Source organism: Pezoporus wallicus, unplaced genomic scaffold (assembly GCF_028554395.1).
Source record: "Pezoporus wallicus isolate ANWC-B61680 ecotype Strahan unplaced genomic scaffold, APGP_CSIRO_Pwel_v1 scaffold_7107, whole genome shotgun sequence".
Taxonomy (NCBI): Eukaryota; Metazoa; Chordata; class Aves; order Psittaciformes; family Psittacidae; genus Pezoporus; species Pezoporus wallicus.
Window position 1 is genome coordinate 3925626 of NW_026642114.1, and position 141402 is coordinate 4067027.

General features: G+C 43.9%; 5 protein-coding genes across 12 annotated transcripts; 1 reads left to right on the forward strand and 4 right to left on the reverse strand.

The window, feature by feature from the left end:
• Positions 1-929: 929 nt before the first annotated feature.
• Positions 930-26461, reverse strand: NMNAT2 (nicotinamide nucleotide adenylyltransferase 2). Its single transcript, XM_057427213.1, has 11 exons — positions 26292-26461; positions 7709-7797; positions 6928-6995; positions 6132-6210; positions 4227-4356; positions 3495-3575; positions 3335-3379; positions 2625-2701; positions 1499-1600; positions 1188-1255; positions 930-1087 (listed from the first exon to the last, which is right to left on the reverse strand). The coding sequence occupies exons 1-11, from the start codon at positions 26374-26376 to the stop codon at positions 985-987; spliced, it is 927 nt and encodes a 308-aa protein (XP_057283196.1). The 5' UTR covers positions 26377-26461; the 3' UTR covers positions 930-984.
• Positions 26462-36331: 9870 nt separating this feature from the next.
• SMG7 (SMG7 nonsense mediated mRNA decay factor) lies at positions 36332-102956 on the forward strand. 4 transcript variants are annotated; one of them, XM_057426961.1, is made up of 24 exons: positions 36332-36616; positions 56901-56932; positions 58090-58207; positions 59214-59346; positions 62248-62419; positions 63254-63325; positions 64357-64507; positions 64852-64987; positions 67075-67237; positions 68370-68526; positions 71343-71413; positions 71749-71809; positions 72486-72605; positions 72845-73280; positions 76810-76954; positions 78169-78548; positions 79103-79468; positions 81012-81161; positions 83291-83371; positions 83998-84157; positions 85512-85682; positions 85782-85933; positions 96004-96127; positions 102932-102956. In XM_057426961.1, exons 1-23 carry the CDS (start codon positions 36588-36590, stop codon positions 96124-96126), a joined length of 3579 nt encoding a protein of 1192 aa, XP_057282944.1. In that variant the 5' UTR covers positions 36332-36587; the 3' UTR covers position 96127; positions 102932-102956. The 4 variants fall into 4 exon arrangements, with proteins under 4 accessions (XP_057282944.1, XP_057282946.1, XP_057282945.1 ...); XM_057426962.1 differs by lacking the exons at positions 96004-96127; positions 102932-102956 and adding an exon at positions 86370-88490 and having other exon boundaries at positions 36333-36616; XM_057426963.1 differs by lacking the exons at positions 81012-81161; positions 102932-102956 and having other exon boundaries at positions 96004-96390.
• On the reverse strand, positions 89616-100651 carry NCF2 (neutrophil cytosolic factor 2). 5 transcript variants are annotated; one of them, XM_057426973.1, is made up of 15 exons: positions 99788-100651; positions 99251-99333; positions 98830-98938; positions 98497-98631; positions 98052-98159; positions 97098-97157; positions 95898-95941; positions 95549-95690; positions 95230-95292; positions 94762-94840; positions 93202-93245; positions 92316-92467; positions 92124-92235; positions 91719-91881; positions 89616-89822 (listed from the first exon to the last, which is right to left on the reverse strand). In XM_057426973.1, the coding sequence occupies exons 1-15, from the start codon at positions 99959-99961 to the stop codon at positions 89725-89727; spliced, it is 1566 nt and encodes a 521-aa protein (XP_057282956.1). In that variant the 5' UTR covers positions 99962-100651; the 3' UTR covers positions 89616-89724. The 5 variants fall into 5 exon arrangements, with proteins under 5 accessions (XP_057282956.1, XP_057282954.1, XP_057282953.1 ...); XM_057426971.1 differs by lacking the exon at positions 89616-89822 and having other exon boundaries at positions 91196-91881; positions 95567-95690; XM_057426970.1 differs by lacking the exon at positions 89616-89822 and having other exon boundaries at positions 91196-91881.
• A 2488-nt stretch (positions 102957-105444) lies between the features above and the next one.
• ARPC5 (actin related protein 2/3 complex subunit 5) lies at positions 105445-109037 on the reverse strand. The gene is made up of 5 exons (XM_057426980.1): positions 108836-109037; positions 108712-108722; positions 108155-108225; positions 106241-106417; positions 105445-105716 (listed from the first exon to the last, which is right to left on the reverse strand). The coding sequence occupies exons 1-5, from the start codon at positions 108976-108978 to the stop codon at positions 105654-105656; spliced, it is 465 nt and encodes a 154-aa protein (XP_057282963.1). The 5' UTR covers positions 108979-109037; the 3' UTR covers positions 105445-105653.
• Positions 109038-118737: 9700 nt separating this feature from the next.
• APOBEC4 (apolipoprotein B mRNA editing enzyme catalytic polypeptide like 4) lies at positions 118738-119576 on the reverse strand. The gene is given in 2 exon segments (XM_057427201.1): positions 118738-119382; positions 119385-119576. Coding segments are annotated over 2 exon segments (666 nt in total). The 5' UTR covers positions 119406-119576.
• Positions 119577-141402: the final 21826 nt, after the last annotated feature.

Here is a 141402-nt window from a genome sequence, read left to right on the forward strand (position 1 = left end):
TAACAAAATCTTCAAGGAGAGGAAGAGGCCAGGAGCGGAGGGAGAAGGAGGAAGTTTACAGACAGAAATGGAGATCTGGAGGCTAGAGGATGGGGATGGACCCAGCCCCCACGAAGCTCAGCCAGGTTTGGGGGTCATCACTTGCTTCTTTCTCCCTCCTTTCTTGGCTTCATAAATGGTGGGTCCCTTTCTAGATGCTGAGGGCTGCCTGCTCTGACACTGAGTCAGAGTAGAGCATCTCCCCAACTCCGCTTGCCTAGGGGGTGACCTAGGGTGAGTTGGAGTCACTTGGAGCCAAGGAAAGGTGAGACATGACATCTCCCCCTAGTAATGTTTTGGCAGCCATGCTTTCCCAAGGCTCTGCTTCCCTTCAGAAATGCACTATCCAAGATTTTTTAGTGCCAGGGGGAAGATTTTGTTAGCTGGGTTGCCCTATTCCCAGCCTGAGGAAGTTCACCTGCCACAGGGCACTGAGCCAGTTGTGTTACAACTGCCTGTTGCCAACCAGGATTCATTTGGTCACCGTGGTGAGAGGTCCAAAGGGCTCACATTAAAACTATTTAAGAAAAAAGTTCACCTAGATTCATTGAGCTTAAGTACTCTAAGATGATGCAGAAGAGGAAGCCCCTCTCTGAGCATGCTGGGAGGACGGACCAGTGGGACCATTTCCCAGTGACATGCTGGGAGGGGGGTGTCAGAGCTACTCTTTTTCGGGTCCCCCCCTTCCTCCCCATGTGTGAGGGGGAGGGTGGCTCCCTGAAAAAACAGACCAAACCATTCTCCTTGGGGCCGTGCTGCGGTTCCCTGGACATTGCTGCACAATGGAGCGTTGGCGCCGGGGGTGAGAGGCAGACACGGGCAGGAGGCGATGGGGTGGGCAGAGAGATGGAGGCACAGACTGAGAGAGAGAGAGAGAGAGAAGAGTGACAGAGAGCTGTGGGCAGGTGGGACATGAGGGCTGTCTCCCTGCAAGACCTCTGGCATTTAGCCGGAGGCATTGATGTAGAGCTGGCTCTTGAGGATGTAGTCGATGACGGGCTGGCAGAGGTAATCCACAACGTGCCCATCCCCGTGCTGCAGGGCCAGTCTGGGAGTGTGGGGGGAGAGAAAGTGATCAGAACCCACTTGGGTGGCTGGGGAGCACCCCTTTTCCCACTCTGTTGTGGGAGCTGCCCTGCATCACCCACCTGCTTTTGGTGGAGCTGACGACCGACATGGGGTGGTTTGAGTCATCCTTCACTACCAGGATGTTGTTCTGCGGGGCAAGAAGGAAGAGGGGAGAGAAGGGATGGCTTGAAAGCAGGTGTCTGCACCACTGGCCCCTCCACCCCAGAGGAGTCAGGGAGCTGCTGTTGTGGCCCCATTGCCCACCCCACCTAGCAGCTGGGAGCATCTGGCCTTGAGACATTTTGTGCCCTGTGGCAGAAGTGCTCCCTTGGGTAAAGAGAGGCTCTTGGTCCTCTTGCAATCTTCCTTGACCACATGTGCATCCACTTACTTTGTACTTGCGGAGTATGGATGAGTGGTTCATGATCCGGTCAGGGTCTGCTCCATCACGGGGCACCACCACAATCCCGAACTCCCCAACAATCACCTCCATCTAGGAGCAACCCAAAGTAGGGAGAGCTTTATAACCACCCCACACAAAACCTGCTGCTGCCTACCCCCACCACCCCATACCATGAAAACTGGGCTATGGATGGAGATAGGAAGTGAATTTGAGACTATCTCAAAGGCATTTGGCCAAAACTTGGAATCAAGTGATGGCAGGCATAGTGAGTGGTCTGCAGTAGAAAGGCACAGGGTTGAATCTTATCCTTAGATGTTGAGGGAGGACTCGTCATGGTAAAAGGAGAATGACAGCAGGAGGTTGCCCAAGGAGGGCATGACCTCTGCCTTGCTGGAAGGCTTTGTGAGCAGGACAGATGTGTTGGTTCTGACACACGCCTTGTAGGGTTGTTCTTCCAAGATTGTTTGAGCTGAGGCTGGTGGCCAAGTTTGCCACCATGTAGGGATGGCTCCTGCTGCTCACACCCATCTCAGGTGAGACAAACCAGGTCCTTCCAAAAGAGTGCAAGGTCAGCAAATTCAGGCAGCAGGAGTACATGAGGTGTTGCTGATGCAGAATGCCTCCTCTGCCTGTGCTTTTGACATCAAATTTTTGCATCCTTTGTGCTGGGCTTCAAGACTTGCCTCATCTCAGAATTTGCAGCCTTTCAGAGGAGATATCTGCCAACTAATTGTTTCTAAAAACCTCAGGATTGAAGACTTGGTAACTGATTTTAGAAATGATTGACAGACTCAAGGAAGGGGTCAGGTTGTGTTGACTGACTGATTTCAGTGAAGAGCCAGGGGAGCTACCATTGCCAGCAGTGCGCTGACTGCTGAGGGCAGTATGTGGGTTGGTAATCCAGCTCCTCCTCTAGGGCTGGTGCCAGAAAAATCTAGTTTCTGCTGCAGACCCTGTCCCTCAGGCTGCCTGTGAAGTAGGGTCAGGGTTGGGATGGAAGAGGCAGTGGGGATGCTGGGCACAGTTCCTGGGAGCGCTGGGTCTGGGAAGCAGGGAGGAGAAAGAGAGCCTAAGGAGGAGGGGCACAGAGGGGTGCCCAGCAGTGGTGACTCACGTCTGCCTCATTCCAGAGACCAGGGATGCAGAAGGACTCCAGCAGGTCGCTGCCACAGAGCAGTAAGATGCGAAGCTCTGAAGAGAAGAAGCAGAGAAGCTCAGGTAGGAACAAATGGGGCTGAGCAGGCACTCCCTGCCCTCCTCCCCATTGCACTTCTAGGGGAGGAAACTTCTGCACAGATCTCACCTACCAAAAGAAGTCCTGATAAAGATCCCATGTCCCTTCTCACATCCCTACTGGTGCCAAACATCAAATACCTCCCCCTACTTTATTTCAGCTCCTCTCCCATGCTGCTGGGTTGTTGTGAGCATTGCTACACGCTGTTCAACTATGGCTATGCTCCAGCCATGGAGGTGGGGTATCCCTGGGGAAAAGAGTAATTTCTCTATGCTACAGGCACCCATAATTGCTTTGTAATCTGCTGCAGGGGCTTCAGCCACAGGGCAATATGGAGAGCCCAGGGGACTGCTCAAAGCCCTGGCCATGGCTGTGTTTGCTTTAGCAAAGTTGATGGTGAAGCACCAGAGGTTTTCCTTGCTCATCTTAGAGGACTTTGATGTCCTCCCTTTCTTTGGTAGCTAGCACCAGGGTGAGATGATCCAGCATCCTTCAGTCACCACAGGATCTGTCATGCAACTGCTCCTTGAGCTGCATAGTACTGACCCAGAGGAGTCAGAGTGATGTGGAGGGGGTGTGTGTGTACTCACCAATCTCCTCGTATCTCATCACTGTCCCCAAGTTGGCATTTTCATCTGAGGAAAGGAAGCAAAAGAGAGGTATTGGTGTTCAGCCTAGAAGATGGGGCTGGGAGAAAGGCTGGGGACTGAAGTGAAAGCAGAGATGATGCCGGACCTTTTGTTTACGTACCCACAAAAGTGAAGCGCTCCATGGGTGGGCGAACGCAGCAAATCCGGCTCAGGCTTTCTCCCACCTTCCCAAGGATCTTTGCTAAAAGTGGAGGAGGCAAATTAATTAGAAGCTGTGTGACCACCTCATGCAAGTGCTTTGGCCACCCTGGTCCTGCAAGATACTCCTGTGCCTGAGAGCAGGAACTGCTCTCAGCATCTCCCCATTACCTCCAAAGCAAACACAGCCATGCCACAGCCTTAATTCCTGAGAGTGCTATGCTGTGCTTTGAAGGAACAAGTTGGACAGCTATAACCACTAAAAAGAATACAAGATGTTCATTTTTATGCGATTTAAGTAATGCCCCCTCTTATCCCCAGCTAATACCTCTGTGTCCCACATCACACCAGCTCTTGGGGGATCCAGCCATACCACTTTTCCTGCCAGTTCATCCCTGTGGGTACCCCATCCTGTGAGTACCAGGTAGCTTTTCTCTTAGCTGATTTCACCATGTGGACATCATCCAGCTGAAGCCCAGTGAGATTTCACAGCTATTTTAAGCTATTCTCGGCTCCCCTTGCTGCACTGGACACTAACTCCGTCATGTCCTCACCGAACCCTGGGCTTGGAGACTGATGAATGATCTGACCCCAAAATAAGATGATGAATCACTATTCCTAATGCTTGGCAGCCGTAGCTGGGAGGTGAGGGATGGATGTTCATTCCCCTCTTCCCTACCCTGCTGTCACCTACCTGCAGTGGGCTTGCTGGAGACGTTGTTGTTGTTCTGGTAGATGGTCCGTGAGGACTCGTTCTGGGGCTGGCCGATCACAGGAGTGATGGAGGGTGTGTTGACATTGGAGAGGATGCAGCCAGTCACTCTCTGCAACAAAGGAGAGATACAACTGGAACTGTGCCTTCACCCCAGCTACCTCCCAAAACCTTTATGACTTTGTATTGAGCCTCTGCAACGCAAGCTGAAGTTATCTCCAGTGACACGTAACTCCAGCCTCACTTTAGGATCCCCAGCCCCGTCCAACCTCACCACATAGAGCTAGGGCTAGCAGGACCCTGTGAATAATGACTTGTGATTAAGGCTGGGTATGGTGGGATTAACTTTTTGTGTGCACCCATAAGGCTGGCAGGGCTGCAGCCATGCTGCCTGCAGCTGGCATTGCCCCTGACACATGGAGGTGGTCATAACTGCTGATGAACAAATAAAAATAGTGTCTGATGATTCGGTGGTGCAAAGCCAGCAGCTTACACATTATCCTGGGAGCAAATGTGACCTCTTTTCCTTCACCAGTCCCTGCAGGACAAGGAAAGCATCTCCAGAGGCTCCCTGGCTTTGACACCAGAGTCCCTGGATGCACTAGACATCCTGCCAGGCTGGTTAATGCTTCTTCTATGCCTCCTGTCTGGGCTGCCCGTGAGATTGTATGGTGCTGTTTTATCCATTTCCTGTCCTTGATTTGCTCACTATATCCAAGTGTTGGCAGCAGTCCTGCTCCCCCCTCCCTGCAGTAACCCAAGGGCAGTCACCTTCCTCCTTGGCTCTCAGGCCTGCCTGGGCTTTGGAGGGACTTTTTGTCCTGGGTTTTATGCTCTCCAGGGACTTCTCAGATGCTGGATTTGCCTGCTGAGTCACTCTGTCAGGTTCATATATCGGTTTCATCTTAGCTGCTTGTCCTGGTTCCAGCTGGGTTAGAGTTAACTTTCTTCCTAGTAGCTGGTGCAATGCTGTGTTTTGGCTTCAATTGGAGAACAATGCTGTTAACACACTGATGTTGCTCAGTAGCACTTATCCTGATCAAGGACTTTCAGCCTCTCATGTTCTGTCACTGATGAGGGGCACAAGAAGCCAGGAGGAAGCAGAGACAGGACACCTGACCCAAGCTAGCCAAGGGGGTATTCCATACCACAGCACATCATGCCCAGGATATAAAGGGGGGAGAATTACCCGGAAGGCCCAGATCACTGCTTGGGTCGCACTGGGTATCAGTTGGCAGATGGTGAGCAATTATATTGTGCATCACTTGGTTTTTTTGGGGGGTAAGGGAGGCAGGGTTTATTCCTTCCTCTCCCTCCCTCTCTCTTTATTTCCTTTTATCTTTATTAATTACTATGTTTTACTTTTATTTCAATTGCTAAACTGTATTTATCTCAATCCATGGGTTTTAAACTTTCTTCTGATTCTCCTCCTCATCCCACTGGGGATGGGAAAGAGTAAGTAGGAAGCAATTAAGTACTTAATTGCTGGCCATGCTTAAACCACAACACTGGTGAGTGGGGGTACTCATCTACCTCTCTATCCCTCAGGGTAGAGCAAGCACTCCACATTAATGATTTGGCTTATGCCCATCCTCTCCTTCACCGCACTCCCCTCCTGGTGTGCATGGGCCTGAGATTGTTGCTGGCTCCAGCTGGAGGGCTCAATTTGCTTTTGCCATCAGTGCTGGGAGCTCAAAGTGGCACTGACAAAGTATCTCACACCTCTTGTGGGTCAGGATTTCAGGCATGTTCCTGCATGTCATCTGTCTGCCTGCCCCAGCCATATTTCAGTTGCTGATGTGCATATGCTGGTGCAAGAGCACCCCACTCCTGCACTTTCCCCACAGCCTCACCCCGGGTGAATCCACGGCACAAGGGCTGCCTCACCTTCATCAGGTCGCGGTGGTGCTCCAGCACGCTGCAAGTGGTCTGCCAGGTGTCCTGGTAGCACTCCCAGGGGTCCACCCTATGTGGAGCACAGCAAGGCAACATGGTTGGCTGATTTCACTGCCTGACCTCCTGGCCATGCTGCTTCCTCCCCACTGGGCCAGCCAAGCAGTGCCATGAGCAGCCACCATCACTCGCCCAGCACTGCCATGGACCATGTCCTTCCTTTAGCTCTCCGATTCTGTTCTCCCAAATAGCTCTGGAGACCTGAATATGTGCCTGGACATCTATCCACTCTCTGTCCCCAGCTAAACAGCTTTCATTGGTTTGGATGTAACTACATCTGTTACAACCCTGTTTTCTGAGGACAGCCCAAAGATGTTTCAGATCCCACCTCCGCCACCACATGCCACATGGCAGTGCTGGGAAGGGGAGAGACTGTGGGCTGGTGCTACAGGTATAGAAAGGGGAGGTGCCACAGCACAAGTCTGGGGTGGGCTGGGTGACTTTGAGCCTACCCAGACACCAGAGATTCAATGGGGAATCTGGGGGGTGGCAAGATCCCCTGAAGTCAAAGGGCTCCCTTGAAGGATGGTGTAACACTTATCTGTTCTTTGATGGACTAGGAGAGGAAGACCTCCAGTTTTTAGTTAAGCTTTGGCTGGGAGAGAAAGTCCATCCTGGAGCTCTAGCAGCTGGTGGCATTTCCACTTTCCATGCAGGACTTTACCACCACAGTGCCAGGAAAGGGGCAGGGGCTGTTGGTGCTGCTGCAGCTGTGGGCTCTTGCACTCACCTGATCCAGTCGGAGGACTGGACAGCCAGTTGGCACATGGTCAGGCGGTGCCGGCTTGAAACCAGGCCCTGCAAGAGAGGGTGATGGAGGAACAGTTATGGGAAGCAAGCATGATGCAGTGGCCAGCCTTGGCTTGCAAACCCTCCCGGGCAGAGCATTGGGCTCATTCAGATGAGACAGGCTATAAGGACTCTCTCCTGCTCACAGAAATTTATTCAAATTCCTGTTTGCTGGAGGGGAGGAGTCCCTGACTTGCTTAAGCCCTGGTTATGCAATGGTCAGTGATATTTTCTCAGCACCATCACTCTCAGGCCTGTACTACAGTGGTGCCAGAATGGGGATGGTGATTTCTTGATGAAATTTCTACAGCTTTCAGGAGAGAAAACTCTTTACTCTCCTAATCTGGATTTTCCCCACCCTAGAAAGTGCTTTTAAAGGCCCCTGTTTACATTGTTGCATTGAAATCATTCAGAAAAACAAAAACTACAAAAAACCCTAAAGTCCAAACCAACCCAACAAGATCACCACCAGCACTTTGGGAGAGAACATTTCTTTTTGCTGTCTAGTACTTTGGCTGGTTATAGGGTCTTGCTGCAGTTTCTAAAGAGTGAGTGTTTTCATAATCTCTCTCCCCTTGGAGACCTTCCCATGGTCCAGAGCTACCCTGTGCAGAGGAGATCCATGAAAGGACAGGTGCATGCAGTGCTGCCCAGTGCTTGACCCTGGCTTCAGAGATACCATAACATATAGGCAGCAGAAAGGGAGAATGGGGACAACCCACCGTCTTCCCATAGGAGTCGTGCACGGGTGAGACAATGCCACCAATGACGATGAAGCGTCCGGTCTTGTGCAGGTAATCCCGGGCTCGCTCTGAAGGAGAAGGACAAGAAAAAGGGTGCAGGAGGATTCAACTGGACACACTGAGTCCCATAATGCCCCACTGCTGCCTACTGGCTTTGTCCAATGCCCATGGAGCAGCTCATTCTGGCTGTACTGGGTAGGGAAGGCAACCAAGTGAAGGGCTGGCTTCATTTTTACGATCCATTTCATTCAGTGCTATCCTTGGGGATGCTGAGCATGGACCTTCCTGGGGACCTTAAACCTTGCATGGAGGAGGATTTGGTGGAAGAAGGCAGGTCTTTCGCAAAAGCTAAATCACTTTCAGACTCAAAACCGCCTTCAACCACCTTGCCAGGACATCAGAGGGACAGCCAAGAGCCTGCATCATTGACAAGAACTGCTCTGCAGAGCCAGGCTCTTATAGCAGCTCTGGAGGAACTGAGCTCACGAGGAGAGACATGAAGCTGGTTCATTCACTTTCCTTTCCTTTCTGTTTTTCTCTGCCCATAAGCTGTGTTCATCCTCTCTCTCCTCATAACTTCTCCCTTCCTCACCTGCTACGATTTGCTACAAGCCAAACGCTTTCCTAACAGCTGGAAAGCATCTCCTAACCTCAACCATCACTTTGACAAGGAGCCCAACGATACGATCAAACTTAAAAAACCCAACCGAATAATGACAAAACCCACTGCCTTTGCTACCACTGGGGTACAAGGACACCCCTGTTGTTTTGTGAGCAGAAAACTTGCTGGCTCATGTGTCAGTGTCTGGCTGCAACCCCTGCAGGAGGAAATCATTACAGACTGGGGGATGGATGGATTGAGAGCAGCCCTGCTGAGAAAGGGATACTGGTGGGTGATAAATTGAACACGAGCCAGCAGCGTGTGCTTGTTTCCTAGAAAGCCAATCATGTCCTGGGGGCATCACCAGCACTGTGGCCAGCAGGTCCAGTGACAGAATACTCCCCTTCTACTCCTCCCTCTTGAGACTCCACCTGGAGTACTGCGTTCAGCTCTTGGTGCCCCAGTATAAGATAGACATAGACCTGTTAGAGGAGGACCCAAAGAGGCCATGGGAATGGTCAGAGAGGTTAAGAATTGGAGAAAGGTTGAGACAGTTGGGGTTGTTCACCTGGAGAAGAGAAAGCTCTGGAAGACCCTCTCGTGACCTTCCAATACATAAAGTTGGCTTCTAAGAAAAATTGAGATTTTTTTTTTTTTTTTTAATCAGGACCTGTAGTGACAGGACAAGGGGCAACAGTTTTAAAGTAAAAGAGGGTAGAGCTAGGTAGGTACAAGGAAGAAATTTTTTTACAATGTGGGTGGTAGGACACTGGAACAGGTTGCCCAGAGAAGTTGTGGATGGCCCATCCCTGGAAGCATTGAAGTTCAGGTTGGATGGGGCTTTGAGAAACCTGATGAAAGATGTCCCTGTCCATGGCAGGAGGTTTGGACTAACTGATCCTTGAAGGTCACTCTCAACCCAAACCATGCTGTGAGTTTGTGATTTTAAGATGCGCTGCTGGTTGACAGTCTATATAAGAACTGCCATCTCATACAGGGCTTTATGCACAGGCACTTAGCACAGATGGATACCTGCCATCCTCACCACAAGACCAACACCTCATGTGCTACTGTTTTGGAAATACTGAAGAATTCACCAAAAGGAGCACCACAACAGAACCAAGATGTTTGTCCGCATCTGCTCCTTTCTCCTGGAAAGTGCTGGGATGCTGCTGGTGAGCTCCTGACCTCTAGCTCCAATACAGGTTTATCCCTGCTTGCTCAGACTCTGGTCACCCCTTGCTTGATCCAACTCACGGAAAATAGTTGCTGGGAGCTGCTCCTGCAGTATGAAGCCTTGATAGAGGAGTGGAAGTATTGGTCTGAGAGCACATCATCCCAGTGGGATGGGGGAAGCCTTTTCTGCATGCACTGGGAAGTGGGGGCTCAAATGCCCTGCATATGGGCTCCTGGGGTCTACCCTGTGTGGTCTTGAACAGACAGATGGAGCTGTCTGTTTGGGGAACAGCAGCTCCGCTATGAGAGCAATTGCAGTGTCACTCACAGCATGGTCCCTGCCACAGTTACCAGCCAGTGCCCAAAGTCTCACTTGCTTTTGGGCACTTTTCCCACCACTATTTTTCCCTTCCTTCCTTCCTTGGGCTGGTCCTGATGCAGCCGTTCATCCTGCTTCCCTCTCTGCCTGCAGGCAGGGCTGCCCTGGGCTTTGGGCAATGACAATTATGTCCTCCTCTTCTAAAAACCTCTTTGTCAATGCCTCATAGGGTTGCACCCATGTTCGTCACTGCTCTTCACCATGATGCTTTTACCTCCTGACACACTTGACTCCTTTGACTTTCAGCCCTTTCTCCGTCAAATTCTTGCTCCTCCCCCCACCAACACATGCTATTTAGTGTCAGCTGAGTCATCCCTGGGCTCTCCCCAGGTCCCCTTTCTGTGGTACCCATCACCTGCACCTCAGCTAGTCTCTCAACAGCCACATGGCTCTGACACCACTCCCTCCCTGTGTCACACCACACCAAGAGATTTACCAGAGACCTGATGCACAGCCTTGAGCTGGCATTTCCAAAAGGCAGGATAAAAATGCTGGTGAAGAGTTGCTAAACTCCTATGGGTGCCTCCTCCCACATCCAACATCCCTCTCCTGACCCAGAGCACATACATTCGCACCCCAGTGCTTCTCTGAAGACGCTCTCAGGGAAGCAAAGAGAGTTTGACACTGATGCTGGAGATGGAAAGTCCCATCTTTTCATGTCACAGCAGCAATAACACCTGCCCCCAAGCTTTTGCAGCTGTATAACCCATTTTCTTTACTTAAACTCTCCCTCTAGGTGTATTGCAACTGCCTTGTTCCCCAGGCACATTGGGGGCCGGTTGAAATTCAACAAAGGAACTATAGTTGCCATGGACTTTCCCCCCTTCCCAGCATGTTGAGCAGCCACAGGCCCCAGAGACAGCTTGTGGATTTGCCAGCCTCGATAAAACCTCTTCCTCAGACTCACCTGAAATCCCTTCCTTGGCTTCCATCCCAGCTGTTGTGCCCTGGGCATGCTAGCCCCAAGAGGGAGAAACAAGGGCTTGTATCATTTGATCAGTGCAGGGAGTAAAATCCAATTGCCTGAATTAGATGTACTGAAAGTTTCCCACCCTGCCCTCAAAATCCTGAGCTTGAAGGGATTAACTCCAGCAGTTTGGTTTGAACCATATTTTTTCATCTTTGCTGGTTATTTATCTGCTGAGACCTGTGTGGGAGCACCTGTATCTGTCAGCGGGTTTCACTGGTGCAGTGAAGGGACCAAACCCAACCCTGTGCATGACTATGATTATCGGTGCTTCATGGGGTATCTGGAAAAGCACCCTGTGGAGGAGCATACACACAAAAATACAGTACTCTGGGGGTTTTCTTTATCCTTTTTTTTTTTTCTTTTTCATGCACGAGGGGTTTTGAACCAGCACCATAAATTAAACCATAAAACTCCATGGGTGCTGGGATTCCCTTTGCAGCACACCATGGCAGCCCTCAGTAACCACTTGCCCAGAAAGCCAAATGTGAAAAAAAACCCCTCTTTCTTCTCCATTCTGCATTTTAAAAAGAAGAATCAGGGCATACCAGCAGCACTTCTCCCTTTCCAATGCTCTGTGCTTGCCTTTATTGATGTTACTGGCTTTTCCATCTGTGCCTTCAAGGTTAATCAATCAAGAGTGAGAGAAAAAAAAAAAGGCCATTTTTTCCCTGATTCTGCTTTTTCTGGTATCTTTCACACAAATCATGTTCCAGGACCTCTTCTAGATTGAAAAGAAAAGGCGTAAGTTACAGAAAACATCACTGAGAGACATTTACAGCAAAAAAACTCCCCAAAAAAACTGTAAAGAATTGAGCTATGATGTTGGAAGAGGAATTAAAAGGAGTGAAGAATTGGTTTTGGATGAGCCTACGAGCAGAGGAGGTTCACAGGAAAGCTACCCTAAACACCTTGGAAGCACATGCAAGAAGACAACTGGAAAGCTTGGAGCCAGCTGCCATCATGCAGGGACAAAATCCAGGCATGGTCTTGAAAAAGCCAAAGTGGATCCTCCCTGATGCATGCTGTCTCACAGGAGAGCTGTGGTTTCGGATGTGCAGAGAAGTCAATATCAATGGACCACCATTTACCTTTATATTGTAATGCAATTAAAAATGCAAATCAAAATAAAAAGGAAATTTCCTAACAGAAAAGATGCCACTGTGTTTTAAATGAGCACATCATTTTGTTATCCCTGCTTTGCCCTGACTCAATTTTACTTGTCTAAAGAAGATGAAAAACACTGATCCGTTTATCTCCATGCCTTGTACTGCACCTTTATAAAGTTCCCTCTTTACACATAACTCCACAGTCTCAAGGGTGACTGATGGTATTAATTTGCCTTGAATTTTGCTGGCAAAACCCAACAATTTTGCCTATCAATTTCTCAAGGTCTATATTTAAACACCCCAGCACCAAGCATGGATCTTCAGGGAGTGTAATCCATGCAGGTGGCACATCATCTCAGCTCCTGCTCTCAGGAGTTCATGCCAATCTCTACCACCATTGCCTGCCTTCATAAAATGTCTTATCCTGCAGAAAACAGCTCCTCTCTTACGTATATATGCAAATGATTGGAAACCCAAGGTTGGAAACCTGTATAATTCTTGGGACTGCAGGTAGAAAAAATATTTGCCTGTTTCTACAGCAAGGCAAACAGCTTCAGCAGGACAGATCCTATGGGATGCTGAGGTGTCACTGGCCTCGCAGTACTCAGAGGGGTGTGCTGTTGGGAGGAGATGGACGTTGGTGCTCAGCGTTGCAATCAGAATTGTTCATTTGGTTTTTAACCTGCACAATATTATTTAGAGAAACCTGTAAAAACAATGTTGCTCTCTGAAGTAGATATATAAAAGTTGGGATCTACATTTTTAAGAGCTTGATGTCTACATCAGAAATACCAAACAGAATTTAAATATGCATTGACAAAAACAACAAACCAACAAAAAAAAAAACAAAACAAACCCCCCTGACTATTAATCTCTGCAAGGGAAGTATTCGGATAAATGTGCAGGCTATAAAGCAGTAGTATGGTGTGGCAAAGAGAGGTCTGAGCCAGGAATGGGAAGACCTGCCTTCTGGTCCTGCCTTGCCTACAACTTGCAGAGCATCTCTTCACTTCCAAAACTGGTGCATTCTCATCTGGTTTTGAGGCAGTGCACATCCATTTGCTTGTAGGGCTGCATCCACTGAGTAACTGTACTGGCTTGCTCATGGCTCTGCTGGTTTGCTTGTTCATGTAATCATAATCTAAGCCAGACCTTCACAGCCATCCACTTCAAAGCAAAAGCCTTTAAAAAGATTGTGTTTTCTTAAAGGACGTCTCAAATCCCATTTGGAGAGGAGCTGTGCTGCTAGCAGGGCTGGCACTGCAGCAGAGCCACCCTCACTTCTGGGGCAGAGAATCCAGGAAAGGCTTCAGCCAACCATGGCTTCAGCCGCAAGACTGCAGCATTAGTTTGCAGCATCTAGGGTCTTCCACACTGTAACCATGATGCTGTGTTTAAATCTTCGTTTATTTTTTCTACAGATTGATTCTTCTTAAACTGGCTTCAGTGGCTAAATGGAGAGGGCAACCAGCAGCCATAGCCAAGCCTGTTAGAATGTGTCAGCTCATCAAGCCTTGAGTCATATCCTCTGTACAAGGCAAGATAAAATGGCTTTAGGTCTTGTAAGAGACCTCAGGGATGTTGGTAGTTCATTCCCCACCCCAGGCTGTAGTTGCAACACCTCCTGCCATGAGCAGGAGGAAGTGTGGGTTGCAGCACCTTGAAACGTTGGGTGATCAGCAATGTGGCTCCATGTGAGGAGCAGGTAGAAGTTGGGCAGCAAGGACAGGGAGACAGAATGGAAATCATGGCTGGCACAGAAAGGGCAAAGCAGGTGACTCTCCTGATGTCCTTGGATCTCCTGCCATCCTTGGGACTTCTTCTGCCCTCAGGTCTTCTGCTGTCCTTGAGTCTTCCAACATGAAGAAACCAGGGCATTGCATGGTATGAGGCTAAGCTGAGGAGCTCCACACGCAAGCATGGCTGTGGTCATTCTTGTGGGTTTCTGGAAATGGGACACTAGGTTTGCTGGGTCGTAAGTTTGAACTGCTGTGGCTGCTCTGATAGTGTGGTGCTTCCTCCAAATCCCTAGGTCCATGTTCTCAAAAAAGGCCTTTTTGTACTATTTTTCTTTTGTGTCTTTCATGCAAAAGATGCTGCTTGGGGTGATCAGGTTTGTGGTCTCCCTGCAGACATGGCTAATGCCAAACACACTGCAGTAGGTTTGTATTCTTCTTATCATCTGTATTCCTTACACTCAACAGTCTATGCAGCTCCTGACTTCCTCCCCCCCCCACCCCCTTGTGCAAAGATTTTTGCCTGGGAAAGAGTAGATTTTGGTCAGAAAAGCCATCAGTATCAGGAGTCTCAGTGTGCTTCTTTATTGGTTTGTTGCATTTCTGACCAATTTGTTGTCATTGAGCTCAGCCTTCTGTCCCACCCCTTTCCTGGACCATTTCGTGCCTGTGATGTCCAGAGACCACACTGCACCTCAGAAAACACCCTCTGGTGTTTTCATTTCTATGAGCACTTTATAGCCTGCAACACCAATGCAAGGATGTTGGGTTAGAAGAGAAAAGGTTATTTCTTTTCCAGTGTAAGTTGTCCTTAATGCTTCAGACAGCCCGCATGGCTTTTAAACATTGTTGACATAAATAAACTACCAGTGATGGACCCAGCCAAGACATCCATTAGCCCACTGGCAGTGTGCTTGTGTAGTGGAGACCTTTCAGCCACAGCTCCCAGCTCCATGCCTCCCAGCACAACCCCTCTGAGGCAGCTGGTGGTTGACCTTAGCCTTGCTATGTTGGGGAGCAAACAGGGGTGACACTCAGACCTTTTCCAAGCACTGGTGACACCTCCCTGCTGCTCCCTCTCCCCTGCAACTGCATTTCAAATATTTTTGGCACCACCACTTTCCTGCAAGGGAACAGTGAGGAAAAACAGAGGGTACGGTCCAGGGCTACAGAAATGGTAAGTGATGATTTTGTCCAGACTGAATGAAAAAATATCTTCCTGCTTCCCAAATAGGAAATAAGTGCTTATTTAAAAGATGTTTCCCTTTGGCGTTTCTCAGTAAGTGTATATAATCACAATGTTTCGGCTGCTCTGGCACTGCTCCATCACCTAAATTGATGTTAATGAAATCAAATATGCCTCATGTTCAATTTTTCAAGGTGTAATTTTAAATTGTGTTTGCTTTGCTTTTCTACCTGGTTCAGCTACACCACTGAGAGTTCCTTCTTCTTTTTACTTATATTTTTATTTTACAGAGGAATGCCACCAGCCAACTCTGAGTTATGCCCTTCTCCCCAGGGGGGAGCCTGCAGCCTGCTCATGCTCTGCACCAGCTCTCTAAAAACACACACAAAGTAGCAGTGAGGCAAGGAAGTTTTGCAGTCTAAATCGCTCTTTGAGAGCCAGCGCAGAGGAGGGTGCACAGCCATGAGTGATGGAGAAGGCAAAACCATTTCCCTGATGTCCCATTTTCATTTTGAGCAATTTGGCTTCCAGCATCCTTAGATGGGAGGTGGGATGCAGCCACATGTGCCAAGGGCAAGGCAAGTGCTTTCCCGCTGTCTAAAATACCTTCTCCTGCAGGAGAGAGTGACCCAGATACGCCAGCACACTTTGTTTTATTCTCGAGCTAGCAGCACTTGCAGGACCTAAATGTTGCTTCCTAGCCCGAGACCAACTCTGGCAAGGAGCCAGCAGTTACTCTCAGCCTAATTAAGTGGTGCATGTGTATGTGTGTATATATATATATATATATATATATATATATATATATATATATATAAAATCCCAAATCATATACATATATATATATATATAACTCTGAATTCCAAATCAAGAACACATTAATCAGAGATGTACTCATCTTAGAGCCCACCTCTCCCTACCCCAGGGCTACTTTTTCTGCCCCAACCAGTGTCTTTATCCACACCTCACCTACAGCTGCACCTCAGAGTTGGGGAAAACACTGGCACTCTGGACTTCTTGGAGGGACAACATTTCTACCAGAAGAACAGGCCCTGACCACTCTCCAGGGAAGTTTTTTTCTTCTGGAAAGAATCTGGAGGAGAGGGAGAGAGTTGTTCTTCATCACAGGGTTGACCCTTCTCAAGGGAAGCCTGGGGAGATACCAGTGTGTCCCACTGACCCAAACAGCATGTCCTGCCTCAAGCTCAGTGCCTCATAGATGATGTCAGTCAGATTCCCAGGAGGCTTTTGGTTGGCAGAAAAATCCTATTAAGCCTCTAATACTTAATGATTTTCATCTCTGAGCTAATTGATCTGTTACGCATTTCCTCACCACCCCCTGTCAGCCCATAGCTGCACCCAGGCACCATAGAATTAGCAAATTTGGAAGGGACTTCCATGCTAAATGGCTCCAGTCATTGCTGCACATTTCTTTTAATAGCTTTTTATAAGCTGAAAAAAGCACTGGCCACTAAATATCTCAAAACTCCTCATGGAAGCAGATGCTATGAAAGGCCCCAGAGAACTGACACTGCAGCATCTGACCCTCCAACCTCTCAGCTCCCCACCAGCCTCCAACTTTGACAGCCACCTGAGTGATGACTAACAGGACTCATGCTATCACCATCTGTTGACCACTCATGGTTTCATGGCAGAAAAAGTGAGATAAAATGTTTAAAACAAACAATCAAACAAACAAAACCACCAAACCCACCCCCCACCAAAAAAAAAAACAAAAAAAACACCAACCCCAAACCACAAAAAAGGTTGAAGACTGAGTCACAGTGAGCTGACTTAAAAATAGCAAAGCATTCACTAGAGACCCAACAAAATGGGGCCTGGGCAGGGAGCCTGGCTGGTTGCAGGTGATCTGGGTTTCCAGATGAAACTTATTTTACATCATTGAAGTTGAAATTTAAATTGAAAGCATCTTATTTTCCCCTCTTCTTTTCACAGTTGGAGTTCTGCAAGGGGTGGTGCATGTGAGAAGGCACACAAGAGCCCAGGAAGAAACTCTCCAGGCCCCAGAGCTTGAGAAGAAGCATCTGAGGAAGAGTCTGGCAAAGTAATCCAAGCCAAAGTACATTTTGACACTGGAGAATCCCACCCTGCTCTGGTGCAGCAGGTGGGAGCAGGCAATACCTATCAGGTGAGCAACATGAGAATCATTAGGGACAGCTGCTTCTCGAGTTGAAGCTGCCCCCAGCTCTCCCAGGTAGGGACTGAATCTACTTTTATGTCAGGCAGCTGATACGCAAAGTGCTGTCACTCTCACCACTTCTAAGGAAAAGTGATACAATTTATTGCCCAGGGATTTCCATCCTGGTATCACAAGGAGAGGAGGAACATGCTCAGCCCCTCACTGGGTCTCACCTGAAGGATGGGCATCTAAGTTCTGCCAAGGTGGATCACCTTCCACCTGGTAGTTGACACCCGGATCTGCTGCCTGGGCATCTTAGAGGAGTTCAGCTGGTGAGGTAAAGGGAAGCACCCTGGTAGAAACAACTCTTAACAGATAAAAATGGATGAAGACCTCATTTGAAGAAGGATATTTTTTGGGCTTCCTGCTACAAGACAGCATGGAAGCACCTTGCTTAGAAGCCTTCAGAGAGGGATTAAGCATCTCCAGGTAAGAAGAGTGTGTGCATGGTATTGAAGTGAACTGTTCTGTGGCTGGTGCATTAGCTGGCCACTCCATAAGTCAGCAAGGAGTACAGCATGCACACTGTAGCATGGTGGAGTGGAATAAGTTTTCCTCTTCCAGTGTAGTACTTTCCTTAGATTTTTAGAGAGAAATGTGCCAAAAGGTGCATTTGCCAGCAATAGGTGTAAATGTTCTTCTGAGCACTTGGGTTTATTTAACTACAAACTAGAGGAATAAGCGTCATTGCAGATAGACTGGGCAGAAAGCAGTTGCAGTGATTTCAGCTGAAATTCGTCTCTCCTATAGGGTTTTCAAGGCTAACAGCTCTCCAGCTGGTGTAAAGTGATGTAAATGTGCCACCCACAGTAAAGCAACATCAATTTTCGAAGCAAATCTGGCCTGGAGCTGGTATTCTGTGGCTCTATCTCAGCTTTGATAAGAATCTAAATATCAGGAGCAAAAATAAACTGTTTGGCAAGCAGAGGGGAGGGTGTTCCAAATAGTCCTGACTGCTCTGTTTGGAAATGATTTTTATTGCCATGGGCCCATGGATAGAGTCAAACAGGACAAGGGTAGCAGCAAAAGGCCCTTGGTGAATATTTTCATTATCCTGCCTGATTTTGTATTTCCCTTTCACCAGGATGTGGGTGGCACATCTGAAGTAGGACAGGCACCTCAGTGTTCTTCCCTGGAGAGGTCCCATCTCAGCTAGCCACCAGCTGGGAAATCAGCGTCACCTAGTGTTTTGTTTTGTTTGTTTTTTTTTTCTTAATGGAATGGAAAAATAAAATAAAAATAATAATTAAAAAAATAATAAAAAAAAGCTTTCCATGCTTGTTTTCCACTACCCTAATTTCCCCGTGCAAGCACTCTGTTTTCACTTCCAAGCCATTGTAGTACATCAAAGGCAGTGCTTTGTACACCCTGGCGCATGTAGTGCTGCTCCTTCAGGCTGATGCGTGGCAGGATCATAACCTTCCCAGGAGTGGCAGATTTACAGTCCCTGATTCCCAGTGGAATAGAGATGGGGAGCATTTGCCTCGTGGCTCTTTGCTGGTCTTGGGTTGCCTCTACGTGGGGCTGATCCCTGTGCTGTGAGTTTGACCCATGGTTTGTCTTTTCTGGCAAAGCATCCAAAGGTGCTGATCCTGGCAAGAATCTGCACTGGCTGAACCAGGACTGTGCAGGCAGAAAACATCCCATCTACAGAAATGCAGAAAGGCCAGGGGGATGCTGGTGATTGTATGGAGTGGTGAAGGCAGCCAAGGTAGGACTTCAGCCTTGTAGTGGTCATGTTCCCATTCCTGCTGCTGTGTCTTGCCTGGCTGTGTGGCTCAGCAAAACCCTCTCTTTCATAGATCTATTCCTGAGACCCCATTTCCGCAGAAGAAGAATCAACAATGCCTTTGCACAGAGCGAAGGCACCAGAAGTAAAGCTATGCCTTTTGGCATTCCCAGCCCAGCTTGTGAGATTTTTCTGGAAAAACTGGATTTTCTAACTTCTCTTGCCAATAAGCCCTAGCAAAATGTTATTTCCTCAGGGATGGCTTAAGCTCAATTAGGGGCTGCTGGATTTTCAATGAAAGCAGAAACCTTTGTGGAGCCGTCGCTGAGCAAGTCCTTCCTTGTCTGGCTCAGAGATGGGCTCTCCACCCATCCTGTGAGCAGTTCCTCTGCATTTGCCTCCTACTTCAGCTCCAAAACCGACTTATCCCAGTTCTCCTCCTGTGGGGCAAGCCCTATAGTGGCTCTTGAAAATAGGTATTCCTAAAGACTCCAGATTTTTCTGTTCCCAAAGTGTGGATTTATCAGTTTTTTGCTGGTGTGACCAAGCTACATCCAGCAGCTCAGGCGTATTGAAGGAAATCAGTTGATGAAAAGGGAGAGGAAAAAAAGAAAAAAGTGCTCCTGACCTAGGTTTATCTTCTCCAGTCATGACTGCACACTATCAAAAAATGCAAGCAAAGCTGCTCTGTGGGGGACTACAGTTGTACCCTGTTCCTGGTTTGTTTTCAGGGCTGTGATGGGCACTACTGACTTTGCCCGGCTTTCTCCATGCCAGGCACCCTGAAAATCTATCCCTGCTTGGCTGGGCACTTCTGGCATCACAGGAAAGCTTGAATTCATGGGTTATAAAAGCCAGAGAAGGCATGCTCATCTCAAAATACAGAGCAGCCTTGCCATTCTCGCCATCATTTCTGTCAGGTCTTTCTGTAGCTGCTTTTGGCTCCCTGGTCCCAGGTGGAGGTTAGGGTTAAGGTTAGGCTTAGGGTTAAGGTTCAGGTTACTTTTGCTGCACATTCAACACAGCTGGACTGCTTCTGCTTGCCCCTTGCCATCCCTCGGCACAAGTGGTGGGACGTGATCTTGACCTTGGCTCCAGTGCATGGCTGTGCCTTCTACCTCGGCTCAGGGACCTCTTGTAGCCCCCCTGCCTTGCTGACAGATGGCATTTTGAAGGCCAGAACATGCAAGCATGAGGATGTCTGTTTTGGGGCAGCTGCTGCTCAGATGCACAAAGATCAGCCTAATGGTGACCTGCTTCTACCTGTGTTCTCCATCACTACAGTACCTGACACAAGCCCGCAGCAGCCTGGTAGGGAAAGCTGAGATGTAAGTCCCCCTCATTGCACCAGCTGGGACAGATAAAGTCACTTGCCCAAGGTCACATGAGAGACATGGACTGCCACTGCTGGTGTTTAACATTGAGGTAATTGATACCCTCAGCATTGCGCAGCTGCTATGAAAAAGTATCAGAAAAGATGATGCAGGAGGTATGAGCACCTTAGTAAGTGAAAACAGTTTTTAAATAGAAGTGGGCCCCTGTTTCTTGAATGAGGTTGTAGGACTGGATTTCTCACAGCAGGATTTGTTTATAGTCAGTGGAAGTAAAAGGAGGTATGTGGCATATTTTGGGAGGTGGCATTGTCAGAGACAATGTCTCACAGACTGTAATAAATACTGCTAAATATTTAAGAGTTTATAAATATTTTAAAAGAATCCCTGAGTAGTTATTGATGGAGTTTAATCTGATGCTTGGGAAAACTCCTCTCTTTGGGTCATAAACAGGAGATGAGATGCTTGAGATATAAGAAGCTGGTGATAAAGACCATGTATGTATGGGGTACAGTGATGGGAATGTGACATTAACTGATATGTAATAGCACCCAAAAGAGCCATGGGTGTTGCAGTCCTGCTGTCCCTCAAGGCACAGCACCCAAGAAACTGCAGTTTCAGCACACTTTGGTCAAGTGCTGGGATTGGAGGTGTGTCGGTGACTCACTAGCCAAGGCACAAGGCTGGGCTGACAGGTTCCACTGTTTGCCACCACTTAGAGCCAGGAGCACGTGGCTGGGCCCTACCAGACCCTTTGCACCTGTAAAAGATTTTGGCTGTTTGCTGTGATTTCAGCAGCCTGGGTGTCAGTGGAAGCTCCTCTGTGTGTTGCAGTGCCTGTCCAGCATCAGCTTAAGCTGCTGAGAGGTGAGCATGGATGCTACAACTCCCCATGTCCAATAAATCAACCAGGGTGTTACAAGTAATGTCTGTTCTGGCTCTGCCCCAGGTCTGATCCTTCCACTGCCCCTCTGCCTGTGCTGCCTGAGCTCCCTGAGCCGTGCCAAAGCTATGCAGAGCACAGCTGGGACTCAATCAGGACCGGTCTGACTGTCATGTCCTCCCAGAATCCCATTACCCACCTCTCACTCCATCGATTGCTCCAGTTAATTACACATTCAGATTTCAGGCTGGAGACAAAATGGAAACATGAGGCAGCCTTGCAGAGGCTTTGACTTCTTACTCATGTTGCAGATGGCAGAGGCAAAGCCTCTCTCAAGCTCCTGATGAGTTTTTGCTAGATGGGGGGGAGGGAAGAATTTGCTTCTGGACATTTGCACGTATATTGGCATTCAAGCAAACGAGGAAAGAGGGGGTAAGGGTGAGCTGTCATTCTGCTCATGCATTTCTCCCAGCAATGTCCCAGCCGGTGATATTCTCATTTAACTGCTCTGCAATTCAGTCATCTCAACAAAATAAGAAAAATAAAATCTGGAAATTCAGGATATTAAAAACACACACCATTACAAAAAGCCTCAGCTCCTACCTCTTCCTCCCTCTTTACCTTTTTACTTGCAAAACTGCATCCCTTCATCTCACAACCCTCTTTACATGATGCAGCAGACCTCAGTGCTGCTCCTCTAGAAGGGCTGTGTTGAATAATCAAAAAGCAGCTTGGTGGGATTTTTAATTGCTCAAATTTTCTTAAGAAGCCATGCAACAGAGAGTTTTACTTTTGATGGCAGAGTCCTCTTTCATTGTCTTCCATCAGATATGCTTTTTGCCAAGCTCCTGGTTGGGATATAAATTCTCTTCAATAATGTGCACGCAGGATAGAGGGAAAAATTAATTCTAAAGACAAAAAAGGTGGAGAAGGGAAAAACAGTGGAGATTTGCTGACTTTCAGGAGTCACCCTATATACAAGCTATGTTTTTCTGTTCTCATCCAGGTCCAAGTGCTGTTTGAAATGAAGTGGGTGTGAAACGCTATGGCTAAGCAAGTTTAAAACACCTAAGGTAACAAGACCACGTGAGAAGGCCACATCTGAATGACATTTCTGATGAGCAGAGGTATAAAGAGGGACAGAGATGTGTCAGAAAGGGTCGATTTTGAGAGGTGACCCAAGCCCTGGAAGTGAATCTGTGTCAAGCTACTCTTAGAATGGGACAGAAATAAAACTGTTTTGTGAACAAGACTTTTCCCCTGAAACCAGAAGTTTGCATATGAAATGCTGGGTTGTAAAGAATTTCAGAACTTAAAAAAGGCAAGAAAGAATGTCTAACCTGCCAAAATGGGCAAAGTGGGCATTTACAGAAAACCTTTTTCTTCTACAATTTAAGAAAAATTAATGAAAAGACAACAGGAAAAATAAATCAATATCAAACACTGCAGGGGAAACAGGTGAAACGTCTATCCCATGCTAAGTATTGCTCTGAGTGTCAGTGGAAAATTAAAGTGAATTGATTTGAGTTTGGGTGTGTATCAGCCATGCCAGCCAATGTAAGCAGCTGAGCTCCCCAGTACCAGCCAGCAGTGGGGTTTTCATGCAGCTTTACACAGGACTTTCTTCTGAATCTCACTTTTCTCCAGTTACTAAAACTTCTTGCATGGGATCTGCTTTTCCTTCTCTGTACCTCTTTGGGATATAAATGGAATTTTATTCCAGACTAAAGGCCACCAGTGTTCATGTCAAGTTTTAGAAACAACCTCTGCCCTCTTTTCTCCTCCTGCCTTTCCTCCCCACCACATTAGCATCCTGTTTCTCACAGCCTCATAAAGCTAGAAAATACAACTCAAATTTGTGACTCAGAACATAAGTATATCTCAAAGCACATCTGATACCACAAATAACTCGGAGTGTTTTCAGGGCTATGTGGGCATTTGTCTCAACCCTTTCGTATGGATGGCTGTACAGCACCATATCTCACCTACTTTTTTATTATATATTATATATCTTATGTTAAGTATTAGTTTATATGTATGATATTAGTTTTATATACATAGACATGAATCAGCCTCATCTGGTGAGTCCTAGTTACCCAGTCTTGTAACTGGCAGAGGACAGTGGGAGCCCTGTTTATATATATTCAGCTTTGCACTGATGCAAGGGTCAGTGGTGAGTTGCAGTTGCAGGTCTGGTATTGTAAGAAGAATACCAGCTTTCTGGAAACCCAAGGATAATGGTGATACGGAGTCTTAAATTCACATGACTGGTGGAAAAAATAACTCAGTGGAAACCTTTCCCTCACTAAAAGAGACTTCCAAAAAATTAACCCATCTCTCACTCAGGCAAAAATCCTATTGTCAAAGGTGGCTTTTGGCCTGAATAAAAAATGGCAAGAACCGTACTGAGAAAAATTACGGTTAGCATACAGGGGTATGTCTACAGTGCAAATCTTATACTTCCTTTTGGCTTAATTAGTGCTATGTGTTAATAGATAAATTGTATCTCTCTATACTACACAAAAAATAAAAAAATCCTCCTGTCAGGATCACAAACCCCACATATTTTTCCAAAAGATAAAAACAATATTTTTGCAGAAATTCAGCTGTTTGAAATGCAACATTTACAGGATGCTGTACTGTTTCGGTTGGACTCATAGCACAGAGCTAAACAAGTAACACAGATTTTGGTTGAGATTCCCATGGCTTCTCTTGATTATCCCTTTAGACTTGGGGCAAAGTGTTCCTCAAACAAAACTGAACCGGAATTTAGAAGCTAAATTCTGTGTCCTTTACTTGTGAAAGACTCATTTTTCCCTACCAGGTATTTCAAGACTTGTATTCCAGCATGTCTACCGGACATATGCATACAAAATTTCTACATCAAGCCATTCTGTATGAGCTAAAACATATCTTTCTGAAAGATACCCAAGTCTTGATTTACAACCTTCAGGTGACAGAGGATCCATCAGGTACCCAGGTACTTTGTCCTCCTACTTGATTATCTTCACTCAAAACCATATATGTAGTTTGATGTTGTGCAGTACCCAGACTGCTTCTGGCATCTCACTAGTCCTTAATCCACTGAATTAAGGAGGCCCCTTCTATCACATATGACATATCTGTCCCCAAAGCAGATACTTAAAGGCCATTATTAAGTTGCTCTTTAACACCTTTAAGGATAGATTCAGACTGAGCCTTCCTAGATTCTTGCCACAAAGCCTGGCTTCCGAAGCTAACATAATTCTTATTACTGCTCTTCTAAAAAAAATTTTGCTGATGCTATACAGGAAAATAATACAACCTTTCTTCTTTTGCTTGATGTTTCCCTGCTTATATCTACAAGGATTGTATTTGCTGCTTTATTTACAGCATCACACAGTTTGTATTCAGTGAGCTATGTACAATCACTCTTCAGTCCTTGACACAGTCACTGTTTGGCAGAAGACATTTGCCTGTTGTTTATGTTTGACAAGCATTCTTCCTTGCTGGACCATATGACTTTGCATTTGACTTCACTGTTTGAACAAGTCCTTTTTATTAAACAACCTGAATCAGGCAGCACAACTGACTCATTACCATCATTAATTGCTATTCTACACACTTTGGGGTCATTGGCAGGGATTATGTATTTTCTTCCAGGTCATAGACAAAGATACTGAACAGTACTGAGAAAAAAAAAAAAAAAAACCTCGTTGCAAGTCTCCTAAAAATACCCGCTGCCTATCAATATCTCACTGATCCTTATCTTTTAAAATATACTTTGATACTGTTTTTTTGTCCACTGAATATGGGCCACATTGATATTTTTAGTATTACTTTTCTTAATCAAAATGTTATCTAGGACTAAATAATGTGAATTATAGAAACTATGTTTTATCAATAGTTGCTTCTATCAGCCAAGTCCCTGTAACTTCATTTAATTATTATTTTTATTTTTAAATAGTTCCTCTTGTTCCTTATTTGCAGCTTTTTAGCTTCTGGGATAGGATTTTTTGATATTTCTGGTGCATTGGTGCTTAGGGCTACATTTTGCTGGCACTTATGAAGTGGAATAACAACGTGATCATTTGCATCCAAAAAACCATAATTTTTCTAGCCTACTGCCCAACTCATTATGTTCTACAAAAACAGTGTCTGATGCAGAAATACTCCAAGCTGATATCAATTATTTTTGTGCTTTGAAATTTATGTACAGCTCTTAGAAACCCCAGGGATGCCTCTCCAGCTGTAGCACAAGACCTTCAGCATCAGCTCCCCAGCCCCAAGTCTCTTATCAGACGTCAAGGGTGGTTCCTCTTTCTGCACTCCAAGAAGGGATATTAGAGTAGCTGATCTTTCTACTCCCATTTTTTTTTCAGTGGTCTGTAGTGGACACTTCACCCTCACAGAACTCCTTCCCATGCTAGGTAAGTCACTGTTTGCATAGGGATCTCCAGGCATTTCAAGATGTACCTGAACTGTCAGTATTTATGGCGTGTCGGACTGCCTTTAACAGAGGCTGCCCTTCCTCCCTCTCCTTCTCCATCCTTCCCTCATTCTCTTCCTCCCTCCCTCTTGTCTTGCCTGAACAGGCTGTAGCAGTGATTATAGCATCCCCATCATTTGGATCATCTCACAGATGCCCAGTAATATCAATCGTCTCACATGAGCATTTCAGATTCCTTAGACCTATTATCAATCTAAAGGGTGGGCATTCCATTATTTCAATTAACTGCCTATATTTTTGTACGCTTCTGCCATACCTATCTTTAGCTGCTTGGCCCAGTCCCTCCCTTCCTCACCGGTCACAGAGGATATAAAAGTGCTGCAGCGAGCACAGACTAGGAGACCAAATGGGCAAGTGGCAAGTTACAAATACCACCAGGAGCCCCTGCCAAGACAAACCCCGGGGGGTTGTTGGGGGCGGGAACGTGACAAGGTGAGTGCAGGCGGGGAGAACCAGCTATCTTAAGGGAAGCATAGCCCGAGGCTGGACTCCAGCCCTTCTGCTGATGGTTTATCGGCGCGGTCGGAGCCGAGGCCCGGACCGGCCTCCGCCAGCGACGCCTGCAGCACCACCCCCCGCGGACAGCGCCCGGCTGGGGTTGCCCCGTGGTTTTCCCCCGCCCCCGCACCCCCCACCCCACCGCCTCCGCCGCGTGGACCCCCGGGAACGGGGCTGCACCATCCAAAATGCACCTCAAACACTGACCCCCACCCGCGGTGCTGCCCCGACCCTCCCCCTCCTCGCCGCGCCGTTGCCGGGGTCCCAGCTGGACTAACCGAACATCTGGATGTGGCCCTTGGTGATGGGGTTGAAGCTGCCGCAGGCCAGCAGGATAACGTGGGTCTTGGTGGTCTCCGTCATGGTGCCGGCGCGGCCCTGCCCGGCCCTGCCCGGCCCTGCCCAGCCGCTTTTTGTGTCTCGGTGCGGCTGCGGCAGCGGCGGGAGGGAGGGAGGGAGGGAAGGAAGGGAGGAGGGAGGGAAGGAGGGAGCGGGGCGGCGCCGCGTCTGCGGGAGCGGGGCCGCCCTCCGCCAGGCACAGCCCTGGGCACGCACGGATCCACTGCACGGGCAGGTGGCAGGGCACCTTGTACAAGTAGCCAGGCGAGCACAAGCAGATATGGCACACACACACACACACACACACGCACAAACTCAGGCTGGCGGTGCACCCCCCACCCAGGGGCTGAGAGCTGCGGCCACACAGCTGAGTACGTACACGCCTGTACATATGTATACACATGGGCACACGAACACACACCCACACGTACACGGGCACAAATATGTGTATGCACAGTTGCAGAGACATGTGCCCACTCACACACATACGTATACATATGCACCTACATATGGGCACACATCCACAACCCTCGTATATGCGTACACCCACACAGATATACCTCTCTCCTCCAAAGACTGCTGGGGAAATGTGGCCTGCCAACACCCCTCTATGCTGTACACATACAGAGGAGCTGTGCCCCCTCCCCAAGCAGTGGTGACACATTGGCATCCCCAGTGCTGAAGAGATGTAACACACACCCACCTGCACACACAAGAGCACAGTGCTCAAGAATAGCTGTACTCTGTGTGTCCCTCAGCCCCGTGCAGATGACCCTGGAGACTCCACTGCCTGCAGTCCCAGACCAGGACCCACAAAGTCCATTCAGCTCCCCCACCCCCAGCACAGGGGCCCCATGAAGAAACTGGCTCAGGGGGCCTGAGCTTCCCCTGATACATTGATTTTACTGTCTGAAGGAAGTGAACATCAAATAGGTGCTGTGGATGCACCAACACCCAGTCTTTATGGTCAGGTAAACCAGTACCAAACTCTGGTGGACTAATTGTCTGCATTTCTTATTTGTATGATTGCAACATTGCTGTTCTCCACTAAAGAATCTCTTCTGAGAAAGGGCCTGCAGAGCCCTCTCTGCCCATAGCCATGGCAAGCAGACCTGCAGGCAGCTGCCCTCACCCACCTCACAAAGGTGTCTCTGACTTGTTGCTTATAAACCTGCCACCAACAAGTTTCCCTTTCTCTTCCTTCATCTGTCCTCCTCCCTCTGTCCTTATGAGGTACCAGCCACAGGGCTTCTCAGTCACCATTACTTTCCCTCCGCCTTCCTGGGCTGATGGTTTTCAGCCCTGCCTGCAGCAGTGGGGTATATTTCTTACTGTCCTGCTAAGAAAAATTACTTCCAGTACTTTGCTTGCAAACATTTGCCCTGCCAGCTCAGCTGAGTCCTAGGATGCTCATTGGTCCTATTGCTGAGTGATATGAAGGAGCAAGACCCCTGGGGAAAAAAACCAAGAGGATATTGAGTCTGTTTGCTCAGGGAACCCTTAAATCCATGCTGCAGAGACCTCACTTGCAGTCGTAACCTGGGGAGCACGCACTGATGGCTAGTGGTGGTCCATGGGGTTATATTTTTATGCTGATTTTTAATTCACACTAAGCTGTCATTGAGGGAGAGGCATGCTGAGACAGCTTGCTGCCACAAACACAAAATAATTTGGGTTCTCAGGTGTTCACTCTAGGTGTTAGTCCCAAAGCCAAACAAACCCCATGACAACAGGCTGGTAGGTGGCACAGACATGGCATATTTGCTGCAGGGCTGGCTTAGTTGGGGAATGAGGTAGAACAGCAGCCCAGCCACTGCCCTGCTGGGATGGTGTAGGTGCTGCCTTCCTTGACCCCTGACAAAAACCTTCCCAGTGGCAGTGTGACCCAGGTGCAAGTCTGGATAAGGTCACCTGCGCATTAGATGCATGCAGCAATCTCCAACCCATGAAAAGAGTCCTAATGGGGTCCCAAAAACGTTGGTGTCACCTTTGCTTGCTCAGCTGTGAGGATGGCCAGGGAAAGCAGAATCATCTCTTTCCATCAGCTGTTGTAGGACAATAAATAAACTAAGAAACAATATCAAGTCAGTAGAGTTATGGTGCTCTACCTTCCTATTAGTTCTCTATGGATATTTGATGATCCAATGGGATGAGATTTTGGGGGTTGTGTTGAGCGGTTTTTGTGCTGCCCCCACTCTTACCCTGAAAGGGAGAGACTTGCTGCTTTAAGAAAGGTTGTGGCTCTCTGTACTTTATCAGCGGTGCTGTGCTCGGCACAAAGCTGCCTTTAAAAACACAGCTTTGATTAGCATTTATAAACCTTAGGGTAATAGCAGAAGAAGAGAACATTCTTCAAGCCTGCCTTGGTCACATACATGCTGGTCTACTGTGTGCATGTGCTCGTGGCTCTGCTTTCCAAAACTTGTTCTCCAATTTTGTTAAAAAATAGGAAACAAGTTCAAAAACTGGAGTCTAAAACACTGAGGGATAGAAACCTCTTTTCATTTGGAAAACTTGGGATACCTGATGTTTCTGGGTAAGCTGTTTTCCCACACTGGCAAGGCGGGGATAACTGTGTTTGTTTGCCATTGCGGAGCCTCCAGTGTCTCTACCAGAGGTAACAATCATGTGAAGTGATGAAAAAAGCTAGAAGCCACCACAGTTCCTGCACAAGAGCTGACCTCAGGCTCATCTTAGTTCAGACATCTCCCCTGGTGGTTGGCCCAGATCCCCTTGGCTCATCCTGGTTTACGTCAACACAGGTTTCAGATGGGAATGGCATTGTAACGCCACTGGTTTGACTCCAGCCCAGAGCTGCAAGAGGTCTTGACAATGCACAACATGGCACTTCTCTCCCGTACATTCCCACCTATGATGGTGTCCTACCCCTTCCCTTGGGGTGGTACAACTCTGCACCAATATGAAACATGGGGTTTTGACCTGTGCAAGAAGACTCCTTTCATACAGAAGAGACTGAAGCTCAGGTGAGAAACTTACATTTTTTTTTAATTTCTTGGTTAATCCTAGCCCCATTTCCCACTAATTTTGCATTTTGCATAAGAAATTTTGCAGGAGGCATGTTTTCCCTTCAGCCTTCTATCGATTGTGCCACCTGCAGTTGTAGAAGCACCAGGTGCTGCTGTTACAGAAGAGGGCACAAATGGAGAAGACCACATGTGGCTGAGCTCTCCTGCTGCTTGGTGATCCCCACTGCAACCCCCCAGGCCTGCCAGTTCCTGGTGTGCCCCGCCAAATCTCTGCCTGATTCATTTCATGTTGGGGTTTGACTGTAAGCACCACATAGTGAAAGCTCAATGTGGCCTGTCCAGATGTGGGTTATGCACTGCCTGGGCATGGTGGCGGTGAGGTCTGGCCAGTGCTACCTGTACCTTTTCCTCTGCTTTCCTGCTGTGTGCTGCGGTGGGTAAGTGATGTGGTAAATCAGCTGTCACTTAGCAACGCTGCCGGTTTGAGAGCCAGTCGTAGGTTTTGACACAGGAACGATGCCTGCAAGGCTGTGTGGTGGGTCAGCCAGCCCAAGGTACAGCACACAAGAGATTTACACCCAGAGCAAAGTGCCTGGTAGAGACTGGGCTGCAGAAGGAGCTGAGTGCAGGAGGAGAGGCTACTCACCTTCAACACACTTATGTGTGCCAGAGGAGGTTATTTCACCTTTTTTTCCTCCAGTGTTTTTCAAGGCAGCCTTTATTTTATGTTCCTTGCTGCTTTCCCTGAAAATGTGGGTGCAAATTTCCCACTGTTGAAAACAGGACCCATAGCCACAGGAGCCAGATGTTCCCTTTCAGCCCTTGCTGTGCATCGCCAGAGGGCCCTGAGTCCCCCAGCTGATTTGGGCTCCAACCCAGCCCGTGACAGCAGGCAGCCATCTGCCATCTGCGGAGCTGGTACAGCAGGATAGACGGACAGCAGAGGGTTGATTAGCTTGGTTTTATTCTCTGAGGAAGAAAATATCATGGAGAAATGCTTGACTACCTTGACACAGAGAGCTTGTAGCAGCACTGCCTGCAGGACTTGAGAAGCAGAGCCCGACCTGTTAAGCGCACCTGAAACATTGCCTGTGGTTCACACCAAGGGTATTTTCTGCACACGGATCTGTCCAGCTCTTCGCTTTCCAGATTGATGGGCCTCAGATGCAGTGGAGCAGCAGAAAGCAGGAAGATCATGCCTGTGTTCATTGGCATGAGGCATGGGGGGACCATGGTCCTTCCAGTACTGTCTTTCACCTTGTCTCTCCCCTTGGGCTCAGGAAGATGAAGGGAAATCTTACAGCTTAAAGCTTTTAAACTGGCAGTTTGTAAACTCTTTAAATCAACCTAAACCTACTGGAAAAAAGGGCAATTCCTGCTGGGGGGTGGAGGGGCAGCCAGAGAGGGCTGCTCTACAAGGGCAGGAGAGCAGGAACCTGAGCTTAAAAGCATCTCTCAAGCAGAGGATGGAATTCCTGAGAGTACTCCTCATGTCTCTCCTGAGTCCTTTCCCCATGGGCTGATCTCAGGTGGAATAAACCCCCTGGTTCCCACAAAAGCAGGTTTTTAATTTACACCCATTTTTGAGATATAATCTGAATGTATCTAAACAAAGTCCATGCCTGCAAACACAGCCTCTGCGAGCTCAAGGATTTGCAAATGTAAGGAAGCCAAACTGGACTGTCAGATTGGGCCAGGCTGGACCAGCCAAGCTGAACCAGTTGATCATGGAGCAACCACACAGGACAGTAAATGGAAGCACACAGGCACGGCTCAGGGCTAGCTGCTGTAGCATGGGCCTGGTAGAGCTGGAGGGAGCTATTAAACCTGTAGCAACCAGGTCTGAGGCCACATAGGATGGGACAGCCTGGCCCAAAGGGAGAAACCTTTCATTTCTGATGAAAAGCAAACGTTCAAACAAGGCTGAAGAGCAGCCAGTGAAAGAGATAACTTATAACCAAGGTCTGAAAATTCATGAGTAGCCCAGGGAGCATAGCCAGGGGCCAACCAGTGACTGCTTCTTCCAGCTCAAGAGATTTTCTCAGGGCATGGTTCATCAGGTCCTGGAACAAGCTGCCAAAGTATGCTGTGGGATAAAGCTCCCATGAGCTCCTGAAGATGTTTCAAGGTTGTGTGGTGGCCTCTGCAAACTGATCCTAAAAGCTGTGAAGCATTTAAAGGACACTAGACTGACTTTTCAAGATATGTCCTCAGGAAGGTCAGCTTGGTAACAGATTTCTCACTTGCCCATATTCAGCAGCTGAGAATCAGCCACAGATACAATTAGCTCTGCAGGCATTTTAATGTCTCTAATTCTGTCTGAGGTTACAGCTCAGGTGTGCAGGATGGATCGATCTGTATGGTCACAATCTGAGCTGGGTTTACACAGGATGGAGGTGTGAGCCGCAGGCAGTAGGCATGGCTCCCCAAGAACATCTGCTTTCTTTTTCCCTTCCAAGGGGGACTTAGCTTTTATTTAATGTAAAAGGGTACTTCTTTTCAAAATGTGTGGCACTTACTCTCAAGGAATTAAAATTAAATGCATTAGATACTTTATGAATTTAAGGATTAAAATGATTTCTTTAAGAGATGTAGCCTATTTTACAATTTTTTCTTTGTTCTGAGTGATATTTGCAAGGGAATAATGAATACTTGACAAACTTACTTCTATAGAATAAAAATCCCTGGAGTTTTGCATGTAAGTTATATTTGGAGAAATGTGTTTATATTTGGGGTAAGATGAAGCTTTTGTCATTAACAATTAAAAATCTCAGAAGTATCATCTGAGATGAAAACAAGTATATTTTAATCACAGTAACATAATTACTAGAGGGATGAATACAGGGGGAAATTAAGATTGTTTAAGTAACTTCATTCTTTGTTTCTTCCTTGAAGTTCTTCAATTGCTTTTGAGTACTAATTTCCCGCATTCACAGCATTAAGAATGAAATAATCACTGAACCGGCTGAGAATCTGGCACTTCATCATTCAGTTGTTGAGCTGTATTCTCATCTTTCCTTGATCCAAGGTTTTGACTCTAAGCAGCAGGAAAACGTGATGTCTCAGAGACCTAAAAGCCGAGGTTTGGCACTGAGACAGAGGGCTGTCCAGCAGCCACATCTTTATGTGAAAGCAGAGGAACAGTTTACACCACAAAAGGGAGACTGTGGACTTTGCAACACTCACAGGATATGTCTGGACAACTAAAGATGTTATTGTTAATGAAGAAGGATGGGAGCAGGCTCTGATTTTGCCCACCTTTCCATTCTTGTCTTAAACAGCTTTGAGGAAATCTCTTCTGCTCCTCTGACCATCTGTTCAGTGGGAATGGTCAGTCACTTTCTTCTTAGAGCAGGCTAGATTCGTGATTTGAGGATAAACATGCCCAAGGTCTGTTAAATGCTGAGCTTGTACAGTAGTAGAGGCTGTCAAAGGATGTAAAACAGGTTCACATTTGGGAATATGAGACTTGCCCTCTAGAGAGCCAAGCAGCTTCATCCCTGGGCATTTTGGCTGCATTGCTGGCCGAGGGTCAGGGTTATTCACTGTGTTCACAGTGTTTCTGGTGTACTGTCCTCATCTGGGGATCACATGCTTCCTGATGCTGTGTAATTAATAAAATGGTAGGCCACAGATATTGACCCATTAATGACAAAAATGATAATATACATTGACCTCTATGGGAAATATGCTTCTTTGAAGACAAGGATTTTATCACAAATCTCTTAGAACAAAACTAATGGCAGATAAATGGAAGGAAATTATCCCCCTTGTTGTGTACACCAAAAGGTTTGGAGAAGAATTTCCTAAGAAACAGAGCAGAGAAATCAGCAGCAACACCACATACTCAAAAATGTTGCATGGGAGAAACTGAGGCCAAATCCAAAGGCACAGGTATGTAGAAGATCTCTCTGAGAGGCAAGAAGAGAAGGCAGGAGAGAGAAACTCATGAACACACTGTCCTAATGGACAGATATGTTCTAACAATGCAGAAACTCAGAGGGAAGTAGAAGACCTCAGAATTCAGAGGAAAAGCCCTGAAAAAACAGAAAAACTTGCAAAGGCTCTGACATCCTTTGCTTCTGTGTCTGGAAGATATTCAAGAGGAGTGAGAAAGGACTAAGGGAGGCTTTGTGGCTGGGCAGGTTGCCGTAATGGACCATAGCTTCCCCAACATAGCTGCCCTGAGATATGGCTCCACTTGGCAATTTATATTGTCATCAAACAGGCTAAATAAGACCGGCAACAACATCTATCAGATTCTCTTGCAAATAGCTAGGACTGCCTGCTCCCCAGTGCCCAAGACTCTGAAGTCAGTTCTGCCCTACGTGAAATTTTCAAGTCTTTTGGGGTGGCTGTAGAAGTGGACTGGACTCAGACAAGACCAAACAAGACAGCTGTTGAGTCAATGCTGCCTGTTCGTGATGCGGTATGAGTTTGACGCCTCGAAGGAGCACTTTATGGCCTCCTGGGTAAAACCTACATTCATTGGCCAAAGAGATGCTGCAGAAAGCCAGAACATGCCACCCAATTCCTGGCAAAAATACCCCAAATCAAGTTTCTACCTTCAGATTTTCCCTCTCCTATCCACATGCAAATACACAGGTCAAGAAGAGGCAGCCCTAGAAACTCCTGTTTGCACTGATGCAACCTGTAGAGCTCAGAAGTGCACTTGCAGTTGCAGAGAACAACAGCCTGTGATCCAGTGACTTTGTCTAAGGCCCAGCACAGTGCTAAAGTGGACAGAAAAGTAAAGAATTTCTTATTCTTTATTTGAGCAATAGCAACACAGGTTAACAGTAATTTTATTTTAAGCATTTTATTTTAAGCAATAACGTTGCTGCCAAGGGGGCATGAAGCACAGTATGTGCCCGAGTGCTCTTTGCAGTTTGGTGGCTATCTAATAGTCAGGTTGTATGATACCATTCTGCCTGGGAGGAAGTCTCTGGCACATGATCTTTTCCAGCAAACAAATAAAATCATAAAAGGGTGTAAAATAAAGTTTGTTTGCCCAAGACTAAAGAGGGGTGGCAGAGTCCCTGGAACAGTCACTGGGAGAAGAGTGATGGAGAAAACTGAAAATCCCAAGTCAGCTGTGTGGGAGGTAGGGAGGCTCACAGGAAGCCTGAATTCCTGTAAGGTTTTGGCTTTTCCTGCTTCAGCTAATGTAAGCTGTTCTCACGGCACTGCTCCACTGCTGTGGATACTGTCAATGCAGGACTGGAGAACGACCTGGCTGCAAATAGCGGGTGGAAGTGAGGGGCTGGTGGAAAGGAAAGTAGCGGTGGCTTAAGGTCCTTCTGCTTTCAAAATCTGGGTTTTTCAGCTCCACTGTAAGGAGAAGGAATGGATGGAAAAGTATGGGAAGAGCAGAAATAGCTTGAGATATCTGCACAGTAGTGTAGCAGTAACAGTAGGAGCACCTCCTCAGAGATGCAGGGTCCCTGAAGCATGCCAGCTCAGGAACCAGAGGGGTGGCTCCAGATTGTGTAGATAACATGAAGGGTCTGGGAGAGACTTGGATAATGTGCCCCAAGAGATGCAGCTTCTAAGAGCTGCATTTGTGCATTGATACAGGAGATACAATCTCAGGGCACCTGTGGCAGCTGTGGAAACTCAGCCTCCACAGGTTCTGGTCAGGCAGAAGCAGTCGCAGTTTGCCCAGTGCTGAACCAGTTTGCATCTGCTTTGCAGTCGAGAGATTGCAGGGATGGAGGCTGAGCCCAGAGCCTCAAGGCTTGCTGCAATGCCTGCCACAAGGGCTGCACAGGATTCAGTGGAGGTTTGGCGGCATGGCTCACTGCCCAGCCCTGATTGCACTGAAACTAGGAAACCAATTCTGCAGCCTTGAGAAGCTTCTGTTTAGACATGTGCACTCTGAAAATAATTTCCCTAAACACATTCTCGTTTCAACCTGAAAAAAATGTGATGGATTTATTTTTGAAACACGATCTTTCATTTTGTCCTTGGGGTCACTTACCTGCTCAAATAACACAATAACATTAGCCAGCCTCCTTGGTGTGCATCTGATCCCAAACTGTCACCTGCCTCTTTTCCTCAGGCTGGCTCACTTGGTCAAATGGCTCAGGGGGAATTTTCCTGACGAAACAGACATGTTTGAGCATAAAATGAGTCACAAATTAGGCACAGGAGGTGGCATTGCATGGTGTAAATAGTGTAAAAAGTGCAAATATTTAGATGCGATAAGACTGCTGTACCAAGGTGCAGGGTTACTGCCTAACACGCCCATGCAATTGCTCCACTATGCGAGCTGCCGCCTGCAGCGCTGACTCTGGGGCCATGTGCTGCAGGCTGCATCCCTGGTGAGCCCCCTCTGTGCCTGAGCTTGCTGCCTCCCAAGCAGTGGGTAATGGAAGGAACCTGAGGTGAGGACCATTTGGGACACTTTGGGGTGATCCTCGGGGCTGGACACCTGAGTGGCCAAACCCTGGGAATCCTTAGGTGTGGGCAAGCAAGCAGGCAGGGATCGGGCACTCTGATTCACGTGAGAAGTCCAGGCCTGCTAGCGTTGATCCCGCTAAAACCTCTCCCAGGAAAGCGTGGGGCTGCCACTGCCGCCCGTGTGCCGAGGGTCGGGGGCTCTCCCACCACCTCTCGGCAAGCTGACCCTCCCGCCTCCACGCGTTCCGTGAAGGGGAATCTGGTAAGACGGGCTACCGAGGAACGGCGCGGCGTGGGGCAGGACAGCCTGCTGAACGCCGAGACGGCAGGCCTCAGCCCCGGCGGGCGGGAAGGCGCCACAGTTGCCGTGACGACGCCCCGCAGCCCCCTCGGTTGCTATGGCAGCGGGCGAGCCAATCGGCGGGCGCCGCCGAGGGTCGGTGGGGGGAAGGGTTTGCTGGTGGCGCCGCCGGAAGTGCTGGCGGGGGCGGGGTCTGGCCCGGAAGCGTGGCCGGCGCGGCGGGAGGGTCCGGGCACCTCAGCGGGGCGGCGGGGGTGCGGGCAAGTGAGTGGCCGTGACTGTCAGAGCCTGCCGGGGCCCCTGGGGTTTCCGTGGTCGGCGCTGCTGGGGCCGACGGGGCGCAGACGGTCTTTGCCCGGCCGGAGCGCGGAGCGGGGACACCGTCGCCCCTTCCTTCCTGCCGCCCCTCCCCCGCGGCGGCAGGCCCTGCACGGGAAGATGGCGGCGGCGGCCGGAGGCGGCAGCGACCGCGGCGGCGGCGCGGGCGCGGCTGGCCGGCCCGGGCTGTGAGGGCCGCGGCGGGACGGAGTGGGGAGCAGCGGAGGATGAGCCTGCTGTGTGCGCAGTATCTCCGGTGAGAGCCGGCCGGGAAGCGGCGGCGGGGGGGAGGTTCGCCGCCTGCTCTGAGGCAAGGCTGTGGCCAGCGGCTCTGGAAGCAGCGAAGAGCTGGAGGACGTGGTTCCCTCAAGCGTGAGGAGGCCTCACAGCGGCAGCGAGAAGCTCTGGACTGGGGGGGATGTGACTGTAGGGAGGGCTGCCTCTACGTTCGTTACCGGGCCCTGCATGGCTGGTGGGGAGTGAGGCGGGACGGAGCCGCATACCCATAGGCGGGTAGTCTTGGCTGCCGCTTAGCTGAGAGCGGCCCGGCGCGCCGAGGGCTCCTCAGCAAGGTCATGCTGGTGCTTTAAAGCCGCGGGGAACGCAGGGAAGCCCATGCCGGCTTCTCTGCCGGAATTCTCAAGCGTCTTTCAAGTAGACGCTTTATAACCCGGAGCTGCGGAATGACTGTGAAGTTTGATCCCAGCAGTGAAGTGAAACTTGCACTCCCAGCCCTGTGAGGTGCTCTGGGAGAATGGAAGTAAAAAGAATTGTGTCTCAGCCTTCAGCAGGTCAGCCCGAGGCCTGCTGAATGGCCTGGCAGCTTATACAGTTGATCGGTTTCGGGGATTGTCAGCCGAGGGTTTGAGAGGAAAGGGAGTCGGCCATAGCTGTCCTTTGAAACGCTTCACTGAACGGAAATGTTCCCAAATCCCTGAAGTCAAGAGCGCTGGATGCTGATATGAGGAAAACTTTTATAGGCTTTTAGGTGAACTTGTCTTTTGGATATGAAATGCTCTTTCTCTAGTGATTTTGGAAAGGAGCATTGCGAGATACGAATGGCTTTTCCATAGCTGTAAAATACCAAATGCTGTGTTGTCTGTGATGTGTTGCCCCTGACCCATCCAGAGCTCCTTATGGAAAAGGAGTAGGTATGCCAAAAGGTCATGTGCTTTCTTTCTGAATAGTCCAGGGGCTGGGAAGGATTTCTAAGGAGTGAATTCAAGGAGGTTTTTACATTTCTGAAACACTTTCTATCCAGGGTTCTGAAACACATGAGCTGTCTCCCCATACTGATTCTCCAGATCCTCCGCTTCCTCATCTTGTCTTTTATCTTTGCTTCCTTCTGGTACAGGTAGTTCAGATCCTGTCTCAAGTTTATCTTTTCAAGAAATGAATATATGTATATATATGCTTCTTTTTTTTTTTTTTTCCCCTATTAGCAGTAACTTGTTATTAGAGAAGAGAAAAATTACTCTTCTCTTCCAGGCTGCTTGCCTATGCTGCCTTAAAGACTTCTTCATTCTTTCCCATTACATTACAGTAAAATCTCTTAAATGCCTTATTACTAGCTCTTCTCTACTAGTAAAAGACTTGCTTTTGTATTGTAGTATGTGTCTTAATTTGTAACCTCTTGCTTACCCCTCTGTCCCCATGGCTACAAGTCTTTGGCTGCCTTATTTCATTATAAGGTGGTACTGTGGAAGTCATGCTTGTCCTGTCTCAGTCACATTGCTGCACTACCAGACTTAGCATTCTGTATTCTGCTGCACCAAGCTGGAGATCCTCCTTGCCTACAAGCATGTAGGCACTAATCACCTGTTTCTCCTAGCTTTGTTCTTCCAACACAGTAGCTTATCCTGGGCCTTTATTGCTTTTTCTTCACTGCTTTTTTGTATTCTGCGTAATGCAACGGGACTGAGGCATCTGAGCCCTAATGTAATACAAGTAGTGACTCCTGTGTTTGTCACCAAGAATCTGATCTTCTCCTAAAAAAAATCTAGGATACTCACCCTCCCAAACTTTTGAAGCACTTTGAAGTTGGTAATCTTCACCTTGTCTCTGTAGAGTATTTGGGTTTGTTCCTTTGTATAGAAGGTAAGCTTAGGGAAGGTTTCCTTGAAACCTGTGAACTGCTTTTTATATCCACAGAGTATATATTTATATTGTTTGATTTGCATAGAGCAGAAATTGATCTGTGTATTACTGCAGCCCAAGCTCATAAAGGGAACTGGGTATAGAGCCTCAAACTCTCAGAGCCAGTTCTGTTGGTCCTTTGCCTTAAGGAGGAGGGCATCCTTCTTCTTCCTCTAGTATTACAGGCTCAATCTGAGTGTAATGGTGAAGGAATAAATGGACAAAGGTATAACGATGTGCCAGGGCAGCTTAATAAAACATTGTGCCAAATGAAGATGTGGAACAGTTAGTCTCTGCTGGTCTCCATTGTCTTAAAACTAAGGTGGGACATAAGTTTTTGTGAGAAACCTTTATCTGTATTTGAAGTTTAGGCAGAAGAGAGCTGAATTTCTAAGGTGACCACATAATGGTTGAATAACTAGTGAAATAATGACTCTGCAAGAATTGAGATGCTGAAAAAATGAGTAGGAAAGAAAGCTGGACTGCCTTAACTCCTCCACTACCGGTCTCTTGCTTTCTATATATATGTATATGAATCAGCTGTTTTAAAATTCTGTCCTTAAAAGACTGTGCCACTTCAGTCAAAGTGTGAGAACTGACAAACACCTAAGACTCCTACAGAAGTCTTCCATAAAAAACAAAGAAGGTCGGACTTCATGTACTGAATCATTCAAAAGTTGCAGCAGTTTTTTTTTAAGTGACCTTCATATGTTGTAAGAAAGTGTTGGGATTTTTGCTTTCTTAGTCTTATTATCCTTTGCAAGGTCGCCTTTCAAGATTACTGAGTGTATTCTGTCCCATCAAGTTTGCTAGCTACTTCTCTCAGGTCATTGTTTGAGTCACTTCCCAAAGATTTGAATTGCATCTGGTCAGGTGAGTAGACCTTTCCAAATGCTCTTTAAAAGAGCTTGTAGGAAAAAGAGGCATGGTTTGTGTCTGTTCAGGTGAATGCATTTGTCTCATCTGGCTAAAAATTTGTATCCATATCACTTGTGCCCCTTTGGGAATCTACAAGTACTCCCCATAAATCAAAGTAATCTCCTGGGGCAGTTGCCTTACAGTAAATGTTTCGTTTATTCTGCTAGGTACAGAAGAAGTAATCTATAAGCAAAATATCGTTACAATTTCTAGCATAATACCACAGAAACTTCCAAACACGTCCTTTTTATAAGACAGTACCAAGCTTCAGTCCACGTTTGCTTACGTTAAGGAAATATGTTCATTGCCAATTTTATGTGTTCAGATTTATAATGTTCAAAACGTAGTTAATTTGGATTGAAAAGTTAAGCACTTTGACTGCTTCAATTGCATTTCATAAAGATGTGAACTCAGTAGTTAAATGTGGCATTATTCTGGTAAATTGTGGCTTTTAGCCCTCTGTAAACATAGAAGTGTTCGAATTACAGGGCTTAAACACTGCTTAGAAATTCTAGTGCTGACAAACCAGTATGTAGTTTCCTGTAGCCTTATGACGATGCTGTAACCAACTTCATTAAAGGCTTGACTGCTTTAATAATTTAAATTGTGGCTCTTTTCAAAGACTCATCAGTAGCTCCATTAACTTCTGCATCTGCCATGTCTCTCCATGGTTGCTCCTTTGTTGTCTGCCAGTCCACGATGTACTTCTTACAGTGTTTCTTCACTGTTAATGAAGGAGGGTAGAGCAGAGGTAATTTAGTGCTTCATTCTCTGTGTATGAGCATGTTCTGGTACTGATTCCTGATCAGGATGATGTAGAGTTGGTTTGTCAGTGCTGGAAAGACAAAAAACAGGATACCATTTGAAACTGAACCTCTCATGTTTTAAGTTATGCCAGTTGTCTGTCATCCTCCTACCATATGTCATGGTAGAGAGCCTGACTCTTCTCAATCCCCTTCCCGCATGTGTGCGGCTGCTGTGGGTGCCCCACAGCCTTCCCTGCCCCAGGCTGGCCAAGCCCCACTGCCGTAGCCTCTCTTCCAGCCCCATATGCAAGTGCTCCAGCCTGGGCTGCCCTGAGAGACCCTACTGACCTTGCTCCAGTTGTTGCACATCTTTCTTGATTTGTCTTGGTATCTGAACAAGACCAGGCAGTCTTGGAAAGTATTCCCTCCATCTTTTTTATATTCTGAAATTATTAATGCTCCTCTCATACATTGTTTACTCTTGAATTAATTTTAAACAGAGGAGTAGTTGAGAGATCAAATACTGCATTGGACTTTCAGAAGGTGTCTCTTAGCACAGTATTTTCCTTTGGGGGAACATAAAAGGAAAGTGTCTCTTCTTATTTTGTCCTCCTCCCTCTTCTCCATACAAGGTGTTTTTAGCATTTGATAACTGGAATTGCTGCTAATATTTAGAATGAGCAACACTTATTTAAGAGTGAAGGTAATGATTTTAAAAGTCAGATAAGATTGATGATTACTACTTAACTACTGGTCAGTAAGTTTTTTGTGGTGAGCTATGAAGTAAAAAATAAAAATAAAAATTACAATAAAGAAGTGTCAGGCAGTTTTCCTCTGAGCTTTCTGCTGAAGGAAATTAATCTTGCTGAGAGCCCCAGGACATGAGCCCTGGGGCTCTGGGTGTACAGTCATAGCTCTGATACTTTTTTCATGTCTAGATTCCTGAGGAAGCAAGGCTTGTGCAAATGTACTGCTTACCACTTTTTTTCTTCCCTTTCTCAAGTGACTTTTAACAAAATTTAGTGGTCTTCTGTAGAGGGATAGAAGTTTCAAAGTTTATTGTCACCATTAACTTTATGAAAGTTAGCTGGATAGTAGAGTGATCCAAATGAGCCTGTCTGTTGAAAGAGAAATAAGTAGAGCTCAGCCAATGTAAATCACCACATGCAGAGCTTCATGTCAGCCACGGCATGTGCTTCTCTGTGTGGAGTTTGAGTTTGTTCTTCTGTCTGGAGTAAATAGTGAGGATTTGAATGCATGTACAGTTTAGCATGTGGTGGGCACATTTTTCTGCTGGAGGGACTGGCAGGAAGGTGACTGTGTAAGAATGTGTGCCAGAGGGAAGTGGGCTACAGTAATCGGAGAACTTGACCCTACCTGTTTAGTACTTGGCAAAAGCTTGGCCATATAGGCAAAGGGTGTGTTTTAAACTTGAACAGTTCCTGACAGAGAGTTGCTGTTTCTCTCACCCTCAGCCCTGAATTGACGGTGAAAGTTTATGGCCAGGTCTTCAGTGAACTGGACTAGGGAACTATGCTAGGTTAAAACTGCTTTTGTTTTGGTTTTGACCCACAAAGTTTTCCCTGAGTTGGTTTCCTGGTCCCATTCATCATGTTATCAGACATGTGCAGAGAAAAGGGGTGAGGTTGTGTGCCACAGGAGTAAGGCCCTAATAATAAAGTCAGGGTGGGACTGCTTCTTCTAGTGATAGTGCTCATTATCATTAATGTGCTCATTAACCCATAACGCTAGTAAATAATGCCTCATTTCCTATAGTGGTAGCTATATATGGAATATAAAAATATACTATTATATATATGTAGATCGTAACCGGTATCACTGTCACTAATAGTACCCCTGTTTTCAGTCTGGGCTGAGTGTCTTCCCCTTTTCCTTCTTGCTGCAGAATACAGCTTACTGTTTCTTTGTGCTGTGCTTGAGCTTACTTACAAAACAGTGTTCCAGTGACCTAGAAGTGCAGGTTAGTGTAAGTAAAGTTACAGCTGTATTTATTTTTTTTTTTTTGATGGAAGGGATTATTCTTGTAGCAATTAGTTTTTGTTCTAACTTGCATATTCCTATGTTGTTTGATCTTTATTGAAGAGAAGAAGGTTCTGTTGTGGCACTGAAACCAGGTGGTGCTTATCTGAAATTTTGATGGGGCACTTAAGCTGCACCAAAGCATTTTGCAAAGCTGCCCCCCTTCCTTGGATATGGAGGTTTTTTTTTTTTTTACTTTGCTATGTTTCTTGGTTTCACTGCATGGTAAGAAGATACGTTTGCTTAGTGAATGCTTACCTGTTTTATTGAAGTACTCAGTATAAAGTATACCATGATATTCAAGCTACTTGTAAAATTATCTGTTCTAAGAGTGCATCTTCCACATAGCAATTTCATAACAAGTAACCCTAACCTGCTGAGATGTTTTGCCTCCAAATAAACTGGACACTGAATTGCAGAACTAACTTTTACATTAAGCAACTTAAAGCTTTTTTTAAATCAATCTATATGGAACATGAAGCTGCCCTGCTTTTCAATTTACCACATTGGCTATTGCATGCATTTTTCAGATATCTTGGTGCTTCCCACTTGAGAAGAAAAGGCTGGCTGAAGTCATTGCTCAGGGCTGCTTGAGTTGATGGTAAAAGACAGTGACTTGATGGATAGATGCCTTGGCATCTTTACTGCTCTGCTGAGCCAGCAAAAATCAGAGGAGTAAGAGCAGTTCAAGTGCATGGTGACTGGGTGCCTGATTTTGCTGGGTGAGGAATTGCTGGGGGCTTTAGAGTTTTAAGGGTCTTTCATTACTGCCATTGAATCTTCGTAACAGCAATTAGAGATTCACTAGTAGAAGCACACTCTTAGTGTAAGCAATCGTGGAAAAGCAGTTAAGGAATGCAGCTTTAATGTATAAGGAGTATAAGTGGGCAGGCATTAGTTACTGCTTTTGTTACTTTAAACTTGAGGCTTGTCCTCATCTCACTTGAAAACCGCACAGCTGCTGTCAAGCAGGAGGGGAGTAAAACTACAGATTTGTTTCCTTAAAATCATTAGCAGAATTGCATACTTTGGTCCTGTACTGCTTAATATATTACTAGGGAGGTCATAGATCTCAGTGGTGATTTGTAAAACGTAAGATTTCGTATGCTTAGGGAGGGCTCTGGCATCTTAACTCTATTTCTCCATCTTAACTGTAGTGAAAAGAATAGAGGACTAACAATGTTTGTTGTGAAGTGACATGAGGAAATGTGGAGCTGACTCATGGGCCATAATTTCTCACTGTTCACACAGGAGGGGGAGGGCTGGTGGCATTTTTTTGTATTTGCCCCTTCAGAACTCATGTTGTTGCATGCAGTATCTCATTGAACGTAGCTTTACAGTTGTACTGGCTTTATCACCACCTTCCGCTTGTGCAGCCATGCTTACAATCTTGCCTTTAGGCCACATTTCAAGACTTGTCTGGCCACTGCTTTTTTTTCTGCATTTGAATTTAAGAACTTCTGATCATAAGCTTGGGGACTTCATAGGCAACCAAATGTGGGGGAAATGGATTAAGCAGTGTTCTGATAAGTGTGTAATCCTCCAAGTTACATCAGCAGCTACCTGTTCCCATCAATGTAATGCTGTGAGTTGGGGTAGAGTAAGAGCCTTTTGAGTAACATTAGGTATGCTTTCTCTTCTTTCTCTATTTCAGTAGGACTTTTCTCTGATTATTCACACTGGCTTCTGCACTCAAGGATTATCATAAGGAACCAGAAGGCTGAGGAGTCTCTTGGGATTGTTACACAGCTGTGGGCAACAGACTGAATTTCACTGATGGGACTCAAATCAGAGATACCCTTGAGGTACTTCAGAGTCCTGCTTCAGTTAATTTTCTCTTCCACTTTTAGGGAAAAGAAGTGTATTTTTTCTGAAAGTGCTTAATGATGTTTTGAATACATTGGGAGTCTATTTCTCTTACTTCATTGTCTGTGGTGTTGAAAGTATCCTCTAGTGCTCAGCCCTATTGAACAGTTTTCTGCTTCATCTAATATTGATATATGTGAGCTAATTTTTATTTTCTTTCCTCCCACCCTCTGAAGTATTGTCTGTTTTGAGTCTGGGCCCCACTTGTCATATGACTAAATTATCTCAGAGAGCTGCTCTCTGGCTGTTAGGAAATCAGAAATTAATATTGAATGTATTTCCAGTGAAACCTTTAAGATTGATTCTGCCAAATGAATGCAGGGAAAATTTCTTGAATTATTCTAAAGAAACTTGGGCAGAAATTAGGCTTATTGTATGGATGCAGTAAAACAGACCTTTTGAGCATCAAGAGTCTTTATTCAAGACTTGGTGTTTCTTGGTGCCTTGATTTAATGAGGCTTTGATAGTTCCCATTTCATCAGTCTACAGCAAAGGGAAGTTTGTTTGGGGCCAGCCTGTTCCAGGCCTCCTGGACTCTCCAGTGGTCTATGCTGTGTTATTTGTCACAGTTTAACTTCCCTGTAGGTGGTGTCAGGAATAGAAGGAAATACGTTTTTGATGAATTCATTGATGAGGCCATTTCCCCCCCTTTTGTTTTATGATATTCCTATAAATTCTGCTGCTGTATTTTCTGCTGCAGTTAAAGTCTCCTGGTATTTGCTTTGCTATGTCCAGTCTTGGTCTCACCATGATTTGAAGAAAGCACGTGGATATTGCTATGTGTCAAACAGCTGCAACTGTGTGATAATCTATTTTTTAAACCAGGGTTTCGTACAGCCAACAAAGAACTCTGACAGACTTCACTTCCTTCTGCAGTCAGTATTGGTTTTGACAGTGCCTTTGAGCATGTGTGCTCTTAATTTAAGATACATTAAGAGGGGTCTTTTAGGATAGTTCTTCAAGATTAGCCTAATAATAACCAAAAATAGAAATGCTAACTGTCTGTACCTACGAAGAGGGGGAAAAAGAAGAATGGGACAAAACTTTTGTCTTTTGTATAGATGCTAGTTTTCTGTCTTGAAGTAGTGTAAATCCTTGTCGAGGACAGTGCTGTGACAAAACTTCTGAGCCTAGAGGCTTGATCTAGCCAGCTGCTGCCTGGAAAAAGCTGATCTACTTGTGGGTCTGGTTTTTTGTGAGTAGCAGTAAAAATAGTGTCCAAAGGATTTAAGCCACACATTAAATAAAACCCCCAAACTGCCAAGAGTGTATAAAGCATGAAAACTGGGCACCTCTGAAAACACCAACATTCAGCTGCTGTTACTAGTAAAATAAAGGAAATGTTATTTTGATATGAAGAAAAAGGTGAGATTTTTATCTGGGTTAATGGTTGTAAATTAAATTACTGAAAGATGCAGAGTAAACTTGCAATAAAATCTAGAAAGCATTTCAGTTTGTCTTAATACCATCAACATGCATAAAGTTGAACATACATGAAGCCTTTAACTAGAAAAGAAGTAATAAATTCAACATTCATTTGAATTAATAGGCCTTAATTTAGGAATATGTTGCATAGATTATGCTAGGGCATAAACGTCTGGCAATTTTCCACCCTGAATATTTAATTTTAGAGTTTTATTTTGTTTGGAGGTGAACTCTGGGAATTATGGGCTTGGGGCAGAGACAGTTGTAGAGGATTATGGCTTAGTGGGTGCACAGTCCAGCTTTAGCTGCAGTACTCCTGGTTTTGATATCAAAGACTAAAACAACCTCTAAAGCTTTAAACTATCTGGAAAGATATATCCAGTATGCTTCTAATGAAGACGTCAAATGCTTGCTGATGCTGCTTGTTCTACTGCAGACTATTTTGGTAGATTTCATCATAGATCGCTAGGCAGAAGTGAACACTAAAAAAGATGATGTGACTACATACTCTCAAAATCGGGTGAAATTCTGTGGACTTTGCATTAAAGATGGTTGTAAAAAGATACGTTTTCTGTCATGTATAACTGATTCTTTTAATTCTTGAAATAATTCTGAGGATTACAAAGCTAGAAACTGCTATGTTGGTGTGTTAAGTGATGTGGCCGAAGAGTGTCCTAAAGTCCCAGGAGCCTTTAGGACTGAGTGATCAGAAAGACATGAAGGTCTTTGGGATCTTCATTAGAGTCTTAAGGACTCTGCTGCAGGAGATTTTGTTTGTGTGATTGACTGCTGTTAAATAAACATATTTCAGATTTTGAGGGTAGAGCAGTGTGATTCACTTAGTTTCCCTGCTTTATTGTCAAATGCTGAAAAATAGTGCCAGAATTATTCTAAAATTTGCTTTGGATGTGCTGGTATACTATACAAAACAATTGATCATGAGATCCAGGCTGTTGTAGTTGCTAAGCGAAATGCCAGGGCTGAGTTGGTTTGTGCAACCTGAGTAACACGCAAGTGTTGAGTTAGTAACTGGTAGTTGTATAGTCACATGCTGAATCTTTTTTCACCATCATCCCTTCTTGCTTAATATGCAGCAAAGGTTCAGAAACTGTCTTCTCGGTCTAACTGAGGACTGTCCCTGCTGTAACCTTTTGAGGTCCTTTCAAGCCTCAAGATTTGATCTTCAGGCTGGATGTGTTAGTCCATTGCTATGGAGCCTTTTCCTCAGCCATTGCAGAAGGCAAAATGAGTGTAACAAAGAAGTCTGATTGAAAGGAAGACTGCAGCATGGAAAATGGCGTGCAGATTTTTGTTTCCTACAGAGTTTAGTAAAGATTTTCTAAACCCCAGAATTTTTCTATACATGATTTATAAAGCAGATAGTGATTTGTAGTTGGCTGAACATCATGTAAACTTTTCTAGACAGAACTAGAAAGGACTCTGTCTTAAAGTATTGAAATTTAAATTTGAAATAAAATTATTTTTATAAAAACATTTAATTACCCAAAGCAGGATTAACCTTGGAGGTTATAAATTTGCTCAGCTGTTTGCTCCTAACAAAGTCATTAGCTTGTAAAATGGAAAGGTAGGTTACTGGTTAACTGGCAGTACCTGGGAGTGTTTCGCAGGGCAATGGCAGTGGTGGCTCCTTTTTGAGGCAGTTTGGACCTGCTGTAGGCATTGCTGCAAAGGTCAGCTGGACTTGACCAAGTGGTCTGTACTACTTCAGCCAGGTTGATTTTCCTCCAGACCCATTTGTGTTCAACAGGGCTCAGAAGTTTCAAGTTGCATGCTTCCTAGAGAGGGGCAGGTCTTGTAGTAGCGTATCCATGCTGCTTTACTTCTTCTGAGCTAATAAAATTTGCTGGATCTGAGCTGTCTAGATTGCTCATAGGTTTCTCCTTCAGCTGAACAGACAAGAGAGTAACTTTACATATTCCAGGAGTACATGTGTTTCGGTGGTGGACACTTGGGTATTGTAACTGACTGCCCATCTTGACGAGCCACTCCTGAACTGAGGAGAAACACAGCAGGGGACTGAGTCAAGTGTTGCAGCACTCCTCCTCTGTAGTAAATATTGTTGGTTGTGTGTTTGAGGTCAGAATTTAGCGATCATACTATTTTAAATTTTATTTCTCCATTAGAAGTGACTGAATTTGATAGAGCTGCATTAAACTTGTTGTTTCCACCTCTTTCTTACGTCTGTATTTTTGTGGAAAATAATTACTCAAATATTCTCTAGTTGAAAAGTAAGTATGTTTCAGAACAGTGTTGCCTGTGTATTTCTGATAGAGAATGGGGAGCAGCTAATGAAACTCCTGTAAACTATTGGCAATGATGCATTGAGTACCCATTTAATTATCGTAAATGGACTGTATAATTCTCCCTGACTGGTGTTCAGCCTTCATACCATTGCTCTGCTTTCAGTGTGGCTTGCATTTAGTTTCATGGTGGAGAATTGAAAGTAATTTCTAAATTGCAGTTTGCCATTAGGATCATACTCAGATTTAATCTGAGTGTTACCTCTATTTTTGCCACCTCTTGGTCTTGTTCCATCTGCTCCTTAGCAGGGAAGACAATAACTGACTCCTTTTTAATGGTCATTACCTCCTGTGTCAATATGAGTCATTCTCGGCCTTACTGAGCATAAGGATCAGCGATTGCCACTCAGCAAGGAGTAATGTCAGAGGCTGGGATTGAGAGGATGGGAGTCCACAGAAAACACTGAAAATCATCAAGGTATATTGGTTTTAAATCCCAGTTTATTAGTGAAGGCTAGAGGTAACAGGAAACAGCTACAGCTGAAAGTCAGGGTTTAGAGGTCTGCAGGTATTACCCTCTTCATGCGAAGTGAGGTGGACTTTCCAGGGGGAAATGTATGTCACCTTTGTAAGTACCTTACTGCGAGCGCTCAGCTCTCCAGCTCCACAGGTGGGTGGGAGGGAATATTTTATCCATGTTGCAAAAGTGTGTCACTAAATTGACTGTGTAATTACCAGCCGTTGAATTGAATACTGCCCCTGGGAGATCTCACACAATGTCCAGGAAGGGTTAGCATCTGCTACCTGACCTTAGCTGATCTGCCTTCTGCAAGGCTGACTTAAACAGCATAACTTTCTGAAACTGATTTCATGATGTCCATTTGAAGCTGATCTTCATGCTCAGATTTCTGCATTTTCCATAATTCTGGACATGGTTTTCATAATGCAGAAGCTGTTAAAAAAATTAAATAATGATTACTTATTTTAACATCTATTGTCTGCAGTTTCCAGTCCTTGACACAGGTGAAATTTTTACCAAGTCAGGAACTCTAAGGTAACAAATGAGTACTGGTGTTACTATGTATTTATCACAACTGAAACCTGATACTGTGTGCGCTCAAATCAGGGTGGATTTGAAAGAGCAAAAGATAGTGGTACTACAAGGACATAATTTGTTGTTTGTAGGTTTTCTGTTTTTTTTTTTTCCTTTTTTTTTGTTTGGTTTTGTTCAGAAAGTAATTCTGTTGCTTTTCCTTGCTCAATCTCAAAACCTGGTGGGAATTGCCATGGGAAGTAAGGTAGTTCAGCTACAGAGCTCTCACATTCTGCCTGGCACTGTAGTCGTAAGACCTAATACCCCTTCTGTGTGCTTACCAGAAGTTACTTGTGGGTAGTGAGTGAGCAGAGGTGTCTGATTTTTCTCTGAGATCTTTTTAAAGGAGTGGATTGCTAATCTTCTGAGTAGATTGGAAGGCGATTCTGAAGAAGTTTTGTGTCCTCACACCTTTACGATTGCTTTAGTTTAAAAAAAAATAGCTTGTCCGACAGATGGTACAAAGATTAAGGAAATAGATAATGTATTCTATCTTGAACCTTTTGCCTTTGACTTGTTCTCAGGTCAGCTGCAAAGCTGATGCACTGTTGGTCACTGCAGTACACGTATTACTCGATGGATGCTGATAAACAGACTGAGTATTCTGTAAGAGCATTTGTTTGTCGACTGTTATTAGAGACTTTCTTTTAAAGGTATTCTTCAACATAGATAGCCATGTTGTGATGTACTATGCATTATTAATTATCAATTCATTATTTGCTGAGCATGCTTTATTTTTTAATAGTTATTAATACTTTATATATATTTCTTTGTTTTGTTTTTGTTTAGTTCTTTGGTAATTAACTCTTAATTTTTCTATACTGAAAACACTGTCAGGGTTACCTGTGGAGCTACACGGTCAGCTTCTGGAAGGTAAAGGAGGTAAAGGTGACTGGAGATTTTGTGCTTTTCTTTCATGGGCAGCATCCTTTTAGAAGTTAGTTTTCTTCCTTACAGCTCCAGTAAAATTCCAAGTAACTAGTATGTCAAGATGGAAAGTTAAAGAACACTGTAGTCAATATTTTTAAAATACAAACCAGTGACTATGAAAAATGCAGCTGAGCTTTCCTGAGCTAGTCTTAACGCTGTACATTTATTCCAGTCTAATTTTGTTTGAATTTAAATGTATTAGGTATTTAAAGGCTACTCTCCTGACTTAAATTTTATAACTCTGTGGAATAGACAGAGGCATATTGTTGATTCTGAATGACTGCCTGTGGGGCATTTAACTCAGGTTTGCAACACTGCTCTTCTAACAAAGCTCAGACTTGATCCTGTGCTTGACATGAGTTCTAGGCTACACCAAGAGGGAGAGCAGGGACTTGGGTGGAGACAGTTGAATGCTGAGCAGGGTAGGAGCCTTGTTTTTCCCTTCATGTAGATTAAACCTGGAGCGTAAGCACATCTGAAATTCCCTAGGGATAACTTTTTTCTGTTGGACACATTGTTTTCTAAAAATATGAAGACAAAGGAACTGACTTCTGTGAAACTGAAGGAAAAAAGAAAAGTTTGAATGCAGCTGACTGCAAGCATACTTTTACTCCTCTCCAGGGAGGAAGATTGTCAGTTCTGATCAAACTTGGGAAGAGTTGGTTTTGGTGGTTGTTTTTTGATAAAGGTGATTATTATGACTTGCTTCTGATAGAGCCGGGACTAGGAGAAAGAGGTAAGATGGGGTTAAAAAGAAAAAAAAAAATCCTATTCTGTGTCCCCACTTCTCACCATCACGCCATTCCTTGCGGAGGGAGTTTGTATTCAGGTGGTGATTGCTTTGCTTTAGCATCTTGCAGAGCAGTATTTTTTTTTATTTGCAGTTTTACACTGATGCTGAATTAATTGTTTGTGTGGCTTTGATCTATGGCTGCAAGATATCTGATAAAGTCACTGGTCAAAGAAATCAGCTCTACCCTGTTTTCAGCTGCGTGTTACAGGAATAGTAAGCTTTAAACTAGTTAGCACTTAAAATTGACAATAAGGTTGTACTGTTGGAGGTATCTTTTGTTGCCGTATCTGTGAAGAATGTCCTTTCAGTGTAAAAAGCACATGAAGCATTTAACTCTGACTTATGGCCTGAAAATCCCTTGCTAGGTCATTGAGAGCTGACATCACCAAAACCTGCCTGCTCCCAAAGCAAGTGATTTCAGTACTTTATAAAAACTATAGTCATTTAAATTAGGTAGCAACACTTGCAAATTCGGAACATTAGAAACTTCCTCCATAAAGATAAAGATGTGTAAAAAATCCTTGTTATACAGTATATATCTGATGCACAAGTAGGTAGTGTCTGTATACAAATAAGTAAAATATATATTGGACTCCCTATACTACTGCAAAATCTTGACTGCATCCAGTTACCCTTTCAGGAAAAGATACATGAGGCTGTAACTGGAGCTGCTGTCTGAAGCCTGATATATTTAGGTGATGTTGTATTAATAGGTAAAGGAATATCAAAGATGAAGTTTATCCACAAATTCCCTGCTACTGTTATTCAGGTACAAAAATCTGAGTTTGTACATAATCCTGAGGTTGCTGTGACAGTATTTCCCTTTGACAGGTCATAGTTAGAGATACAGTTGCTGTCTACAGAATAGTTCTGGGAAGTCAGTTATTTCTGTATCTTTCAAAATCCTTTAGCAAAGTGTAACAGCTGTAAAGGATTAGTGCCCAGTGAGTCTCTAAAAACTGCTAATAAAGCTTTATATTTTAGCAAGCGTTAGTGGTTACTCTTAGGAATGGAAGGAAGAATGCTTATTTCCCACAAAACTGTCAATCACTAAATAATTTTGCTCAGCACTGAATTTGAGATGTGAATGCTGGAGTCTTGGGTACAGTGTTTAGGGGCTTCTGAGCAACCCAACTCTCCTGTAAATCTGCTGTAAAACATTAAGTGCCCATGCTGATAGTGTTTTCTACAGCTTTCCCCTGCCTTGAATTGACATGGGCATGCTTTAAGACAAACAAAATAACACCCAGACCACTTGAAAACACTGAGGTATTAAGCCATTAGAAATTTTTGGTGAAGTTAACTATTATTTTGAGCAAAATCTAAAATAGTAGTTGCTGGGTATTGCTTTGGAGTTCCTTCTAGGTATGAGCCTTGCCTTGTATTGGAATGATTAAAATAGAATAATAATTTAAGTATAGGCAGTGTTGATTTTCCTTTTAGTAGGCTAGCATAGAAAATTTACCTTCCCAACCCAAAAAGAAAGATTTCCTACATTTATTTTATACACATTCTGCATCTTATTCTCTTTCAGAAAAAGGAAAATTTTCCAGTAGTGCTCTTGGTGAGCTTTTGGATCAGTCACCACCTGCTAAGACTTGATAGGCTGTGGGCACTTTTTGTTGTGGTACAGTTTCTGCATGTACCTCCAGGAAAGAGAAGTGCAGGAATACATATTCCTGCCTGGAGTGAAACTACCCTGACCTGACCATTTAATATGTTTTTTAGTTTGTAGAGTATTCACAGAACAAGTGATTGCATTCTGATTGCTTTTATAAGCCCAGTTGCCTGGACTCATTACCCATTTTAGTGCTGTAAATCCTCAATTCCTTATCTGGGCTTTTGTGTTACTGAGATTGGATAAGGGAACTGATACAGATGCTGATTCTTCAGGGCTGCTAGGGGAAAACCAAGTGAAGTTCTCCTTTAGGCATGGTAGAAAGCAGAGTGTCCTGGTTTTGTGTTGGGGATTTTGGTGGTGGTGGTGTTTTTTTGGGTGTTGGGTTTGTGGTGTTGTGTGGTGGTTTGGTTTGGTTTTGTTTGTTTGGGTTTTTGTGTGGGGGTGTTTTTTGGTTTGTTGTTTGTTTGTTTGTTGTTTGTTGTTGTTTGGTTGGTTTTGTTTGTTTGGGGTTTTTTGTTTTATTTTGTTTTTGTTTTGTGTGAGGTCTGGGTTTTTTCTACAGTTTTTTTAGATTGTGCCTGGCTTATCCTTGCTGTGTAAATACAAGGAGTGTGGTGTGACATTTGACTTTGACCTGTTGGACTTTCAGAAATAGTGGGTGTTAGCTGAGTAACACAAGACTGCCGCTTTAAAAACTTGGGCTTAATTTTATTTGCTTTTCTATGCTTGATCATGTGCCTTGTTAACAAAACTGTGCTTCTGTAGAGCTAACATTGCCCTCTTACAGAGGCAGCTAGGTGTGCTGTGGGCAACAGAGGGGCCTTAAGCTGGAGTTTTAGAAAAAACTTCTGGACTATCGCTGAGCAATAGAATAGTTAACCAGTGAGGTTGTATGATCTTTCCTTGTAGGATTTTAAAAGCAAATTAAGCAAACTTGTTCTAGTGTAAAAGGATAGGTCAGATTATATGAACTTTTGATGTACCTTTCGGTCTCTCAGTGTGATGGTTTGAACACTTGAAAATGTATATGGGAGAGAAATCACTGTATTTGTGGGGTTTCCTTTCTGTAATGTTTACCAGCCTGAGGGGAACAACTTATTTTCTTTTTCTGCTTAGGGAAAATCTAATTGATGAAGAATGGTAAAAAACTTGAAAATGGAAAAACAAAACACATCTGTCTTTTCTTCCTCTGTTAAATCTGATGGCTCATTCAGGCTAAATGTAGTGTCTGACTTCCCCTTACAGCAGAACAGGACTTATATATACTGCCAGGTTCTTAAGAGAGGAAAAGTTACCTTTGCAGTCTGTGGGTACTTAAATTTTAATATAACTTATGCCTTCAGAACTTCAAAAGAAAGTCCTGACTGCTGTGGTTTAAAGTTTTGAAGCTTTTCAAGTATTTGAATAAAATGAAAATTCCTTTAGCTGTCAAAGTGTTTTACTGAGTTGAGTGGAAGGCTTTTGTGTTTGAGTTTCAGGTTTGATTAAAGGACAGGGCTGAATATATATTTGGTTAGGAAATTCTAAAGAGTAGCTATCATGATATATCAAGGTGATACATCGTCTAATGGAGATTCTTGAAATACAATTGTTTTTAAACTATGGTTGGTGCTTATTTGAATTTGGATGAACGAATTCAGAGAACTTGAAGACTGAACTGCTGAGTCCAACTGGGCAAGAAGGTTCTTGAGAATATTTTTAAAATGATAAAATATGTAACTAAGTTGTACCAAGTTTGCTGGCAGGCCACATATTTTTGCATCACAATGAGTAATTCTAGTGCAAATTCAATATTAGGTGGAGCAAGAAAATTTACGGACTAGAAGGCTTTTAAAAAGATGCTTTACAGTATAAGGAGCCATTTGTACTGTCAGCAACTCTTGCTGTTATCAGTGAACTCCGGTTTGTGACCATTAGGAGTCTTTCAGCACCACCCAAAGCTCTTCGTAAAGTCTGTTCAAGGAACAGGCAATGCATATTTTTTCTTCAAGATGCTAATATTTTGCCACTGATGCAGAGCAAGTTTGGTACCCAGGCTGTCGTCTCTTATCCTGGGTTAGCTGTGCTAGATGCAGCTGTTTTAAATAGAAATTGGTTTTAGGTGGAAATGAGAAACAGAGCATGCTAATATTAGACATACTTTACTAATTCCTTTGGTCTCTAGGAAGCATTGAAATAACTTACATTAAGGGGATTTTAAATAAAATATATATAAGTGATAATCCCCGTAGTACAGCTTGTTGCAAGCTTGTAAAAAGCAGTTTGCTTTATGGCTGGTGAAGAGATTGTGACTAAAGGCTCTCATTCTGTAAGCCCATGAGTATTCCCTTCCAAAACAGGTGTTCCAAAAAAACCCCAAAACATCTTGGTAAAAGTTCAGGTCCAGCCATATTGTTAGGGGTATGCGTTTACAGAGCATCTGTCAGCAGTTGCATTAATGTAGGTGTTGAGGTGTCATGTAAATTCTCCGGGTAGAAGCTAGTCAGAGCTTTGAAGAAGGCTTTTTTAGTGGTGCTGTCTGTACTCCCCCCTTTAAAGAGTAACATAGTGGAAGGTAGTTCTGCACAAGTAATTTTCAGAGAAGCAGTTCTTGGCTTTTAAAGGGCAGAGTCTTCTTGCCTGGAGGAGAATTTTGGGTTTGTGTTTGCTGGAGCAGTACCGCATGTCTTGCTCATGCTGAGCCTCTTGGTAGGATTCAAGGCTTTGGCAATGCAGATCATGTTCTTGGCTCAAAGAAGTTTGCACAACTGGCAGATATTTAAAGTGTGAGCCAAACAGTACTAACTTGGCTGGCTGCTCAGAAAAGAGAGACTTCAGCACCTGAGCAAGTCAACTTTTCCTTCTGAGCAGTGGCATTTCTAGCTGCCAAGTCGTAGCATCGCAGAATTGGCCCAGCTTTGTGCTTGACTAGACTTGGTCAGTGTACTACAGGATTCCGATGTGCAGCATGCAGAGAAGATTGCTGTTCTTTATTGGCTTTACTTTGCTGGGGGGGGGAAACATCTGCTCTTTCCCATCCTGCCACCTGTAGCAGTGGGTAGGGGGCATTGCTTAGGCGCCTTTCATTATCTCCGTGTGGATGAAGCAGAAGTATTTCTTGGGCTTTCAGCTTTCTTGTGACACAATATCTAAATCTTTCCTTGTTTTTGTATCAGTAATTATAGGTTATCTCTAATGGTGTTCCCTATTGTTAGGAGTTGAAAAAAAATTGTAGTAACACCTTCTTGAAAGAAGTAAACAAAAAGAAGTTATCTTTAAATAGATTAAATTTGTGAAGCAGGTGAATAATATACAGATTTACTTCTGGCAACAGTTAAGATCTTAATTAAAGCTCTTGGAGAATCCCGCTGCTTCTTGCATGGTACACTGTGGTGATTATGCTCACTATGGTGAGTTACTTTAGATAATTATTGCTTTTAATAAAACAAAATTTTTTGAAGGTATTTGCCAGTATACATCTTCCTAGTGAAATGATGACACTATTACAACATGTTTTAATCCTGATGTAGGTCTCAAAACCTTCCCTGTAACTTGTGGCCAGTAGATAGAACCTAGAACAACCTGAAAAACTATTTTTATAATCACAACTTCCCATTGGCAAAAGAAAGTAGATGCTTCTTTCTGAAGCCTCTTTAGGGATTAGGTGGTGCTTTTTCCTGGCTCTCCATTCTTTCCCAAGCTGGCATCTGACTTTTATGTTAGTCACAGTGCAACTTCCATCTTTTTGCTGAGGGAGGCAGGTGGAATTGGATATTTCATATGCTAGGAGAATTCCATGACTGGTATGGAAAGCTTGCACTCTTTGCAAACATATGTAAACATTTAAATGTAGCTAAAGGAAGGGGATATATTCCAAAACCCAGCCAAACCAGGCAGCCTTGTGCCCCCTCTGCCTCTGCCTGCCCTGTGTTAATACTGCATTGGTCAAACAGGCCAGCAGTGCTGCCCTTCAATTTTTATGTACTGCTGACACAGTGCTTAACCGTAGCATCTCAATTGCCTGCTTCATCCAGACATTGATGACCATTTGTAAATAGTTTTTGTGGGCTGTGTCCTGGTTTTCCTCTATTTGAGAAACTATTTGCAGCCTTTACCAGCAGTGGGGATTTGTAGAGGATGTTCAGCAAAGAAGTGATAGATGGTCTGTGGTTGCCATTCTTTCTGTATGTTTTGTATGGTCATGGAAACCTGATCAAACTATGACTTTAGGGAGGCAGCTCAATGAAAGAGAGGTAATTGAGAACGACAGTCTTCTTATCACCTCTCCAAAAGCTAGTTCAGCATGAAGGGGCAGGAGGGCTGATGGGAGTTTGCTTTGCTCTGTGTTGGCTATTGCATTTCATGTGTGACAAAGTTAATATGAAATTCTCAGTTACAGGTAAGCAGGTATCACTGATGTTGGCAGGACACTGCTGCTATGTAGAGCTTAAAACATAGTATAAGTGTTTTAGTTTATATTTTTTTCTGAAAGAGATTTAGGCTAAGTAGAGAAAAGTGAACAGTTGACTTTTGTGATGGTATGAATTGAAAGCAGTCATATTGTAATTCAAATCCATACTGCATGGGGTAAACTCTGGCAGTGTAGGTTGTAGGCAGCCTCTACAGACCTGGTCCTACTTTATCTACTCACTGTTGAATGAATGTGTTTTAGCATAATTCGGTTCTTTTGGTTGGTCTGTTTCTAATTTAGTGTTTTATTGCTTTCTTACAGGCAGGCAGAAGTTCTGAAGGCTGACATGACAGGTAATTGCCTTTATTATACATTTGATCTAGCTGCTAATACTCGATTCCTGTTCCTTATGTTTTTTGTTCCTCAGAATTCTCTGTATCTAAAATGTATGTATTTTTAAAGTTGACTTTGGGTGTTTTAAAGCATTTGGAGATTGAGATCAAGCTACACCTCTTTTCCCAGAGACTCCTGTCCTCACTACCACAGGAACTGGTGTATTTGGGATCAGCAAGGGTCTGGATGGTTTTGAGAAACCTGGTGATGGAAATGTTGATCTGAACACTACCACATGTGTTATGAAAATGCAGCCCGTAGATGTTATGAAATTGTACAAGCTATGTTTTAAGCTGTGTTTATAGGAAATGGTTTATATTAATATTAATGTATCAGCCACACAGTGCAAGCATCTAGCATAAAGTACATCTAGCACAGCTATGCTTACCACCTGTGGTAGCAGGTTGGTTTAGTCCCTGTAGGACCATGAAGTGCTTCGATCTGTCTAACCCAGCAGGAGTGGCTACATTATTGGCAGAAGGGTTTCCCTGGGGTGTGAAGCCCATCCCTTATACTCCCACAGCTCCAGCTCAAGTGATTTTACAAGGCATAGGAAATTCAACTTCGTTACTTGAGATAGCAAGGAGCAGTGTTTGCATTCACCCTCAGTGACGGAAGGCAGATGGCTACCAAAGAGAAAATGGCAAGCATGCAGCAGGACTTGCCCACAGTGTTCTAAATACCAACAGCACTGGCTCCTATTTGGCATCCCTTGATGGATTTCTTCTCAGAGATTTATTATTTTTTTTCAGGCTATCCTGGAAATTTTTCTAAAGAAGTTCTGCAGTTCAGTGACTTACAGAGAATCACCTCCTTCTATCTCTTTTGGTTTTTTTTTGTGGAGCTTTCCTGTTCTGTTTTTTTTTCTTCCAACTTGCCAGCTGCTGCCTTTGGTCATGCTTTGTCCTGGTTTTGTAGGAGACTGGTCAGTCAATCCCCAACCCATATGTAGTTCTTGTATTTCACTATTCTGATGAATCTGTGATAAAAGTGGTTATTTGGCACTGGATATCTTACACTGTGCTATGTTCTTTCATTTGGTAGGTGAGTGAAAAAATCAGAGTAACTCTGTAAACTTGAGTATTACAAAAACTGTTGTGTCCTTTTTGTTGCTCAGATTCAAAGCTGGGTCCAGCAGAAGTCTGGACATCCAGACAAGCTCTACAGGACTTATATCAGAAAATGCTAGTGACCGATTTGGAATATGCTTTAGATAAAAAAGTGGAGCAGGACCTGTAAGTACCTCAATAAATTTGTATGTAATTATATGTAGGATATGTAATCTGGGCAGATGAGCAGGAAACCCTGAGACTTCCAGGAAAGTATTTGTATCCTATGGAATGGCTGTCTTAATTTGTTTTAAAATGAGAGCTGTGCTGTGGGCAAAACATGAGAATCCACTGCAGATTTGATGAAGAACATTCGGTAAGTTAGATTTTATTTCTGGTAATTTAGTAGCAGCCGTCTCATGCAGGAGTGGGTTTTGGTGGGCCAGATGGAAGGGAGAACACTAAGAAACATACATCTTCTGTGCTGTCAGGGAAGGGCTGAAGTTTCTGGAGTTTCCAGAAAGGAGGAAATTTGCATAATGTAATCACCTGGAGCTTTGAGCAAGGTCCAACAGGAGCTAAAGACCATCATTTTAAACCCTCTGAGGTAGGGCTGAGCAGAAGGACAGGTATCAGGAGAGAACTTTAGGGGATGCTCATGGCACATTAAGAGTCGGGGAAGATCCTGCTAGGTGTTCTCCATGCCCTCAGTCCATTCCTTGTGATTTAAGATGCAGACATAGGTTGTAACAGGCTTAGTTAAGAGAAGCATGCAGTTCTTACAGCACTGAGAAGCAAGATGAGTAGTCTGGCTGAGTTGTCCTGCCCATGTCTTCAGTTACTGAGTGATTTTTTTTTAACCCTGGTTTCTACACCCCACATCCTTTCTACACCAAATATGCCTGTTTTTAGGGAGGGAGTGCTATGCTGTGTAAAACGGAACAATTGCAAGCAAATCTTAACGGTGTTACAGAGTTAGCTATATTGTATGAGGATCTGTTTCCCTAGTTAACAGAGGTGAGGAAAGGTAGTTCTTCTGCACTTAACATTTGGAATCTGAATGTTGCCTGGATTTGAATATTCTTCATTTCCGTGTCTGATGCTATGTAATTAAACAGTTCTTGCTTGTTGCTTATGCCATATGTATAAGACACTTCCAGAGTAAAAAGTAAAATGCTTCTCTTGTTTTCAGTTGGAATCATGCCTTTAAAAATCAGATCACGACGCTACAGGGTCAGGCGAAAAATAGAGCAAATCCAAATCGGAGTGAAGTTCAGGCAAACCTTTCTCTGTTCTTAGAGGCAGCTAGTGGCTTCTACACACAGGTGAGTTGCAAAAAGTTTGTTGGCTATGGTATATTTGCACAGCCTGGAAGCAAATGTGCCTTGTGTTACTTGTGTGGGTCCTTTACAAAACTTTGCTGTCAGACCTCTTTTGCCATTCCAGTAATTGCTTATTAGAGATGAGCTCCAATACCATACTAGCATGTCATCTCTTTAAGGAAAGGCAGGAGTGTTAGGTTTAGGTAGGTAAAATCTCTTCTTTTCCCTTAGCGTAGGAAACTGTTGCTATACTGGATCAAGCAGTATATCTTAGTAACGCTGGTGCTCTCAGTAAAACATGTCTACAAAGCTGGTGATGTGCTTTCTTTCCTTCAGCAGCAGCATCAACTTCATCTGATACTTGAATCTGGTGTTTGTCTCATTGCTCCATGTAAATATAGGAACAACTTAAGTTCTGTTCTAATAGAAACTGCTGTAAAGCCTAAGACTCACTGCTTTGGTTAGAATCAAAGGTCCCTTTAGCAGCAGATTTTTGTCTCTTACAGTAGTCTGCTGTAGTTGCTCAAAGTGAACATGAAGCAGCAGGAAAATGTAGAACAAAACCTCCTTGTTCTAGCTTCTTGTTTTCTGGCTGTACATTTGTTGCCTTCTTGAGCTAGCTTATTTCTGAATTGTTTAGCTATTAGGAGGTCTAGCCTTCATTGACACTCTAGTCCCTTTTGAAGAAATTTAATCTGGATTCTGCAGTGATCTGTGGTGAAGAATTATGTATTTTAATTGTAAATTCTAAGAATTACAATGACACAACTGCAAGCCCAGTAAACTTGCTAATTGATGATTTCATAGTACTCTTGGTTTTTTTTTTTCTTGGTATTGCTCTAGAAATTCCCCTTCACCTTCTCATTCTTACATACGAATTTCTGGGCCATTGTCATAATTCTTTTTCATTTTGAAAAATGTTATACTTCCCCTATGTAGCAAAGAATAAGCAAAGGTAATCAGTTTTGTTCTTGATTTCAGTTATTTAAGAACAAAAATATGTGCAGAATTTGAAAAATGCAGATGCACTGAGGATGTGTGATGGCTTAATGTTTTGTGCTTTATTTGTCCCTTTCTTGCAACTCCTAAACAACATTGATGAGCATTGAGTTAATATTTTCCAAGAACTGTTTTCTGAATAATACCTAACTTAATGCCCACCACAGTTGTACATTTAACTGCGGTGGTTGTCCCAGGTGTATTATTTAGCATCTGCAGCATGCAATATTTTTCTGGCTTTTTGATTGAGACTCCCAGGCTTACATGCACATCTTCAGTCTTAATTCTGTGATGTCTTAATTACATAGAGTTGCAAACTTCAGTAACATTTACTGCTGAATCCCATATCTCAAGTAGTGCTCTGACTAGACTTTGTCATGGCTAGTTTGCACTGTCTTCAGGTTACAACATGCACAGTAGGCCATTCTTGCTGTATCAATTCCTAGTTTGATTCTGAACATCTGCAAGGCAACCCCATTCTCCCACCCCCCAGAATCTGTGTGATTATCTTCCTTTCCCCTTCCCCCCACCCGCAGCATTGTGTTTTGGAAAGTTTCTTATTTGTAGCAGTCAGTTTGACAGGCTGTGTTATGGTTGCCAAGAGTTTTCTACTCTCTCCACTGTTTGTCTTGCAAAAACCTTGTTTTTCCCTTCATTGTATCAGGAAATTTTCTTTCTGTGTATGACACCACAGACTGAGTCGTCTTTCTTTGTTTGCTGTGATGTTAATCGTCCCATTTTTAGTCTAAAGATGTGGCTCAGGCAAGATACCTGCTCTCCGACTGTGAAGCATGTGTAAATGATGCCTTTGAAAGAGAGCATGAATTCTCCTAATTCACCATGTTGGAAGATGTCAAGTTTCTCTCTTATCCACCTTTCATCTGTGAAGTCTTTCTTTGAGATAAAAGAGTAAAAGTGGAGGGAGGTGTAACACAAATCTTTTTCTGCAGCAAGCAAAAGAACTGTGTTGCATATGTAGCCGCTGATGGAGTGGAGTGCACATCTCTGTCAGCCCTGGGCTTTCTATATGGGTTTAGCTGGAAGTGGAACTCTGCTGCAGGTCTATTTTATTTGGAGAATATGTTCCCAGCTGAGAGAAAGTCTGTCAATTCTCACTTACATTTTTAACGCTGCAGCACAGTGGAGCAATACTTTTAATCGCCATGTGGTTACTGTTACTTTGCAGAGTATTTGCCAGAGTCCATTAAGAAATTAAAAAACATGAATTAGAATGTCAAAGTTCAGGTTTTCCTTTAATCAGCTTTTCAGATATTTGACCAAGTAGTTGATGCCTTGTTCTTTGAAAGAGTCTCACTGTTAGCTTAGCACAAATATTTATTTACAAGCCTGCTGCTGAACTGTTAGCCACTATTGCCTTGCCTACAAACTTGGTTTTATTCTGGCTTCTCTTTAAAGTCTGTCAGGACAGTCCTGTTTCTTATGTTGGAACAAGCTACTTTGGAGGTTGATTGGTATTCCTTTCTATTATTTTCAGAGAATGGTGTTGCTTCATCAAGGTATAAAAAAAAAGACTGTTCCTCTTGAATGTCCTGTTTAAAAATCCCAGCAAACCAAACAAATCCCAACAAGATTTGTACTGATGCATGCTTGGTAATTTAAGTGTCATGGGAATTGCATTGCTTACTCGTTTGAGATACACAGCTATTTCTTACAGAAAAGAAGTAAAACACTTTGTGTTTCTGGGCAGAATAATGCAGCATGAGGTTCAATGCCTTCAATATGGAGAATGTAAATTAAAGTCTCACTTTTAAGTAACTCAGGCTTGTTCACTTCAAATATACTTAGTTAATCCATGCCTCTAATAAATGCTCTGTTTTATCAATTGTTTCAGTGCCTTGCTGATTAATGTCTCTACCTGCTACTAAACTGGACCTGTTTTTCTAGTTATTACAGGAATTGTGCACAGTTTTTAATGTAGACTTGCCATGTCGTGTAAAGTCTTCCCAGCTGGGAATCATTAGCAATAAGCAGACGCACACCAGCGCCATAGTCAAGCCGCAGTCTAGCTCATGCTCTTACATCTGCCAGCACTGCCTTGTTCACCTTGGAGATATTGGTGAGTTTTTGAAGGAAAAAGAGGTGGGACATTGCATACAGACCTCACTTAGAGGGGTCTGTACATGCCATGGGCAGCTGCTGGACCAAGTGTGCTCCAAGATGAGTAGCTTATAGGTAATTGTATGTTTGATGGTTGCTGCACGAGGAAAGGTCTGGAAAGTAATGCTGTTAGATTTCTCTAATACATGTTACATATTAACACATAGCGACAGTCAAAACTAGTTTTCTAGCGATTTGCTAGAATCTGTCTTTTAGCATGCTAATCATGTTAGAGCTGGTAGGCATAGTGAAATGTTGAAACCTGTAACAGTTACAAAAGCTTGTTGCAGCAGGCTAGCATACTTCTCCATTTCAGAACATTACTCTTGAAACTTTTAGAAAATCAACGGTTAGAAATCTAGCCTTTCATAAACGAGGTTTCTTTTTTATGTAAGTTCAACAGGTTTATTTCATTGTTGATTAGAGTAGAATTATGTGTTGTAGAAAGTTCTCTTTTCTCAGGAATCTGCAGTTGCTTTTGGAACAACCTAAAAGTAGATCTAGTTGCTGATTTTGCAAAGAAGTATGAAAAATATCTGTAGCTCTCTGGATGTGTTGCTGTTGGCACAGCGTCTTTCTACATAGGAACTTATAAGATGTGACATAGGATCTGAGGAAAAACAACCACTTCACAATTCAGCGAGTTGAATCTTCATGCTATTTGGTGTAATTGTATGTTCTGACATATTTCTAAAATAATAATGAAATGTTCTTTAGGTAAATTGGTTATATTAAAGTAAGTGCAGGAGAGTTGAATTTTATGCCTCAACTTGGTCTTTCTTTCTTTGCTCAGCTCGCTATAGGAATCAGACCAGCCAGGCAGAGTCTTACTACAGACATGCAGCTCAGCTTGTCCCATCTAATGGTGAGTCTGGGATACCTTTTAGGTTCATAATTCCGAAGGAAGATGGGGTACTGCTTTTCTCGTGTGGTAGTTGGAAACTTGGTGCAACAAAGCCTTACCCGTTGATAACTCATTTGTACAATAGTTGTTTGCTTGATCTGTGTCACTTTTCTTCTTTTTGTGAAGATGTAGAAACAAAGCAGATAATACACAGCTTCATTCTAAGGCTTCATTACTGCTATGTTACGCTCTCTTACATTCACACACTATAAATTACAATTAAGGAAAAAATTGTCTACCACCAGCCTTTGGGGTTTTGTTTTTTTCTTAGATTGTTTGTTCACTTTACAACTTGTAAAGGTCAGCAGCTAAAACCAGATTTTTCAGGTTGCTTATGCAAGTTAATAGCCTCTTTAGTTCAGAGATCTATTTTTTTAGCTATTGGCTTACAGTGATCCAAAATGTAGGGATGGTGAGAGAAGGATAAATCTTTTTTTGAGCCAGGCTGCTGAAACCAGTAATTCAGTTTATTAGCCAATTACATTCTAACTGAAAAATTCTTTGTATTCTAACTATAGAAATTTCTACTGTATAGGCAAAAAAAGTGAAAAACTCTTGACAGTTCACTTTGCCTAAAACTGGGCTAGGTTTTGACAGTATCTTCTTATTTAAAGGATGTGTGGTTTAAAAAAGAAAGAAACAAACAAACCCAAAACCAGGAAAAAAACCCCAAACAAAAATCTCAAATCAAAACCAAGAAAAAAAACCCACAACCCCCCAGCCCCCCCAAAAAATAGGCCACACCAAAAAACCCCCAGCAAACCAACCCAGTCCCCGCACCCCAAAACAGCTCCACTGGTGACCTATCTTCCCCCTGCTCCCCTCCCCACAAAAAAGCCCCAAACACAAAAAAACCAACCCCCAAAACCAAAACAAAAAAGAACAACCAACTCTGTTTGCTTTTCAAGAGACTCCACTTGCCCTGAAATCTGGCATGCCTCACTCCATTCACTCCATGACAACTTGATGGACAATGTCTTTTTCTCCCTTAGGTCAGCCTTATAATCAGTTGGCTATTCTAGCTTCCTCCAAAGGAGACCACTTGACCACAATTTTCTACTACTGCAGAAGCATTGCTGTGAAGTTTCCTTTCCCAGCTGCCTCCACTAACCTACAAAAAGCACTTTCTAAAGCACTGGAGAGGTAAGACTATAATGTATTGTGATCAGATAAGATGGAGAAGATTTCATCCAGATGTACCTCCCTTGCCAGAATTTATTCATATTCGGTAGCAGAAACAGAAGTTCCTCAACCCCCCATCGAGTGAGAACATCCTTACATGTATGGAACAAAGAATGGTTTGTATCTGGGATGCTTCTGAGTGTGAATAGTGAATGCAGGAAATGAAGCTTATTGTGCCAACATGACAAAGCACCTTTGCATGGACATTCCTTCTTTCTTAAATATCACAGAAAAAGTATGTAATGCTATATAGAGCTGTGTCTAATTCCAAAGACTGAAGTTGGGTATTTTTGTTCTGAATGTAGTCGTGATGAGGTGAAGACTCGATGGAGTGTGTCTGACTTCATCAAGGCGTTTATTAAATTCCATGGCCATGTGTACCTAAGTAAAAGCTTGGAGAAGCTGAGCCCTCTTCGAGAAAAGCTAGAAGAACAATTCAAGGTTAGTTCTAACAACATATTAATTAGCATATTGAGGAGAGTATTTTTAGCAGCTGACTTCTGAAATTATAGCCCAATAGTAACTTATTCACCTGCTAAAATAAAGGAAGCCCAAGTATCCAGTTATGGAAGGTTTGCGTCGCAGCTAACACTGGATTCTGAAGTCACCAGATGTTGACTTCTGCAAACAGTAGGGATTTTTCCCATTTGACATGTGGTGTGTTGTTAGTGGAGGTGCAGGAAAAATTGATGACCCTTGTTGATTCTCTGCTCTTTAACCTGGATGATTCTTGGATACTTGTGAAAAGAACTTGATTCATCTGGGAAGTTCTAGCTCAGTTGCCTAAGGAATTTTGAGAACTTTGTTTTTGGATGGTGTTCATTCACTCCCACTAGTTAAGGCTGCTTTTAATCTTCCTCAGACAGCTTGGCTCTCCTGTCAGTGGTTTGCCTTTAAAAAGTGTTCCAGTACAAGCTTAATTTGTGTATAGACAAGAACTGTTCAGAACATGTTTCCTCTGGAAAATCCAGGAGTACCTAGTAATTATATAGCCAGCTCATTAAGCTGGGCAACATAGCAAAGATTTTGAAACAAAGAGAATTCTATGAGATATTTATACAAGGTAGTACAATTTCAAAGAGGACATTATATTAACTGTTAGGTGCCTTTTGGAAACTGATCTGCTTCAGCATCTTCATTTGTGTAAATGAGCAGGTAGTATGGATATTTTCAATAGAGCAATTGGTGCTTTTCCGAATTAAAAAAGGGGAAAGTGGTCTTAGCAATATAAAGAATTACAAATGTTTTTTACAGTGTCTTTTTGCATTTTGCATTGAATTGGGCTGCTATAGCTAGGTCCAAACTGTCTTTGAAATAAATAATAAAAATAAAATCAACCCCCTAAACCCACAAAACTTGTTGTGAATTGTATTAGTTCTGACTGAGCTGCTTGAACACTTGGATATAAAGTTTTTTCAAAATTAAATAATTTTATCTCTGTGTGTGTGATGTTGGCTCTTGAGCTAGTACTGCTTTTTCCACAGTGCTTCTAATCAATAATTATGAGCATTGCTCAGGCATGTGGAACAGCAGAGCATTTTTCTGAACTGATCCAGGGTGTTAAAATAGAGTTAATTGAGCTCTGCTTTGTTGCTTAGATTACTTTTTTGTTTGTTATGCAACATAAGGCTTAATTTACTAGAGAGCAACTCTTCTGACTTAAATGGATTGAATGTGAATGTGAAATTGGCTGTGTGGTAGATAATCACTTTGTGGCTGATTTTAACTCTGAATGAGGAGGGCAGTTGTAGAGTTAGGAGTGTTCTTGATTCTGCTGCTGAGAGCCCTGCCAGTTTGAGTTGTTGGCTTCATGCCCTTACATAAAAATCAAGCTTGAACACGGAGCTCAAACCTTTTCTTAATGCTTATGCTGGTTAATCCACTTGCTGCCCTGACAGTGTCCAAAGACAAGTTGGTTGTAGTTTAGGATATGTCCTTTTTTTCACAATGCTCAAAAAACCCATCAAAGTTTCTTGTTCTGCTCTGAGAAAGGTGTTTTTTATGGCATAGTTGCTGAAAAGCATTTGTAACTAGCCTGTGCTATTTTAATCCACCATGGCATTCCATGACCCATGAAGTCAGATGTGGAATTAGTCTTTAATACATAACCACACAGTAGTTAAATTTTCCTGGGGCATTTTTTTAAAATGTCACCTTCTCCTTGCTGCTGCTTCAGCAGGTACAGTGGATATACGTGCCTTGGCAGATCTTGCAGTTGCATTGCAGTGCTGTGATTGTACATGGAAGTTGCGCTTGCTCTGAAAGAGAACCATGTCTGAGGACTGTTGATTTGTTGTGCGTATTAGTTGGTGTATAAGCAAAAACCTTGGGCTTAACAGTAGACATCTGTCCAGGTCCTCCTGGAAAGCCCAGTGCTGTGCTAATAGGGATGACTGAAAATAAAATCTAGAATATATGTTGCCTCAAGGGCAGAAGCATTAGTCAAGCAGTGAAGTAGCAACTACTAATCTTTTCAAGTGTGTGCTTTACATATATAAATAAATATAATGTTCCTGTGTCTATTACAGAGGTTGTTATTCCAAAAGGCCTTCAATTCCCAGCAGTTAGTACATATTACTGTTATCAATCTGTTTCAACTACATCACCTGCGAGACTTCAGCAATGAAACAGAGCAGCACAGCTACAGCCAGGATGAGCAGCTCTGCTGGACACAGTTACTGGCTCTCTTCAGTACGTATGAAAACTAATCGAATTTTGTGTGGGTTGTTTTTTGGTGGGGTTTTCTGGGGTTGTTTGTTTTTGTTTGTTTGGGTGGGTTTTGGGGTGGGTTTTTTTTTCATTTTTATATGGAATCCATTAGTAATTTGCTGTCAGCATCTAGCTTAGTGGTTGTGTGAGGTAAGTGATGAGACTAGACGTTATGGAAGAAAGTGAAGAGAGAAGATGGTTGCAAAGGGATCCTTTATGTCTAGCAATGCTGGCTAACATGGGATTTATGTGCCTGAAACTCAGCATCTTTTTCCTGGTTCTGAAAGAACATTTTAACTTGGGTGCAAAGTTTGATCCAGCTTGGCAGCGGGCAGTATGCCACTTGGGGAGCTGCTCCTCTGTTGGCCACAGTGCAGTTTGAGTTGCTTTGAATGGGGCTAATTCTAGTTCAGCAGAACTGAAGTTGAAGCTGAATTAGGACCTCAAGTGCGTCTGTGCTCTGGATAACATTAACTAGATAAGTGGGACAGCAGAGCATTTTAGACTCTAGCCACATAATGCATATTTCCTTAACCTAATCCAGCCTATGATCAGCTTGGCCTTGTTTGTAAACACCTAGATTTCTGAATGGCTGAACTCCAGATTCTGTTCTGGGATTGAGTCTGAAAACACCATGGTCACCATGGTGTGGTTACTGCTTCTCAGTTCATATCCTCTAACAGGCCTGAGCTGGGTGCCTGCTTGCAGAGCTAACTCAGTGGATTTGTGTACCTGCTGACTGGAGAAGTGGATAAAATGCAGGTAGATAGTTGAGTTGGTAATTTCTAATAAATAAAGAACAAATATTTTTGTAATGGGCTTGTCTCACTGGATTTTGTTAACTTAACCAAAATGATTTGTCATGACATTTGAAAAGTCGAGGGAGGAAAAATGCCAAGATTCTGCTTCATGGTAGAAAGCTCTTTATTGATAAAAAGATGTTCTGATCTCTGGTGGATTCTATAAGTAAATTGGCTGCTTTGTTCTAAGGAACTAGCTCCTAAAGATAGGATTTAATGGGTGGAATGTGTTTGGGTTATTTGGTCAACTTTAAAGTGTCATTCCTGCATTGTTTGTTTTTGTCCACCCTGTCCCCTGCATCCCCTGTTTCTAGTGTCCTTTCTTGGAGTTCTGTGCAAGTGTCCTTTACAAAATGACTCCCAGGAGGACTCTGGGGCTGCATATCCTCTTCCAGCTGTGAAGGTTTCAATGGACTGGCTGAAACTTAGACCCAGTGTTTTCCAGGAGGCAGTGGTTGATGAAAGACGGTAGTGAGTGTTAATCTTTCTTTTGATACATTTATTTGTATCAAAATGTATTTATTTGATACATTTAATTGTATAAATTAATAATAACTGATGATAAACAAATTAGTAATGGGAAAAATGATCATATAACTTACTGTTACAGACATCGAAATGATAGAAAGTAGATGTGCTAAAAAATCAATAAAACATGAGATTTGTGGAGTACATGAGCAAATTCAATGTTTTAATTAGCTTTAGGTTTGCATGTAACTTTAAAATCAGAGGGATCTACTTTATGATGTCTGACTTGAGCTTAACTAACGAGTGTAGCTTTAGTCTAATCTGTTGTAATGATTTCTCTGATTTATTGAGGTAGGTAGCAGGAGAATACTTCCATTAATTTCATACATTAAGCCATCTCTTGGGCAGTACTGGAACCTGGTTTTGCTGGCTCCTCATCCATGAATTAATTTAGTAAAGGACATCTTTAAATGTCAACATAGACATTACTGTTCTGGACTGTTACTCTGATTTTTCACTTCTGCTTCTAATCTTATAAATTTAGGCTTAAATATTTCAGAACTTGTCAACTTTTTCTATAGCCTGTTAACTTTTCATGTATTATAGCAATTCAGTAAAGTATTTCTAACTTGAAAGATGTTTCTTCAGATTGGAGTGACTGTTACTGACATAGTTGGATGAGTATTTTTCCTGTGATGGCCACTATAAGGAAAAGAGTGCAAAACTAGCTGGCTTAGCTGATCTTGTGCAGTGTGCCACAGTGGTTTCAGCTCTCTTGGCAGTGTGTGCTGTAAGATGCTATTCTAGCTCAAGGCTCACATTTGCTGTACATTGACGTATGCGAAGCACAGGTCCCTATAACTTCACCTTACTAAATGAGTAATAAGACTCCCTGAAATGTGGGCAAATCCTAAAACCCTGGAGCTTTGGGAACTTCAATTTCAGAGTTCCTGAAGGCAAGATAAGGAAAACAGGAGTTCACAAATTGTTCTGAGATGGTAATAAGTATTACTGTATGCATATTCTCAAGGAAGACTTTATATCAGTTTTTTAACAGGAAAGATAATTACTTGATTCAAAGTAGTCCTTGCAGAGAGGAGATGCAGGCAGTAATTTATGCAGTATCAAAATGAATCTTCAGGTGTGAATGTATATTTTTTTTTTTTAGTTAGCCGGAGTAGGTTCTAACAGCTGTAAAATCATAGGTGAACTTGAAAGATAGGTACTACTAAGATTTGTCAAAATGGGCATTAGTAGCCATTGCCTTTGTTGGCTCTTAAAAGATCCGTTAGTCTTCCCCATTATTTGTGAGGGTGAGGGTTTTTTTTATTTCTATTGGAAGATCCGAAGAGAAGTAATTCTTTGCAGACTGCACAAACACACACAGCTTTATTGGCTTCTCTTTAATAACCTTATGTCTGTTTTCTATTGAAAAGTCTTCCTTACTCTGAGTAATGTAATTGTGCTCTTGGTTCAAGAAATAATCCTTAGACCTTCTTAAACTTTCACTTCTCCCCGCTATTCTTATCATTTTCCTGTGGATACTTAATCCTACCCCAAACTGAACAAGCCTCTGAAATAGGAAGTAAACATGTTTACCTAGAAAAGTAGATGAATTTGAAAGCAAGGACTGAGGACAGAAATGACTGTATTGATACTAGTGTGTTGTCTTTGGAAATGAGTTTTGCAAACCTGCTCTGTGGAAGCCACAGCAGGTCTAGGTTTTCATGTGTGTCACCATGTCACTCTTCTTTAGGAATCTTTTATTATGGAATCGCATTACTTCAAATACTGTACAGGAAGGCTGCAATTCACTGTAGGTTGCAACAGACTTGCACTGTCCTTTTCTTCCTTCTCCTGTTCCTTGTCAGTCATGGAAAGGAGCTATTGCTTAGTGGAGTGTAGAGAATAAGCATAAACATAATGACTGCAGTCTCTGCGATGGTGCAAGAAGGTAGATGATCTCAGGCTTTCAGGTGCACGTTGAATTCTCCAATCCAGGTACTGGATGGTGACGCACAGACTTGCTGTGGGAGGACAGATTCATTTCACTAACACTGAGCACAGTGAGCCCCTTCCTAAAATAGTTTTTTGTTGCCTCCATGGGCTTTTGGTGCCCATCACTAAAGCACAAGGAGCTTTTAAAAAATAGAAGGCAGCCTCTTGGTGGCAGTTAAATATTAATCACCTATGCAGTGATCGTTGTGATTTTTAAATTGCTTGCTCCAGGGCCTTTGGAAAGAATTTCCAGTCATTTCTTGTACTGGCATTGCCACTGCAAGGCAGGGAGACTGCCAGTTAACCTCTAGTTTAATGGTCTTACTCAGTGCAGCCCTTACTTAGACCTTCTTTCCTTTCTGGTAACTGTTCCAGTGCTACAGTATAGTGTTTGTGTTCACAGAACAGAAGTAATTCTGAACTGCTGTATCTTGATCAATTGTTTTGTTTCCCACTGATTAATTTACTGTGCCTTGAGAGTAGTCTGCTTTGGGCTGGAGAACATGAATTGCAAACAGGTGCTCTGAATGTTTGCTCATGCAACAGGTTCGTCTAATTAAATTCATAGCAGGCTTTCTAACTTGCTGAATAATGAAAACTATGCTGCGAGAGCCTTAGTAACTTTAGATTTGATTTATAAAAATATTCTTTCAAGAAAGTAATCTATTCCCTAACACTTGAGAGAAACTTTACTTTTTCTTGGAAATCAAAAGATAAATAGAAGTTGTGACTGTAATGGAGTTCAATGTTTCCTTGGAAAGGCGAATAGTTTCTGTGTTTTGTAGTTTTTACTTATGGTTTGTCTGTTTTCTGATTTGTAGCATATGGCCCTGGCTGATTTCACTTCTAAACAGCTTCCAGCCTCATGAAGAAGATCTATCCAGTAATAATGGTAAAGACACTTCTAGTCTGTGCTGTAAAGAACTGGGAACAAATCACATTTTTTCTGATGGTGTGGGGAACTGCATTTGAAGAGCAAACAAGGAAGCTAGTTGCCTTCTAGTATTAGTGCATATGAATACTTTGCAAATGCTGCTTTCTTGTGCTGAGCAGACTTTGCTCTACTTTGTTGTTCCTGAGCTCCTCAAATTGCAGGGTGGACCAGTACAATTAAGCATGTTAATAAAAAGCTTTACTATGTATAGTGACCTTGCTGAGGTATCTACTTAGGATACTGTACTCAATGCTTTCATGCTTTCTTTATGCTGTTTACTCTCTATTTGTTAGCAACCCCCCTTCCAGAAGAATTTGAATTGCAAGGATTCTTGGCTCTGAGGCCCTCATTCAGGTGGGTGACAGCTGAAGGGAGACTGTACTTTTGCTGTTGTTACTACTTTGGTAGACATTGACATGTTCTCTACAGTGTCTTATTTACGGATATTTACAACAGTATGGATTGAAGTAGGTATCTTTTCAAAACAACTGTAACAGACTATGTAGAAAAACTAAGGAAAGTCATAGGCTAAAACTTTTTTTGTTTTCTTTTGCTCATGACATTTTTGGTTTTCTTCTGTAGTCTTCAGACTAGTAAATTGAAAGAGAAAAATGTAAGAAGTGAGGATAGGAATACTTTTATATGAAAACTGGTTGATATGTTTTTATTTTATTATTTTTTACTGTTTTTAACTGTATCCCTGTACCTAACATCATGCACAAAAGCTGACTAAGTATTAGACTTTTTTCTCACTCAGCTATTACTTATTTGATTTTCACACAGATGAGCCTTTGGCCTTTTGTTTAAAAAAAACAAAACTCAAGCACCATACCTCTTTAATGTAGATGCATCTTACCAGAAGAGAATTGTGTCTGTAAATCAGACATGTAACAGTCATGTTTAGAATAGCATCTGGTCGAATTTCAGAGTTTATAATAAAGTAATGCTGACCAGTTGTGTTTCTAAAGAAATAAGGTGTTGCAGAGTAATTGTGTAATTAATATTATTCTCTCTTCTATGTCAATTCTAGGAACTTGGATTTTTCCAAAGGTCACCAGGCAATTACAGGAGATAAGGAAGGGCAACAGCGTCGGATACGGCAACAGCGTCTGATCTTCACAGGCAAATGGATTGCTGATAACCAGCCAAGGTAATTGCAGGTAGCTTCTCTGTGTTTCGCTTGCTGCTGTAATGCAGGTAATGCAGGTGCTAGTTATAAATGTTACTTTTCTCAGTATTCAGCACAGTGATCAGATATAACATAGATACAAGATGCTGACAGTGCTAATAAAATGTTCTGTGGTGTGCCATTGCTTCATAGGCCGATTATGTTAATGAATGTATTTGGAGTAATGTACTTGCTTTTCAATTCCTTTTTGTCTTTTTCAGGTTAATTCAGTGTGAAAATGAGGTAGGAAAGCTGTTGTTTTTGACAGAAATCCCGGAGCTATTACTAGAGGACCCTAGTGAAGCCAAAGAGAATCTCAGCTTGCAGGAAACATCTATTGCAGAGCCGCTATCTACAGATGGGAGCCCTGGACTCAAATCAGTTCTGTCTTCTGGCAGAAGCCTGAATAACAACTGTGATTCAGGAGAAAAACCAATGGTCACATTCAAAGAGAACATCAAGCCACGGGAAATTAACAGAGAGCAAGGGCGAATCTATCCCCCTAAAGATGTAGGTAGGGAAAGACGGGACTATAGCAAAGGAATAGTAGTCAATAAGAATGATGGAAAGAAGGATAACAATAAAAGAAAGAATGAGACCAAGAAATGTGGCTTGGATAAGATGCCAGAAGCAGGAAAGCAGAATGTGGCAGTTCAGGTAAGCCTTTAGATCAAAGGGATACTGTGTCTTAGGTGGTACAATGTTTGTGTCAGGACTGTCACTGCTTATGCAGAGTACGGTAGAGTCAGGGTCTCACTGTGGACCCTACAGGTACGGCTAATGCACAAGAAACATATAAACACATCTGTCTCAAAGATCAGGTATTAGTGACCTTTGTGTCTCTGGCCTTTTCCTTGATGTTGTCTCAATTTGTTGGGGAGGAAAAGATAGGGGAACAATGAAAGGTGATTTTGCTGTGTTAACTGTTTTAAAATCCAGCCTTCTACCTGCTGTTACTCAGATTTTTCAGGGTACCAAGGCAGTTCACAAGACCAGGTTATAGTCGTGCTCTTACCTATGCTACAGTCTGTTGTGAAGGAACTTGGTACTCTGCATTTTCAGTTCAGTTGACTTGTGCACATGCAGTAAATTGAACACATTGCAAAAGCACCAATTGTAAATATACAATAAGATCTTCTGTACTGTGTGTGCAGTCAAGTGGCCCTTTGTGGAATAGGGAAAGCCACACTGCTCTTAAATCGTAAATATGTGCTCAGGCACATAAGTGTGAAGAATTTCAGGACTGATCTGATCTGTACCTGGATAGTTTGACTGCATCTCAGTCAAACTATCTAATGACATCTGGAGGCATTTAATGATATGATGAAGACTCTTTATTATTCCCCTAGAGAAACAGTGTCAGTTCTTCACTGTTCTTGCAAGTGGAAATTATTTCCTAATGTGTTTCATCTTCCTTTCCTCTGTGTGAGCCTATTACTACTTCCCAGGACAGGTGTGCAGAACAAATTAAGTCTTCCTCTTTGCAACTGCTCTGAAGACCTGTCTTGTTTTCCCTAGGCTAAGCAAACCAGCTCTTTCTGTCTTTCCAGCTTATGTCATTAGGACCCTTGGATCATTCTTGTTTTCCTCCTGATTATTTGCTATTAAACATCATTACAAAATGGAAGGCCAGAACTGGCAATGTTAGCCAGTTGTGTTAGGAGGGTGTCCCACCAAGGGGTGTAAAGGGGAGTAGCCCACAAAAAGTGTGTGGCAGTTGTGGGTCACCAGACAAGATTCTGGTATCTGAAAGCCAACATAGGTGAGTTAGAATAGCAAGTTTCTTGCGTATTTGTTGAAAATGTCTGGAATGTGGCTGCAGGCCTGAGCTCAACTCCTAGTTTTGATGTTTGTGCCCATGTCTTGCAAAATAAGGACTTGATACTGATAAAATCCACCAGATTTTCTGAGAAGTATGTGGGTTTTTTTTTGATAGAGAAGGTATTTTAATTTTAACCCAGCTGATTTATTGGAAATTTGTTTTAAGATCAAGAGATAACCCAGGAAAAACTTATTTCTAACCCAGCTGAAGTGGAATCTTTTCTGATGTGATTGGTCACTCTTCATCTCTTGTTGTATAGAAATTAATTTTGACTTTTTAGTTTTGTCAGCTGTATTTGTTATGACAGCTATTCCAATGAAATGTCTTCTGTTTCATACAGTTTGGTGGACTGACCTACCCAGAATATGGGTAGGTTTTGCTTTCTCACCTCCCCAAGAAACCACTGCTGGTTTTGTACTGATTGGTGGTCTGTTAGTGCTCTGCTTTGGTCTTCCTGGAAATTTCAGACTTTATCCTCCATAGTTCATCGCCTTCAAAAGCCTAAATGCTGCAAATCTTGCAGCTTCTACTTAGCAAAAATGTTAAGAACACTATACAAAGGTAATCAATCAGTTCTGTTTTACAGATAAGTGGAAAACTTCCATGTTCAGACAGGATCACAGAAGTGTCCAACTGGTTGAATCTCTGCTCCCTAGGGAAAATACAGTTTGGGGCCGAGGAAGGTTTAATGCAGGGTTACTCAAGGTCTTACATACTTATAAGAGGTCACCGTGGTGATATGTTGCTTCTCTCAAGTACCGTATAGGAACCTTTAGGACCACAGGAGGGGAGTAAATAGTTGGTAGTATTGACACTTTTGAGGTGAAATTAAGTAGAAGCAGGGAAGCAACTGATACATGTCTGTCTTGGTTAATCAATTGTAGTTCTTTAGGTTTTTAAACGTTAACTGTAAATCATGTGGGGTGTGGGGGGGGGTGCTTTTGAAAGTGACCTTTAGAAATGTGTTATAGCAGCTTTGAATTTATGATGGGACCAGAGCTCGTGTTTTGAAATCCCATGGCAGGAAGAGTGTGTTTGAATTCTCTAATGTTGTTATAAAAGAATGCATATCTCTTGATATTGGTCATTAAAATATTTGGCTTATTGTGGAGAAAAAAGAGACAATGCAATGTAAGTTGAATAAATAGAATGTGACAAAGGGTAAAGATGGTCAGTGAATAGATACAGCAAGAGCAGGGGCTGCATCATTTGTTGTGCTTAGCATCAGCCAGAACCTTGAGGTGGAGTTTTCTCCTGATTTTTATCTAGTGGGAGATTTAAAATACACCCAGACCTCCCAGTCTTACAGTCTACTTTTTTAATTAAATGCAAAAAATAAGCTACACTCTCATAATTTTAAATGGGGAAATTTAGATTTATTTGGAAAAGCATTTGAATGCGTCTACCCCTTTACTGCTATATTTTGGCAGAAAATACCTGCCCTCCAGCTCCTTTCAACTCATCAGCAGTAAATGTTGAAATAAACCCCACACAGTTTTTGTTTGGTTGGTTTGGATTTTTTTAATTTGATCCCTGATAAAACCCTTTCTTTGAATCACCTTTGAGGCTTGGCGTCAGGTCTGTTCCTGGGCCCTTTCTGTATTGCCCAGGTTCCTTGCTTGCTGTCATTTTCCTGCCTGCTCCATCTTGCATTCCAGGCAGTTCTGCCGAGCTGAACAGAAAGGGAAAGTAGTCTTCCCCTCTGTCTTCCTCTCCAGGAAGACCCAGACTGCAGCAGACTCAGAATCAGGTAAACATTCCATTACATTCTTCTCTCTGCCTTTAACTGGTGCAGCTCTTTTAACAGAACATAACAGCAGTTACACAGTAAACTGAAAGAGGTTAAGCATTTCTGCTATGTCTTGTATGTTCCTAGTGAAAAGAATTTCATAGTATGCAGGAATTTGTGCATATACATCACCATATGGATTAGGCTGAAAGAAGAACATGGTAGTGTGTGGTTTTTAGGGTGCTGCAGGTAAGTAGCGTGTTAGGTTGAGGCAGTGCCCTAGTAGAAGCATAACAGCATCTGCACATCTCTTTTTAAGGCACTGCAGCTGAACAGCAGAAGTCTGTTGTATGGTCTGAGGATATTGCGTCCACTTCCCACTCTCTTGCTAGAGAAAGAGCCTTTTGCATCTTTTGGGTAGAGTGCTATTGTGAAGAAAGAGTGCCTGAGGACAAGCAGGGTGGACTGTCTGCAGTCAGAGAAGAAAACTGGGTTCCTTTGTTCTAAACTGCTCCCAGTTACTTAGGGAGAAGGATTTAATCTCTCAGACAATCTGGGTGTTCTTTTTTTGTCTTAAGATATGATGTGGGTAATTACAGGAAAAATTATCTAATTTCTTCTTACTTTTACGTTAGGTGAAGTCCCAGACAGAGATGAGGAAGACTCCAGTGTCTGAGGCAAGGAAAACACCTGTAACTCAGACTCCAAGTCAGGCCAGCAGTTCTCAGTTCATCCCCATTCATCACCCAGGAGCCTTTCCTCCCCTTCCTAGCCGGCCAGGTAATTTGCATCATTTGGTTGAAATGTGGTTACTGTTGACTGCAAAGAAAGTATGCAATAGTGGTTGTTACAGCCTGTGAAGGTAGGAGCTGTTTTAATGAATATCATTCTCTTGTTGAGAATCTTGCAAAGGAGTAAAGAAGGGGCATAGTAGAACTGAAACAAGATAAATAAGATTCCTATGCTTTGGAATCAAGGTCTGTCATAAAATCTGCGGTCATCTTCTTGGTTAGTGGGTGCGAGATCAAGGAACTTCATAGTAGGCTGTCTCTGTAGTTAGTCAAAACATGACAGTCTTTTGGTAGTTCAGGAGGAAGTATTCTCTGTGCATAGGACTCCATTACAAAAGACCAATCACACTGCTTTCTTCTTTAAAGCTCAGTTTCTTTTGTAGTGTTGCTCATGTTTTAGGCTGTAATTTGTGTGGTGGTCTTTGCTGTTGTTGCTGCATTGTGTGTTCCCATTTTCTTGTGAAATGTTCCTGTCATACCTTGTTGTCCATGTTTGTTCATTAAATAGCTGGAGGCTGTATCTTCCCTGCAGCTGTATGTCTAGTGCTCAATAAAAGACAGAGAGACATCTTCCCTGTCCCAGTGTCAGCATAAAATATGGCCTGTGGGATGCAGAATTAAAGCTTGCCTTCTAAACCTGGCTTTTCAGTGTGAACTTCAGGAAAGAAATTGATCTTGTGGATATGAGGATTTGTTTACTTACCATCTCTCTCTATCTAAATTAATCCAGGGACTGGTGATCCTTTGGGAGGAGGCAGTAGACTTATTGATTGCTTCTGTCCATTGTTCCAAAGTTAGTCCCTGAAAATGTGTATGTTTCAGGGGGAAGAAACTTCAGGGGGTAAAGCATCAAAACCCCAGAATGGTGAAGGAAAAAGGTAGTGGGGGAATTAAAATCAGGGAGATTAAGGTGTGTGTGAAGAGAAACATGACTTTCCCAGTTACTGCCCTGGCTGACTGTTATCAGTGCTTGGAATATTGCAAGAAAACTCAAGAATGGATTCTGAATTCATCTATGATCACAGCCATACATGTGCAAAGATGAGTAAGGACATTATAGTGCAAGTATGTAGACTGGTGTTTCTTGTCCTTGTGGTCAAAATGAGCAAAATAGGAAGAAAAAAAAAACTCACAAAATGACTTCTGGAGGGAACGATCTGCTCTGTTGTATTATGATTAAAGATGTGTTTTTATCTTTTTCAGGGTTTCCACCCCCAACCTATGTTGTCCCTCCTCCTGTGGCTTTCTCCATGAGCACAGGGTACACCTTCCCAGGTGGTGTTTCTGTCCCAGGAACCTTCCTTCAGCCCACAGCTCACTCGCCTGCAGGAAACCAGGTGCAAGGTGGGAAACAGTCCCACATTCCTTACAGCCAGCAACGGCCCTCTGGACCAGGGCCAATGACCCAGGGACCTCAGCAAACACCACCTCCTTCCCAGCAGCCCCTTTCATCTTTACCAGCTCAGGCAACAGCACAGTCCGCAAGCCAGTTACAGGTCCAAGCTCTGGCCCAGCAACAGTCCCCTACAAAAGCTGTGCAGGGTCTGGGGAAGAGCCCACCACACCACTCCGGATTCCAGCAGGTAAACTTGATTAGTACAGAGAGCTAAGCTTCATTTAAAAATAAATAGCAACATTCAAGGCTTAAGTTCCTGCATTACCTTTTCAAAACTGTCATTAAAGACCTTGGTGTGGGATTTTGATCTGTGAACTTCTGGGCAAATCTGTAGAAGAGCTGAAGTTTAGTGGGTGTGAACATACGATCCTGTAACTGAGAGGGGAGGTATTTCTGGAATGGGCAGGTGGTCATCCTTTCCCCTTTTATTTTTATATTCTCTCCCCTGGTTATTTCCCGTAGTAGTAGTAGTAGTAGTGTATTGTACTGTAGTTATTAAACTATTCTTATCTCAACCAGTGGATTTTACATTCCTTTGATTCTCCTCTCCATTCCTCCCAGGGGTGAGCAAGTAGCTGTGTGGTGCTGAGTTATTGTCTGGGTTTAAACCATGACACATAGCAAATCAGAACATGGAATGTTTATCACAAGTGAGCCAGACTGACAGTTTGAATGGAGTTAGGTATTCAGTTAACATTAATTGTTCCTACCTGCTGGTGAAATCATATGTTTCTGCCTCAGTATCCACAGACGGACTCATCCAAGCAGCTCTGGAACCCGTCTCAAGTCCAAGGCTCACTGGGAAAGATCATGCCTGTAAAGCAGTCCTATTACCTGCAGGCCCAGGACCCTCTAAAATTATTTGAACAGTCATTACAGCCTCCTGTGATGCAACAGCAACCTCTGGAGAAAAAAATGAAGCCTTTCCCAATGGAGCCATATAACCAGAATCCCTCAGAAGTCAAGGTGCCAGAATATTACTGGGACTCCTCCTATGGCATGGCTGACAATAGGGTGATGGCACAGCAGTCTAACATAGACTGCAGGGGAAAACGGCAAGGAGTCTTCCGCCCAGAGCAGGATGCTCTCTCCAGGATGACCTTTGAGGTAAAGATCTATGCTATAAATGGTGAAAACCAATGAGGTGCTAATATTCGTGACAACTCTAGGAGTTTCCCTGTTTCAAGACTGTTCTGTAGTCCCAAGTAAGGTCTTTATTTAGTAGGGATCTGGGTATCAGTAAATGGGATTCCAGCAATCAGTGACAAATTCTCCTTTATTGGTTGGCTGTGTGGGGGATCTGGCTCTTGAAGATTTGGTTTCAGGTAAGTGTAAGTCTTGTTCAGTTTAAATGTGACATTGATCTCTGCACTGTGTCTGTCAGGTAGAGAAACATGGCAGCTCATAGTTTTTGGGGAAAATTCTTGTCTGGCAACTGATGGAAACAATAAAAGCCATCCAAATAATCGTAGTTGAATTACTACCCTTTAGGTGAACTCTTGCCACCCATATAGTATCTTAAGTGTGTTGAATGACTGAGGCTGCAATAGGGAGATAAAAGCTGGAAACTGGAGATGGCAGGAGCAGTCTTGTGTTGGATTACTTTTTTTTTTCCCTCCTGCAAATTCCACCATGCAGTGAGAAGAGCTAAATGACTTCCTTAGCTCTTGGTTGTGCTTAATGTAATACTTTGTTTCTATTCATGCAGTTGTGCTTCATATTGCTGTTTTATAAAACCTGAAATCATTGTTATTTATTAACAGTCCTGGAGTTGTCTGTGAGTGCTTTTGGTGATATTTTTAAGGAAATTTAAACAGAGGTCTCTTTAAACCTTTGGTCAGATGTGCCTCTGTAAATGCACTCCAGGTTTTCAGAAGGTCAGTTGAGATCACTTGGCTTATCCTTCAGAGAGAAAAGCAAGACAATATACAGGAGTCTGCCTCTACCCTGATGTCAGGTTGTGTTTTTTTAGATGGAAACAGGGTCAAAGCCTTGTTCTCATCCCTAAAAGGGAAACCTTGCCTTGGTGGAAGCACAGTGCAGTACAAAAAGAAGCTGCACCCGTGATGCTTGTGTAAACATCCCTCACAAAAGCCAACATGTGGAGTTTGACCAGGACTTTGCAGGAAATTTTTGGCTCAGATGTCTGGTCAGCTGTGCATTGGCGTAGCCGCCATTAGTAGCGAAAATAAGTCTCATGGGATTTGAACTCCACAAATAGATAAGGGAAGAAGATGCAAATTTAATTGAACTTGAAACCTAAATTACTCGCAGGTTAGCTATAGAAGAATAATGTCATGATTTCATGTTCCTTGTCCTTGAATGTGAAAACAGGTTCAGTATTCAGCATAGATGTAATAGGAAGCACACGTTCCACTAATTAAAACTAGCTGCCCCCATTTTGATGTTGCAGTGCTCTTCCCAGTATGTGTTGGGCAATGTGGCTAGTTACGTTTTCTGCTCAGTATTTTCTCTGTGTACCTCAGCACACTTCTGCTGCACCACTTTTCACCTCACACTTCTGCATGCTGCCTTCTGCTTTTCTCTTGCTGTTTTCTTTTACCCCACTGTGCCTTAGCTTCCCCTTGCTGTCTCTTGCTGTTCCCCTTTCTGCCTTCTGTTGTCTCACTGTGCTCATTTCTGTCACTAGGACCCCAAGAGCTCCCCTCTGCTTCCTCCGGACCTGTTAAAGAGTCTGGCTGCCTTGGAGGAGGAGGAAGAGCTGATTTTCTCTAATCCTCCTGATCTTTACCCAGCTCTGCTGGGACCTCTCGCCTCTCTTCCTGGACGAAGCCTCTTTGTATGTATTTGATGTAATAATGCTGCTTCTCACTCTTAACTAGCATCTCTTTCTTCTGTGAAATTGTAAGAAATGTGAAATGCCTTTCTCTCTCTCATCTCTCCTGTCCACTTCCCTGCTTCACCCTTGAGCTGTTCTTCATGTGAGAGCTCAGACAAGCTGAAGGCCCACATTATAACTCTTGGGCTGAATCCAGGCCTGATAATTTGTTCAGAAATCAAAAAGTGGTGTTCAGGAGAGACATTGATACAGCATTTAATGCACTTGCTCTTTTGCAGTTGTATGGGCTTAGTAGTAAGGGCAAGGAGGAACACAGATTCAGCTGTGGAAAGCCATCAGAAAGAGCATGGCTTATTGTAATCTGTGTATAAAAACTCCACAAAGGCAGGGGGAAGAGTTCCCTACTAAATGGATAAGAGATGGTAAAAGAGCAAAATGTCTTTGGAAAAAAATTGCAAGCAACTGGCTAAATAATCAGTAACTGTTACGGAAATAGTCCTTTTTGACAGACTGAAAGATTTTATTTTTCCCTACATTTATGTATTAAAACCTTCCTGGTTTACTAGCTGCAGTGTCTTAGAGCTGCTGAATTTGTAAATTGCCTCTGAAAATGCAGTGCACCTTTCTGGTATGGCTACAAGCGTGTTCATTAAGTACTACTATTTCAGATTAGTAGTAGTAACAAAGAAAAGTAATTTGCGACTCAATCTCTGATCAAGTCTATTCCTCATGTACATTACACACCATCCCAAAGAGCCAGTAGCAAAATAGACACCCATTTCTTTCTCGTTAGATACCTCCGCTAAGAAACTAATAGCTGCTTCTTTAGCAGCTTCCTCTAAATCTCCTACTGTTGCTGTCTGCTGACAAATGGAAGGAAATTCTCTGTGCAAGCTGTGTGCATATGCAGAATGTGAATTTTGTCTGCCTTTTAAAATGTGCTTTCAAAGAAATGAGTTGTCACTTTGAAAATCAAGTTGGGAGCTGCTTGCGAAGAAAATGAGGCTATTTATCTTAAGTTTACAGGATAAAAGCAAAGATATTCCAGGTACTGAGACCATGTTAAAGAGAAGGGGACACTAATTCAGGTTTCCTCGGGTTTTTTTGAACAATAAATTTAAAAACATCTGACATGCCTGAGCTGGTATGAGTGCAAGAGGGATTTTATTTGGAACAAGACTACACCTTTCCTTCTGGGTCGCACACAGTTTTACTTACTGATGGCTTCACTATTTCTATGTCTTGGTGATCCTGATGCTAAATTTGGTGATGTTAATTGCCCACCAGCTTAGCTTTATAATTTTTCTTTGGTTTCTGTGTCAATGAAGACTGATCCTATTTCTTCCCTAAATAGGCTTGTTTCACAGACACTATTTTCCACTGCTTGATTATAGTAAGAATTGAAGCAAATACTGAGAAATACAATGCTGGAAATAACAGCTATATGGGAGGGGGTGGCCATAGATGGTGGAAAATCATCAGGTCACACAGTCCGTAGTATCTTACCACAAAAGCCAGGGGAGTTTTGGAACCTCTGTTTTAAGCACTGGGTTTTTTTTGGGGGGGTGGGTTTGGTTTGGTGGGATGTTGTTTTTTTGGTTTTTTTTTTTTTTTTAATTCGGTCATTTATGATGAAAATGAGAGAGCATTAAATGAAACTTGGACTCTATAACCCAATTTAAAAAATCACAGCACTTGGCTGCTCTTGCTGTAAGAATGTCTGTACAGCAGGGATGTTCTCAAAACTGAAAAATATTCTGTCAGCAGCAGCATGCAAGAGCCTGATCTTGTTTGAAGGAGTCCTCTGATAATTGGTCTTGTGTGTACAATGATCTTTCTTTCAGGAATCTCCCCCCTAGATGTGTCAGAGTGTTATGCTTTGGCTTTGAAAAGCTGTTCTGGCTGTGGGGTTTGCCCAAGACTCAGCTGTTGATTTTTGGGTATTAATTACAGGTAGTAGGGAAACTTTCTGCATTTGTTAGTCTCGTTCTCCTTATTCTCCAAGGCGCTGGATCAAAAAAACAAGGTTTTAAAAGTGTCCAAAACCACCTTGGCAGTTTCTGATAGCATACTTTTCTCCTCACTACGCTGAACAATAACTGCTTTTCTTCCCTTTTTGGTTTATAAAGAAGTCTCTGCTGGAAAAACCATCAGAACTGATGTCTCAGTCATCGTCTTTCCTGTCCCTGAGTGGCTTTTCCCTTAATCAGGTGAGGACCAGAGTCTGCACCACTTTGCTCTTTGAGCATGCCATTAAACAAGGTAGCATGGCAGAAATATGGGGATATCCTTTAGTTCAAACCAATAGAAAACATGAAGGAAATCTCTGTGTGTGCCTAATTTCAGTCTGTATCAGTGAAGTTATCTTTGCCTTTTCAGTTGTCTTCACAAATTTATTCTAGCTGGCGTTCTGCAGACATACTGTTGTATCTTGCTGAGTTCACAGGCCCCTAGCTCATGGTAGAATCATGGAAGTTGGCTGAAAAGGTGCATCTCAAAGTGTTATGGTGTGTAGGGTTGTTTTTTTTCTTGAGCACTGGATTACCCATTATTTTCCAGAGAACTGAGCAGGGTCTTTTACAATTTTCCTGAGTACTTGGAATTTAAAAGATTTTTGTGAAGGTTTTGCAGTCCAGACAGGAGAAATCTATCCTGATTCAGAATGTGATGGTCTTCATGTTAAATAAAATGGTCAAAGAAGAGGCTGGGGAGTGACAAAGGAGTTAGGAAAATATTTTGATCTGTAATTGATTGTTTCCTTTGTAGAGTCTCAGTGTTTGAAATTAATGCCTAGACTAAATAGTTTTTTTGTTTGTTTGTTCTTTTTTCTTTTCAGGAAAGATACCCAAATAACAGCATGTTCAATGAGGTATATGGGAAAAACATGAATACCAGCACAAAAACAGAAGTCACCCCTTCAGTTGCTCATCAGGAGACTTCACTATATTCTCTCTTTGAAGGGACACCGTGGTCTCCATCCCTTCCAGCCAGCTCAGGTAATCCTGGTATGGTTTTTGTTGTGTCTAGTGATTTAAGAGGATTTGAATTAATTCTGAACATAATGCAAGTTGAATGTAACTGGACATTAAAAATAAACTTGCTTGACTAGGTGTCTGAAGGTTTCTGGTTGTCTTTATCCTCAGAAATATGAGGGGATTCTGTAATCAATGTAGCATAAGAACCTGGGGTTTAATTAAAGTAATTAAGCAGGATAGAAGATCCTGAAATCTCTTTAACTTACATTCCTGACAAGCATTTGGGAGTGGGACTTCAAACATTAGCATACGTTCAGTGTTGCTTCTTTGGAAAAAGCAGGAAGAACTGAATTTCGTAATGTAGATATTTGATAGAGAAAGAAACTATATGACCGAAAAATGTGAAGGAAAATATTACTAGGCTTTTTGTGTGGCTTGTTTTATTGTTCTTTTTTTATTAAGCCACCTATAAAGCAAACCAGCTTTTTCCTTAGTAACTATCTTAGAAGCATATAATATTTTAAAAGTTTTGTTGGGATTTTATTCTCATTAAAAATCCAGGCGAGTGTGAGACAGGAATTAAGTTGAATCTAAGAAATGAATGGATTTTAAATAACATCTGCACTGAATGAGATTTTTGGTTGCACTGAGACTAAGCAGAAATAACTGTTGTGGGTGAAATGGAAGGAATTTCAAAGTGCTTTTATTCTAGAAGGATTTATGGCTCACATGGCTTCAGCTTTCTCTCCCTTCACTTCTTCATTAAGGACCACATAGTATCCTGCCATCCTGCTATGCTGTGTTGCTTCAGGCATCATTCTCTTGTGCCTGCAGATAGGCTTTTTCATGCTTGCTCTCACTTTTTCTCAGTATTGTGTTCTGGTCTAAATTGACTTAAAATGCATACAAGATTAGAGCATTCACAGACTTTGGAGTTCAAATTTTAAATTTGTAAACTCCTCAAGGTCTAATGGAAATTTTTTTGGTGTTTTTTTTGTTTGTTTGTTTTGGTTTTTTTTGGCTTGTCAAGCTTAGAATGAGAATTTTTTTTGTTTAAGAAAAGTTTTTCAAGAAATATTAGGAAAACTCACTTTGGCTAGCCACCCCTCTTGAGGTTTCCTGGTTTTTGTTTTTCTGGTAAGCACATATATGTATTAAACGCATTCATTCTGTTCTTGTCAATGCACAAAAATTTTCACTTAAAACCTAGGAATTTGCATTGCACTTGTGTGATGGAGGGAACCTCCATTGTTGACCTCCCACATTGAAGAAATCTGGGCCATGGCAGCATTTGCAGCAGCAGCACTAAAAAAAGTCAAATGGGAGGTTCCTGCTGTTTATGTTGACCTTTTTCCTCTTGCCTTGTCATCACTAGATCATTCGACGCCAGCCAGCCAGTCTCCTCACTCCTCCAACCCCAGCAGCTTGCCAAGCTCCCCTCCAACCCATAACCACAATTCTGTTCCCTTCTCCAACTTCGGACCTATTGGGACTCCAGACAACAGAGACAGGAGGGTTGCAGACCGCTGGAAGACAGATAAGCCAGGCAAGTGCTGGGTTCCAGGCTCACGCAAAGCTGGCCTGTGGTGTTCGCTTTGCAGTGATTTTGCTACGTTCAGTTGAACTTATCTTTCTACCATTTTAGCAATGGGAGGGTTTGGCCTGGACTACCTTCCAGCAACATCATCATCTTCGGAAAGCAGCTGGCACCAGACCAGCACTCCCAGTGGCACCTGGGCAGCCCAAGGCCCTCCTGCTATGGAGGACTCCTCAACTGTGCTTATGGAGAGCCTGAAGGTACGCTTGACTGAAGCTATGCTTAGGAATGGGTGTTTGTTTTTCCTGCAGATTCATTTATGCAGGCAATGTGGGAGGTGTGACCAGTGCTGGAAGATGTCATGGTTTTCCAGTCCTTGCTGGTTTAGAGTATTTTGTGGAACAAGACCAGGCTACCAAACCAGAAGAAATTATAAAATTTGCTTTGACTATTCTAAAATGAGTAATGGTTAACATGGGATGATTTTTATGGTAGTGAGGATTATGGAGGATGATAAGCTTCTTCCATGGAGCCTCCTTTTGGAACGCCTTCTTTGAAGTCTACACAACTTTTATGATAAGCCATGTACAAATGATAAAGAGGGAGAATAGAAAAAATTGTCTCCGCTTTCTCTTCCATAAGAGGGGAGGGGCTGTCTAATGCAAGGAGGTGCTATTGTTGGCTGTTTGTTTTTAGTCCATCTGGTCCAGTTCCATGATGCACCCTGGACCCTCGGCTCTGGAGCAGCTGTTAATGCAGCAGAAACAGAAGCAGCAACGTGGACAAGGCACCATGAACCCGCCGCATTGAAACCAAGGTGGCAACCCTTGCAAACGAAGGCTCCATAAACCATGGCATGTTGGGTTTGCAGTACTGGCCCACACAGTCCTGTGCAGGTGGCAGCCCTCTCTTCTGGTCCTTTCTGTCAGGAGGGCGTAAGTGCTCCACCAACCCACTGAGTGTGCACAAAACGTCTGCAGTGCAAGAAAACAACATCAGGAACTCTCCCATCCCTGGGCCCTCTGGAGGGAGAGAGGAACTGCTGTTTGTCTCACTCAGTAACCCGATATCACCGCCTCTCACCTTCTCCATTGTGCATGTCCCCAGCCACATGGGAAGTAAAAGCTGAGAATGAAGGGCAGATGGGAGAAGCCAATGAGAACTTCTCAATCCTTCTCCTCTCTTTGGGGAGATAAAATACGAATCCATTAATGATAGCTTTGCTGACTGAGAATGTAGTTGAAATTACTGCTAAACATCTTTTATTACTATCTCAGTAGTAAGATCACACTGAATTCTTCTGTACACAGACGTGCTTCATAGTCAGTGTGTAGCAATGAAAGCCCCAATTGCTGCTCTGGTCAGAGATGGTTGGTGGCGCGGGGAGCACTATCTCCTGGGCTAGCAAAGGAGTTTCATGAAGGAGAGTCTGGCACTTGACACCACTTTACCTTCACCTAAAGGCTTTGGCCAGCCCATGGGTGGGTTAGAAACTCCAGCATGAAATGCCCTCTTCTCAGTAGGTGTTTGAGCTATAATTGGTGATGTGGGGCATTGCAGCACTCTGCTGGACAAGCAAGTTAACTACTATGGGGTTTTGAATTAGTGTTTGATTCCTGTACATTTTACTGTAGCATAGTGGCTAGCCCCACAAAGGGCAGGCTAGTCTGTGCATTCACAGCCTGACTCATTTTAATAGGTAGGTAGAAAGCTTTCAGTGGTTTTTGTTTTGTTTTCTTTCTTTCTCCATCCTCCCATCTTCGCTGGATGCTAGTAGTTTCATTACCAACGTGCAACGTCTTGCAGAAAATAATCAGGGGTCCAGCAGGGCTGGGTAAAGCTGCCAGTCAGCCTGGACAGTGCGGAGTGTATGCACCCCGTAGGCACACATCAGCTCTGCAGAAACCCGTCCCCACCTCCCAGCCACAGCTGCAGCCCCAGACTTTCAGTTCCAGAATGAGATTCAAGGCACCCGTGGACACACGAGTGACCCGCACACAGAAGAAAGTATAGTGCTGTTCATAGACAAAAAGGTGCAGAAGGGAAAGGGAAATGTTCTATTTGCTATTTATTAGAGGGAAGGAAGATTGCAAGCTTTGATAAAGAAAAGGACAGCATTTTTGTTAGGTTTCCCAGGGAAGTTATGGAAACAATGTCCATTTGCTGTGTTTAGCAGTAGGGATTTGTATCGTGATTCAGGATCTCTGAGCTGGAAGTCAACTGCAGAGCAAAGCACATGCAGGAGCTGAAGTGACACTGGAGTCTGGGCAGCCACAGAGAATAAAAAAAGGGAAGATGAAGGAGACACAATACTCCTGCAGGGGTATGAGCAGCTCCCACACGACCTCCACCTGAGCAACATCACTGTTCTTTGTTGCATTTCGAAGTTGTGTTTCCTTTAAAAAGTCTAAAAGTTTCCACCCAGTGGTAATATGAACCAAACCCCTCTACTTCCCTCCAGCCCTTCCAGTTTGTGTATTGAGCTGTGCACCCAAGCAGCTGCGACATTCCGGTGTTTGAACTGTCACTGACACTTGCACCCTAGATGAGCTAACCAGGTTCACCATCTCACTCCAGCAGTGCCAGGGTCCCAGCCACACCGCTCCACTTGTGCATGAGCATCTGGCCTTGGGAATGCATCCGGCTCTTGGCTGGGACACCCCTCCTGCCCTCCAATGCTTGGAGGAGCGAGGGAGAGGGGCCCCTAACAGAAACTGGTTTGTGTCGTAAGCTTTTTTTGTGTTTTTTTTGTCTGTCTGTGCAAGAACTGCAGCTGCTGAAATCAGCTTTGCCTTTAATTAAACCATGTTCTCTCCATGCAGGTCTGTGTGTAGCGTTTATTTCCTGTGTAACTTGGCTGCAGGCTTTTAAACATGCCACATTTTTCTAGAGAAGTCAAGAAAAGGCTTGAAGTTCTAGTGGGAGGTGGAGGGGACAGATCCTCCTGCTGGTAACCTGCCTGCAAATCAGGGTGTTGGCTGTTTGCAGCCAGTTTTTGAACAGCATACTACCAAATGTGTCAAAACTACAGTGATGATCTGGTTTTGAAATGACAGGCATTCATTGTAACCAGGCAACTCTTCAGAATAAATTCCTTTCAAAATAGCTGTGATATTTAGGGTATTGGGACAGTGGGGTTGTCCAGAACTTGCGTGATAGTATTCCAAGTGGACAAACTGCTGCCCTTGGCACCTTCGAAGCAAGGTTGTGCCACTCCCAAAACTGTGGGTGGCTGGTTCATCTATAGCTTGCGTGTTTTGAGGTACATAATTTTAAAATGCCAGAAGGAGCAGCTGTCAGCAAGAAGGACCAGAAATACTGTGAAAGTAGTGCCATGGGCAGAGAAGGGTAAATCTCTTGGACAGGGAAGAGGGCATCAGCGTTGTGTACGCTTTTATAAAGGGGGCAACTTTGCTGCAGAATGACCTGCTGAGATTCCAGGCAGTGTCTAAGTTACTGTCTCTTCTGACTGCTGCAAAAATGCTTTGAGATACAGCTCCCAAAGGTTTAAAAATGTATATACTTTTATTGGTGGGGGGTTTTAGTCACCAGGTCTTTTAAGTGAATTGTCAGTTGAAGCAGGGTGAGTCTGCATGGTGTCTCTTAAGCTCTTGGGGTTGGCAATGATGTTTTTAGAAAGCAAACACTGTTCAGCCTTTCCTGGTCTGTAGCTTCTTGAACACCAGTTCTGCTTCTGGATCTTCTGGCAGGGCTGTGAATGCAAGAGGCACCACCCTCATGGGTTTTCCCAGCTGCTGGCATGTCTGCATAAAAGCTTTGTTAAGGATAGGGCAGGTGGGACAGAGGAAGTCTCTTCGTAAGCACAGGTTTTATGACTGAATGCATTCCTAACAGGAGGATGGTGAGCAGCTTTTTAGTAAATACCCGTTTTAGAAAACAATGCAAAATGTAAAATAAAAAAGCTTTTAATACAAGTAGCAGTAATATTTAAAGTTCATTTTCAGGTGCAGTGATTAATACAGAAACTCCTTAATTGCAGTGGTTGAATTCTTAATTTCTTTCCACATCCACGACTTTAAGCTCTTTGAAATCACATCTCCAGGTCTTTACTGTTAGACTTTTGAACAAAAGCGGATGGGAAGATGCCTGTCTTCCCATTGCACTGGCCTTCTAACCAGTCTTCATTCACTGGAAGATAGAACCAACATGATTTTTGTCACCATATGGATATATAGGAGCACAATAACCTCCCTGTGCTATAGACAGGTCCTAGATCACCTCTTTAAGGTTTCCTGCTAAAGCCTGATGCAGAGAGGAATGTGGATGAAAGGAGCTGGGGAGGAATGAGGTAGAGAGCAAGCCTACAAGGTGTGAAAGAATGCAGGTAGGAAAAGTAGAACAAGATAGAGACTGAGGGGCTTAGAAATTGCCTTGAATAGAAAACAGTGGAAACAAAGTGAGTATGGAGAGCAGGGAAATGATCTGAGACCTCAGGCTGTTGTCTTCAAGGTGCCAACTAAACTGCATTTTCACCTGCTGTTCTATGTTTGTGTGAAGAAAAAACCCAGAACAAATCCTCAGAGCCTCTGCTACCCTGGGTTGAGTAAAGCTTAGGAGCTCTGAAAGCTCTTGCTGTGGGGGAACCAAAAGAGGTAAGAATGAACTTTTTTAGTGGGGAATATTTAGTTCAGCACTGACAGTAGAATTTTGGAGGGGGAGAAGTCATCAATGTATGGTGCAAAACCTTACCTGTACAGTGGTAGAGGTGGACTATGATCACTTGTCAAATAGCCAAATCACTGATAGAGTTACTTCCAGCAAAATAACATCCTTTTTTTTTTTTTTTTGTCTTTAAAACTTTCTGATGCCTTGATTTCATGCAGAAAAGGAAAACAGATGTGCTGGGCAGGGTCTGTCTGTAATTCTTCACCTGATACAGGTTCACTGGCAGTTTTTGCTGAAGCACAGTAGTAACTTTTTCCTCTATCCTACGCATTCTGCACAGGTTTGAAGGGATCCAACTCAAAAACATGTACTAGACTATTTACTCTGTATTTAAAGTCTCTATTCTCATTAAAAGCACCAAAGACTAATACTGAAGGGGACTGAGCCTAATGGAAGACTATGCTTAAAACCAAAACCAGACAGAAAAAGGTGCCACGTAGGAGAGATAGGAGTAAGAGCATTCTGCCATTGTGGGAGCAGTAGACAAAATAAGGCATCTCCTTTAAAAAAAGTGATCAGTAAGCTTAAACACAGCTCAAGTGAAGCCCTCTCATCTGGAAAGTGTATGGGGAAGAGGGTGGCAGAAGCAGGTGTGATGAAAATGTGTTGTCAGAGGTGTTTATAACACACTTGGGTGGGAAGCCCATGGTAGAGCTAGAGGAGCTCTGCTGCAGCTACAGCATGAGGCAGCTGCTGTGGAAGAAAGCACATGTAGAAAGCAATCTTGCAAGACTTTAGGTTCTGCTTTTTTTTTTTTTCTGCCTTTTGTCCATGGGGATGGAGCAAATTTGCCCTGTGAATGGAAAGTGGAAGCTCGGAGACAGCTCTTGGCAATGTGAAGGAAGGTAACTCTTGTATGTGTCCTTAGGTTGTCCTTACCCCTGGCTTCCACCTGCCACCTCATGTAATCTCTGCTAGTTTCTTTTCTAATGACTTGTAAAGTGTTTGAGTTCAACACAAGCTTTCTCAGAGTGCCCTGCAGCAGAAATCTGAGCAGCCTGTTTTCCATCTAAAGGTGGTAAACTGCAACTTGCAGAAGTTTGCTATCAGCGAAGGCTACCTGAGCTATAGACCTCTGCTCTCAGGTTTCCAGCATGAAACAGTTTGCTTTAGGGGACAGGGGGATTTGGGGGAAGAGATCAAAGTACCTAGTGAAGCTCATAACCCCCACTGAAAAATGTGCATCCAGTGTCTGACCAAATACCTGAGTGTTTTTGGCCTGACTGACAGATGTTAGAAGCTCACAACTTCCACTGGACTGAGCAGCAGTTGCTGCAGGCGCTTGGCATCCTGGGCTCAGACCCATGCTCTCACCAGAGCTGGAAGCTCCCTCGCCTGTTGCAGAAGGAGCACAATTACCTTTAGATAGAACAAGTATCACATCTCCTGCCTGAAACTCCAGGTCTTCAGGCTGGGTGGCTTCATAATTGTACTGTGCTACAACTTGGGTTGGTCCTGTCTCCTCCGGTGTTGGTTCCTGTGGCAGCTCCTCTGGTTTGCTGTCTGGTAAAACCCCTTCTCCCTAAGGCAGGAAATAACTGGTAAGGACACCTCGTAAATCCTCCTTTTTGTTTGTACCAGGGTAAGAAACAAGCTCTGTTTCTCTTCACCTGCTCTTTGCTCATCTGCCTTTAAACAGGTCACTGGCTAACTTTGAAAGCCATAAGCCTGCACTCACAACAAGGAAAGTAAAAGCAGTATCTGCTTGGGTTCCTTGCCAGGAGCAGGCAGAAGAGGTGGCTGCCACCACTAGCTGTCACTGACCTCCGTGATGTCGCACCAGACTGTCACACAGCTGTCCTTGCTCTGGCTCCAAGCTGCCTCCAGGTTCTCTGTGCTCAGATTCACTAGCGCTTGGCTTTCCACAGGCTTGTACCTGCATGTGCAGAGGACATGGGGTAAGAGTAGGAGCCCTGAAAACACAACTTTAGCTCCCTGCAGTGGGCAGTGCCTCACCTCAGCTGTGTGTGCTTGGGCTGGAGCTCCAGTTTCTTGCAAACCAGGTCCAGTAGCTCCATGTAGGAGAGGCTTGTCTCAACTTGCAAGGCAACTGTGTATTTGTAATGCACTTTGAGAATGCAGGGGCTGGAGATGGCCGATTTCGTCTCCTGCGGGTGGTAAACTGGATGTCAGAGCTTATGTGGCTTGGTGAGGGTAGGGAGAGGGACTGGAATATAGAAACTGTGGGTGCCTGAGTCAAATCTGAGCTGTGGGGCATCAGCTGGCTGCTGGTCAGGGAGACATCTCTGCTAGAGTGTGTCGCCTTTGGTACTTCTTTCAGGGCAGGTCAGTGGTTGTGCCACCTAAGCTATCCTGGGCTTGTCCCAGGAGAGAACAGAGTTGGAGATTAGTCACTTAGCAAACAAATGGTGACTTCTGGGTGACCAAATTTGAGGTATGTCTACCGTCCACCCCCCTCATTCCCTTTTTTTTCTGAGTTGGGATTGCTGTGTTTTCCCATTTCTCTCCCCAGTGTGACTTTCTGATGCACTGACCTTGCACAGGAGTGTGTGCACTACAGCCAAGCTCTCTTCATTTCTCTCTTCTGAAGTGCTACAGGTCAACTAAGATGGGAGTTTTACAAAGGTTCTGCTGACAGTTGCAGGTCCACTGCGGAGTGGACTGGAGAACTCCCCAAAAGCAGCCCTAGTCACCTGGTTTTGTGCTGATGACCTACTGGCTCCTCAGCCTGTTATGTTTTGGAGAGGCTAATGAATGATGAAAACCTAGAACACTTCCAGGGCCAGGGTGCTTGCTGGGCATGCCAGCACCTTTCAACATGCAGTAAATGCAGAATTGTAACACCAACAACACCTTGGGGTCTGCATTCACAAGATGTTACCTTTGCTGCACCTCTTGGCTGTGTCACAGTAACAGGAGCGCTATCTGTGGAGGAAGAAAGAGGTAGCTCAGGAAGTAGAACAGGGGAAGGATTACTGCTCAGTGCCTAAACAACATTCAGATCTCCTGCAGCCCATCATTATCTGTAGCAACATCAACCAGCCCTGGAGCCACTGCAGGTCACTTGAGTGAATGCAGCATCAGCTGTGATGGGGTTCATCTGTAAGATTTAGATGTAGTCACCAAGCAAAGGTTTAGTCTCTGTGCTTTCCCTCTCATAGGGATGGGACTTCAATGGGTCTTTCCTGTGCAGATTTAAAAAATGATGAATATGTGAGCTGTCTTTGCTCTTCTGATCTCCCTAGGTCCACACTGGAACTGGAGACAATCTCTGTGCTTCACTGGGGTCATAGAGCTAAATTTAGACCTCCAAGTACGGTGCTTTCATGTGGGTTTGTTTAAGTCTCTTCAAAAGGATCTATTCTATGTTTTGTCAGTGTTTTGACACAACTGTGCTTGTTATGGGAAGAGTCAGTGAAGTTGATTGGAGTCCCACTGCTAAATCTGCACTGGCTTTTGGTACTATAAAGATGCTCTTTGAGGTGGTTGTGTTCGTGAGCTGTTTGCTCTTAACTCATATGAGCCATAGTCATCTTCTGTATCAGCTTTACCACTAGACTGCTTTTAAGGTTGCTCTGCTTGGGAAGCAAACCCTGGCAGAAAACTGCAGCGGGTTAACACCCACGTGTTATAGTTTCTGCATATTGATTATTTTTTACCCCAAATGGGTTTTCCCTGCAGTGGTTTGGAGCTCGCAGCTCAGCTGCAGGCTCCTACGTCCAAGCACTGCATGATGTCTTCTAAAGAGGGCAACTGTCAACGCTTCCTCCCTGCTCTTCTTTTCAGCTCATGTTCTCACATGCTCGCAACAACAGCAGTTTTGGACCATGCACCTGAGCACTCCTGCAGAAGTGCAGATGCAGACAGCAGAGCCCTTTTCAGCTTCCCAGCACCCTGAGCCAGCTGTGCTGGGGGTGATATGGTGGTTCTGGTGCTACCATCCCTGCCCCAGGCCTGGGACATGGGACACTGGGTAACACTAGCTAGAAATACCCTTCTTAGGGCAACCACCACAGCTCCTTCACACCTAGCCCAGTTCATAGCAGCACTAACAACATTGTAGGTGCCCTGCTCTAAGGAGGAGCCTATAAGGAACCTTCTACCCCAAGCTTGAACAAGCTGGGTTATGTGCCTCATTCCTATCCCTAGGACCTTTCTCCCATTAGTTGCTGTGCTAATTTAAGAGCACTAAGGGACTTGCTTTCCTTGGGGACCCACCTGCTCTATTTTATTCCACCATCAGCATTGCAGTTGCTGTCTCCGCCTCCTGCTTTAATGTCCCCCCATCCTTGGCTGCAAATGGGTCTAGGAATGAAATAGTGATGAGCCCTAGCCCTGGTCTCAAAGTGTGAGGACATGGAACCAAGGAAACCATCTCAAATCTCCTGTCAGGGGTTTCACCCCTAAGGCACCCCTGTCCCTTGAGCTCCCCTTCACTGACCTGGTGCTGGCCGCTGTGGTTTCTCTGGAGCAGCAGAGCTGGGTGACTCTGGGATCTCTGCCTCAAGAGGAATTTCTTCCTGTGCCAGATAGAAAGAAGGTAGTGCTGTCAATCCCACCCCTCCTAAGGGAGCTGGGGTGCTACTGCCCTATGGAGCCTGATCTTCAACCCTCTATATTCCCAAGGTCTGTTTGGGGTCTTGAACCAGGGAAGGGTAACTTCGCTACCCCTTATCCCCCCCCGACATTGCCAACCACCACCCGGGGGGCATTGTCACAGCATCTGCCTACATTTTGCAGGTCTCTGAACTCACGTGAAGGTGACCGTGAGCTAGAACAACCAAGCCCAGCATTATGAGGGGGAGGGATTTGCAGGTATAGGTCCTGCTGGAAGGCCCAGAATGGGTGGTGGGTGAATGTGTGGAGATCTGCCCTCCCAAGGACACAATCTCCTCCTGGGTCTCCTTACCTGGATATGCAGCTTGTTCTGGAGCTCCACAGGCTCGAGGTAGTTGCAGGGAACAATCCCTTTCTGCAGGGAAAGGAGAGCTGAGTGGTGATTGCTTGGCAAGCAGGCATCCCACTGCTGCCAGACGCAACTGAGCTTGTCCTCACGCTACCTGAACACAGGAGAGTCCCTGAGGCTGGAAGGTTAGTTGATGCAGGTTGGATGGGTTTCAGCAAACCCTATGGCCTAAGCCAGGGTGGACATAATATGGGACTTGAATTGGAAACCCATTTAGTTGCTCACAGCAAGGATTTGCCCTGCAAGTCCCACCCCGTGCTACCTTTCCGTTGAACATCACTGTTGCCCAGTTGTCCTTCTCTTTCTTCAGGACAAAGACAATGTTTCCCGGCAGGACCTGCAGCTCCTCGGTGGTCTCAGGGATGAACTCATACAGAACACGATGTGGCTGCCCTTCGAGGGCCCTGGGTGCAGGAGCAGTGGACAGGTCAGGAAGGTGGGTGACATTGTAGGGGGAACCCAGACCTCTGCATCCTTGTTCCTATCAACCCCTGTTCCCCCTGAGTTTTGGGTTCTGGCTGGATGGCTGGATGCTTGGCTGTGATGGTGCAGGATGGAGTTGGACAAGGATGCATGGGTTAGCAGTGTTGTCCATCCTTCGTCCAACTTACCTGAGGACTTCTGGAGTCTTGGGCCTGGGTGGAGGACCAGAGGCCTGCCAACAAGATGGCAAAAAGGAAATTATCAGTAATCTGGAGGATTTTGATTGCTTTGCAGAAATATCCTACAGCTTCTACCATGCCTGTTATTACCCCTACGTGGTTCCTTCCTCCCCATGCTGATGGCAGGTTAGATGATTTGAACCAAAATGGAACTTTTTGCTGCTTTGCAGGGAGCTGAGGTAAGTTTTCGACTGTTTGCCACCCTGATACATAAAGTGCTGTGAGGATTATCACTGTCTTTGCTCCCTCTAAGGAGTAGTTTCTAAATTCTTCCGCCTGCAGCTGGTTTTCAGAGGCACAGTCCTGTGTTCGATCATGATTCTGGTTTCAGCTCACAGAGGGCTGAGACTGGGGATTTGAGACCAACTGGCATAAACTCTGCTTCTCTGTATCTTCCCATTACCGTGCTTGTAAAATTTCATGCTGCCATCATAGTGCTTTACTGTCTCTCCTGCTGTAGGAAGTTCTCTGGTGGATTTCATCAACCCTCTGAAGAAGTAACTTGAAATAGGCCTGACTCCTGTAGCGAGGTGTCAACACTTGGCTGCACTGAGGGGTGTATTTTATATTGCCTAACAGTGCTGTGGGCTGCAGCAGCTCCATTTCCCCATAAAAATCTTCTCAAAGGTCATGTAAAAAACTCTCGGGCACCTCTGGAGATGGAAAGATGCTGCTATAGCATCAGGAAAATGGCACAGAAAATGCAAGGGGCTTAGAGAATAGGGAGGAGGGTGGATAATGAAAGCAGAACTGCTCTTGTTTCTCCATGTCAGCTTAGACAGATGAACCCTAATGAATCTTATGAGGAGGGTCTGAGACAGCTCTGTGCTAAAAGCCGTCATCCTGCAGCAGTGGTGGAGGCAGAGGATGTGCTGTCCCGCTGCTACTTCCCTGTTCAGGGAACCAGTTTAACCTCAACCACAGATGTAGGTGGCTTCAGCTGCACTTCCTGATGATGGAGGGAGCAGCTGAGATTTGGGGGCAGTATCCTCCTCCTCCCTGCGGCAGTAGCAGAAAGTTCATGGTAGTGATGCTGCTGTTTGCTCCCCACTATGAGCTAGAGACCACAGTAGGGTGCAGGATGATACCCACCCCTATGTCCTCCTGAACTTTCACCAAGGATTCTTCTGTTCAGCGGTGGTGCCTTACCTGTGGCTGAAGTGGAGCAAATCCTGAAAAATCATCTTTGTCCACCACAGATGCCACCACCTAGAGCCAAAGGCAGACAGGTGATAATGTAATGCTTCCAGACCTCTCTTAAACCTCTGATGTCCACCCTCCTCCTTGGCTGTTGGCCAAGTCAAGTTCTTCAGGATGCTTCAGGTTCGAGAGGGGCTGTGATTTTAGCCTAAGCATCTTGGATTACAGACTGTGTACTTCTGGCACCAAAACTCACCTCTCAGCTATGGTAAGTTCTTGGCTCTTAGCCTCACTGCTACTCCAGTTAAAGTCATAACCTAAAAGTTTCCCTTTATGTTTCAATCACAAATGTTGAAGGAAGCCAATATATCCAACTTGAGCCCTTACTTCCTATAGGTGACTATAGGAAGTTCACAGATGTTTGTGTGCATGTTTCTGGGGTTCCTCTGATATCCAAGGAGCTCTCAGTTGCCCAGTTCACCAGTGCCTGCACAGCCAAAGGTTCCCTTTCTGGAGGAGCCCAGGACCTGAGCTCAAGGGTGATATCCTCATGCTTTGACTTTGCGCAGTCATGGGAGAAAAGCTTGCTTACTTATGGGAGCTGAAAAGCCCCTTTCAAATTGAGCAGAAGAAGAAGTGGATGTCTTTTGTGTCAGATGTTACATAGCTTCTTGGCTTGCTGACTGTCCTTCATTTCTCGCTAAGGAGAGAAATTGAAAATAGGCCATGCTCTTCAGAAACATGCTATTTAGCTTCTCTGTCTTATTTTTCCCCTGTTCCCCATGAGATCCCTACATGCCATTCCTCCCTCCATGCCTGGGGTGGATCCCTGAGGCATGGACCAGCTCCGTACCAATGGCTGCCTTTGATGCAGCAGATAGCAGCTCAGAGGAGTGGTGAGCGGGTGGTCAGCAGCACTCCTCAGCCCTCAGGCTTGACTCAACTAAGATATTTCTTTCTTACCATAGCCTTTCCCAGGTAGTCCTTCTTCTCCAGCTGGGCCACTTGCTTTTCGTTTGGTCTAAACAGCTTCCCTGCAGGCACGGCCACCATCTCACAGGTCTTCTGCTTCTGTAGCACAGAGAAATCATAGAGCTCTTCAGGGATGAGAGCATGGACTGCTGAATGTCCCCTTCCTTCTATCTCTTGGATTAAGGTCTCACTCCATAAAGTCAAAACTCCACTCCTGACATGGTTCATTTATCCTGATCTTCCTGTCCCTGCCTCCCCAGTGACCCAAAGCTCTTCCCACCAACTTGTGTCTCACTACAACACTCAAGCCTGCTGCATTTTTCTCCTGCTCTGCTAAAGCCATAGTTAAAAGGTGTGTTCTTTGGCATTTTTTTCCTTCCTCACTGCAGGGCTGCTGTGAGCAAACACAGTGGTTGGGAGATCTGTTCCTCCTTACCAGGATGGCTTCCATTCCCCTGTTGATCTTGTTATGCTGGAGCTCACTCTTCATGCTCATGGCTCGTGTTAGGTGCTCCTCAGCTTTCTTCCAGTCCTCCATCGTGGCATACACCAGTGCAATGTTATAAAGTATCTACCAAAGGGATTGGGAGCAAGGAAATGAGCTCTTAGGGCAGACGGATGATTGCCAGGAGGGTGATAGAGGACAGCAGGGCAGTGGCACAGGTGGTTGCTTGTGGGGCACAGAGAGAGGCTGGCTGTCTTCTCTTTAGATTTCTTGCACTGGTGAAGAAACCTCTGGAATCAAAACTGCTGGTCAAGTCTTTCTCACCTCGCAAGCGAAGAGCCTGTACCGCAGCCCCAGGATCTTGTAGTCAATGAGCTGGTTGCCTCGCAGCTGGGCCAGTGCCTCTTTGAAATCCTCAATGGCCTTTTCATGGCTGTAGAGCAGAGGACAAGGGTGTTACCACCTCGTGATGGCAATCTGCTTGCCTCATAGTCTTTATATATGCTTGTGTGAGTTAAGTTGGGTCTCTCCCATCTCCTTGCAATGTTTCTGGACACTCCAGGGTGAGAAGAGATGCTCCAAGACTGGTGTTAACCCCAAGAGTGCACTGCTGATGGACAGGAACCTGTTTTACCTTGAGGGGTTGCAGTTTGGCCCCTGGGGGTCAAATTGCCTGGGGCTGTCCTCAGCTAAAGGCTGGCGTCTCTGCAAGCAGCAAAATTGAAATAGAAACCCTTCCACTCACTTCTGCCTCTGGTAAAACACTGTCCCCCGCTGGAAATAAGCCACTGCCAGGTGTTTGTCGCAGCCGATGCTCCGGGTGAATGCCTGCATGGAGGTCGGAATAGGGCATAAAGGAGGTAAAAAGACTAAAAAACTGAAGGTGTAGAGCAGTTATACCTGTCCTACTTCAGCCAAGTGGCCTAAGCTGAGGTCTGTGTCTGTGTCTCCTGCAGTGCACGAGGTTCCTAATTTTTTTTAGCTGGAATCTGTCACAGCCTGCTCAGCAGTTTAGTGCCTCTGTAGTCACCCCTCGGAGAAAAGGTACGGCAAGCAGCAAGCCATGCACCTCTTCCGCTGCTTCGCCTGGAAAATAGGCTCAGCAGGACCAGCCCAGGGGTGTCACCCTTCACCCCAGTTTTAAAGGCCCTGAATCCTTCCCTTAGTCTGACTGTGGCCCTTAATCCCTCCTACCCACTGCATCCATCTGACTGTCAGGTCTGTGTGCAAACTCACTGGTGCCTGTCAGTAGTAGCGACTGCTGTAGAAGGCAGTACCTTACCTGCTCTGCCTCGGCCAGCTGTCCCAGAACCAAATGGATGCAGCCAATGTTAAAGCAGATTTTGGCAGGGGGGTTCTGTACGGCTGTGAAGGCATCCAGAGCTGCCCTCCACTCCTTCCTATCCACTGCACACACTCCTTCTTGCCACAGCCGGATCGTCTCCACCAAGGACATGGCTTGGTAGTGCAGGACGCGGCGTCCTCGGCTGCGTTGTGGATCCCGCCCCTCGCCTTGTCCTTCTGTGTGGTGCTGCTCGGCCTCTCTCTAGCTCCCTTCTGCCTGTATTTCTGCCTTCCCCACTGCCTGTGTCGCAAACCTGACAGGAAGTGGCCTCACATCAGTGAAATGCAGCCTCGGGATGAGGAAGTGGGGCAGAGGCAGCAGGTTTCCATGCGGCACTCCTGTGGGTTGCACCCCAGGTCCTCTCTGCCAGCTAATCCATCCTCGCCTCATCAGGTTTTGCTTCTCCAGGCTTTTCATGGAAAGACATGGATTTTGTCAGCTGGGTGGTTGATCAGGTCAAATTCAGGGCTGCAAAGCCACAGGGCAAGCACTGCAGCTGAGCCCCTTGTGCCCTCTGAAGTGTGGTCCTTGATGGAGGTAGTTGCTAAATGGCTCCTGCAGGCACAGCTGCCTGCAGCTGGACTGGCACTACCCTGCCTGCTGGCCCAAGCAGGAAAGTGAAGTACAGCCCAAGGCACAGCCTGGGAGAGCATTTGTCCTGCCCATCTCCCACTGCATTGCCCCAGTGAGGGGCTCTGCTGCTGGGGGTGTGTGGAACTGCCCAAAGATGGGCTTTGAGGGGCAGCGTCTGTGCCATGCTGAGCCCTGGCAGCAGTGGTAACTCACATTTAGCCCAACATCACTTCTTGAGGTGGGCTGCTGCCAGCAGGGGGTAACCTGGCACTCCGGGAAGGGCAGGGGGACATTGAGCATGTGGCAGCTGCAGAGGTAGTGATGGCAGGGGTCTGTCTGACCTGCTGATTCAGTTTGGAGCTGGATGTTCTGCACGTGGTTTCTAAGCAGTTTTGGAAGGACCTTGCCGCATCTACTAGCAATGATGTGTATTTTCTAAGAGCTTAAAATACATCAGCAAGACTTGTCCCTTGTGTGTTTACTGAAACTTCCCCATCAAGTTACAAAACGCTGGCAGTGGGAGGGAGGCTGTGGAGGACACTTGTTTGACTTCTGCTTGGCAAGAAAGCTGGGCTGCTGAACAGCAAGGATTTTAACCAGAAGTAGGACTAAGCACATCTCTGAACCTGGAGCTCTCTTTGGTTTTCCAATTGTAAGCATGCCCTTGGCATCCCTCTATGCCCAGTTGACTCCCATGGGCTTCCTACAGGAGCATGGAGGAGATTCTTTGAACTCCAGAAAAGCAGAGGGAAATGCCACCAGGTGAAGTGATGCTGAAGGACAGAGGTGGGAATAACAACATGGTGAAGATGAAAACACCTCCGAGATGCCTTTTCTCATTCCGGTGGGGAATGGGAGACCCCATCTGGCAGGAAATGGTTCAACTTACTGTAGGGATAACTTTCTACTCGTTTAATTACCTGAATTGATGCACTGCAGGGTCAGGCTTACCCCTAAACCAGTACAAAGGGAGCTGGAGGAGAACACGAGATCGCCCCTATGACAGTATCTGGTTTTTTTTTTTCCTTGTGGTTCACAGAAAGATGGGATCTGAAAGATGCAAGCACAGCAAATGCTCACAGCAGCTATCCTTCTGCTTGCTTATTTTTAATGTAACATTCAAGTCATTTCAAAGCTGTGATAAATGCACCCCTTCTACTGAGACTCTTCTTCCCCTTTCTCTTACCACGTTGATTTAGTAAGCAGACTTGTTTTTTTTTCTATGACAATGTCCAAGAGGAAATGAGTAACAGAGATGGTGACATCTCCTGTGGGAGATTCTTGGAATCCAGCACAAAAGCAGATCACCAGAGACAAGTAGGAAATACATATAAATGCCCAAAATCCAGGTGGCACAAAGGAGTTGGCTTTGAGTTTGTGTAGCAAAAATATGCATAAGTTTATCATAATCTATGAGGAGACCCAGAAATAGACTGATCTGGGCACCAGAAAACACTGTGTATGAGGAAAGACCAAGAGGATTGACCTTGTTTGGGAGAAGATCTATGATGCAGGAGGAGTAGAGAAGACTGAGCACATCCAGATCCTTCCCTGCAAAGCAGGTTTTTTTGGCTCGCTCCCTAAACAGTGGCAGGGAGCAAGGCAGGAGCCCACAGGAACTGTTTGGCGATGATTCAAAGCCCAGGGATTAGCAGTGGCTGCAGCTTCTCTCAGCTGTGACTGATGAGGTGCTGTTGTCACATTCTGGCCAAAGCTGAAGGCAGCGGTGGGAGGTTTACAAGCAAACCTCAGAAGCACTGAGCCTTCCTAGCAGGGCTCTGCAAATGCTGTCCCCTTCGAGTGTGTCTGATCTGCATGTATTTTTCATTGAAAGCTTCCTTCTTGTAACAGAAAGGGAAATGTGTTTTGCAAAGCTGAATTGCTTGGGGACTTTTATTCCCTGCCCATCTTTCTCTGTTTTCCTCTTACAAACCTGTTGTGCCATGTCGTTCAAAGGATTAGAACACCCTTTCTGCCTGGTTGCATACAAACAGCTGCTTGCCACAGCAAGCGGGAACAAGTGGGGTTTGGGGACAGGAGTGGAGGACAGCCTCCACCAGCCCCAACTGCTACAAGGCAGCAGCGAGTCCCATAAGTGAGCTCCTCTCCATCTTATGGGCTGGCCCCACACCTGCTCTTCACTGCTGGAGGTCTTGTTAATGCTGTTCCAGTGGATTTTGGGTGGGCCAGGAGCACTTGGTGCCCTTCACCATGTGTCTGTCAGGATACCAAGCTCAGGCTCTGCTTTGCCATGAGGGCAGAAGGAGCATGTACCTCCTCCTGCAGAGCCAGGGCCTGATGATTTGATGCTGCTCTGGTCTCACTCAGCTGGTGGTGGCTCCTGTGTAAGGTGAATGCAGCACTCAGACACAGGTTGCTGTTTGGCGCAGCTGGGGCTTGTTCCCTGCTGTGATATTTGTATGGTCCATGAATATGACCAAGGCAGGATGTGGGGGGAAAATATAATGTATTTCTTTTTTTAAAGTAGATTTACTTTTTACTTTCCAGTCACTCAGTTACCAGAAGAGATGCCTTCCTGAAAGTCTTGCACTACTGCCCCCACTTCGTTGCATGTCTTCTGGCACATCCCATTTGAGCACAAATGCATAAGATGTGCATGTATCGTGTTTCTGAACATATCACAGCGTAACCGGAGTGGAGGGTGGAGAACCTCCAGATTGCTTTTGTCACTGCCTTTGTTTGTATAATGCCACCTAGAGGTAGCTGACCTGCTTTAACATCAATTGTTTTGGAAAATATTTTTCACTTAATTTGGGATTCCAGTTCGGTTTGTTGTTTTTTGTTGTTTTTGTTTTTTTTTTTTTAAATTAGGACTGATTAGTGACTTAAACAATTTGGATGAATGAAAGGAAACTGAGAAGCCAAACACAGTCCCTGGGAGAGCTGTGAAGACAGAACCTTCACTGACATGCCCAGGAGGGAGACGTCTCTGCATATATGTGGTCGAGACCTCTCTGGTCTTTTCAGCAAGGCCAGGTCTTCCACTCTGTGTGCCCAGTTCTTCCTGTGGTTGTGCCTGTGTTCTTCTGAAGGAGTTAAGCAAGCAAAAACGTCCTAGGAAGAAAGGGAGGGCGGGCACCAGACAGTTTGAGGGTAACCACACCACTGGTTCCTGTCTGCATCAAGGCCCTGAGGACATGGGCTGCTCTGCCCCCGGGCTATCCCACGGGCACCCCTGGGGAGCCATTGAGACTGGCCGGCTAACAGGGCTGTGCTGCCCTGCTCAGGAAGGCACAGCTGCTCCAGCTCTGCTGCCAGGCTGGCTGGCTGCCTGTCCTTGCCTGCAGCAACATGTGGCAGGGCTAGGGAAGCTGAGGGAGGAGGTGGGATGGAAGTGAAAAAAGGCTTTTACTGATTCATGAATGTGGTGCACCAGGAACACTTGGGCTTGAGCTACCTGAAGGAATTAGCATCCCTTTTCCGAAGCAATGACTTGAGTAGTAAATATGCAATGTCCTGATGTCGGAGTACTCAACACCAGGTTTCTGTATACACAGGCCCTCCACAAGTTCAAGCCATTAATGATGATGTAGGCACTTCACCCACAGGACAAGCCCAGGACTGTATCTGTGTCTAAATTACTATTAAAACCAGTGCTTAATTGTTCAGTCTCTTGGAGCTTGGGCAGGCAGAGATAAAAACAAAAGCCCAAATGTGAAGTCAGTTTTGCTCCAGACAACCACCCTGCTAGGCCATCACCCTTTTGTTTTTGAGAAAGCATCCAACATGAATGGTTGTGAGGCGCCTGTTCTCTGGCCACAATTTCAGTATAGGCAGATACATCTCTAGTAGTCCTGTTCCGCAACATTTTTTATGTTTAAATATCTCACTAAAATAATGTCATATTTTTCAGTTGGATGAAGCTGTGCCTGTATCATCATCACATATAGGTATGGATAATGGCTAAAAAGGAAGCCTACCAACGGGAGAAGCCTAACAGAGGGGAGAAGTTTTAGAGCTTGATTTTTTTTACTGTAGTACACCCTGGAATAACAGCCTGCTGAAACTTCAAGGCATTTCAGACACCATGTAAATATTCAGTGATGATTTATTTTCTGGTCCTTATTATTATTACAAAAAAAAAAGCAAGGTTAAAAAACCAGCAAAGATTTGACAAGTTCCCCAACAGTTTTACATAACTGAATGGCAGTAAATTGGTGAATGTAAAACAAGGCCTAAACCTTTAATGGTGATCTGGGATGCCCTGGGCTTTCCTAATTCTTTTTGAAGTACTCTTCAAGAACCCAACTCGCTCACTAGCTAACACGCTGTGGCACAATGCAACAGGAACTGTCAGATATCCTTTAAGATCCTACACACCTAGAAAACAAAATATGGGAGCTCTACAAAGATGGTGTGGGTACCAGCATGCATTTCTCAGATTACCCCAGGAGGCCACACTGTTGTGCTTGACAGAATCACTTTCAAGTTGCTGAAAGGATCTGCCATGTTAAAGCTGCTTCTTTTTCTTCTCTTCAGGATCTTTGCTCCCCAAAATAAAAAGAATTCACTGGGCTGGGCTGCAGTGTAAATGGACAATCAACCTTCAAAATTCTACCACACTGCATGATGGACAACTTCAGCCCACTGTGACTTTCCTGCTGCAGACCCAGCATCTGACTGATCACAAGGAACCTGAACATGCCATGAGTTGTGAGGTTAAGGAAAATACTCAGCTCTCTGGAATGATTAACTGGGGTTGGAAAGGAGCTTTTGATTTCTGTCCTATTCATGGCTGTAGGTTCAGAGGTTGACTGAAGGAAACATGGTCCACTTACCTATATTAATAGCTGCCCCACTTCTCAAATAATAGTTCTTAAATCAAACCACTGCTTGACTAGCAATAAGAATTAAGACGTTGCCCTACGTTCCTCAGCACTTCCTCAGAAAGTCAGGTCCAAATCTGCCATAATTATACACAAATGCAAATCACCCTAAACATGAACTTGTGCATGTTACTGTAAGTGTCACTGAAATGTTTGTAGTACCAAATATTCCTGTTAGAAATAAAATTGCACCTTCATAATTTTCCAGAACTTAACAAGAAAGGAGAACATGATATGCATTATTTGTCAGGTATGAAAGAAGCAGTGAGAAGGCAAGCTGAGAGACAGGTGCTGCCCACAGGGCAGCAATGGCATTTGGCTGTTTGGGTTTTGTACCAGCACTTCCCACACTGTGTATGGCAGACAACCACTTGCTGCTGGATTTAAACTGTTTTCCTGGCTGTCAAAACACGGACGATGGACCCTACTCCTCCAGCAGCCAGGGCCTGAAAAGACACACATGGCAGTTAACACCAGGTCAAGGCAGCTACAGGCCAGATCAGAAAGGCTTCCCAATTGTGTTTTAAATGAGCATCTCCCCCACCTTTACATTAAGAGTGAAACACTAGCACTCAGGGTGCCAAGGAGGAATAATCACAATCACTTTAAAGACAGCTATTTAACAAGCTTTTATTTCCCTACATAGCTAAGTTGCAAATCTGCTTCCCTCTAGGAAAGAAATCCTAGTTCCATCTGCTTGAATTACTGGACTGATCCATTTTGTTTGCCTCAGTCTGACAGAAAACCAAATTTTATTGGTAGTCTTTACCCAGGGCACCCTATCAGAAGTAGGCACATGTCATAACTCAGCTCTGAGCTTGCAGGAACATACCTTCCTCCCACCATGAAATACGGCACTGAGTTTTACCAGAAAAAAAAGGTGGTTCTCACCAGGCTCTGTGAGCGTGCCTCAGACCCAAGAACTTGCTACCACAGATAAACCAGGCAAGAGCACATGCTATAAACGCACCTTCTCATGCCACTGCAGCAGCACAGCGCTGCTGTTGTCAGAAGGGCTCTCAAAGCCTTTGTAGATGTACTTCATTAGCAGGTCAACGCCATTCTTGTCCAGTGACTGCACTGCCTTCTCAATATCGTTGGCTTTGAAAGAGATGAGGACCTTCAGGACAATACTTTCTGCACGATCCTGTCAACAAATAAGGAAAGCACAGTTGCATTCATTCTCATATAAGGTACATACAAACAGTACTCATCTCTCAAACAGAACCATTTTTTTTATCAATTCTAAAATATGGTTTCATAGGGCAGTTTGTGAAGAGAGCTTATGATAATAACTGATAAGGTCCTCCCAATGATAAACAGCGTAAAAGTTTAATGTGTTTGTCCTGCTCTAGGTTTTCTGCCTCTCTGCCTGTGTTTGTAATTCTCTACTTACTAAATTAAGTTATGGCTAAACAATAGATTTTCACATCAAAACTCAAGGTCTAGCAACTTCCAAAAGAATTGTAATAAATAAGTACTTGTCTTGGCCTCCCTTCCCATTAGAGCCTTTTCCATGCCTTTGTACCATTTAACATGATACAACTATTATAATCCATGCAAATACCACTGGCCAGACTGAAAGAGCTGACTGCTGGAAGCCACGTGCTTTCAAAGCAGTCAACTTCTGTCTCAGGCACACTGGCAGTATTAATATTTTGCATTAATAACCATTTGCAAGTTGATCTGGATGTCATTTCAGCCCCAGGAATGTGTATGGCATGCCTGCAAGCAGCAATCAGCCATGTAATCTGCAAAAAGCAGCTCTTCCTGTTCATCCATCACTAACTGATGGAGGCTAAAAGAAAAAGGTCTCAGGTTTGTTGGACTTTTGAGTAATTCCACAAATATTTCAAGCAGCTTCCTCCTACAGAAATTACAGACGTCAGTTTTCTTGCCCAATGTAATATCCCATAGCTGCTTGGCTTAGCAGGACTTCTCACATAAAGAACTCCAAGTAAAAACAAAAGTTCCACAAGATCAACTGAAAATAAAGACAGCCAATAAGATTCAGTCACTGCCTTTCACAGTGTATTCTTAAATTCATCAATACAGAGCTAATGGAAATGGCTCATTAATATGAGGACAAAGCTCTTCAATCTGTTATACAGCACTATCAGTAACAAAACTGGTTCTTAAAATCCTGTGAAACCCAAGAGGACAGGGCTGGGACTAGGTAAAATAATCACTGGTGGCCTGGTGAGCAGCATGGAAACATTCCAGTGGGATTCTCCTTAAGGAGAGAGAACAGACATCTGCAGGCACTCACCATCTGGGCAGTTTCACATCCTATCTGCCTGTTCCTATTGCCACCACGAGCATGAGCCATTCAAAGTTTATTCTGGGGAGGTTCAGAAATACATACATGCAGCAGGCTCCTACGTTCTGTCACAGGGGGAGCGCTTGTGTTTTCTGAGGGTTTAATGGCTTAATTTTGATTGGATGTGGTAACCATCAGTTCTTCCTTTTTTGTAGGTTCACAGTCTAGCTGTGCTAGCACAGTTTCATTAGTCAGAGGTGACTACTGCAGTTATGGTTCCCCGACTGTTCAGTACCAACTGCCTCTATGTGCTGCCAGGTCTGGATCACACATGGGCATCTGGTGACATGTGGAGCTAGCCAGGGCACACATACACAACCAACACAGGTAAGAGAACACACAAAACCTGATCTAGCACCAAGTTACAGGGATGTGCGCAGATGACATCCAAACTATAGTATTTTGAACAAGATTAAAACACCAGAGATTATGGCTGTTTTGGGGAATACCCTAAAACCAGCTTCCTTGGCTTCCCCTAAGGCAGAGGGAATAGAGGCAGAGTCTGGTAGAGTTGGTGGGATAGAGGTTACAGAAACAGGAAAGGATTTTTAAGGAGTAACCCACCTTCACTGCCTGGTTCTTTGTGTTGATAGGAGGGTTCTTCAGAGCTGCCTGTAGTGCAGCCATCATGTTCCCTGTGCTAGATAGTTAAGGATCAAACATTGAATATTTGGAAGACAACAAAACCAGCCCCAGAACAGCGATAACTGCAGCTGGCTCGTGCATGGCTGAAAATACTTAGGTTCAGTGGATGCAGCGATTCTCTCAACAGATAGCACGAATTAGTGTAATTGTGACATCGTTCTCCATCACTTCTGCTATCGATAACCCTCGAGACCAGGCCTCAGCTCGGCACATCCACGCACGCACTCCCCAAAGCAGTCCCTGGGAAGCGCTCCTCCACGACCCGGGAGGCCGGGGAAGCCGGAGGTGGAAGTGGACACACGGAGCTCTCTCTCCGCCGCAGGAAACCCCCTTCCTCCATTCCCCCTATCGCCCCATCAGACGCCTCCCCGATACCGCAGCCCCGAGACACCGCCGTCTCCGCCGTGAAGGAGGAAGCGGAGCCGCCTTCCTCCTACCAACCCCAGGTGCCCGTCTCCCTCCCTCGGCGGGAGCACCGGTCACGGAAGTCCTGTAAAAGGCAGAACCGGCTGCCGCAGCGCCCGCTCCCGGCCCGCCCCGCACCCCGGCGCCGCGCCCGCTCCTGACGGGAACGCTCCTCGCAGCCCGGCGGAAGGATATTGCCGCAAGCATGAGTCCACCTCGCCCTCGTCGGGTCCCGCTTGCCCGTCGCCTCCCTCCTCCTCATCCACGAACTTGTTCTCGTCGTACTCGTCCACATCCACCCGGCGAAACCGCGCCGACGACACCGTGTGCTTCGCCATGGTAGACTAGCCAGTCGCCGCCACGCGCACGCGCAAGCCGCGCACGTACCCGCACTCACGCGAGAGCAGGGGGCGAGCCCCGCGCAGGCGCGCTGGGGAGAAGCTGTTGACTGGAGAGGCCCCTGTTTCGCGTGGGGACTGACATGTTCTTGGGTTTAGTTGCCCCATCTGTGGTATAATAACGAATGTATTGAATCACAAAGTGAAAACAGTGCTCAAAACGATAGGAACGTTTTTTGCTGCTGCAAGTTACAGTCGGGCTGTGTAGACCTGTGCTATCTACATTATCCTCTTAGATATTTCTTACTATTAGAAAGTTACACAGCTTTGTGAGGTTGCTCTAGGGCAGCAGCCTTAGGGACAAAGTACACACACAAACTCACGCATATCGTTGTGTCCGTAATTCCCCCTGTTATAACGGAAACGGTGGGAAAACTCTGTTCATGTATCAGCCTTACCTGCAGAGCCACCTTGATGGAGGAGGAACTCTGGATATGTTGTGTGTTCCACCCAAGCCGCCGCAGCTGGGAAGCCACAGTCTGCTGTAGCCATAGCGGTTGCCTGTGGGCTGCTTACATTTTTCTGATAGGAACTGGCTGAAGGGCAACAAATAAATTAATAGCAGGAGGTAATCAGAAGATACCAAGGTTTTGGTTTTACTGCTGTGGGTTTATGTTTGAAAGATACAGGACTAAAATAAAAGCATATTCATAATCAATTATTTCAGACTCACAGTTATTCTGTGGGCTAACTTTTGTAGAAGGTGACTTTATTGATGAAGGTCTTTTGCTATCTATGATCTCAGTTTTGCAGCCTAAAAGTGGTTGAATTTGTATTGTCTTCAGCGTAGGTGTCTGCTGCTTGGAAACATTTCAAAATCAGGAGTTTAATTGAATTACTCCTTTGGCATTTTTAAATGCCTTATAATATTTTTAGGTCTGGGGTATAGATGTTCCCTCTGAAAGGGCAGAAACATTTCTGGGAAAAGCACTGAGTGGCTTGGAGACATGGGAGGTAGCAGACTGCCTTTCAGCATTTGAAAAGGCTGTTGAGAGGCTGGGCTACCAGGAGAATAGGCTTTTAATTTCTGCAGCACAGGAGGCTTTCCCTGAATTGCTTGTGGAAAGGCTTTGCTAAAGTGTGGTTTCATTCCTGTCAAATTGTCAATTTGGCGTGGATTTTGTCTATCTGCTTGTCTATCTGTCTTGATGGTTGAGTTTGTTATAAATGTGGCTCAAATAAATTGACGAGAACCAGACCAATGAATTGAATTGGTTTATTGAGCAAGCGACAGCAAGCAAAACAGCACTGAGCGGCTGGGGAGTCTCTGCTCCGCCAACGGCACGCAACCCACTTCCCCAAAGTCACTGGTTTTATACTCTTCTTCATCCGATATACGTGTCACTTCTTGGCGTACTCTGCGTCTATGTGGCCTGTTGATAAGGGGTCTCATTCTGCCTCCCAGTGGGTGTGGGGAGGAAGGCTCCTTATCTCCTTCCCCATACATTGCTTACTTTAATGGATGCCTGCGGTCTATAAGCAAAATGTCAAAGTGCCATAATTTTCCAGTAACTCTTAAGCAAGCAAGATTTGATTAACAAACAGTAATTTACTCATCACAATTCCCCTTTTTCTGTTTACCAAAAAATTTGTTCATCAAATCTTTGGAGTTCCACGTGGCTTAAAATTAAGGCGTCTTCTACTGCAGATTCCTTATCTAGTGGCTCATATTGAGCCCTAATGAGCATCAAGTGGGTGGCCTCTAGCCTGTTTTTCACAATTACAATCACTTTGTTAAACACACACGGGCCAAAAGTTAGTCCCAGAATTAACAATATTAAGGGCACTGCAATGGTAGACAGTAATGTAGTCAGCCATGGAGAGTAATTAAACCACGACTCATGCCAACTTTGTTGGGCTTCTCGCTCCCTTTTTTCTAGTCCTTCTCGTAACTTGGTCATGGTGTCCCTTACAATCCCAGTATGATCAGCATACACACAACATTCTTCCTTAAGTGCAGCGCAAAGCCCTCCTTGTTGTAGGAACATTAGGTCTAATCCTCTTTGATTTTGTAACACTACTTCAGATAACGACCGTACAGATTTTTCTAGGGCACTTACGGATTGTTCGATTCTAAGTCCTCATCTACAGGCATTCTTAAGGAGTGAAATTCTTTACTTTGTTTTACTAATGAGGCTACTCCTGTACCTACTCCTGCACCTCCAAGTCGTTAATGCAGTGAAAGGTTCTCATTTAAACAGGTGATGGTCTTGGGCAGTCTGGTGGTCATACATAAAATTTTCAGGATGGTAAAGAATTCTTGGTATTATCATTACTTGGATACAAAAATCTGAGGAATCATTAAACAATTCTAGCGACAGGCAAGGTGTTACACCTATTTTTGAGCAAACCCACTTGGCATTTTTGGCTAGTAATAACCACTTAGCTGTTTTTTTCTGTTTAGTAGAATTTGTATTAACGTCACATAGATGTTTTTGACGTCTTGGAATTTTTTCTACACATCTGCCCTTTCCAATGACCTGAATCAATGTTAGCCCTTGATTTTCCTTTCCCCATGTACATTCTGCTGGGTTAGAACCATTTACATGCCTAGCCTTTGTAGTAACTCCCACCCCTTCATAAAAAGGAAGCTTTATCCCATAACACAGCCAGCAATGTTCGGTTAGGTTGGGATTGGTGGCATTTAACAACTGGTAACTAGCTTCCATTAATTTCCAAAGAAAGTTGTCTCCATTAATGTCCTTAGGATTTTTGTCCTTAGGATTTTGAGTGTCATTTAATATGAGAATCATTGAGTTGTTGGAAATTATTGTGTCATTTTTAACCCGCACTTCGTCTATTTCAGGAATTTCCTCTGATGGTTTTTCTGCTAGTACTTTGTTAGGTCCTACGGGTTTAGGATCTTGTGGGATTGGTTCCTTCTTTATTAAAATGAGGCCCCCACTATCGGCTCCTGGTTCCTTATATCGTAACCCCCAAGTTTTCCCCGTTACCCACCCTTGGTCGAAAGGGTTCGTTACATTAATCATCAGATGCTGATCGTTTCCCAGTTCGATTCTCCCACGGGGAGCCAATACTATTCCTCCATTCCAATTTCGTTCCAGAGGGGTACATCCATAAGGCCCCCATTGTACCCTTAAAAACCTGTCCGGAGTTCCAGGGACCCAATCTGAGGCTATTGTTTCACATTCCCCGGGGTAATTGCAATATCCTTTTCCTGGATTCGAGCTTGGGCAGAAGTAAAATCCCACACGATCTAAACACGGGCTTCTAGGCACTAGTTGACAGAGGCTAGCAGTAAAAGTGGGCCCTCCTGATGTGATTACACTTTGGACTATTCGTTGATCTTCCCATCTGAACAAGGTCCACCTGAAAGGTTGATGGACATATCCTTTTACCGGGATTAATGTCCATCCCCATATCCAATAGATGATCCAGAAAATTGGTGGGTGACCTCCTCTCATAAATCCGGATTTCCAATCCTTCCCTTGAAATTTGATAGGGGTCTTACTACCCACCTGGCCCATCCACTTAATTTGCGTCTCCTTCCACCCTAAACTTTTGGTGGCTATGGTCCCTCTATATCCCCACCTTAGTACGCCTCTGCTTCCATCGCCTACTCCGTTACCTGGAGCAGCGAGGTCATTTATCTTCTCAGCAGCAGTCGCAGTCTTCAGGGGCTCGGCCATAGTTGAATCCTAATATTCTTGAGGACAGAGTTTAGGGCTCTTGGGTATATGTTCCTCTTGTTTCAATCGTCTCCCTTTTTGGATATAGGTAGCCGCCCTTAAAGGCACCTATGAGCCCACCAATTTTCTGATCCTCAATAATCAATTTCTATTCCTGGTTTTCCTTTGTTTCCACCCAAATCGAATCTTGCAAATTTCAATTGTTCGATCCCAATCCAAAGTTACTACCCTTCCTGCAGAAGTTCTGTGTATTCCTTCTAACATGACCCGTCTGTCAAATCTAAGTATATAATGTCTCTGGACTTTCCCGCAGCCATGTTTTAATTATATTTTATGTCCCTTTCTTCAATGTGATCTTAAGGTCCCCAGGTTGGCTGGTCACTTTCCACTGTACATCTTGAATCAGTCCCTTGACGCGTGTTGCATGGGTCCATCCACGTTCGGCCGTACGAATCGCTGTTTCTGTGGTAAGTAAAACAAGAAATGGTCCCTCCCATCAAGGAGTTAAAGATGCCTCTTTCCATGTTTTAACTAATACTTTATCTCCTGGTTTAATGGAGTGTTTGAACATATTTAGAGGTGGTCTCTGGGCTATCATACCCCGTTTGCGCAATTCTTCCCTTCTCTGCATTAAATGTACGATGTAAGTTTTAAGATGTTCATCCTCTACCTTCGGGTGTTTGGCTGGGAATTCCATATCATATGTCATTCCATACAACATTTCAAAGGGTGATATCCCTACATCAGTTCTTGGCTGAGTTCTCACATTCAGCAATGCTAGAGGTAAACTCTTTACCCAGGAAGTTTTAGTTTCTAACATAATTTTTGTTAACTTTTTCTTAATTTCCCCATTCATTCTTTCCACTTGTCCAGAGCTTTGCGGATGCCACGGGGTATGATACTCCCACTTTGTCCCCATAGGAGCTAATGCTTCCCTAACTGTTTTGGAAATGAAATGAGGACCCCTGTTGGAGTCAATGACTTCTATAATCCCATACCTTGGGACTATATTCTCCAGTAATATTTTCACTACACTGCTGGCTGTGGCTCTAGCAGTAGGGAATGCTTCTACATAGTGTGTCAAATGGTCTACTATTACTAATAAATACCTATATCTCCCTACCTTAGGCAGTTCAGTAAAATCTACCTGTATTCTAGCGAAAGGACAGGTCACCAATTCCCACCCTCCAGGTATTTGCCTTCGTAGGTGTTGTTTATTCACACGTTAGCAAGTCAAGCAACAATCTCCTATCACCTGTTTTACAACATTATGAACTCCAATACACATATATTTTAGGGCAAACTGATCTATTAAGGCTTGGGCTCCCCAGTGTGTGGCCCTATGGAATTCTTTCATAACTTTCCAAGCCAAAGTTTTCGGTAGTACCACTCTGCCATCCGGTAATTTCCACTTTCCCTGACTTTCTTTTACTCCCATCTGTTTAAGTTTTTCTCGTTCTTGTGTGGTGAACACTACCGCTTGAGGTTCCCTATTCTTGGGCTGCTGATCTTGTAGACCTTTGATGGATTATAGGTACTGTTAAGAGCGCTGCCCATTTTGCTTCTGTGTCTGCTAAATTGTTTCCTCTTACTGTGGGAGATAATCCCTTGTACTACAGCTATTTTTCTTGGTTCCCTCAAAGCCTGGAGAGTTTGAGTAAGGAGTGCTTCATGTATAAGCCCTTTTCCTTGTGAATTTATTAACCCTCTCTCTTCCCATATTTTCCCAAAAGTATGCACTACTCCAAAAGCATATTCTGAATCCGTATATATGGTTCCAGCTTTACCTCTTAATAATGGTAAAGCCTTTAATACTGCATATAATTCACAACTGGGGCTTAGGGGTCCTGACTCTATTACCTTAAATTCCTTCCCATCAACTATTGCATATCCTGATTTTTGTTTCCCTTCGACTACTCGGGAAGATCCATCTACAAACAGCTTCTCTCCCTCCCCTAGCTCCTCTTCTTCTAAGTCTGGTCTGATCTTTGTCTGTTCCTCAATGTTGCGTAGGCAATCATGAGTCACACTTTCACTTGGCTCCCCATATAAGAATTGTGCTGGATTTTGTAAGTTTGTTACTTCAAGTTCTAATTTAGGAGAAGAGATTAAAATGCCTTCATACTTCATAAGCCGGGCGTCTGTTATCCATTTATCGGCTTTCTGCTGTAATATACCCCTGATATTATGTGGCAACAGTACCTTTAGTTCCCCTCCAAAGGTGATTTTATGTGCTTCTTCTACTAGGAGAGCTGCAGCCACTATCGCCTGTAGACAGGTAGGCCATCCTCTACTCACAGGGTCTAAAAGCTTAGAGAGGTATCCCACCGGCTTCTTTCCTCCTGCCCATTCCTGAGCCAAAACCCCGAATGCAGTTCCTTCATCAATACTGACGAATAAATAAAATGGTCTCTTTACATCCAGTAGGCTTAAAACTGGGGCATTAACTAAGTCCGCCTTTAATGCTTCTGATTGGCCTTCATCATCTGCTGTCCACTTTAATAATCCATCCTTAGTCAGCTTAGTATAGAGGAATTTCACCTTTTTGCTGTAGTCTTCAACCCACTGCCTACAATATCCAAAGAGCCCTAGCAGCTGTCTAACTTGCCTCTTAGTTTTAGGGGCTGATAGTGATAGTATGCTGTTTACTCTCTCGGGGTCTAACTTCTTTCTTCCTTTGCTTAATCTATGTCCCAGGTATTTTACGTCTTCCTCAACAAATTGCACTTTTGACTTTGATACTTTCAATCCCTGTAGGCTCAAGAAATTTAATAATTTAATGCTCTCCTGTCGGACTTTCTCCTCACTTTTCCCAGCTAAAAGTAAATCATCTACATATTGAACCAGTGTGACACCCTCACTTAACTCATATCCTTTTAAAATTTGTTCCAAGGCTTGTTCGAATAAGTTCGGAGATTCTGTGAACCCCTGAGGCAGAACTGTCCACCGTAATTGTTGTTTTCTATGGGTCCTCCCATTCAAAGGCAAAGTAGTCTCTGCAATCTTCTCTCAGAGGACATGCCCAAAAGGCATTCTTAAGATCTATTACACTGTACCACTGCTCATCAGGACATAATTGACTTAAAAGAGTGTGAGGATTTGCCACTACAGGGAATCTAGCCACTGTTCTCCTACTGATTTCTCGTAGATCATGCACTAACCTGTATTTTCCATCTGCTTTCCGTACGGGCAGGATAGGAGTGTTAAAGGGAGACATACAAGGTTCCAGTAATCCTTTTTCAAGTAACCTCTGGATTTCCGGTTTCAAACCCTGCCTCCCTTCTCTAGACAAAGGGTATTGTTTTATCCTTACTGGTATTTCTGGGTTCCTTATTGTGACTGAAAACGGTTCGATATCCAATTTGCCTACCGTTTCCGGGGTATACCATACTTCAGGGTTTATCTTTTCTTCATCTGTTACTCGCAGTGGGCACAATTTAATCTTCAATGTTTCATCCTTTACCTCTAAACTAATCCCTAGTTCAGTCATTAGATCTCTGCCCAATAAATTATAGTCTGCTTCAGGCACTAGCAGCAGGGACCCCACCCCCATTTTAGAATGCGTTTCAAAAAGTACATCCTTTATTACAGGTACTCCAAAAGGTTCTCCTTTTGCTCCAATAACCTGTACCGTCTCCGGGGATATCTTACATCTTCAGGGCAATTTTCGAACAGTTGGTCTTTCTGCTCCTGAGTCCACTAGGAGCTCAACTTCTTGTTGCCAGGGACCCATTTTTAATTTCATCAAGGGCTCTGTTCTTTCTCGAGTCCCCAGCAGATAGAGCCCCTGACACCCCTAATCTTCCTTAAACGTCTTCTCATCCATCATCCTCTTTCTACAGTCTTTCTTAACATGTCCTTTTCCTCCACAATAGAAACAAACCACCGTTCCTCGTTCTTTTTCCCTTGGAGGCCTCCGGGGTCCTGATCCCGATTGTCGGGATTCAGGCCCCTTCTTAGGAGGGGGTACCCTTTGTCCTTCCCTGACCACCACTACCAGCATTCTAGCCTGCTTCTTGTGCGTCTTCTCTTCCCTACAAACATATACCTTCTGAGCTTCTCTCAGTAGTTCATCTGAACCGTGGTCCTGCCAATCTTCTATTTTTTTCCAGCTTCTTCCTAATATCCATCCATGATTTAGCTACAAATTGTGTTTTCAGTAAGGCTTGCCCTACTGGAGTGCTAGGATCTAGCCCTGAATAAAGTTGGAGATTTTTTCTAAGTCTCTCTAACCATTCCGTGGGGGTTTCATCCTTCTTCTGGTGTTCACTGAAGGCTTTATTAATATTTTGTCCCCTAGGGACCGATTCCCTTATCCCCTGAACTATGATAGTCCTTAAGTCCTGCATATGGCCTCTATCCATTTCATTTTGATTATTCCAGTTAGATCTCTGGAGGGGCCACTTAACATCCTCCGCGGGACCTTGCTGATGTTGCTGGTCCCAAATCCTCATTCCGGCCCTCCGGATCATATCCCTTTCTTCTGCTGTGAACAAAATACCCAATACGGCCTGCAGTTCATCCCAGGTGTCAATGTTGGGCCCCAAAAACTGATCTACTCATTCGGCAACTCCCAGGGGATCCTCTCATAAGTTACCCATTTCCTTCTTGAAGTCTCTAACGTCTCCTGAGTTCAAAGGGACAGAGACATATCCCATACCAGGTTGCACTCCTCCCATTGCAACCTCCCAGAGGGGATATAGATTACCCCTGCTTTCCTTTGCCCTACTTTGGCTCTGGGTCACCCGCCTGTTCTCCTCGGGGGAGCTAGGGGTATAATCTGAATCACTGGGGTAGTTTGGAGCTGTTGGAGGAGGAGAGGGCTGCGGTGGCAGTGGTGGTGGTATATAAGGGGGAGGCGAAATGGGGATTTCATCCTCACTCCACGTCTTCTTCTTTGCCCCCCTTTTTCTTTCTTTTGAAGGACATAAATTTGTCCTAGTCTCGGACCCTATCCATAAATGTGCATACTCGCTTTCCTCCAAACTAAATGGTTCCTTTGAATTAACGTAAATGTTTGAAGCCTGGCAGATCCAGTCCTCAAAGGACCCAAATACAGGCCAATATAAATGATCACCTCTAATTTGCTTACGTCCCCAAACTTCCATACAGTAATGTACCATTTTTTCTTTGTCCTTACCCCGCCTAGAAGGGTAGTCATCCCAATATTTAATCATCAATCCCAACTGACTATCCGGTGGTATCTGGGGTAGCTTAGCCTTAAGCTCCGACCCCCCCATGGAATCAGAAGGCTTGCTTTTCTTCTGTCCCATCTTCCGGAGTGCCTTCTCACACACACACAGTCTTTTTGCCCCCTGTTCGTGGCCCAGTCCCTTGCGGGAGATGGGAAGCGCACTACTAAGGGGTCCGCACTCGCTTCGCCCTTAATTGGACATCTCACACAGGCACACTCCGGGATACCCAACCCCAACCGAATGGGTAACCGGCCTATACTTACACACTCCTGCGTCTTTGTTTGGAGCTTCGTGCTCAAAGATTACGGGGTTGCCAGCTTTCTTTTGCTTGCTGTTGAATTTAGGATTCGTCGGTAGAGGGTATGGTGAGATAGCACCCTAGCAGGGGCCACTATACAGTGGGGCGCCTCCCCTGTGTGGGGCTTCATACCAGATTACCTCTATCCGAGTCATGGCACCAAAATTGTTATGAATGTGGCTCAAATAAATTGACGAGAACCAGACCAATGAATCGAATTGGTTTATTGAGCAAGCGACAGCAAGCAAAACAGCGCTGGGCGGCCGGGGAGTCTCTGCTCCGCCAACGGCACGCAACCCACTTCCCCAAAGTCACTGGTTTTATACTCTTCTTCATCCGATATACGTGTCACTTCTTGGCGTACTCTGCGTCTGTGTGGCCTGTTGATAAGGGGTCTCATTCTGCCTCCCAGTGGGTGTGGGGAGGAAGGCTCCTTATCTCCTTCCCCATACATTGCTTACTTTAATGGATGCCTGCGGTCTATAAGCAAAATGTCAAAGTGCCATAATTTTCCAGTAACTCTTAAGCAAGCAAGATTTGATTAACAAACAGTAATTTACTCATCACAAGTTGAATGATGAAGTGTTGACCCTGGGATGCTATACCCAGAATTGCAGAGGAGGTAATGCCATGCTCCCCCAGGCAGTCTCTGCAGAGTCACCCAAGGCCACAGGCTGGAGAGGCTCCGCAAAGCTTCGCGGTTCCATATGGCGGTGAGGAAACCGTCCTCAGTGTGATAAAGCTGAGAGAAATAGATGCTGAGTGTGACTTCTTGGTACTTCAGCAAGAAGTTACAGATTTTGCTTACACAGCAGTGGATAGCCTCATTACAAGGAGAGTAATTTAAATAGAGAATGATGCATCCGGTGTTTTCATAGGCATCTGTAACTGCATCCAGATAACCACCCACCTCGAACAGCATAGAGTCTGGATGGTTGTCTTGGTCAGTACAGTTTGTAGCATGGCCTTTTTGGACTACTCTGCCTGAGAAACTCCTCAGTTCATAGAAGAGAAGGTGTTTGTTTTAGATAGTTGCTGTTGATCTGTATGGGAAGCCAAAGACCCTGTGAAATTCTGCATAAGGGACTCTTGCTTCTTCCCCAGTCTGTATGTGGTAGGGACACCTCCCACAGGTATGGTTCTGTCTCTGCCAGCTGTAGGGCTTTACCACAGTCCCCTGATTTGTCAGGTATTCTTGAAAATTGTTTTCTCTCCTGGATTCATGATCTGGTGAAAAATCTGTGTTTATGTGCTGTACAGCTGACAGTCCTGAATGGAAAAGGAAAGTAATATATTAATTCAATTGGCTTTGCACTTAAACAGCAAAATGTACTTTTAGAAAAAAGTACTGCAGTTTGTGGCAGCGTACAGAAACTTGGTCGATGACACAGAGAACAATGCTCTCTTGAAGTGACAAACTTTACTTCTGCCCTCTTACACCAGCAGGCAAAACTGCATAACAAAAAGAGTCATGCTTTTCAGGAATCTATTAGCAGATGAGCCTTATGCAATCTGGCAAAACAAACAAGTAAACACCAACAAAAAAAGAAAAAGGTATAATTACCATCTCAGCAGCTCCAGCTTGGGGTAGTAGTAAATATTTATCTGTTTTCCTTCACTGGCATTTTAAGATTGGTTCAGAGTTTCCACTTCAGTGATACTGCAAGCTTTCTATGCAAAATTATGTGGTGGAGAAGAAAGTTACCTGGTTACCCAGTTTTGGCAGTTCAGCTGTATGAATGAGTGTTCCCAAATGCCGTAACTTTGCTCTAGGTGTAATGGTGGCAGCAGGCAGGCTCCTGTAGGTGTTTACAAGTGCCAACTGCTAGGAGACGAGAACACAAACAGGATCTTCTTTTGTATGGCCAGCCACCTGTAGTAGTTAAGCCTCTGTTCTTTGCCTGTCAATATTTGTTTCCTGTAAGAAGTGATTAAGTTTTGTTTCTTTAGCACTGTTTTAGCATAAGATTTTTATATCTGAAAGATGGATGTTTTTCTAACAGAGATGTTACTGAATTTGTTTCCAGGTGATTGTTATTTCTGTGTGTATTTGTCTGTTGTGCCAGCTGGGCAGAAAGCACCTGTTGTGCTTATGCTCTTGTACGAAGGCAGAAAGGTTGTCGCTTCTTTAAGAAGTGTGTGTCCCTCACTGAAGCTGTAATTCAAGCAAGCAGTGGGCTATTTAAGGAGCTAAATCATGCCTGCTTTGCTTGGGCAGGGCTCCAGATGAGTGGAAACAGAAGTTTTGTGTAGATGGACAACTTTTGATAATTACTTTTCTTCACTGCAGCTCTAATTGAGCCACTCATCATCCCTGGATCCGGTTTAATTCTGTTACGATTTTCTGACTATGTACAACTTTTCCATCAGCTTGCTTCTGAATTCCATGTTATTTTGCCCTCTGACTGTCAATATTTCATTTTCTTCTTAAATTACTAATTTGATTCATTTGCTTTGTTTTCTCCCACTGACTCTATGCCAGCTTCCATGTATTTTCCTGTGCTGGAGCTCTTTCCTGATCCTGGCCATTGTGCTGTTTTCATTCAGATTACTTCTAAAGATTGGCTTCCTGACATCAAGAATGCTCCATTTGTCATTTTTGACGTTTCTGTACATTTTTGATGTTCAGTTGTACTCTACACTGTGCGTTGCAACAAAATTGTGGCAGCAGTTTTTCTTAGGAAATGAAAAATACATTTGCTACCTGTCATAAAAAAGAGCAGGTCTGAAGAAGGGAGTGCATTTCCTTGTAGAGGGGTGTTAAGAGACAATTATCACCACCTCACCAGTTCTCCTGTAGGTTGCCAGTGTTATTAAATACAATTTTAAGAGTTCCAAACCGGGGCAAGGTTCCAATTAGTGTTGGTGTTTTCGCACAGCTGGAATGGCCGCATGATGGCAGTGTTCTACACCAGAGATGTATCCCGTTTTATGCGTGTTCATAGAGGCAATGGCTTGAACTGTTTCAGTGTGTTTAAAAGTGTTAAAATTTTATATTTCCTTCTAAAACTTGCCTTTTTGTTAGTTTGTTTGTTGGTTTGGCCGGATCAAAACGTAGGAAAAATGTAGTCTTCTCAATTAATAGTGCCACAGCCCAGTTTGATGGATTAATTGGAACAGTGTTCCCACAACCTTAGGGCATTTCTGCATGTGTGGCGCTAGCCTTTGGGTCCTTTGCCAGCACTATCCTCATGAGCCTTCTGAGGTTTGCAGTGACAAGGGCTGCTGGCTCTGCCTCTGTGGGCTCCAGCCTTCCCACCAGTCTGAATCCTCTGCCAGCTCTTGACGAGCAGAGAGGGCTGGGGAGCAGAATCCCAGTGAATCTGTGAATATAAATGGCAGAGGCTTCTCATTTGCCGTGTACATCAGTCCTGTAACTGATCATTTTGGGGGTGCAAAGAGGAAGGATGTTTACAAAGCCGAGCAAAATGGAAGCAAGCTGACCACTCACGATGTTCTCAGAATGGACCCGTTTCTGGTTTATGAGAAAGCAGAAAGTTGTTTTTTCTTCCTTTTCTTTGCACACTTTTTTCTAAAGTAGAAAACAAGCTGGAAATGTGTTATGCAAGATCTCCTAAGCTGATGTATGTATGCACATACATATGGATGTGTGTGTATGCGTACATGTGTATGTATACATGTATACATGTGTATGTATACATGTATACATATACGTGTGTGTATGTGGATTGATCAGTTAATAGGAACACTCATAATACAAAATTTTGTTCCCATGCATGATTTTATTTAGTCATATTGAACAGCTTAGTAGCATTTTTCATCTTCAAAGTAGTTTACAAATCAAGACCAAGTGGTTAAAATATACATTGGTCTAAATGGCTCTCTTGCTGGTATTTCTGCTGCTTAGTGTCAATTAGATCCTATGCAGGGGAAATTGCTAAAGGTGCTTCTGACTTTCAAGGTGCCTAATGTGTCACAGTGATCCTGATATATCTGCAGACATAGTAAATGATGTGGACTTTAGTTAGAGTTGACAGTTTATGTAAGTTGGAAATTTGGAATTCAGATGCTTTGAGGTTGGGAAATAAAAAATGAAAGTGCTCAAAATGGCTTTGTCCTTTTGGTAATTTTCATCTTGATTTAAGGTTTTGCAATCCCGACTGGGAGGGAGGCAGGATTTTATCTGATAGGGTACTTAGTTTGGTTCTGTAGCTTGTTGTGTCCAGTATCTCCTATTGGCACTAAATGGTTTAAAATGCTTTGAGATCTTCAGGATATGTGGTGTACTGAGGTGTTTTGTAGAGCTTATTCTGTCTCATTCTCTTTATCCTTCAAATACAACACACAAGTCAAAATAGTTAATGCCCTGGTATAAAAGCCAGAAATGCAAACTGTTATTTTGCTTTGTCTGGCTGTCCCATGGTTTTGAGCAGAAAGCTTGCCCAAATCTCTCTAATAGTAATACTTTTCAACACAGAGCTCTTCATGAGCTCATAGACTGTTCCACATCCTCAGAAAGGCTTGATTTTAAATATATTTTATGAACCTAAAGATAGGTCTTTTAACACTTGAAGTTATTAGGAAAAGTAACATCTCCATCTATCAATTTCATTGCATGAAGACTTCATCTTTATATTAGATCATGTCTAATGGATATGATTAGGAACTCAAAATGCATCTTAAAGGATTCATATCTTCCCCAGTTATGTTTGAAATTATAATTATATCCCTGTCCCTCACAACTATATTTGGAGGGGTCAGGGATATAATTATAACTTCCAGAAATTGTTTCACGTATTAGTAAACTGCAGCTATCTTTGGGGCAGAAGCCAGTAGCTGTTTAATAGTGCTCCACAACAAGGTATAAATGTTCGCAGGAGAAACTGGAGAGGAATTCTTTATCCAGTTAAAACCACAGGGGAAACTTATGAGGTCAGTATGTAATTACTCAGGTTGGAAGTCAGCCAGGATATAAGCCATATGTTTTGCTCCTAGGGAAAAAAAAAGCATAATGATCAGGGCTGTGATTTTTTAATTTTTTTTTTTTAATCCAAATATTAGCTAAAACCTGATATCATTTCAGGCTAAAAAGCACACAGAAATTCTGCGTCATCTATGTGGGCAGCTGGGGCCTGATACTGGTTTTGAACTTGGGATACTGTCATTTATGAAGATGTCTTTTGGAAGCAAAGTTGCATGCACTGATTAGGCAAAAGCTGGGTTTTTTCCTGACGTGATTATATGGAAGTATGATGATGTTTTTTTTTTTTATTCCCCAAGCTAAAATATTATCGACTTCCATAGTCCAGTACAAGTGTAGTTCTGTTTATGTGAGGGGATCTGGTGCTTCCCCTCAAAGCGCTGCTCTCAGTACAAGAATGGTTCCTTTTTGCTGCTGAAATACAAGTGTTGAAATTCTGTTGCATTTCTTAGTACAGCTTGATTGAAAATAATCTCTGTTGGAAAGCATTTTACACATGATTTCATTCAATAAGAATTTTATCTGAGTTCAAAGTACAGAGGAGTCACATGGTCCTTCAAACAGCCAGAGAATTCATGTTCTTGTGCAGTCCTAAGCGCAATAAGAACCAAAGGATGTGAAGGAAGAAGCAGAATGCTACCCATAACTGCTAAAAACCATATTCATATGGACAATTTAAACTTGAGCTGTTGTGGCATAACTTTCCTCCACACTCAACAATCTCAAATTCACTTAACACGTGGGATTGGGATATCTAGTATTGCAGGAACGTTGGCTCACAGCTCCAGAGCGGAGCCCTTGTATTTTGCATTGTGCCACCGTGCTGTAAAGATCAGCAAGGATTTAGGTCCCAAGTTTGAAACATTTCCTGCTCAAGCTCATGTGAAAGTCAGACATACACAAAACTCTTCCATCAAACTTTCCTCACCTGTCTTGTCCAGCCTCAAAGTGATTTAAATTATCACCTCGCTTCCAGAGATTTTCCGGGGCTCCACTTCTTTTTTGTTTGTTTCCCCTTTTCTATCTTTACATCTAAAAAGAAGTGGTTTTCACTTGTCTGTCTATTCAGAGTAGAATTTAAAAACATGAAGTTTGGCTACTTCTGAAATCTTCCATCCACTGATAAATTTATGATGCCTCTGATAACAAACAGCATAATGAAAAGCAGCTTGCCTTCCACTTCTGTTAGCATGTAGATCAGCTAATGGTGATCAGGAAAATTAAATCCTTGATGGGCATGCAGAGCATTCTGCTATACCCAAACTGTCAGTAATCTTGGAGGACTCATTGTGAAGCTATGCCTGATGGGCAGCAAGCCAAGCAGGTATCAGACAAACTACACTGACAGATTTTGCTTAGTGGGGGCATTTTCTTCTGTCTCTGTCCGCTGATTTTCCAGAAGTTAGTAGGAACCCAGCAGGTTGGTGACCTCTCTTCATTTCTCAGCTGGATTTGATGGGTTCAAGTGAGTCAGTGGGTTCGTGTGAGTCAGTGAGTTCAGAAATCACACAGGATGGAGCAGAAAGACAGCAGCATGCTTTGTTGCTTTAGGATTGTAGGCTAATAACTATACAGAAGCAGCAAAAAAAGAGAAGAGGATGTCCTATTTTATACCAGTTGAGTCAGAAGGTCTCAGCATGAATTGCCTCAAATTCTTAAGAAAGCTAAGAATAGAAAAATAATGGAAACTTCACTGATTCTTGTTGAAGGTGGTGTTGATTTGTTTGGTACTGTAGCATTACATAGATTGCAGTATCTGTTAGCATAGATAATAGGTATATAGATACATAGATAGCATATCTATTACATAGATAGCAGTAGCCTGGAGAACATAAAGAAGGACTACAGAGCTCTGGGAGAGGTGGTTAGGGGCTCTGGAGCTCAGATTGTCTTTTCATCAATTCTCCAGGATACAGGGGAGGACCCCAAAAAAGCCAGGAGGATTGGCCAGGTTAATAAATGGTTAGAAGGGTGGTGCCATAGTCAGGGGTTTGGGTGTACAGGACCCAAGTTAGTAGGCTGGTGGAGCTGGTCTAAGGGGAAGAGTGATTTTGGTATGAGGCTTGCCAGACTGGTCAAGGATGCTTTAAACTAGATGTGTTGGGGGAGGGGGGCATCATTCCATCCCAACACACCCAGTCAGTTGCCAGAACCTATAATAAATGCTCAGAGCAATATAGAGATATTCCAGTTGCTCCAGCCAATGAGCTGGCTTCATTTGGAACATGGCTCAGATGCCTCTATACAAATGCCCGTAGCATGGGGAACAAACTAGAGGAATTAGAGATGTGTGCACGTCTACGGGGGTATGATATAATAGGCATCACAGAAACATGGTGGGATGGCTCCTATGGCTGGAGTGTTTGAATGAAGGTTACAAGCTCTTTAGAAAGGACAGGCCGGCAGGCTGGGAGGGGGAGTTGCCCTTTATGTTAGGGATAGGCTGGAGAGTATGGAACTCTGTCTGGGGACAGGTGAGCAGTCCACAGACAGTTTGTGGGTCAGGGTTAAAGGGAGAACAGCTATGGGGGACATTATTTTGGGGATCTGTTACAGACCGCCTGACCAAGGAGAACCTGAGGATGAAGCACTCTGTAGAGAGATAGGAACAACCTCACGCTTGCAGGCCCTTGTTCTCATGGGAGACTTCAACCACCCTGATACCTGTTGGAGCGATGGTACAGCCTCATGGGGGATTTCAACCATGCTGATATCTGTTGGAAGGACAGTACGGCCCAGCACAAGCAATCCAGGAGGTTCCTCAATTGTGTGGAAGACAACTTCCTTCTGCAAGTAATAGAGGAGCTGACAAGGAGAGGTGCCATGCTTGACCTCGTGCTCACCAACAGGGAAGGGCTGGTTGGAAATGTGGCACTCCAGGGCAGCCTTGGTTGCAGTGATCACGAGATGGTCGAATTTGAGATCCTCAGGACAGTGAGAAGAGCGTGCAGCAAGCTCACAGCGCTGGACTTCAAAAGAGCAGACTTTGGCCTCTTCAGAAACCTGCTTCGGAAGGTTCCATGGGATCCAGCCCTATAGGCCAGAGGGGCCCAAGACTGTGGTCGATATTCAAGGATCACCTACTGCAAGCTCAGGAGTGCTGCATCCCAACAGGAAGGAAGTGCAGCAGGAGGGCCAGGAGACCTCTTCGGATGGATAAGGAGCTGCTGAGGAAAATTTGAAGGAAAAAAGAGGCTTAAAAAAAAAAGACGGAAGGAAGAACAGGTGGTCTGGGAAGAGTACAGGAATGTTGTCTGGGAAGCTAGGGACGAGGTTAGGAAAGCTAAGGCTCAGTTAGAATTAAACTTAGCTAGAGGTATTAAAGATAACAGGAAGGGATTCTGTAGGTACGTAGTGAATAAAAGACAGACTAGGGATAACGTAGGCCCCCTCCGGAAGCTATCAGGAAACTGGCTACACAGGATTTGGAGAAGGCTGAGGTTCTTAATGACTTCTTTCCCTCGGTCTTCACTGGCAAAGGCTCTGACCACACCACCCAAGTCCTGAAAGGCAGATGCAGGGACTGTGAGAATGAAGACCCTAGGCCCACTGTAGGAGAGGATCTGGTTCGAGACCATCTTAAGAACCTGAACGTGCACAAGTCTACGGGACCTGATGAAATCCATTTGTGGGCCCAGAAGGAGCTGGCGAATGAAGTTGCTAAGCCACTCTCCATTATATTTGAGAAATCATGGCAGTCAGGTGAAGTTCCCGATGACTGGAAAAAGGGAAATATAGCCCCCATTTTTAAGAAGGGGAAAATGGATGACCCAGGGAATTACAGACCAGTCAGTCTCACCTCTGTGCCTGGCTAAATCTTGGAGCAGGTTCTCCTGGAAGGCATGCTAAGGCACATGAAAATCAACAAGGTGCTTGGTGACAGCCAGCATGGCTTCACTAAGGGGAAATCCTGCCTGACCAATTTGGTGGCCTTCTATGATGGGGCTACAGAACTGATGGACAGGGGTAGAGCAACTGACACCATCTACCTGGACTTGTGCAAAGCATTTGACACTGTCCCACACAACATCCTTGTCTCTAAATTGGAGAGACATCAATCTGATGGATGGACCACTCGGTGGCTAAAGAGCTGGCTGGATGGCCGCACACAAAGAGTTGTGGTCAATGGCTCAATGTCCAGCTGGAGACCAGTAATGAGTGGTGTCCCTCAGGGATCGGTGTTTTGACCGGTCTTGTTTAACATCTTTGTCGGTGACATGGACAGTGGGATTGAGTGCGCCCTCAGCAAGTTTCTTGATGACACCAAGCTGTGTGGTTCGGTTGATATGCTGGAGGGAAGGAATGCCATCCAGAGGGACCTTGACATGCTTGTGAGGTGGGCTGATGCCAATCTCATGAAGTTTAACCATGACAAGTGCAAGGTCCTACACCTGGTTTGGAGCAGTCCCAGGCACAGCTACAGGTTGGGCAGAGAAGAAATTCAGAGCAGCCCTGAGAAGAAGGACTTGGGGGTGCTGGTTGATGAGAAAATGAACATGAGCAGGCTGCAGTGTGCACTTGCAGCCCAGAAAGCCAACCGTATCCTGGGCTGCATCAAAAGGAGCGTGACCAGCAGGTCAAAGGAGATGATCCTGCCCCTTTACTCTGCTCTTGTGAGACCTCACTTGGAGTATTGTGTGCAATTCTGGTGTCCTCAACATAAAAAAAGACATGGAACTGTTGGAACAAGTCCAGAAGAGGACCACGAGGATGATCAGGGGGCTGAAGCACCTCCTGTATGAAGACAGGCTGAGAAAGTTGGGACTGTTCAGCCTGGAGAAGAGAAGGCTGCATGGAGACTTCATAGCAGCCTTCCAGTATCTGAAGGGGGCCTATAAGGATGCTGGAGAGTGACTTTTCATTAGGGACTGTAGTGACAAGACAAGGGGTAACGAGTTAAAACTTAAACAGGGGAAGTTTAGATTGGATATAAGGAAGAAGTTCTTTACTGTGAGGGTGGTGAGGCACTGGAATGGGTTGCTCAGGGAGGTTGTGAATGCTCCATCCCTGGCTGTGTTCAAGGCCAGGTTGGACAGAGCCTTGGGTGAGATGGTCTAGTGTGAGGTGTCCCTGCCCATGGCAGGGGGGTTGGAACCATGTGATCTTAAGGTCCTTTCCAACCCTGACTATTCTATGATTCTATGATTACATAGATAAACTCACCAGAGAATTGTTCTTCATACCAGAAATTCACCTACTATGTGCATGAACTTAGGTGGGGTAAAGTTTAAACTGTGGATGTAAATTGAATGTGTTTGAAAATGTAAGCTAGTGAGAGCCAAATGGCATGTCCATGGAGGTGTTATGGCCTGGGACTGTAACATGCACAGGGCCATTAAGCGATTCTGGGTGTTTATGCACTTCAGTTGTGTTATTTCTATATTTGCTGTATTAGGGGAATTGAAAATTAGGCCTCCTCAGCTTGGCATCAAGCAGGGGAAAATCTTCTGCATATTGAGGATGAATCTTGGAGACTGCAACAAAACACAAGTGATCTTTTAGTTCATACGCTATAAGTTGTAGGATCTACCATGGGCAGTAGAATAAATGCTGAGGGAGAGTTACAACTAGAAACTGCATTATCTTGAATCAGAAAGACCAAACAGTCTTTACTGATACCTCTACCACTCCTTGTACTTCAGTATTTATTACTGTTTTCTTATTAGGTGGGTGCTGTTGGCCATTTACTAGAATTTTGCTATTGAATTAGACCAAGTTTAATAAAAATAGATATGCGATATGCTAGGCTGGCTACTTACTTACCCTCTGGTTCATTTAGTTTAAACAGTCTATCTGTGTCACTATTCAGCGTGATTATAAAACTTTTGAGGCAAATGGTCATGACTGATATTCAGGTGTTTTCTTGTCAAAGAATTGTGCTGTTCCTTTTGATGGCTTTCACTCTTAGACAGGCAGATGCCTAAAAGAGCCCTTAAAAGATTTTCTTGGCTTGGAGACACATATTTGAATCTAAGGTCACTTGAGGTGTCATGAAAAATGTGATCCTGAAAACACAAAGTGAAGAAATTATTATCATATTTATTTCAGACTAAGTTTTTATTTGCTTGTGAGATTTCTAGGCAATGCCATGATTCTGCAAAGTTTAACAAACTTGAGGGCTCTTGCTAATGTCACTGGGACTATTTGCATGGATAAAGTTAAGCAGATGTGTAAATCTTTGCAGGGTATGGGACTAAAACAGCAACAGCTGTCAAAGCTTATTTAGTTGCTGTATGAAGGAGATTACTGGCTGTTGAGGGTGGTGGTTAACATTGTATGAAACTGGTCAAATTGGTACCTGCTGTTACTCTCATGGGTATGAATTCGGATCAGTATGTGGTTAGCTGAAAAAAAAATGTAAAAATTAGAAGAAATATATGTCATGTGGCGGATACAAATGCCGTATTTCTTTGTGTATGCCCTGAATGAATTAGGATCCGAGATTAGCACTGGCATCATTGCCAACCTTCAGCACTTCATGAGTCTGAAGTGCAAGTTAAGTCCCTGTTACTGAAAGAAAGGGGTCATCCTTTCCTGCATAAGGTGTGTTTTACACACTCTTGACATGGACGAATGGTCAGAACCAGATATTCATGTGCTCAGGTTTCAGGGAACCATGTGGGTACAGTAAATGAGAGAGGTTTGTTTTATTCTCCTATATAATAGTCTCCATAAAGGCTGTTGCATCTTCAGTTTGTGAAGCTCGGAACATACATTTCTTTTGTGCTGGAAAAATACTGTGCTCATGTATGCATTCTCCTAGGGAACGTTAACTGAAATTGCAGCAATTGAATCTAATATAATGGATTTTGTGAATTTGCATGCAATTCATTAACTGGAGAGTGCTGAATAATATGTGCCATTGGCATTAAAGGCAGAGTGGAAACTCAGCTTGTGAATTATCAGAATCCTAATTCATGGCTGTGCAGCAAATATTCTGAAAAGAATGTGGATTTATCTGGACAGAGATTGGTAAGAGGTGTGTGTTTGGTTTTTTGCTTGTTTCCCAGTTGTTGTGTAAGGATGAATAGTTCTCCTACTCCTCCTACTCCTCCTACTCACCTCTTCCTGAAATGTGAGTTCTCTCCTCCTGGTGGCTCTTACACTGGGTATTGCTTCTGTTTGACGTTAAATTTGGGCAGTCTCCTCATTAGTCATATTGGAAACATGAGAGAGATATTGGAATCTCTTGTGTTGAAATGCAGATTTGTCCCACCCATAGCAGCAAGCAAGCTCTAAGGTGAATGACAAGGAATACTTAACCATCATAGGCAGGGTGACCAATTTAAATTTTAAAACAGCAAAAAGTATAAGGAAAAATTATAGGTGAAGTAACCCAGGAATTTGTTTGCTTTTTGATTATTTAAAAATAAATCCTATTCTGTAGAAATAAATAGCCTTTACAGCCCTTGTGACTTTTGGGGTTATTTACAAGAATTGTCCTCAGAGAACCAGTAAATAGGACTATGTGGTGCACATTTCCAAATGGTTTGTTGGGGCTCAAAGTATTGTTTTGGGCCAGTTATATCTTCGATCTAGAGCAGAGAAAGAATAACTAATATTTCTCTATTTAGATTACTTGTGTTCTTTCACTATGCAGGGATGAGTGTTAGCTCATCCCTGCATAGTGAAAGACTTTTTCTAGTGCAGGAAAATCTGGTTTTAATTTCTATTGTTAGGCATTGTTTTAGTCAATGAAAACAAAGTGCACTCGGGAAGCTGCCTAGAAGTCGTGATTTCAGGGTACTGCTATTTTCCTTTTTATGAGAAAAGAGCCAGCTTTTTTCTTTTATGTCATGGTTGGATAAAGTGATGTATTCAGTATGGATGATGGGAATTCATGTAGACTCCTTTGAAATGTCTAGGGCAGCTCTACATGTTTGCTGGTTGAATAGGGAAAGCTATTTCTGTGTTCAGCACTGAAGTCTCTTACTTGGTCTCATTAAAACTCATGTAAACTACCTAAATTCCTTTAGTCATCTCAAGGTCCAGTAAAAATCACAGTATGAAGTCTTACTTCTAGATGTGTTCATGGTACCATGGAAGCTGGTTTCATCAGAATCACTTAGGCAAGAATGAGGCATTTCCTGGTATAGTTGATGGCATTAAGACAACGGGAAGTTTGAGTTTCATGACATTTCATGTTAGTTGCACTACTGATAATTGTGTGAGGAAGGGGAAAAGTAGAACAGGAAAGTGGACTGAAACAAACAGAAAAACATGAGAATATTACTGGCTATGGAGTACCTTGCATTTATGGTATAGCAGACTTCCTCTCCCTTCCTCCTCTGTCCCCTTCTCCCTTGTGCCAATGTTAAACTGCAAGACTTGCATGACCTCATTTTATTGCCTGTGTGACTTCTTGACTAAATTAGTGGAGGTTTCCTGTGTTCTCAGTTTGGTGTCCATATTTAGTGGTGGTGGATGAACCTCAAAAGGTTCAGACTGCAGAGGTAGATCAGATAAGCACTGAAGTTACCTATGCGAATTAAACCTCATGGGTCTGCAGTCTGATCCTTCCCCTTTCTGGTTTGGTTGAAAATACCTCAAAGCCCTTGTTCTGATATTTCTGTCCAGATATTTCAGATCTTTTGTGCTCATATGGTTTGCCTACAAAAGTCAGAACGTAACTGAAGGTAATTTATTGTTCTGTACAACCGTTTGATGCACTTCAGTATGAAGACTGTAGTGTAAAACCATATCCTTTGGAAGGAGAAATATTTGACTGAGAAAATATACATCTGATATAATGCCTTTTGCAAAGAGCTCAGGCTTTTATATCCCAGAATGGGAGAAAAAAATCTTACTGTGATATAGGAAATGCTTAAAGAAAGAGCTGGGTTTTTTTTCTTCAGGTTTTCAAATGCTTTAGCAGGGCTGTGTCTGGATTTCTCATCAGATCTTAAGAATACCTTGGATAATTCTTAATAGTACTTTCAAAGACAATGCAGAATGACCTGTGTGTGTTTGTTGGGTGTTGGTGCTTTGATCCTTAACTTTTATATGTTTGTATGTGTGTTCATAATTATGTTAAGGGTTAAAGTTTGACAGCTGGGGCTGCAACCTAATTGACCTCTCCTGTCTCATTCTGTTTTATGTACAAGTGCTTGATAACTGAATTTACAAAATGCTGTGATACCAGTCTGGAATGCAACAGATGTAATATTTTGGTATCTCTGAGGTTCTTAGCCTGCATGGTGTGAGGTTTTGGCTCTGTAGTACTGTAAGTCATTGTTTCACTTTCCATGATCCTAGTTTCTACTGTTGTCCTGAATACAGGTTAGCTGCATTTAAAAAAATGTGTTTACTGTATGTATTCTCTAATCCAAGTTTCTTTTTGAGAAGGGCATTTTTTTAATCCATACTCATTGTAACAGTCATATACAGGTGATACTGAGGGATTAGGGTGTTTATAAGGGTGTTGGGTTATGTGAAGAAAAGGGTGAAAGGACTTTTATCATGAGTTGATCAGAAGTTAAGCATTCATTCTCTTGGTCACAGAACAGATTTTTTTCAGGTCTGCATTATGGGGCTTGAAGATACTCCAAGTCTCTGAGTTTCTCTGTATCTGTTCCAAATCTCCACATAAAAGGTTTTCTGAGATTTGTTGAGTATGCCCTACTATGTGTTTTTTAGGCACTCTCAACCGTAGAGACCAGAATTAACGAAGCCTGGTTTTCCTCTAGTTTGTGCTTTGTGACTGGTTCTGGATTCTAAGAAGAATGAAGTATTTCCCAAGATTGGGCTGATTTTTATCAGCGAGATGCTAGAAGAGCATTTCCTCCTTCCCAGCTGTAGAAGATTTCCATCAGCCGTACAGCAGTTTAAATTCCTGGTGAACCTGGCTTGAATTCACTGTTTTAAGAGGGAGGGTGGCAAGAAGTGTGATTGTCTGGGAAATCAAGCTGAAGAAGAAAGAGTATACTGCTCTAATTCCTTCAGTGTTGTTTTAAGGCCTTAGCCGCTGAGCCCTCGGAATAAGTTTGATCCTTTCCAACATCTCATCAGGTTCTGACTTATGTGTTTTGGAGTTTTATGACTTGCCACTAACTTATAAACCTCTGGACTTAGAGTTTCTTCTTCAACACTTACAAAATGCCTTTCTGACTTTAGGTGTAATGAAGAATGAGTTTGCAGTTGTCACATCCTCACAATTCCTTGTTCAATAGATTTCAGGTATTTAGGTAGATTATATATGACAAACACACTGATTGCTGCACCTTAGGGAAGGCTCAAACAGGTCAGTAGTTGCTTATCTTGGAGGCCTTCTTGAGCTACTGTCCTGTAGGTGCTCTCTTGGTTTTAACACCCCCTTTCTTTGCAGTGGAAACATGATAAACTGGAAAAATTCCTCTATGGTCTTCACTAAATATTGTTTAAGATAGCATTTACACCACTCTAAGCTGCATTGTTCTAGCCTGAATACCTAGATCAAAGGAAGCTGTAAAACAATTCCTCAAATAATTGAGCAGGAAAAGGTAAAAAGTGACCTAGATAAGAAACATTTTCACAAGCACAATAAGCATAATAAAGTCCTGAAGAAGGACTCCATAGTCTGCCCTTGTATCTGCCTCCCATGGAGACTAAAAAGTTTTGCTGTGGATTCTCTTTTTTTAGCAGACCAGTTTAATAGCTGCATTTGATCTGGGTGTTCTACTCTGTTCTTGTATAAGCATAGGAGACCAACAAAGATTATGGAGGACAGGCTAGCACAGGTAAAAGGTTTGTTGCCATATGACTCTTACGGGAGATAGCTAGTGCTCTATTCTGATACTGAAACTAGTCTCAACTTGAATATGATACACATTGTGAGGTTTTTTCCTTAAGTCTTTTGATTTAACATGTTATAGACATATTATATATGTATATGTATACATGTATATGTATACACATATATGTAGACAAGTTATATGCCCTGTATGTTACATGCAGGGCACTTTGTTTTAATGTAGTTTTATGTTAATCAATATTTGTATAATTGTTTGACTATTACTTTGGAATACTTGTTTCCGTTCTTGTAAATACTGTTTGAAGAACTGCTTCCCTCATCCCTCAGCTGCAGGCTGAACCAGAGGAATTCCTAGTTTGCTGAGTAGGCTGTGGTAACAAGGTTGCAGTGAACAAAAAAGAGGTGGGGAGGGGAGGAAGGGGACTCATCCTGTCATTCAGATGCAAGTGATGTGAGTGTTGTGATGACACAGCCTCAAGGAAAAGGACAGAACTTCAATTTGTAGTCTATCACCCTAGTGCAACACTGTTCTCTCTTCCTTCCCCCCCTCACTAAACCATTAGTAGCCAGACTGTTGTAAAGAGTTAGTTAGTTACTATTATCTAGATGTGACTAGTAATGAGAGGCAATTAAAAAGGTTACATTTCCTTACAAGGAAGAAAGGAGCAAAGCTGAAAAAAAGGGAAAAATGCAAGGCTTTAGTGTTATCCACTATCAGTGCAGTAAAAAAACAAATATATATCCTTGTCTGAACCCAATTTTCAGCCTTGCCTGACTTCCCTGGAGATTTACCTGCTGGGTCTCTTTCCCGAATTCAGCTATGATGTCAGATGCTTTGCATTTTTAGATTTAAATGTAAGGAAGTTAGCAAGTAATATATGGATTTTCAAATTAAAGCCCAAGAAGCAGGCATATTTAGAATAGAAGGACTTCATGGCTGTAATCCTTGGATTAAATGTTGGCTTTCCCTACACATGGAAACAGACATGGTGTTTCTCAGGAAAAAAATAATGTCTATCAAAATAATCTTGAAAACTGGGGTAATGTGGTGATAGCTGCATAGTTAGTATTGCTTTTCTACACATTGGAAAGGGATTTAAAGTAAGTCTCTTGGTGTTCAGATTAAACTGGATGATATCCTTATGTGTCTGAACAACAGCTGTTAGGATTGCAGCCAAATAAGTATCAATCTCTTCTGGCAAGCTCCTCCCTCCCCAGTATGAGGATGACATAACTACAAGACCTAAAAAGTAATAATGCTTGCATTGTCTTCATGTTTTGGGTGTTAAGGGAGTTGTTGGGGGAGCCATATTGAGGTATTGGAAAACAGAAAAATATTTGTATGTGAATGAAAGGCAAGATTTTTCAGGGAGTTAACAGAGGGAAGGTTCTTCAAGGAAAATGCTAAATGAGATAAAATAATGATGTATGGCAAGATTGCTGCCTGGATCACTTGTATTAGGACATGTTTGTCCTAGAAAATGTATATCCAGCCTTAGGGCATTCATGGGGTGATGACACAGAACTCATAGCTGTTGCTTTGCATTACAGATGTTATTTGTTTGTGCTGGAGACTGTGTCCAGGTTCAGACTGTTGTAGTAAAGGCTGCTCAAGCCCATTTCCCAGGTCATTGCTGTGTAGTCTTTACAGCAGACCTGCTTTCTTCATTGAAGTTGCAGTTTTGGTTGCCACTTGATATGAAGCTTTTCCACAGCTTTGGTGGTAGTTGGATCAGGTTGTTAATGAGCTCTGTATTATTGTGGCTGACTGAATGTATTCATTTAAAAAAAAAAAAAGCTGAAAATAACATCTTACAAAAGTCATCATGCATTTCCATGTCAATGATTCTTTATTGGTTCAGTCGCTGTTTCTTTTTGTGGGGATTTGTTCCTAGGCTGCCAGGCCTGAATGGAGAATAGGAAGTCACTCCAGTTGTTTTCCTTGTGTTGGCACTCTGTGCTGAACGGGAATTGCTGAGCAAAGAACATCATATCCCCAGAGAGGTTTGCTGGGGTAGCACAAAGGCAATCTGGAATATTTTTCTTTTTTAATTAAAAGTTCCTGCCAAATACTATCATCAAGGATTGGGGGGAGGGAGAGAAATAAATGAAGTCTGGAGTCCACTTGGAAGAGCAAGAAACCTGCTGGGGAAAGCAGAAGAGCAGTGTTTTTCTCTGGTGAAATTTTGCTTTTGAATATCTAACCACTTACCCAGAAGAGAGGACTGGAAATTTTTTTTCCCTTCCCTCTTCTGTGAATCTCAGTTCTGAATACTGCTTTTCCAACAAAGTTGGATGGCTTGTGCGACTCTGCACTTAGTTCTGGACTTGCTAGTGGAACAAAAAATTAGCAAAATTCCTTCTCCTAAGTGGGTGTCAAATTATTGGCTGACACATCATGCCATGTTATGGTGATAAATGCATGTCTGGCTGTGGTTTGCAGTAAGCTTAAATTCTCTGTTTTCTTAATACAATATAAAAGGCATTGCTTCTCTGCTTTCTTTTTGCTTTGTAAAAGAAAGCTTAAGTAAGACTCTATAAAGACTAGCAGACATATTTGAGGGAAGAGGGAGATACAGTCATTTCACTTGCAGGTTTAATGCGGGACAAATGCATAATGACTGAAATATACTGTGACTTGATGCTGTCTGGTACTGGATGTGGAATGCATAAGGTGGCTTATTCCAGTCTTCAGTGCACTGGTGACAATTTTATAAACTCCTTTATTGTATTTGATGCTTTCTGGGATTCTTGCTGGCGGTATTACTAAAGAATTGCCTTGCAGTTTGAATAGTCCTCTCTAGCAAGGTATTTTCAGGTAAGAAATTATTTGTGGTTGAAAGACCATATGGTTTAGCTCATTTTTTGAGGATGCTGCAAAATCCCTGTACAGTGGAAGGCATCTGACAGTTCAGTTGTGGACAAGTATGGAGTAACTTCATACAGGAAATGGATCCTGTCAGTGTTCAGCTTATAACCCAGAGTGAAAGAATTTAATATTCCTTTGACTTTTTTGTGTGTATTTTAAGAGTTTTTTAATATAATTGTATCATTACTAATTATCTACTCTGGGTTTTGATTTCCAATCCAGTTCATCATCCTGAGCACAACAACATATTGCACAATTAATGTGCTGTTTATAATAGTCCTTTGAAAAGAATATCATCTATCCTGTTTCTTGGTGTGTTTCAAGCTAGCTGTGGAGAACAAAACAGTTGGCTTTGGCTTGAACTGTTATGTTACAATGTTCAACCTTGAACAATTTTGAAGTTCTTGCTTGTTTTTTACTAAGGAGAAAGTATGTTTGACTTCAGCTCCATCTTGGTCCGTGTAAAAACTTCAAAATATGCCTTTAGCAATGTCATCCTGATACAGCGGAAAGGATTTGAGTTTGCTAAGTAATGCTCCATTGCCACTAAGCTAGATGCTTGTTCAGAATTGCACAAAATGATCTACGGTCTAGCTTGCTCGTTGGTAGGTTTTCTTAACTTTAATACAGATGGGGTTTTAGGTTTGTATATTAAGAAGGCATATATAAGCTAAAGGACATTTCTTGTCTGAGCTTATGGACATCTCAGAAGTGGATTGAATGTGAAGCTTCATATACATCAAACATTCATGTACCATGTTCAACTGTCACAGGTGGGTACTTTGCAAAGAGCTAAGTCAAATATCTTGCTAATACACCCATCACAAAACACACTGAATGATTGTTTTGGTTCTTTGTCTGTAATTTTGCTTGGAGGCATACAATGGGATTTCTTCAAGTGGAACATGGAATCATTTGTCCTTGTTCCATCTTGTTACTGTCATGTCACTGTTCTATTCCTGCTTTTATACAAACTATTTCTAACACAGTGTTGTAGACCTGGATTCTATCTAAAATTTTCCACTCTGCTGGTATCTGAATACAAAAGGATTTCCCCTTCACAGAGTTTTGTTCATGTTTTTGTTTTGCTTTTTGGGCTTTATCTAATTCTTCAGTAAAGATCATCTGGAAGAGAACTGGGGAAGTGGTCAAAACACGGACCATTTCCTGTCATTGTCTAGAGTCTCAAGCACTGTGGACTTCCATCTCCTTCCTGTCTTTTGTTTCTGGGTTGATAATGTTGTCTTTAAATAAGCTCTAATAAAAATGGATGTAATAGAGCTGGAAATAGAAACTAGTATCCTTAAATTAATGTCTTTGCACTGTCTGAGCACAGTGCATCAATAATGATAAAACAATGTAATCCCAGAGGGTACCCAAGTGTTTACAGCATGTGGTTCTAATCCTGTCACCTTTCCCTTGCAAGAGAATCCCCTGAAGTCAGTAGCAGTGCTTCTTCAAGGAAGTGATATTTGGACTACAGCAGCAGCCAAGTAGCAAGAGCACAAGTAGTAAGAAGGATTTCTCTTTAGCTAAGGATGCTGAGGCATACTGCTCACAAAGGTTTGCGTAACTTCTAATAATTGTTGATCTAAATTCATTCAAGTGGGTTGTACTCAATTAATGTAGATCCAAGTGGCATCAGTTGGCATGACTGTTGGATATCGTACTCTATGGATCCATCATATAATCTATTTTTGCACTGTAATAGTGCCTAAAGGTCACAGCTAGGGTTTATGTAATCTTGTCCTGGAACATTTGAAAGTGTGTAGAAGTCTGTCTTAAAGCATATAATGAAAATGAAAATGCAAATGCAAAACACAGGTAGAGTGAACAATGGGAAGGATGTAGGGCAAAGTATGAAGGTAAATACCAGTGAGGGGGAACTACTTATATATAAGTAGTGGTACACATCAATTTCAGGCTGTAAATCATTTGAACTTTTGTTAGTAAAGGAAATATTACTTGTGTCCCACAGGATTTTTATGTCACTGTTGCGAACTACAGATGAATTTCTGGCATCAGAATAAAGGTGCATCTCAAAGCTGGGTTTATAAGTTTGAAATGGTCACCAAGTGTATATTGGTACTGTATAGAACAAAAAGCCTAGCAGTGAGCATTAATATTGGGAGCTTCTGGCAGGCATTGGTCTGTGAGAAGAAGCATCAGCAGACCTGAGAAGATTCTAAAGGATGAAAATAAGGGAAGTCAGAAGAGAGAGCAAGTTCTAAGGGATCTTTAAAGTGAGTATTAAATAACTGAATGAGGAAGAAAGTCTTGATCCTCCATTTTGATAGTTCCGGAGGATAGGAATATGGACTTTGGAAAGCTCAGATTTTGCAATAGGTGAAAGACAAGAGTTCTAAAACCATAAAGGGGAAAAGATTGGAGATGACTTAGGCTGATAAAAGCAATTGTGGCTCCCCTAGCAAAACAGGTTACTTCCAGAAACATGTTTAACACCCATTTTCTTGAAGTGGAGCTGTGCTGATTGAGGAAGTCTTAGTACTGCCCTTTCATATGCAGTGCAGTCAAGGGGGAGAAGTTGATAGGCTTTCTAGCTTAGTGGTTTACGCCACTGCAATAGCAATACTTTCTCTAACGTCAGGGAAAGCAGAAATTTAAGGGCGCTAGGGGGCGGCGGGCGGGGCTACGTGTGAGGCGATCTGCCATTGGTCGGCTGCGAGTTCTCTGAGGGTGCGTTCTGTTGCCGTGGTGACGATTGCCGGCCTCACCGCCGCGGCTGTCGACAGACTCGGTCCGCCCTCGATGCGGGCCTACGGCGGAACATGTCGTGGAGGAGGAGGTGGTTCCCTAACTGCCGTCGTGCTTTCAGGCGGGTACGAGCCAAACAGGACCCCGAGATCCTCGCATAGTCCCGGTGGGGAGGCACGAAGCGGGGGTCGCACAACGTAGGGCCAACATGGCTGATGGGTTGCTATGAGGTGTAAAAACCAAATAACGTTGGCTTGATGTTTCTGGCCAGAAGACAGTAATCACCCCGCTATTACAGCACAGGTGGCTTCTTGCGATAGTGTTAGTTGACATTTAACATCCATCCCAAGAACAGATACAGGCTCCCAAGCACAACTACAGACTGGGCAGAGGCTGGATTGAGAGCAGCTCTGAGGAGCAGGACTTGGGGGGGTTGGTTGCCGAGAAGCTCCACATGAGCCGGCGGTGTGTGCTTGCAGGCTGCAGCCAGCAAGGCAGCCGTGTGCTGGGCTGCACCAGAGGGGGGGTCGAGGGAGGGGATTCTCCCCCTCTGCTCTGCTCTCCTGATACCCCACCTGCAGGACTGCGTTCGCCTCTGGGGCCCCCAGCACAAAAGGGACATGGACCTGCTCGGGCAAGTCCAGAGGAGGCCACAAAGATTATGCTGGAGCAACTCTTGGAAGGAAACAGGCTGAGAGCGTTCAGGTTGTTCAGCCTGGAGAAGGGAAGGCTCCGGGGAGACCTTTTGGCAGCTTCCCGTGCCTAAGGAGACCAGCAAGAAATCTGGAGAGGGGCTTTTGACAAGGGCATGTACTGATAGGACTAGGGGGAGTGGTTTCAAACTGCAAGACGGCAGAGTTAGATGAAATATTACAAAGAAATTCTTCACTGTGAGGGTGGTGAGGGACTGTCACAGCTGCCCAGAGAAGCTGTGGATACCCCATCCCTGGCAGTGTTCGAGGCCAGGTTTGATGGGGCTTGGAGCAGTCAGGTCTAGTGGAAGGTGTCTCTGCCCGTGGCAGGGGGCTGGAACGGGGTAAGATTTAAGTTACCTTCCAACCCAAACCGTTCTAGGATTCTATGGTTTGTCAGAAAGGGCAGAATGAGTAAGGAAGGAATGAAGAAGCAAGAAGGAAGGAAGTAAGAATGAGTAAGTTCCTCATTTAAGGAAGATTTTCTAAAAGAGCACCGTCTGTGTTGTTGACCTAGGTGGATTCTAGGTTGTCAGCAGTGGATTCTAGAGCAGTTCTACCTCTCTTACATTGTAAGATTCTCAGAAGAATGTTTGAGTTTCCAGGTGGGATCTGAAGTGAAGGGTGTGTGATGTCGCACTGGGAAGCAGCCCCTGTGTTTTTTACTCGGATACATAATAGTTGTGACCACAGGAAGAGTAAAAAAGTAACAGGAACACTGGCCTCTGCCAGATTAACCATTGTGCTTATTCATGATTGATGTTACCTGGGAAGGACCACCTGTTTCCCATGGGGAGTGACATGTTCTTGACTTTAGTTCCCCATTCTTCACGACCTGTGGTATAATAACGAATGTATTGAATCACAAAGTGAAAACAGTGCTCAAAACGATAGGAAGGTTTTTTGCTGCTGCAAGTTACAGTCGGGCTGTGTAGACCTGTGCTATCTACGTTATCCTCTTAGATATTTCTTACTATTAGAAAGTTACACAGCTTTGTGAGGTTGCTCTAGGGCAGCAGCCCTAGGGACAAAGTACACACACAAACTCACGCATATCGTTGTGTCCGTAATTCCCCCTGTTATAAAGGAAACAAGTGGTGGGAGAGCAAGTTCTGAGGGATCTTCAAAGTGAATATTAAATACCTGAATGAGAAAGAAAGTCCTCCTTCCTTCCTTCCTCCCTCTGTCCCTCCCTTCCTGTCCCTCTTTCTTTCTTTCTTTCTTCCTTCCTTCCTTTCTTTCTTCCTTCCTTTTTTTCTTTTCCTTCCTTCCTT

Coding starts and splice junctions, on each gene's coding strand:
- NMNAT2 (XM_057427213.1), bottom strand. CDS start 26,376: ATGACGGAGACCACCAAGACCCACGTTATCCTGCTGGCCTGCGGCAGC. Junction 7,798..26,291: donor GGGCCACATCCAGATGTTCG/GTTAGTCCAGCT, acceptor CTTCTCCTTCAG/AGCGAGCCCGGGATTACCTG. Junction 6,211..6,927: donor CAGTCCTCCGACTGGATCAG/GTGAGTGCAAGA, acceptor TGCTCCACATAG/GGTGGACCCCTGGGAGTGCT.
- ARPC5 (XM_057426980.1), bottom strand. CDS start 108,978: ATGGCGAAGCACACGGTGTCGTCGGCGCGGTTTCGCCGGGTGGATGTG. Junction 106,418..108,154: donor CAAAGAACCAGGCAGTGAAG/GTGGGTTACTCC, acceptor ATTTGTTGACAG/GATCGTGCAGAAAGTATTGT. Junction 105,717..106,240: donor TGCTGCAGTGGCATGAGAAG/GTGCGTTTATAG, acceptor GTGTCTTTTCAG/GCCCTGGCTGCTGGAGGAGT.
- SMG7 (XM_057426961.1), top strand. CDS start 36,588: ATGAGCCTGCTGTGTGCGCAGTATCTCCG. Junction 63,326..64,356: donor TCAGCTTGTCCCATCTAATG/GTGAGTCTGGGA, acceptor TTTCTCCCTTAG/GTCAGCCTTATAATCAGTTG. Junction 79,469..81,011: donor TCTCCAGGATGACCTTTGAG/GTAAAGATCTAT, acceptor TTCTGTCACTAG/GACCCCAAGAGCTCCCCTCT.
- NCF2 (XM_057426970.1), bottom strand. CDS start 99,961: ATGTCCTTGGTGGAGACGATCCGGCTGTGGCAAGAAGGAGTGTGTGCA. Junction 98,160..98,496: donor GGGGAATGGAAGCCATCCTG/GTAAGGAGGAAC, acceptor TCTGTGCTACAG/AAGCAGAAGACCTGTGAGAT. Junction 93,246..94,761: donor ACCACAGCGGCCAGCACCAG/GTCAGTGAAGGG, acceptor CTTCCTCCACAG/ATAGCGCTCCTGTTACTGTG.